The sequence below is a fragment of the Podarcis cretensis genome, assembly GCF_951804945.1.
Source record: "Podarcis cretensis genome assembly, chromosome: Z".
NCBI lineage: Eukaryota > Metazoa > Chordata > Lepidosauria > Squamata > Lacertidae > Podarcis > Podarcis cretensis.
Genome location: NC_137184.1, coordinates 1,215,684 through 1,334,020, shown reverse-complemented (window position 1 = coordinate 1,334,020; position 118,337 = coordinate 1,215,684). Strand labels below are relative to the sequence as shown.

The window sequence follows — 118,337 nt, the reverse complement described above, 5'->3', positions numbered from 1 at the left end:
GGTGCCCTCTCGGGTAGTAGTTCAAGAGATGGTTCATGGGCGCTCATCTCAGCGTTCTTCCCTGGGTGGTCTCCACCCATTAAAGCGTCCCCACCTATCTAGGAATGAACTCTGTTTGATGTGGTAGGTGCTGGATTCTGGGCTCTTACAAAATCATCCAGTTAACTCTGCTTGCACTTCTGCTATGGGCTCACTTGTGTAGATGAAGCCAATGGCTTCTTTTTCTTAGATATTTTCACAGAGATGCAGCTGCTGCTACTTTCAGCTGTAAATCAGGAAACTCGGAATCCTTCCAGAATTAGGGTGTTTGATCTCCTCTCCTGCTGATAAGTAGTTGGTAGATTGAGTCAAGCTGGAGCTAATTAAGGCTTTCTCTGGGATGTTGCCTAAAACTTTTAGCTTGAACTTTGTGATTAAAATAATTAAGAAAAAGATACCGAGCGATAAAATACTAGAATACTAGTAAAAGCTAATAAAAAGCTGATAAACCTAATAAAACCTACTTTGGGGAGGTTCTCAGGCAGGGTGGAAGGAGAAAGAACTTGCCCATGTGAAGACCACCTGGTGGAAACCCTCACACATATCGTTCTCAATTGTAAACTATATGCTGATCTCTGTCAGCAATTTCTAGATCAACACTCTATCCCCAAATGGAAACCAGAGTCAGAGGTCATATATTTTCTATTACTGGGGAATGATCAGGAGCTCACCAAGCTAGTGGCTAAATATCTCTATTTGGTTTTTTGTCACCAAAATACACTGCAGACGTCTGATCTCCCTGGAGACCAAGAGATGTGACGATAGACTGCTCTGCCTCCTTTCTTTCAGCTTATGTTTTGTGCCACTGGGGAAGTGGCAATTCTGTATTGATTTGTTTTGGATGTTTGTATGTGATGACAATAAAAGGTTTGATGATGATGATGATGATGATGATGACATTAATATAAAAACAGACAATCAGTTTAAAATACATCCTAAAATCAGATCAGGATCAGAATAAAATCCAATCAGATGGCAACTCGCAGATTAGGGTTGGGGACCTTAAATGCTCACCAGGCCCAACTGTTTGTGCTGAACTTATATGAGCCTGTAATGGTCTGGAGGCACCAGGCTATATCTGAAATACAGTGGGACCTTGGGATGTGAACAGGATCAGTTCCGGAGCCCCGTTCGTATCCTGAAAGGAACATAAGATGTGACGGTGCGTCTGCGCATGCGCGGGTCGCATTTTGCCGCTTCCGCACATGTGTGTGATGTCATTTTGAGTGTCTGCGCATGCGCGAGCGGCGAAACCTGGAAGTAACGCGCTCCGTTACTTCCAGGTTGCCGCAGAGCGCAACCCGAAAGCGCTCAACCTGAAGGTATAACTGTACTATGTTTTTTTTTTTTAATTGTCTTCTTAGGGACCTGAATGGATTTGGATACAGCATTATGTGAATAGGAAGAAAAAATATAATTAAAAGGAGCATAACTGTTCACTAAGTGCTGTTGAAAATTAATTTATGGTGCTCAAACATTTATGAGAAGCAAAATTTTAACACAACACTCATGGCGATTCTTCATATGTAAGTCAAACTGGGATTTGCTTCTTAGCAAGTGATTTAGGGTTTCAGCCGTAAATTCCCAAGTCTTTTTTTCTTAAGAAATTGGTGGGTTGAAAGGTCAATATTTATTGAAATGTGAAGCTTATAGATCAGGAGGCACAACTTAAAAAAGCAACATCAATGAACTTCTAACTAGTTAAGGAAACTGGCTTGATTTGTGCAAAAAGGCCTCTCTTCTCTGTACAAAACTATGTGTTCCATAAGAAGCATGGTTTGCAGTCCTTTCAGTTCATTCGAGAGCATCAGAAATATGTCCTTCAGCTGTGGGAAAACTTTATTTTCACTACAAGTCATTGGGGGGGGGGGGATTGGAAATGCAAGTCAGCTGGCAAGTCAGCCAAGAAAACAGGATATCAAAGCTGCCATTCCCATAATTATGCCCTGAAGACAAAGCAAGCAATGAGTGACAACTTGTAAAAATTAGCACTTAACACAACTCTTTTACAATGGGCTGGAGAGAGGAAGATAAGCCTTTAAACAGGCAGTAGGACACCACTCAAATACAGACTTTTCTGTTAAGATAGAGCTTGTAGCTTATTATTAGCATACCAAAAAAATGACATCCAAATTTACAAAAAGCCAAAACCAGCAGATCATATAACACAGAAAGCCTAGGTCAGTTTAAGGCTGTGAACACACATTATGGGATGCAGGTGGCGCTGTGGGTTAAATCACAGAGCCCAGGGCTTGCTGATCAGAAGTTTTGGTGGTTAGAATCCCCATGTGCTTGGTCCCTGCTCCGTTGCTCAGTCCCTGCTCCTGCCAACCTAGCAGTTCGACGGCTCTCTCGGCCAATAAAGTGAGATGAGCATCGCAACCCCAGAGTCGGTCACGACTGGACCTAATGGTCAGGGGTCCCTTTACCTTTACACACATTTTATTTTGCATTTCCAATGTGCTCCTACTGCTGGTTTGGGAAGCAGTGCATCGTTCTATTTCTTACAAAGTGCTGTGTTTTGATGCATTTCCCCACAAACGAGCTTCAACCCAAATTGAGAAAAAATAACAACTTGTATATGTTATAAGCTGGTAATGTGTACACAGCCTCTGTTACTATATAAACTGTGTGTATACTATATTTTGTCAGGATAGATGGAGCCGACTAGAAACAAAGGTTGTGGCAAACTTTTACAACAACAGGGGGGAAAGGACATGGCACTTAATAATGCCAAAATCGGCAAGGTGCTACACGACATGATCAAGGCCGGTGCCTCTGCAAGAACATCCATCATCCAGCTTGACCAGTAACAGCAGCCATTGCATCAGATTCCTGTTGGATAAAGCATCGAGGACCCCACAGCAAAGCTATGCACCATACAAAAGCAAAACCTGCCTCAAAATAGAACCAGATTGGCTGGAAACTTGGGGCATTGTTAGATAATGTACCATAGCGCAAAAACGTGGTTTCAAACCATGGATCCTCAGGGTTTTTGCATTGGCCCACCTCTAACTCACTGTCGAATCACACATCATGGCCATAGGCACAGCCTGCACACACAATAAACACGGATCCACAGCTTCCTGGCAACACTGTGGGCGAAAAACATGGTTTCGAAGCACGCATCCTCATGGATCCTCTGAGTTCTGGCATTGGGCCACCCCAAACTAACAATCAAATCACACGTCGTGTCCATGGGCACATCCTGCACCAAAAAAAAACACACGGATCCACGGCTTCCTGGCAACTGTACTGTACTGAAAAGACTCAGTGCCCAGACCTCTCACACCAAGCTGCCTCTCATAAAATTAAGATTGTGGGTGACTTGGGTCCCACCAGCGCTATGTTTTGCAGCACACTCAAGCACCCTGTGAGGAGGGCAAAAAATTTGTTATAGGAAATCAGGCCATGGGTTCATCCATCTCAATACTGTCTACACTGACTGGCAGCAGCTGTAAAGGATTTCAGGCAGGAAGTGTCTCTCAGCTCTCCCCGGAGATGCCATCGGGAATAGAACCTGGGACCTTCTGCATGCAAGTCAGATGATCTACCCCTGATGTAGCCCACTGTACTTCCCCTAAAATGGGTGGGGGGGTGTTTCCCTCCACACCCAGAATCACCATTTAACAACATCCTCACTGGCTGCAAACACCAGGTGCTACCAACATGCGATAGCCCACCAGGTCTAGGGGGAAGAGAGGGAACTTAAGCTGTAGATACCTTCTTTTTTATGACACAACACACAAAGGTAAGCCAGAGTAACAAATGGTCTAAAGAAACAACACTGCCATAAATTTCTGGTCTTTTTCACCACCATCCTTAAATACCAGATTTCTGAGGCCTATTTTCATCTAAGAATTAAACAGCACTTAGGAAATCCACAAGAAAATAAATATATCATATAGAGATAACCTAACCTGTTCACTGAGCGGAACATGCCGGCACCAACGCACACCAAACCAGTCCACATGTTTCAGCCAGAAGGAGCAGAGCAAAATCTTCAGCTGAAACTGATCTGGTTACAATCACACTCTGAAGCCTTGGGCATCTGATTGGTCCGCCTGACTGCCACTTGCCTCCCCCAGTTAAAAGTTCTAGCTTCTAAGGCAAACATTAAGCTGTAACCTCCTTTTAAGAAACAACAAAAGATAAAGTGTGAAAGTGGTGTCTCTGCTCCATGCAAACACAAAATCCAACAGCATTTGTTGCAGCTGCACAGTTTTCTCGCCATGAGAGAAATCAGTAACAACCCATTAAATATTTAATTCACAGTTGCCTCCACTGAAACACCAGTGGTCCAAGACTTAATTTTTCTTTAGGCTCAAGTTTAGGCTCAAGTCGTCTTGCAAAAAGTACTACTACTAGTAATAATAATAGCAATAGTAATTAATAATAATAATAACATCATAACCACCACCAGCAACCTAAAAAACTAAGTGCTGTGCAAAAGTAAAATAAGTCCTCTAAAGTTTTTTTTCTTCACCCCACACATCTGTTCATCTGTTGACAACTCACCCCCCACCCCTGGAAAGGGATGGGGGGGGGAGAAGAATTTTGTTCCATTTCCTGTTTGTGTATAGGATGTTCTCATCTCGGATGGGCAACTGGTTCTCCAACAAGCCTCCATGAACATCACCAGCGGAAATGTTGTGCTATATCTAAACACCCATCTTGTAGGTTTGAGATCCAAAAGAGAGGTTGACCTCTATACTTGCAAAGGAGCTGACCTTACTGCACACTAGAGATGCAGTATTACAGTATTTTAATATATATTTTTTGGAAGCCGCCCAGAGTGGCTGGGGAAGCCCAGCCAGATGGGCAGGGTATAAATAATAAATTATTATTATAGAGATGGAGAACTCCTTTGGCTCAGTGGGCCAGATCTTTACCTCCCCCCGCTTCACGGGCCAACTGTGCATTTTGATGGCTGCTGACAGATGGTTGGGTGGTCCCACTTTTGTCAACATTTGGGGTCTACTTTGCAAAGCAGCACCTAGTAGAATTGTACCAGGCGCTCCCACCCATCCACTGACGTCAACCAGTGACTTCGGCAGATGGGCAAGTGGGCGTGGTCTGTGGGAAACAGCCTCACAGGGTGACGTGGAAAACCCCTCACCTGGTGGGCTGGGGGTTTCCCAAACCTGCTCTACAAACCCTCTCTCCCTCCCACTAGTCATAGTCTATTCTGACTTCCGTAATGGAGTCAAAGGTGGCTTTGTCCATGCTGTTCCTCCCGTGTACAGACGTCAGGTGCTTCTTGAGGGCAGACTTATGCTTGAAGTCCATGTCACAGCAGTGGCACTTGTAGGGCCGGTCCCCGCTGTGGATGTTCAGGTGGTCCTGGAGGGTGCTTTTGGCTGTAAACGTCTTCAGGCAGACCATGCACTGGAAGGGACGGATGCCCATGTGCCCACGGATGTGCCTGTTCAGGTTCTTCTTCTGCGTGAATGTCTTCCCGCACTGCAGGCACAGGAACAGCTTGTGCATCTTCAGGTGGCGGAGGTAGTTCTCCAGGTGGAGAAATCCCCTGGGGCACTTGGGGCACTGGTGCCGCCACGAGTAAGCAGAGTCCCCTGGGCTCTGGAACCCGCCTGTGGCCGTTCTGTTGGCTCCTTCCGGATTCTCCCCGCCAAAGTCTTGGAACTGATCCCTGGGCACTTCTGTGACCCTGCTCTCCACCGTTGAATTGATCAAAGAGTGCTGAGTCTCGGGGAAGTACAAGTTTGATTTGGAGGAGGTGCACGGCTGTGGAAACTGCTCACCTTCCACATTAGGAGCGCTGATGGAATCCATTCGGATAATGCATATTTCGTTGTTCTTATACCCTATCTTGACAGTTGATATCTCAGGGCTTTTAACGTTCTTTGTTTCTGATAGCAAGCTCTGCATGGGTGGCTGCTGAAGGTCCCCCTTTTCCAGTTTTATATGATCCTCTGAATTCAGAGGGCTGTCTTCAGAAATCTCAATGATTTCACAGTCTTTATCAGAGCAGCCACCACTGCATTCCAGTTCTGTCTCGGAGGAGTGGCACTTCTCAGGGCTGCCCCGGCTGCCCTCCACGACCGCGTCAATCTCCAGGTACCTGGACAGTGCCTCCGTGCACTTTTCCACAATGTGCACCATCTGCAGGTAACTTGCAGCCGTTAGGTACTTGAGAAGCTCCTTCTTCTTCACCTCCAGAGCCCCTGTGTAGCAGGAGAGGAGCAGCTTCCGGCCCACCTCGGCACTCTGCAAGATGGTGATTCGCACCTGCTTGGACTGGGTGAGCAGGAACTGGTCCCGCATGAACGTGGAGCAAGCGGCGAAGATGACTTTGTGCCCTTGGAACTCAGTGTCGTTGATGTAGATGGAGACATCGCAAAATAGGTTCTGCTGTCTCAGCAGGTTCATCTTCTGCAGCATGGCGCCCCCCTGCTGCTCAAACTGGAAGTGCAGCACATCCGAGTCGGTCGCCATAGTGGTGATTCTGTTTGGGGAAGTGGGGTGGGGGAAACAAAAGAAAAAAAGAAAGATGCATTGCATACAAAGCTCAGCAGGTTGTTAATAATAATAATAATAATAATAATAATAATAATAATTTATTATTTATACCCTGCCCATCTGGCTGGTCTTCCCCAGCCACTCTGGGCGGCTTCCAGCAAAATATTAAAATACCGTAATACATCAAACATTAAAAGCTTCCCTAAACAGGGCTGCTTTCAGGTGTCTTCTAAAAGTCTGGCAGTTGTTTTTCTCTTTGACATCTGGTGGGAGGGCGTTCCACAGGGCGGGTGCCACTACTTAGAAGGCCCTCTGCCTGGTTCCCTGTAACCTGGCTTCTCGCAGTAATGGAACCGCCAGAAGGCCTTCGGCGCTGGACCTCAGTGTCCGGGCAGAACGATGGTGGTGGAGACGCTTATTTGAATATCCTCCACTGCACCCCGACGACAATGGCCTAGTTTAGTGGGCCCTACAATATTTGTGACCTGAGGCAGCTGCCTCACTCTGCCTCATAGTGGAATCCTGCCAGGAAGCTGAAGGGTGAAAGATTCATGACAAACAAAACAAGCAACATCTTCACACAATGCAGAATTAAAATTATGGAATTTCCTGCTGCTAGATGTGCTGGCGAAGGACGCAGGTGGTGCTGTGGGTTAAACCACAGAGCCTAGGACTTGCTGATCAGAAGGTCGGCGGTTCGAATCCCCGTGACAGGGTGAGCTCCCATTGCTCAGTCCCTGTTCCTGCCAACCTAGCAGTTCGAAAGCACGTCAATGTGCAAGTAGATAAATAGGTACTGCTCCGGCGGGAAGGTAAACGGTGTTTCCGTGCGCTGCTCTGGCTCGCCAGAAGTGGCTTAGTCATGCTGGCCACATGACCCAGAAGCTGTACGCCGGCTCCCTCGGCCAATAAAGCGAGATGAGCACCACAACCCCAGAGTCGGCCACGACTGGACCTAATGGTCAGGAGTCACTTTACCTTTACCTTTAGATGTGCTGGCAGCCACTTGTTTGCTATTGGGCCAAGTTCAAGGTGTTGGTACTAACATATAAGTTCCTATGCAGCTCAGGACCAGGTTCCTTGAGAGACAACCTTGTCCCTCTATCCACCCACTAGATCACTGCAGTTTGCAGGAGAGCAGAGGTCCGAAGGAAGGTCTGAAGACCTCAGAAGCTGACTCCATAGGAATTTGGAGCAGGGCTTTTAGCGCGGCTTCCCCTGTCCTGTGGAAGCGTATTCCTGTTGAGATACAATCAATAACCCACTATGTGCCCATTCCATAAACAGTCAAAGACATCTTTATTCAGATATGCTTTAGTGGCTGGATAAATGGGTCCTTATCCCAAGTGCCCACCGGTTGCAGCGGTTCTCAACCTGTGGGTCCCCACATGTTGTTGGACTACAACTCCCATCATCCCTGAGCTCCGGCCTTGCTAGCTAGGGGTGATGGGAGTTGTAGTTCAACAACATCTGGGGACCCACAGGTTGAGAAAGGCTGGTAGGGTTTCAGTCTTGTTTTAAATGTATTTGCTGTTTTTGTGTTTTTGACTGTTTTAAATTTGTGTGTGTGTAAAGCTCTTTGGAACAGTAGTTTAGAATGTGGTTAATTAATTCTAATAGTATTTAGAAGGCTTTAAAAAAGTGGTGGCTGACTCTCATCCCAGGGGCTTAGTAAGGACTCCAAGAGAACATTTCTAGCAGCAAAAACTCACCAATTTTGGGAGTGGCAGCAAAATGAGAAATACAGTAGAAACAGTGCTGGTAGTGGAAAGAGAAGAGGGGTGTGTGTGTGTGTGTGTGTGTGTGTGAGAGAGAGAGAGAGAGAGAGAGAGACAGACAGACAGACAGACAGACAGTGTAGAGTGTACACACCCACCGCTGGCATAAAGTCTCAAGAGGGTTGGCCAACGGTGGATACAGCCTTCAAGCCAAAAAAAAAAAAAAAAAAGGGTAGGCTCTCATTGGCTACTAGTCATGATGTGGGACACGAGTGGCACTGTGCTCTACCATTAAGCCTCTTGGGCTTGCCGATCAGAAGGTCGGCGGTTCGAATTTGCACGATGGGGTGAGCTACCAGTTTGAAAGCATACCAGTGCAAGTAAATAGGTACTGCTGCGGTGGGAAGGTAAATGGCATTTCCGTGCACTCTGGCTTCCGCCACGGTGTCCCATTGCACCAGAAGCGTTTAGTCCTGCTGGCCACATGACCTAGAAAGCTGTCTGTGGACAAACGCCTGCTTCCTTGGCCTGAAGCAAAATGAACGCACCACGTAGTCGCCTTTGACTGAACTTAACTGTCCAGGGGTCCTTTACCTTTCTATTTTTTTCCTAGTCATGATGGCTATGCACTGCCTTTAGGATCAGAGGCAATGTGCCCTGGGATACCAGTCACTGAGGGTGGTCAAGAGCAGGAGAGGGCTGTTGTGTTCATGCCCTGCTGTGGAAATAGGATACAGGAAATAGGATACAGAACTTGACAGAACCCAATTGAGGCTCTTCTTATTTTATTAAATGACAAGCAGTCCTGTGGCACCCTAAAGACTAACGCATTCATAAGCTTTCGTAGACTACAGTCCACTTCATCAGATACATGAAAAATCTGTGAGACGCATGGATTGCCCACTGCAAATAAGGCTAAACCTTTTGCCTGCTTCCTTTGCAACTGTTTCCAGAGGGATAGTCACAACTATCTCTTGCAGAAGAATGCACAAAAGAGTACTTTGCAAAATTGCAAAATTCTAGTGGTTTTGGCTACATGTCTCTTGATTGTAAAGAAAAGAACAGAAAACCCTCAGTGCACTTTACAAAGAGGACAAAGGAATAAGACATAAGGGAAAACTGTGAAACAGCTCTTTTAGACATTTAGACATTTAGTCTCGTCGAAAGACAAACTCAGCAGTTCCAGAGTGTAGGTGCTGCCACACTAAAAGATTTCAAATCTGGAATGGGTAATGTACAGTATTGCACTTTTAACAGCACCAGTTCTGCAGATCTAAGCATTGTTGCGGATTTATAGCGTAATATATATCTAAGATATATATATCCCTCGTACCTACAGGACCGCCTCTCCCGGTCTGCCCCACAGAGGACCTTAAGGTCCATAAACAGCAAAACCCTAGTGGTCCTGGGCCCTAAGGAAGTCAGATTAGCCTCAACCAGAGCCAGGGCCTTTTCAACACTGACCCCGGCCTGGTGGAACACTCTGTCTCATGAGACCAGGGCCCTGCGGGATCTGATTTCTTTCCGCAGGGCCTGTAAGACAGAGTTGTTCCGCCTGGCCTTTGGCTTGGAGTCAATTGGATTCCCTCCCCCTCTTTCATTTTTCCTTTCTCCTCCTGTGATGAGGCTGCATTTTAATGTTTTAATGTTGTATTTTAAACTTGTTTTTAAGTTGTATTCATTCAACTTGTTTTTACTATTGGTTGTTAGCCGCCCTGAGCCCGGCCTTGGCTGGGGAGGGTGGGGTATAAATAAAATTTATTATTATTATTATTATTATTATTATTATTATTATTATTAAAGTGATCTCACAGGTAAACTAGTCCCAAACTGTTAAGGGCATTATATACTAGCAGTATATTAGTATACATTGAACTTGGCCCTGCATTATATGTTTAAAACATTCAAGAAAATAGGAATATCAGCCAATAGAGATGGAGTCCTCTGATGCTTTTCATCACTCCAGGTCCCCCCCCCTTTGTGCCCCCCCGAACTGATCCATCCCAAGCGCTGGTCTTTGGGATTAGTCACCATGTTTTGATTTAACCAACATCAAAGGGAAGCGCAGTTCATTTCCTCCCCCCACTCCTCTAAGCGGGTGTTTGTGTGTGTGTGCGCGTGTGCACACGCATGCTGGAGGTGTAAATGACTATCAGACTTTGAAGGGCTGGTATAACTGGACCAAGTTCATCAATTTTGTCTATTTAATTAAACTACATAGTTTTAGTTGACATTCCAATAAATGCACAATTCATTGTGACTGTTTTGAACTTTGCTGTGCTATGATCTTCCTTAGTGGGTCATGCAAATAGCTTCCCATAGGGTTGGGTAGGGGGCAGTGGGGGTGAGTTCACGGAACGAGGGGTGGTGGAGAACCAAATGGGTTTGGGAACCACTGGCTTAGCAACGGTGCAGCAATATTTAGGGACGCTTTTAATGTTTGATGTATTACTGTATTTTAATATTTGGTTGGAAGCTGCCCAGAGTGGCTGGGGAAGCCCAGCCAGATGGGCGGGGTATAAATAATAAATCATCATCCTCATCCTCATCATTATATGTGCTTCAGCAGGTGCAGCTTATTTTGCCAGGATGGGGAAGAGGAAAACAAAACAAATCAAAACAGCATCAGCAACCCTTTAAACATTCCCTCTTCTGCACAACAGCCCCGCTCTCTGCCTCCTGCCTGAGAGTGGCCAGGCCAACATTTCCTTCAACGATGGAGATGCAAGCTTATTCCAGGAACTCCTTCAGGTGGGACAGCTCCCTGCTTCCTTCCAGGCATCCCTTTAAAGCCCTGGGACCTGTCAGCTGAGGCTGCCTTGCACTCTCTGCCACCTCCCCTCCCCCACATGCAACACCCCCAATTCCCTGCTCCTTGCTCACCGGTTGCTGCAGTCAGGGATGTGGAAGAGGTCCAGACTGAATGCTTCCCAGGCAAGGGTGCAGATGGTTCAGGCGAAGGAATAAACTTCCGGCAGTCCCTCGGAGCATCACCTCTTCTCTCACTCTAACCCGGAAAAACATCAGCAGACCCACAGCCTCCCAAAATGCATGCACCTTGTTTCTGATTGGCTGCTCCTGCAACTTTTTCAACCAGCAGGGAGGGAAGAGGTAACAAAAGGCACACACAAACACACACACACCATCCCAGAGGACATCTGCTGACTGCAGCTCTGGATATGTAATTTTTGGCAAGCAGCGCAGAGTCTCTTTCCAATAATATAGTTCCTTCCCACATTTTCTTATGAATTTCTATCCCTTTTCATGTATTTGTATCCCATTCCCCTGTGAATATATGGGACGCGGATGGCGCTGTGGGTTAAACCACAGAGCCTAGGACTTGCTGATCAGAAGGTTGGCGGTTTGAATCCCCGCAACGGGGTGAGCTCCCATTGCTCGGTCCCTGCTCCTGCCAACCTAGCAGTTCGAAAGCATGTCAAAGTGCAAGTAGATAAATAGGTACCGCTCCGGCGGGAAGGTAAACAGTGTTTCTGTGCGCTGCTCACGTCAAAGTGCAAGTAGATAAAAAGGTACCACTCTGGCAGGAAGGTAAACGGCGTTTCCGTGCGCTGCTCTGTTTTGCCAGAAGCGGCTTAGTCCTGCTGGCCACATGACCCAGAAGCTCCCTCGGCCAGTAAAGCGAGATGAGCGCCGCAACCCCAGAGTTGGTCATGACTGGACCTAATGGTCAGGGGTCCCTTTACCTTCTGTGAATGGAACTTAAATGCACCCCCTCACCCCAAATATATGCTTACCAGTATCCAGACAGCTGCCAGTGTATTCACTATCATTTTATTGTATGTGTTCGGTTCTGTATCATTTAATCTATCTGCCTCCATGGACAGAGGCAGCAATGCTTCAAAATACAGTTGTTTCATGGGAACAATGGGCAGGGAGAAGACCCTTCCAGGCTTCCCACTAGCATCTGGGTAGCCAGCTAAGAACAGGATGCTGGACTTGGTGGGTTCTCTTTGGCCTGACCCAGCAGGGGTCTTTTTATGTTCAATAGTATAACTGTGGGATTCATGCTTTATTTTATTTATCTATGTCATTAATAAACTATGTAACATTAAAAAAAAATATATCTCTAAGCAGCATACTCAGAGTGGCTTGCAGATCCTGAAACTGAGGCTCCAATACTTTGGCCACCTCATGAGAAGAGAAGACTCCCTGGAAAAGACCCTGATGTTGGGAAAGATGGAGGGCAAAAGGAGAAGGGGATGACAGAAGACGAGATGGTGGGACAGTGTTCTCAAAGCTACCAGCATGAGTTTGACCAAACTGCGGGAGGCAGTGGAAGACAGGAGTGCCTGGCATGCTCTGGTCCATGGGGTCACGAAGAGTCGGACACGACTCAACGACTAAACAACAAAAAATAAAAGCTGAATGCTATCTAAAACTAGGCTTATTTAAATGGGGGGGGGGACACCCTAAGCAGGGCCATTCCCTGTGAAAGAAAACTAGTCTAAGTGAATGAGACTGTTGCCTCGTATTATGGTGGTCTCTAATTTGCAGGCTGAGGATGGGGAAACTCTGGCCCTTCAAACACTGATGGGCTCCCAGGTCCCGTCAGCCTGACAGAACCCAATGGCCTCAATCAGAAAGTGCCACAAACAGGTTTTGTTGGGTGGGATGGAGGTCTGCCTAATCTAGCCTGTTTGCCTTCAAATGTTTTGGAGGGAAGCTCCAATCAGGCTCAGCCAGCGGGACTGCATGATGCTGGGACTGGTTGCAGTCCCAATCATCTTCCCCCAAAATACTGTTACAGGTTTGGGGGCCAATCTGGATGATACCTGGGGAGTCCCTTGTAGGCCTGTGATCCTGAATCCATGAGGTTTGCAATCTAGTAGTATGCAAAGCAAGTTTCTTCTTATGATAAGGGCCTTGGCTGACCAACCAAGTCCTGTTATTCACCATATCCAAAGAGGTTGCTCTGCTGCCAAAGACCAATGGCTCTGCCATTTCCACCTCATTTGCCTGGATGCTTTGGGGTTGCACTTAATGATACCAACACTGCTTCTGTTTGGAGAGAGCATCTTTCTAATCAGCAGGCCAGAATGGAAAACGACCTGAAGTTAAAATGTATACTTTTTTTTTTTTTACTTTCCAACAATTCCAAGTACCAGTTTCTGGAAACCATAAGAGGGGAGATGGCTCTTCTGCTGCTCATGTCCTGCTTGCAGGCTGACCACTATGGTGACAGGATGCTGGACTAAATGGGCCCCCTTTGGCCGGATCCAGCAAGTTCTTCTTGACATCCCAGTGCTTTTGATGAGCTGTAAACTCTGGAGAGTCTTTCAGATCTCTCTCCTATAACCTGCTGACCTTTTTCTTTATTTCTAAGATGGCATTATTTTACATTTTGGACAGATGACTGTGTTTGTGCATCTTTAGATTTTGTCTAAGCTGCCTTGAACATCGATGTCTAAACAAAAGGTAAGGTATAACTTCCAGTGAATAAGTAAGATAGACAGATAGAAAGAAGATAAAATGGATGTATGGATGGTCTCCCCCCCCCCCCTGCACTAGTGGTTAGTTATATTAGATTGAGAGGCTTGCACAATGGATAGAATACCCCCCCCCCCAAGAATTGCACTAGTATGGCATTTGCTGACTGGGTCCCCTTCACTCATTTTAGACTACAACTCCCATCTGACTCAGGCCACACAGCTTTGCCTACATTGCCTCATTCATTTTTAGAACAGCCCCTTATGGTAGTATTATCATTCCTGTGTAACAGGCTGGGATTAAGAGGGATTTGCCAAAATTCCATCTAGAGCGTGCAGCACATGGGGTTCCCAGTACTGTTTAGGGTGACTGGCTGCTTTGTGCATTAGTGCTGGGCTGGAGGAGATACGTATTTTATAGCAGTAAATGGCTGTAGTGTTTGTGTGAATGGTAGGAGTGGTATTGCCAGTGGTTTCGGCAAGAGTGTGTTTTATGTTAACTTGTATCAGGCTGGCTGCCTAGTGTTTCCCCCCTTCATCTCTAAGTTATATAGATGCAGACAGTGTGCATATTCTGTATGTTTGCAGTTAGAGTAATCTTAAGGTAAATCACCTAAGCTTGTGATTAGTGTAATTTATGTATTTTGATTTTCCAGGAAAGCGCTGATACTGGCGAATAACAAGCAATCTGTAAATGTACTGATTAAACAAATAAGGGTCACTTGGTGTGTTTGTGGCTAAGATGAGATTCAAGCAGGCAACCTCAAAGGTCATTAACTTGCAAAGGAGCAACCAGGCTCCTGATAGTTGCTTTGCAGCCATGCATTTTTCTGTCCCATATCTCATGTCACCTATGTCATCAGCTGTGGGGCAGTAGTTTGTGGGTTGAGGTAGAATGGCCTCACGGACCAATTTAGGAGCCCAGCTGGGCTGACTTGGCCCATGGGCCAGAGGCTCCCCACTGCTGATTTAGCCACTCCCCCCCCCAGCTCTCTTGTAATGAATAACATTCTGCTGGGAAACCCCCCCCCAACCTTGCAAAGCAGCTCACAATGATCACGGATCACATTTCACATTAGGAGGTGGTGCAGTTGTTTTATTTCGAAGCCACTGTGATGACTTGGCACACACAACATTGAGTGGTCTTTTGGTCCTGTGTACAAGAGCACATTCACAGATCAAAAGCAGCCTATGTTCTCTCCAGTAGGGGTATTTGCAATAGCTTTTACCCTATGCTAATTCACAAGGGGGACGCAGGTGGCGCTGTGGGTTAAAGCCTCAGCGCCTAGGACTTGCCGATCGAAAGGTCGGCGGTTCGAATCCCTGCGGCGGGGTGCGCTCCCGCTGCTCAGTCCCAGCGCCTGCCAACCTAGCAGTTCAAAAGCACCTCCGGGTGCAAGTAGATAAATAGGGACCGCTTACCAGCGGGAAGGTAAACGGCGTTTCTGTGTGCGGCTCTGGCTCGCCAGAGCAGCGATGTCACGCTGGCCACGTGACCCGGAAGTGTCTCCGGACAGCGCTGGCCCTTGGCCTCTTAAGTGAGATGGGCGCACAACCCCAGAGTCTGTCAAGACTGGCCCGTACGGGCAGGGGTACCTTTACCTTAATTCACAAGGGGGCCCATCCCACTTACACTTGCTGACATGGAGAAAAGGAGGAGGGTTTGTGATGGTTGTGGCTCCACCCACATTTCATCAAGAGTCTCCTACCCCGCAGTGGAACTCCTATAAGCCCCAGTCAACATTGCCAAAGACCATGGATGAGGGGAGCTGTAGCCCAGGAACATTTGGAGGGCTACAGACACGCTGCCCTTGTGCTGGACACTTTAAGGAGGATCCAACTGCTAGCTGAAATAGGAGTCACCCCTTCCCCAAATTCATGCTTACAATTCCCTCCTTTCTCAGAACAGGGGAAGCAGAAGAGATGAGGAAGTGAGACAAAGACCCTGGTTTGCATGTAAAGCTGAAGAAAACTATGGCTAAGTGTATGAATGGGTGAGTACTCACAGCATAAACAGCCTCCAATGTTCCACCATCTTCCTGCTCTGCTGCATCCTGCCAGAGCTAAACTCTGGTGTAGATACGCTTGAAAAACTGCGATCAATAAACTACGAACAAACTTTGGCTACAGCTCCTGGCTTGCTTGAAATCAGACACAGCAAACAGCCAATACTAGACCAGAATGCTAAGCCAAACATGGCAAAGCAGCAGCAGGGCTGGTGAGAAGTGAAGCTTGCGAGCTTTTGCTGTGAATACCTAGACACTCTCTCATTCACATTTAAGTCATAGCTTGGCTTAGTATTACAGTGGTACCTTGGGTTACAGATGCTTCAGGTTACAGACTCCACTAACCCGGAAATAGTGCTTCAGGTTAAGAACTTTGCTTCAGGATAAGAACAGAAATTGTGCTCCGGCGGCACGGCAGCAGCAGGAGGCCCCGTTAGCTAAAGTGGTGCTTCAGGTTAAGAACAGTTTCAGGTTAAGAACGGACCTCCAGAACGAATTAAGTACTTAACCCGAGGTACCACTGTTATGTGTGAACTTGGCCAAAGAGGATGGGAGAACAAACAAGGTGTGTGGGGGTGGGGCGGGAGGGGGTCTCAGCTTGTGGCACCCTCCTGCTTTTCTTTTTACTTCTCATGGCACCAAGAATGAGTGGATGTGGCTCCTGTGGGCAGGTGCCAGCAGAGGCCCCAGGCGAGGAACAGCGCATGCACTCCAGGTGAGGCGTGGAGGGTGCTCTTCCCCCTCCACACCTCCTGCCCCCGCTGGGAGAGCTCTTGAGCGCAAAGCGGGGGCAGGAGGTGCAGAAGCACTGGCCCACTGGTTGGGGCCTCTGGCCGTGGATGGGAGAGTGCTTGTGTCCTGGGTGGGGCATGTGGAAGGTCATCTTCACGCTTCCTGCTATGCAGCTCCCGCCCCCAGCAGGCTGCAATGGGGATCTATGCGGGGAGGGGGCTGGTTTGTGCCCCCCAAACTGTGCGCCTGGGGCAACGCCCCCCCGGATGCCCCCTTAGCTTTATGCAAAATTGAATGCTATTCCTTCCAAGTCATGGCAGCACGTATCACCCTCCCTTACAGTTCAGCCTCACAACAGAAGTGATAGAGACTCCCTCAGGAGAATCCCTGTTCCATTTCCTGCTTCCAGCTCTCAGGCCACAGTAGTCTGCAAAGAGAATGCTGCAGAGGGACAGGTAGCCCAGGGTTGGCCTGAAAGAGACTCTTATCCTGCTATACAGGCCTGACTGCAGGGTGACACTGATGGTATGCTATAAATCACAATAATAAATATTTAACCATTATTTGACTGCTCAAGCGTTCTTCCCTCCTCACAGGTGTAATCTCAAAAGTCAGCTTGGGAGGACTCAGGGTAACAATCTGCTAACCACCTTGGGTTCCTGTGCTTTAAGAGCTCTGATGTCTTGGAGGTGTGGTAGGGGCCCAGTTATGCCAACTCCACCCACCTCACCACCTGTAACAGGACACCTGAATTATCTCACAAGTGCCTACAGGATTCCAAGCAGCATCCACAATGCAGGGTGAGATACTGGCCCAGGCCCAAGAGCTTGCAGTCAATGTCATGGAAGGAAGGGCTCGAGGGTGAGGTCAAGGACTGAGGAGGTAAAGGAAACAAAGAGACACTGCAGGTGAGGACAGGAAGTCAGGTGTGGCAGAGGGAGGCTCCAGGAGCAAGTCTGGAAGCCTTAAAAAGCAGAAGAGGGGGAGCCTGTCTGGCTGCTGGACAGAAAAATGGATGCCACTTCAGATGAGAGGAACAACATGTGAGAAAGGCCCAGAAGAAAACAAAGACAACTGGGGCATGCAAGTTTAGCCTTTCTAGTCTAAGCACATACTTTCCACAAAGGGTGGGTTGGGTTGTCGGGGACTTGAACTCAGCCTGGGCAGAGGCACAGAGGCGATTGCCATATTTTGTAGCAGCAGCCTTCACCCATTTTAAATCAGGAAAGTGACTTCACTCACAACAGTCAAACAAGTTTAGGGGTGAAAATGGTCAGCTAGAGGGTAAGAAGAACAGAAGGCAAGTATCCAATGTTAAACAATACAGTTTTAAAAAATCACAGATGGACTAACAAATATTAAGAGCTTATAATTATCCAGTGCTTTCTCCCCATAAGATCCCCCCCTCCCCCCCCCACTGAAAAACATATCTATCACAGGGTGTGTCTGTATTTACTCCTTCAGCCCACAAACTGGTAACTGCTTCTTGGAGGTACAATTCAAGTACCCTTCAGAAAAAGGGGACCATCCAGCGCTGCCTTACCTAAATATCAAAGGAGGCAGGCTTATGCCTCTGTTCTTTCCACGCTAGGGACAAAGACACTTGGAGTCACCAAACACATCAAACCACTCTAGGGCAGAAGACTTGCTACAATTTTCAGTCCAGCCCCCACAGCTCATCCAGCAGAGCCTCTTAAAGGGCCGACACCCAAGTCCAAAGCCCGAAGCAGCTCTTCACGGCTCTTCCTGCCCCAATGCTCATAGAGAGGTGCTCCATCACCCATTTCAATTCGCTCAGGCGCTTTCGCTCCGCAAACTGAGCACTGCCTGCGCCAGTTTCCCGGTGTCCAGCACCTGACTGGCCTCGGCCTGCTGGCAGCCTTTTGAGTCCGTGCCTGAGCTGCAGCTGAAGGAGTCAAAATCCACGGCAATGTCCTGGACATTCCTCTCATTGGCGTTGTCAAAGCTGTTCTTGCCATGGAGCTGCTTGAGGTGCTTCCTAAGGACGGGCTTGTGGGCGAAAACCATGTCACAGTAGTTGCATTTGTGGGGCTTGTCCCCACTGTGCAGGTTGAGATGGTCCTGTAAGGAGCACTTCTGCGAGAAGGTCTTCCCACAGATCTTGCACTGGAAGGGCTTGATGCCCGCATGCACCCGCATGTGCCGGTGCAAGTTGCCCTTCTGTGTGAAGGTCTTGCCGCACAGCAGGCACATGAAAAGCTTGTGCATCTTCAAGTGGTTGGCGTAGTTCTCCAGATGCCGGAAAACACGTGTGCACTTGGGGCACTGGTGGTGCCACTGAAGGCCTTTGTCCACCCCCCGGTTGCTGGTGCCAAACATGTCTTTGGAAGCCATGATGAGGCTGTCTCCCCCCATGTACGAGAGGGTGTAGTTGTGGAGTTGGCCTTGCTCCAGGTCACCAGCTCGGTTCTCCACCGTGGAATTGATGAGGGAGTGCTGGGGCTCTGATGAGTGGAGGCTGTTCTGCTGCTCTGAGGAAATAAACTGGTTCTGGTCCTTCTTGCTCCTGACCTCTGCAACCTCCCCAATGGACTCCACCTTCACAATTTGGATGTCGCTATCGTCCATGTCCAGGCTGTCTTCAGAGGGTTGGATGCATGGAGAGTCTGGAAGCAAGGAGTCATCTTCCTCCTCCTCCTCCTCCTTACTCCCCATCCTTGGGCACTCGTTTGGCTCTGAAGAGTCAGTCTGCTGCGGCTGCTTCCCCTCCTCCTTGTTTTCAAGCTGATGTTTTGGCCGGATGAATTTCCACAGGGCCTGTGTGCAGCGCTCCACAATGTGGCTCATCTGAAGAAAACTAGCCGCCGTCAGGTAGTTCACCAACTCCATCTCGGGAAACTCCAGGACACCAGTGTAGCAGGACAGAAGCAGCTGCCTCCCAACCTCCGAACTCTGGAGGATGGAGATTTTCACTTCCTTGGAGTCATTCAGCAGGAACTGATCCCTTAGGAAAGGGGAGCCAGCAGCAAAGACTATTTTGTGGCCGTGAACCTCAAGGTTGTCTATGTGGACCGTCACATCACAAAACTTCTTCTCTTCCCTCAGCTTGTCCATTTTTTGCAGCATGGAGTCCCCATAGTTGTCGAACTGGAAGTGGAGGCTATCAGTTCTCTTGGTCATGTTGACAAACCTGAAAGGGGCAAGTGGATGAATACTATGAATGCCACAGAAAGAAATAGTGTCAAGACTGTACTAGTTTCTCCCCCTGTAGCTCTCGTAATTATCACATCATCACAATAATTACTGTTTTCTCAGTTTCCCTGCTTGTCCCAAACCCAATATTGCTGAAAGAAGTGACTGGACCATGGAAATCACATTAGCTGTTGGAAAGTACCTCAGAAATTAGGTTATTTGCAGTGCAACCCCGAATGCATTTGCTCAGGAATAAGTCTTACTAAGTTCAGTGGAGCTTACCCTCAGATAAGCGTGCACAGGACTCCAGCCTTACAAACAAACAAAATGGAAAATAAACTTAATAACTGTGGGGGGTGGGGAGGTGTTTCTGAGCAATCAAAGCAGCACAGATGCACCATCTCATCCTAAACCTACCAATGACATTAAGCACCGAGAAAGACAAAAGCATCAACCTCTTCACTGGAGGTTTTGAAAGGGAGGCTGGACAGCCACTTGTCAGGTATTCCTTAGCTGTGATTATTGCAATGCAGGGGGCTGGACTAAATGGCCCTAGATGACACAGCTGGTGTGGGATGGTGCTGAGGCCACAACTCAGAGACAGAGTACCTGCTTTGCACACAGAAGGTACCAGCTGAACCCACTCCTCCCCAGAAAGATACACAGACGCCTTCTTGAAGGTCACCAGCTCCTCACGTGACTGTACTTTGGCTCTTTCAAATTCAACACGGAGAAGAGAGGATCACTACAGCACCTCACTCACAAACATAAGAAGAGCCTGCTGGATAAGGTCAGTGGTCCATCTAGTCCAGCAACCTGTTCTCACAGTGGCCAACCAGATGCCTGTGGAAGACCAGCAGGCAAGACCCATGAGCAAGAGTCCCCTCGCCTCCCGTGGTTTCCAGAAACTGCTATTCAGAAGCATTATCGCCTCCAATCACGGATGTGGAACATAGCTATCCTGCTCAGCAGCCAATGACAGTAGCTTATCTCCTCCATGAATTCAGCTAATTCTCTTTAAAAGCCATCCAAATCAGTGGTCATCACTGCCCAGGGGCAAAACACGAGCACAGGAAGAGCCTGCAGGATCAGGCTAGCGGCCAACTCAGTCCAGTGACCTGTCCTCACAGCAGGCAACCTCAAATGCCGCAAAGGGAAACCCGCAAGCAGGATCCGAGCACAAGGGCTGCAGTCTTCCCTCCTATGGTTCCAGCACCCGGCATTCAGGAGCGTTTACTGTCTCAGACCATGACGCAGAACATAGCCATTGTGGTTGACAGCATTATCTCCTCTGTGAATCCGTCGGGTCCCCTTTTAAAGCCACCCAAGTTGGGGTGAAGAATAGCCCTGCAGGTGAATCAGGCCCAGTGTGTGTGAGGAGGTTATCTAGCCCAGCCTCTGTCCTCACGGCCACCAACCAGATGCCTATTATAGGAAGACCAGAAGCAGCGCTGCTGCAGCGGCACAAGAGCAGCTCTCCCGTGCAAATGAAGCGCGCTGTCAAAACAACCACCACCCTCAAGTCCCACTCCGCGACCCCCACGTCCCCACTCCCTCCTTTTAGCCAAACCACGCCTCTCAACCTCCAGCTGCATTTACAGAGCAGGAAAACGGCGGCAGCGGCGGACTGCTGTCATGAATGCGGAGGGCGATGGTCAGCTGGGCTCCGCCTCGTAACGCCGCCCCACCCCCACCCGCAATCGGAGCACTCCAGAGGCGGGACAACCTCCGCCGGGTCTAGTGGCCGCGAGTTCCACCAGCCAACGGCTGGGACGGGAGCAAGCGGGGAGGATCGCCGGCCCCCCCACAGACCCCCAGCCTCACCCCACCTCCTCTCCGCCTCCCCCAGGCGGCGCAGCCACGGGGCTGGCCCGAGGGGCGCGGGAAGGACCGCGCGGCCAGCGGAGCTCCTCCGCCACCTCCTCCTCCTCCGCCACCGGAAGCTTGAATCCCCGCAACCCGCTCCCCGCAACCCCACTTCCGGCGCCGCTTCTTTCTTTTCCGAGAGGAGAGGGATAGACGGGTTGCTAAGGAAGAGGACGGGACGGGGGGGGCGGGACCGGAAGCCCTGGGACCGGAAGTGGCCGGGCGCCCGCCTTCCGGCCGAGCCCCGGTCACGTGAGGGCGGAAGGCGGGGAAGGAGGCGGAGGCGGGGGGCGGGATCGGGGTTGCGAGGCGGCCCGACTGAGGCCCGGCGGTGGCGGCGGCGGCGCTGCTGCTGCTGCTCCTCCTCCTCTTCCCGCTGCCCGGGGAGGCAGACGGAGGCCTTCGAGAGGGTAAGCCCGGCGCCGCCCTGCCCGTACCTGAGCGGGGCTGTGGGGCGGGAGGGCGCTGGCCGCCCCTGAGGGGATCCGGGGCTGGGCCGGCCGGGGGGGGCGGCGGCAGGGAGGGAGGGAGGGAGGGAGGGAGAAGCAGCCGCCGCCCTCGCCCTCGGGCGCCTCAGCCCCGGGAGGGTCGGCGCTCCTCTGTGTGGAAACAGCGGTTGGCCGGGCGCTCAGCCCTCCCTCAGGGTCTCAGGGATCGAGGGGTGGGTGGGGCTGGGGGCCGGCTCTCCATTATTTATTATTATGGGTACCTATGACATGTATGTACCGTCCTACATCCGTTAATCCCACGGCGGTTCACAGCATGGAAATGAAAGGTTAAAGCACAAAATGCGTAATGACAAGAACAAAACAGACCAGTAAACCTACACCCCCCCCGCCCCAATTCCCACAAACCCCTTTCCAAGGATATATATAGGATGTCAGTAAGCTCAAGGCCTGGTTGAAGAAGGGTTGCCACCCGCCCCCTCCCCCCGCACCTAAAGGTGTATAATGATGCTGCCAGCATCCCATAAACGGGGAGCCAGCACAGAAAAGGACCGTTCTGGTGTTGCCACCACCCTCCGGACCTCTCACAGCGGAGGGACAAGAAGAAGGGCCTCAGGTGGCGATTGCAGGGTTTGGGTTGGTTCATTTGGCCCATGCATAACACTTAGAAACGTTTGTCATGTCAGCCCTTGGTCACATTTTCTCCACAACCCCAATGTGGATTCCTGCTGCTGGAGTGTAACAAAATCTTTCTTATATTACTTATTTTAACAATAATTCATCTTTGTATAGTTACTTTTTTATGGATCTTCTCATTAGATACCCGTATAAATGTAGACATTCATATTATTATTTTGCACCCCCTCGGCTCACCTTCCTATGCAGCGGAACCACCCGCACCTAAATCCTGTGCTGGTAACTCCTATCATTCTTGACCACATTGCTGGGTGGGGCTGATGGGAGTTGGTGTACAGCAATTTGTGGAGGACACCAGGTTCTGCATTCCTGACATAAAAGCTACTGCTGTTGTCATGATAATGCTCTCTTGGAGCGGGCACACAAAGAAGGGCCTCATAATTTGGTATACAAATGATGTTAAATAAAAATGAATTATTTGCAATTGTGTTGGGGTGCTGCTGTTGCTCTTGCCAACACCTGGTGTTGCTTTGGTGTTGCATATCCTCTGTGCTGTCTCACCATTCCTAAAGACTCCAGTGTGATGGAGAGTATCACACGAGAAGTGGTGAGGCCCAAGTTCAAATCCCCTTTCAGTCATAAAACACAGTGGGCAACCTTGGGCCAGTCGTTCTCTTTCTCAGCCTGACCTACTTCACAGGATTGTTGTGAGCATAAAAGCAGGGGGAGGGGAGTAGGCCCCTGTTTGCTGCCTTGAGCTCCATGGAGGAAAAGTGAAAGTTAAATTTACTGAATAAACTGGGTTGTTGTTTTTGTTGTTATTGATGATATTGAAAATAATAATCATGACACAGTATTATTAGCAGTGATAAGAATATAGTGGCTGTTTGTGTTGTGTTTCCACTAAAAAATAGCTGAGACGAGTGCAGTAAAATTTCCGTAGCTGCGTTTCTTTGTCTCAGGCAATATTTTGGTGTCCATGGTATGAGCCTTCACATGTTTTGGGTTAATAGTCCACAGAACAGCCCTGTAAGTTATGCTGGTTTGAGTAGCTCTGCAGTGTAAGTATGTGTATTGTGGGAAAGACTGAGAGAAAAGTAGCGTTCATAAAGGTAGCCAGTGATGCTGCAGCTGAGGTTTTAATTGGGGGCCTCTTTCAGTACAGTGGAACCTCGAGTTGCGGACATAATCTGTCCTGTTGGCACATCTGCAATTCGAAGCATTCGTATCCAGAAGTGCCATGTATGCACAAAGGGCGATTTAGTGGTTCTGCGCATGTGCAAAGCGCGATTTAGTGTTTCTGCACATGCACAAGCAGCAAAACCCAGAAGTAACCATTCTGGTACATCTGGATTGCAGTGGGACGCAACTTGAAAAGACGTAACCTGAAGCGGATGCAACATGAGGTATGACTGTACAGTAACATCTCTGTATGTGTCATGTGCATAAAAAGCCCTGAGATGTAAGCTGGTACTGACTGCTCATGTAATGGTGAGTTGATAGCTTGAGCTCTTAACTCGTGGATCTTCTCAGCTCAGCCCCTCATTCTGTACCTTGATTGAGGGGAACCATGGAAGTTAGAAGATTTGGGCTGCTGACCTAGTGTTGTCCCAAATGGAGGAGGATTGCAGAACTTTGCCAGATCCTTAGGAAAGGCTGGCTGAAAAAATATTTATCTTGGATTTTGTATTTATTTATGTAATAAAATTTACACACTGCTTTAAAAGCTTCAAAGTGGTTTACAAAAGATAAAACAGTGCACTCGTACCTTGCTTCTCGAATGGCTTAGTTGCTGAACAAATTGGCTCCCAAATGCCGCAAACCCGGAAGTAAGTGTTCTGGTTGGCAGACGTTTTTTGGAAGCTGAATGTCTGATGCAGCTTCCGCTTGAGTGCAGGAACCTCCTGCAGCCAATCGGAAGCCGTGCCTTGGTTTTTGAATGGTTTCAGGAGTCAAATGGACTCCTGGAATGGATTAAGTTCGAAAACCAAGGTACCACTGTAAAATCAAGAAAAATTTACAACCCTACTTCAATACATACAAAAGTTAGAATACTAAAGCAAATTAAAATCACCTCAACTTTCTAGGCATCTGGGTGGGCTTTTCTAAACAGGAATGTTTTTAGTAGATGCCAGAAAGAGTACAGTGAAGATGTCTGCTTTATGCAGGGAGTTTCAAAGTGTAGGGTGCCGTGTTTTTCTCCTGTAGGTGAAGACAGGTGAATAGGGAGGTTCTTGAGACGGTTTTCCTTCGTGGTGGTTTGATGTCAACATCTATGGTATTGTTTGCCAACCTGGTATCCTCCACATGTTTTGGATTGCAATTCCCATCAGTCCCAGTCATTGTGGCCATGCAGGCTGGGACTGAAGCGAGTTACAGCCCAAAACATCTGGAGGGCAGCAGGTTGACAAAGACTGGCCTGTGTAGTCTGGTTTCATGCCCCACTCCTCTCTGTTTCTTGGCCCTTCTCCTTTCAGCTACATGGGAGTCCATAAAATTTATCTGAAGGTGTTTTATCTGCTTCAATTGAAACAACACCATGATGGTATCCAGGTCTGTGGGATGAAGCACTCATGCTTGCTTCTATAGTTTCTGTAGGGTGTTTGTTTAAAAAGCTAGGATGGGGTGGAGAGAGAGGTGTGTGTGTGTGTGTGTGTGTGTGTGTGTGTGTGTGTGTGTTGCTGGGCTGCTGACAATCTGATTGCTGTAGGTGGGAGATGTGAAGCTGCAAGGTTGTGTGCACCCCAGAAGTGCCTGGGCTGTGTTAGGAATACAAGTGTTAGGAATACAAAGGCTTTATCCATGCAAGTGTGTGAGAGGGGATAAACTTAGCCAGCACAAGATTAGTACTGGTTTGGCAACAATATTGTGTGGTTGGGGAAATAACGAGGTTTTTCTGACTTTTACAAGAGGGAGTGGTAAAAAACAGTAAACTTGTTGTCTTTTATTCCTGTATATATCTGATTTGGCATTTGGTGTTTGTTTTAGAAGAAGTTTTAAGAGAGGAACTGAACCGGAATTGGAACAGTGCACAGGCGTGGAGGAGGGAGGGAGAATGAAAATCAGTTGACACCACAGCCATCTGCCTGCCACTGCCCCACCCCCTGAGGCATTTGCTATGCTGGCTTAGTTGGATGAGCATGTTATGCTTAGAATTACCTGATTGCAGGCTGTAACTCCTTTGATAAAGGGCAGGGAGTGTTTGTGTAGCTTGAGCACCAGCTTCTTGGTCCCACAATACAGTGCACATAACTAAGAGTGCTACAGCATAATACTGGAAAGAAATTGGTTGTGATTGCAGGGAGAGGCAGAAGTCATGGACCACAATCCAACCAAACCCAAGCATTTTAGACTTGCATTTTTTTCCAGTGGAGGAGTTAAGCACAATGACCAGTCTGTCCCCAGTGAGATCAAGGGGACATAAAAAGTGCTCAACTTTGGCCTTGTTATATGCCTGCCTGCCTGCCTGCCTGCCTGCTTGCTCACCCCCATTGCAAAATCCTTTAAAAAGGGTGTGTTTAATGTGGTTTTCAAAGGTTAACAAAAGAACAGGGAAATTCTAGAATATTTGACATTTCACAATGGTTCAAGAAATTGCAAAAAACTAAAAACAGACTGTGCAACTAAAGAAGAATAAAAGGGAGGTTGGATATTTGGTCTTCTTGGTAGATAAAGTATTTTAGCATATGTGTATACACTGATGTGTCTCAGGAGCTCTATGTCTGTTGGTATGCATTGAAACTGATTGCTTTTTGAAGTTCATACAAAAGAAGGCTTTGACAATTTTCAGCATAGTCTGATGATCACTAATTCCTTAGACCACAGTTCCCCAAATTTGGGTTTCCAGCTGTTTTTGGACCACAACTCCCACCATCACTAGCTAGCAGGAACAACGGTCAGGGATGATGGGAACTGTAGTCCAAAAAGTCTGGGGACTGAAGTTTGGGAAGCCCTGCCTTAGATTATTGAAAGCTTCAACTGTGACCCAGAGTTTCTGAGAAGTAATTGGCATCCAGAGAATTACTATTTATTTATAATACTTGTATCCTGTTTTATAGCCTTGAGTGAAGGTTATAAAAAACAAATAAATGTAATGTTGCTTTCTCCTGATTTATGCCCCAGACAGTCTTCAGCAGTGTGTGTCAATGAAATTCTTGTATCACTGTTTTGAAGTGGCCTGCCCTGGGAAATACTTTTTGTTTGAAACACCAACCAGAGAGTCCAAAGAGTTGTCAATTTTTTTTAGGTCCATATCTGGAGCGGAGCCTGTAGTTCATCATCATCAGTTTATTTGTATGCAGTTTTTCCACATTGGACCTCAAAGTGGCTCACAACATACCAAATGAACAATAATTATCATAACGAAAAAAAACCCATTAAGAACAATTAGGGACAACTATAATATTAATGAGTACAAAAAATCAAGCCATACAGAAGTGCTGTAAATAACCTAACCTAATTTAGCGTCTTAAAACTAAACAAGAAAGACCTTCAAGCTTTTCCTGCCAGGTGTTGTTGGGCTATAACTCCCACCTTCCCTGGTTAGCATACCTGTGGCGGTTGCAGTCCAAAATCATCTGGAGTCCTCCAGGTTTGGAAAGGGTGCCATATATAGCGTGCATATATAGTTATATATATTGCTATGTATTGAGTTATGTAGTGCTACAACCCTTTAGGACGTTGCGGTTCTCATCCCCTGCTGAAACCAAATGGAATCTTAGTAGTTGAACAGAACTGCAAGGTCTTCAGGACAGGGACCTGTGATCTTTGTTGCACACAAGCAGAGGTAGCCAGTTTGTTCCCTCCAGAAGTTGGTGGACTACATTTCTAATAATCCATGACTATTGGACATGCTGATAGGAGTTGTGGTCCACAAAATCTGGAAGGTACCCCACTGGTTAGCCCTGCTATGCACGTATGTGGAACTGTATAAATAAATGGCAGCTATGATGATCACACATCCCTCGCCCATAAAACCTGCTCGTTTTATTGTCATATATGTAAGTTATATCCAAATATTGTATCCCATGTATTTTCTGCTTCTCAACATGAGGCTTAGAATACACATTAAGAAGAGAATATCAAATTCTCTGGGATCTTTGACTGCCACCATATTTGTCACTGGCCACTATCTTCTGTTGCCCATGAAACTGTTGTGGTCATGTAGTGACCCCCCCATCCAACAAAAAAAGTTGGAAGAGAGCCTAATAGTAGCACTTGGGCTACTTACTAATCCTCAAGATTTTAAGATTAAAGTCTAATTGGTCTGAATGCCCGTATTTGTGCTTAGTTTCCCATTGAGTCAGCCTTGTATTTATATGCTCCCTTTGAGACAGCACAGAGATTTATACAGGTGGGTAAGTGGACTAGCAGAGGAAAGATGAGATGTTAAGCCCCTCTTTACATCTAGCATGGCAAGCAAGTAGGCGAGAAGCCCCCCCCCCCCCCCCACATCCAGCAGAGAAATGCAGGAGGGATGTTCTCCCTTCTTGGGCAGTCTCTAACCAGCTAGTAAATTAAATAAATATCTTGCCTATTATGAAGAGTATTTCAAGGAGGCTTACAGTAGAATCCATTGAAAATACAAATATAAAATAATAAATCTAGCAGTGTTTCAAGACTCCGTTTAACTAGAATAGTTCTGACAAGTGGCTGGTATATTTGATAGCAAAGGCCTCAGTAAACAGGTAAGTTTTCAGCATGTGCCAAAAACTGCATGATCACTTTTTGTTGTTGTTTACTTACAAGACTGGATAGGGAAATCTGAATTTCTCTCCTGGGTGGCTGAAGCATGCCATTTCCTCTTTCAAAATGACTTGCAAATGTTTTGGGGAGCTGAATTCTTAGCACAGAATCTTTGTGTGTTTGTGGCTTCTCAGATTGAGTGGTGGATCCTCTTTCTTGTTCAGCAAGAAATGTCTATTCTCCAGCTGAAGGGTGATTGGGCAATGTGAAAAGCAAACTTTTATTTTTATTTTTTATTTAATAAAAAAAAAGATGCTTTACTGCTTCTTTGGTGCGTCACTTTTCTCGGATAAAAATGAACGAAACTATTGTGCTGATTACTCACATTGAAGGATGGCTGCAACTGTGCTGGTCAGACTTTACTGCTGGGTTGTAAATATTTCTGTGGTATATGCAAAAAATGTTAGACCTACCTTTGAAGTTGAAATTTATTGGTATTGGCACAGAAGATGACCTGTCCCAAAGATGGTGTAACTACCTGTGGAAACAATGACCTGTCTTGCCAGCTGTTGAGAAAATAAACTTGTTGAGGGAGAGAGCCTTGGTGGGCCAAATGCTGTCTGTCCTTTTGTATTCTCCCTTTAAAGGAGGACTCAGAAAAATCTTTGAATCAAGATCTCTGGCCTGGATTTTAATAGAAGTAATGCTATTGTTGGATATTATGCCTTCTGACAGATTGCTGGTCCTGCCAATGTGGTACATCTCAAATTGTCAAGGAACCAGTTTTTATTCCTCCTTTACCTAGCTGCTGAAATCAGAAAATCTGCCTGGGGAGAGGAATTAAAAACCTCAAAAGCAGGAACCTTTGGAGAAGGCAGCGTTCCATAGTCTTATCTGGCTGGCTGCTTCTGGCTGCTTGCTTCTTTTGTGGTCTCCAAAGAGCTTGGGAGAAATCCCAAGCTTCAAGGGGTATAAAAATAATTGGGTATCACCAGCTTCTTCTTGCTGATGCAGTGCTATGAAATCTAGACCTCTTTGTTTGTTATTTATTGGAAGGGGCACAGGAAGGGTGTTTTTCTTGAGAAGCCCTCCTTTCTTTGGGGTGCAGTTATCTGAGGGTGCAAGATCGTGTGGGTGGATGTTTGCCCTAGTCTTGAACTTGTGTCAGCCTCTAGAAATTATTCTAAGGAACAACTGCTGTATTTGGTTTAGCTCTCTTGGTTTGGATTAGCTACAAGGCTGTTATCAGTAAGGTAGCTGGAGCGTTGAGTACAGTGGTACCTCGGGATGCGAACAGAATCCGTTCCGGAGTCCTGTTCGCATCCTGAAGCAAACGTAACAAGTGACGGCGCATGTGCGGGTCACATTTTGCCGCTTCCGCGCATGCATGTGACTTCATTTTGAGCATCTTCGCATGCGCGAGCGGCAAAACCCGGAAGTAACGTGCTCTGTTACCTCCAGGTTGCCGCGGAGTGCAACTCGAACATGCTCAACCTGAAGCACATTCAACCTGAGGTATGACTGTACAGTGGTACCTCTGGTCACGTACTTAATTCGTTCTGGAGGTCCGTTCTTAACCTGAAACTGTTCTTAACCTGAGGTACCACTTTAGCTAATGGGGCCTCCCGCTGCTGCTGCGCCACCTCATCCTGAGACAAAGTTCTTAACCTGAAGTACTATTTCTGGGTTAGCGGAGTCTGTAACCTGAAGCGTCTGTAACCCGAGGTACCACTGTACTCCTGGCCCCTCCCTGTCGCAGGCAGGAGCAAAATGAAAAGGCGGATACATTTGGCTTGCTGAATTGGACTATTCTTGGGGCAAGGTTTGTATATGAATGTGAGCCTTATATATGTATGCAAACACATGGAAATGAAGCTTTTATTTGGCCAGCGACGAGGCATGTCCCTGGCTACTTCTGGAGCCCACCCCCTCCCTTTCCCCATTTAATTCATGTATGTGAATAAAGGACAGGCGAATTTTCTCTGTCCAAGAAGTTAGGAGGAAAATGTAGTTAAATGTTGAAACATCTGAAAACTGGACTCCCTCCCAACCCTCAGCTCTCTGAGTGATTTGGAAATACCATAACTTGTTTAGATCTTCTTAGAAAGAGACATGGCAATTGTCTCTTGCAAGTTTTTTTTCTTACTAAATTTGTCTTGGACTGCATCTGTGATTGTGCCGAACTCCACTTTTCTGGGAGGTTTGAAGTTATATTAATTATTTGGCGTATACTCTTGTAGTCTTGTTTAAAATCTTATTTTCACATTCCTCTGGGAGTCAGAGTGCCTTGAACTACATGAGCAGCAGACCTCAGCTTTTTAAGTGTTGCAGAAATACTGTGATGATTTTAAATACATATGCATGGGATGCAAAGTGTGCTGAGCCGTGGAAGTTAGCTGCAGTGAAAAATCCTTCCCATTTCTCAGTTCCTAGATAATGAAACCAGAGGTTTGTGAAGTGGATCCCAGGTGAGGCCACAGCAGGAGGAAGTTCTTTGAAAAGAGAGAGCCTAGGGTCCTGGTTCTGGGCCTTCCTACTTGAAGGGAGCAATGGAGACCCCCCTCCCCCAAACCGAGGAAGCCTTTCCCCCTCCCCACATGCCAGCTTAGTTTGCCCAATTTTCTGTAATTACTCCCTTCCCTCCTTTTTTGAATTTTTGCCTAAATATGGAATTCGGCCAAGTCTGAAAGAGGCCGGAAGGAGCCGGTTGTGCCAGCTCAATTTTGTATTGGTTTTTTGAAGCGCTGCCTGCCTTATAATGTGTCCGCCAATTGAGGCATCAATACACAGTGTATTGTCTGCATTGAACTGCAGCAGCAATTTCAAGCAGTGGATATTCCAGACCCTACCTGGAGGTGCTGGGGTGTGTGGTTAGGCCATTTGGCCTGTGGTGAAGGTGGAATGCTCAGGAGAGCTTTTCACAACTCGTTTCTTCCCTAGCTGCTGCAGAATGGCCCTGCAGTGCTGCCAGCTGCTCCTTGCGACCCAGTGCTTGCTGTCACCACCAACCCCAAAAGCAAAGGCGGGAAACTGGGAACTGCCAATTAATTGTTAAATCCTGGGATGCTGGACCAGTGCAATTCACACAGAGCACAAGGCCCATTCTCCAGCCCTCTGCTTCTCTCTGAGAATAGGGTAAATTCCACTCTAGTCTTAGACTTCCAATAGTGTGGAACCCAATGCAGTCTAGGTGCATTTTGGATTCGCAAATCCTGAGGGTGGCAATCACTCATCCAATTGTGAAATTTTATTAGAAATATCTCTTATTAGAAATATCTCTTATTAGAAATAACAGATAACGGAAAAGCAGGCAACAGGTCAAGCAGAATAATACACAATAAACTGTAGTAGTCCATTTAGCTGAGGATGGTGAAGCTTCCTGTTGGAAGCCCTGGACTGGATTCCCAGCAGCGAGATTAGGAACAAAATGCAATGGCAGCTTGGCCTTTAAAGGCTCCTCTGCAGCTGGAGGCCATGTCTTCTGGCTCATTCTGATCAGTGAAAGCCAATCAGGTAGATCACATCTCCCAAGCAGCCCTTCTGAGCACCCTTCCACCTTTGATAAAGCTGGAGGGAGCCACATGATAACTAGGGCTGGGCGATGTAGCAATACATTGTCCAAAATTTGTTTGAAGTCCACATTGTGATAACAGTTTCATAATACCTCATGTTGCATTTGCTTCAGGTTGAGCGTTTTCAGGTTGCGTCCCGTGGTGACCCGGAAGTACCGGAAAGGGTTACTTCTGGGTTTCACCACTTGCGCATGCGCAAACGCGCAAAATGACATCACGTGCATGCGCAGAAGCAGCGAATCGCCAGACACTCAGGTGCAGGTTGCGTTCTGCTCATGTTGTGTACGGGCCTCGGGAATTGATCCTGTTCGCAACCAGAGGTACCACTGTATTCAACTTGGAGATATATTGCAAAACAAAGAGTAAAAAATTGTGATGTGGGATAAAGGGTGAAGCTGGTCATCACTCCTCTCATTATTCCTGCCGCCCCTGTTGCTCTGTACTATAACAAAACAGTTGTAAAAACATGTTAAAGGTAAGTGTCAGAGCTGCCTCTAGGTCCCAGCTCACAGAGGACCAACGCTAGGCTGTAGTAATGTACAAAAGTCTTTATTAAAGTTCAGTTTCCATTTCAAAGCCACAGCGTGCAGCCCTACGTCTTAAACCCTAGATCGGCGAAGTCCCGTCTGAGTCTCCTCCCCTATGACACCAGTTTAAGATCCTAGCCCTGCTCCACCTTTTACGCTGCTCTCTCCTCCTCTGGGTCCTCCTGCCCGCTGGGGCATTGCCCTTTCTGGACTCTTCCGACGCTGAGTCGCTTAGCTCCTCCCCCTCCCTCCAGCGGGCTTTAGGACCCGGTTCCCAATCCTCATTCTCTGCTGTCCCGCGCTCCTGTACATTTGAACTTGCCTCTCGCGCCAGCCCAGTGACCTTTCTCCTAACCGTTACAGTACTTCGGTCACTGCTTCCCTCTTCCGGGACACTGGCCGGATCTGACCTCTCCTCCGTTGTCCGACGTGGTCAGCCCTGCCTTATCTTCTCTCCCTGGTGGGGAATGCACTGGCCCCGATCCTTGGGACTCTTCCCCCCCACTCTGCTCTGGTGGGGAAGCTGGTCCTGATTTCCAGCTACTGCTCTGGGAGTCCCTGCTGCCCCCTTGCTCCTGGGGCATTCCCCTTGGGAACCCCCTACCCCTGGCCATTGGCGCCCCCTTCTGTGAATCTTCCGATTCGCTGGAGAGGCTCATGGAATCCCTCGGTCCACTGTCCTCTTCTCCTACGCTCCCCTCGGATTCTTCCCCTTCGCTCTCCATCTCCTCTCTTCCCTGTGCCTCTGCTCCTGAGCCCCTGACAGTAAGTAAAAATGTATAGTTTTACACCCCTATGTAGTAGCAGTTGTCAGGACATTACCCTGTTCACTTCTACCTAGTTCCATCCTTATTTCAGACATTGTGCTATATTGGTAGAACACAATGCTTAGCTGGTGATGTATCACAATGTTGACCACCAGGCATCGCTCAGCCCTAGTGATAGCCGGGCTTAGAGAAGTGGTGGGGAAGGGGACCAGGGTCCTGTGTCACATGGCCCACCTAGCTCAGTGCTGTTTACTTTCCAGGGCCTTGGGCGGAGTGCCATTCCAGAGCCAGGTTATTGGGTCATTCACCTTGGGGGTGGGAAGAATTTTTCAGCTTGAGGACCTTATTTCCTCAATGGAGAAACTTCTGAACAAGCCACGCCAGTGGTGGCCAGTGGCCAGAGGCAAATATTTGGTGTATCAATAGATGCAAATCCTAACCTTGTATTATTACCATTATCATTATTAAAATTTGTATACTGCCCAATATCCATAGATCTCAGGGTGGTTCAGAACATAAAATTACAATATAAAAAACACAAAAGACAGAAATCCTCCTCCCCCCCCCCCCAATCTGGCTGGGTTTTTCGAGCCACTCTGGGCGGCTTCAAGCAAAATACAGTGGTACCTTGATTTTAGAACAGCTTAGTTTATGAACAACTTGGAAATAGAACAATACAAACCCGGAAGTAGATGTTCCGGTTTGTGAACTTCGCCTTGGAAGCTGAACATGTACAGCTTCCTGTTGAATGTGTTCCATTTGTAAATTGAGTCTCCTGCTGCTAACCAGAGGCTTCCTGTTGAGTTTGTTGGCTGTTGAGTCCTGAGCACCCATGCAACACAGGGGTGATATTTGGAGCCTTTGTTTTTGCTATTTTTTGCGTTTTTGTTTGTGTGGCTTTTTCATTTTTATGACTGTGACTTGTTCTTCGTTTTATGGGACTGACTTGTGACTGTGGCTTGTGACTTTGTTTTTGTGACTGTGCGGAACCCAGTTCAGCTACTGATTGATTGATTGATTGTGTGACTGCAGAAATGGATAAAAGCTCCTGTCTTATTTATTTTATAGTACAGTACTTTGATTATTGCTTTCGTGTTATGGATCAGTGGTTTCGTTAGGTAGTAAAATTCATGTTAAATTGCTGTTTTAGGGGTGGTTTTTAAAAGTCTGGAATGGATTAATCCATTTTACATTACTTTATATGGGAAAGCACGCCTTGGTTTTAGAGCACTTTGGTTTTGGAACAGAATTCCCGAACGGATTAAGTTTGGGAACCAAGGTACCACTGTATAAAAACATAATAAAACATCAAACATTAAAAACTCCTTTCAAATGTCTTCTAAAAGTTTTGTTGTTGTTTATCTGTTTGACATCCACAGGGAGGGGGTCCACTGCCGAGAAGGCCCTCTGCCTGGTTCCCTGTAGCTCTCGCAGTGAGGGATGAATAAATAAAAATAAGAACAAAAACAAACCAAAAATCCTCCCTCCCACAACACATTTAAAAGGGCATCGAATGTCAATCAGCCAAAGGCCTTATTAAAGAGGAATGTTTTTGTCTGGTGCCTAAAGGTGTATACTGAATCTTCCAGCCAAACCTCCCTGGGGAGAGCATTCCATAAATGGGGGGCCACGGCAGAAAAGGCCCATTCTTGTGTTGCTGCCCACCCCGGCCTTGTGGCTATGTTTTCAATCAAACAAAAGCCAGCAGTTTCTGTACACGCCCTGAGCGCTTCTTCTCTCCCACCATCCATGCAAGCAAGAGGTTGCATTCTAGCCAAGGAAAGGGAGGAGGGCATGGAGCTGGGCCAGTGAGGGGTGTGGGCTGCAGCAAGTCCCAAGGGCTACTTTGGGCTTATTGGTCTGAAGTTCCTCTGATATAGATGAAGATGCCAGTAATCTAACCTGGGACTTTTTGCATGGAGTTCATTATTCCAGGGAGCTGCATTCCATCTCTGGCATGAGGATGAAGGGTGCCATTTCTCTTTTAGCAACCAGAATGGCGGGGGCAACTTGGGAATGTTCTTTATTAAAAACCCATGTGGAGGTTGGGAAAGTGAAGTGGGTGACATCAGCTCTGTCTTGGTTTCAGCACTGTAACTGAAGATAAGGAAAGGCCTTGTGGGTTGCCTTGCTCTCCCCTCTCTGCCCCCTTGGAAGATCTGTGTCAGTGCCTTGTGCTGAAATGATGACGTGTGCCAACCTCTGCCCCAGTTCCTGCTTCAGTGGCCATTTCTTAAGGTTTAGGGCAGTAGTGGGGAAGTTGTGGGCCCTTCAGATGTTCACCAGCCCCACTCAGCATGGTCCAGTGGGAAAGGATGATGGGAGTGGTGAGCCAACATCTGGAGGGCCATCGGTTTTCCACCCCTGATTTGTGGCATTTTGCTGTATTTTTAAACCACATAAAATAATAGAAAATATCTGAACAGTTTACAGTCAAAATACGCCAACAATAAAAAGGAAATAGTATTTAATGTAATTATTTTAACTTGGATAAAAACATGCTGTTTGCTGCTTTGGGGGCCTTTTTGGCTGAAAAAGTGGTGTATAAATAAACTGTAGCGATAAGTGGTAACTTGGCTCAGCAGCATCTTGAGGTGTGCGGGTTCTTAACACTGTGTAGCTGTGCAGCTGAATTTAAGAACATCTCAAGGCATGACTTTCTAGGAGCAGCTTAGTAATAAACAAACTTATTTTATTTGTTTTTCAGGTACTTGTAATACAAGCCCACCCATGAGTCAAGCTTCCTTTTTTTAAAGTCATGGATGACAAGGCCTCTGTTGGAAAAATCAGTGTGTCTTCAGACTCGGTATCCACTCTTAACAGCGAAGATTTTGTCTTGATTTCCAGGCAAGGGGATGAAACACCATCCACCAATAATGGTAGTGATGATGAAAAGACAGGCCTGAAGGTAAGAGCCTGTAGTTCAAGTCTGATCAGACAGAGATGGGAGTTCAGTATTGGGGGGATGGGGGAAGAAGGGAAGGTATATCTGCACAGCACGGTCACTCTGTTCCATTTGTCAGCAGTTATTTGCTGGAACTGGCTTCTGCAATCCCAAATTAAATCGTTTTTTTAATCTGAAGCATTTTTACACCGCTCTTCAACTGAAAAGGGCTCGCAGGGTGGCTTGCAAAGATCAGTGATAAGACAAGTCTTTGCCTTCAGACTTGCAGTATAAAAGGCATGATACAAAATGAAAAACATTTGGGAAGGAGGAGGAGGAAAGCAAACCTGGGCATTAGGTGGGTGCTAAGTACTTTGTAACTAAGATCTATTGCCAGGCTGGATAGCTTTTCAGTCAAAGTGCTGCATTCCCTTGTGGGCACGGTGGTGATGGGCAGAACAAAAACCAGACACTGCCAGACGTCAGTATGTTATATTCCACCCATTCAGAAACCAGAGGTTTGTTTGTGCGCACGTACCCTCTCACACCATATCACTCCATCTAGGCAAGCAAGAGAGATTATCACAGCTGAAGCACACATTCCAGCCAGATGAAAGCATTTGAGTAAGGCCAGTGAGGAGTGCAGCCTGGGAATGAAGTATGGCCTGCTCACGTGAATCAGTTCCTCTTTTGGTATAGGTACCTGGAATGGCTCTCTCTAGAGCAGTGTTTCCCAACCTTGGGCCTCCAGCTGTTTTTGAACTACAACTCCCATCATCCCTGACTAGCAAGACCAGTGGCAAGGGATGATGGGAATTGTAGTCCAAAAACAGCTGGAGGCCCAAGGTTGGGAGACACTGCTCTAGAGCACTGCTTCTGCCCTCACCCCGGTTTAAATTACATGGCTTGGCTGCTGCTTCTGACCATATTCTTTAACTGTGCACTGAACCAAACCAGGGAAGGGGTTGGGGAGTGTTGTCCCAGTGCCACAGATCATGAGTGTCCAGAATTCTTCTGTGTTGTTGTTCCAGTATTTGAACTGTGATTATTAAATGTTTGGTTGATTACGTGGTGTGGCTGATAAAGCCAAGCTTGCAGCCCGCCTGATTTAGTGCAGACTGTTTCAATGTGATGTGGTTTGTTGGGAACCCTGGCAACATTGAGCTTGGTGCAAGACACTGAATGATTTCCTCCAGCCCAGTGCCTGGATGCTTCCTGTTTCTCCAATTAGTTTACATCTGCTCCAGAGTCTAAAGAATAGGCTTCTTCCCAAAGGCATTGTGTTCCCTGTTTAAAAAGTGGGGGCCTGGCCCAGCTCTGCTCTTGAGCAGGCTTTTGAAAAACAATTCGAGGTCACAGTAATTACCAAACGGAATTATCTAATCTGGAACTCCACACTGTGTTACATTGGAGTGTTTATCACTGGCCAAGGTTAGATACAGTGCTTAATGACTTGGATGGCTTTGAACCTTATCTTGCTTCTTGTCTTGGCTGTGTTATTTGAGTGAGTTTGTTGTGTTTGAGTGATTGCTGTCTGGATGCTTAAGGGAAGCAGGGCAGCCTCAGATGAGTCCTGGGGGAAGCCCAAGCCACGTGGAGCCTGTTAGGTTTCCTCTTATAGTTTTGGCCTCTTTTACTTCACTGAAGAAGTGCATAACTGTGCATGGAAAGAAGGCTCTACATTCTGGGCAGAGAGAAAACATGCCCTGGAATACAGAGTGTGAGTGTTGAAAAATAGTGATGTGGGTTTTCTGGGGCGGGGGTTGGATTGTATGCAGGGGGAGGGGGAATCTGTGCAAATTAGGTTAATTTGCATTGGAAAATTGTCAACTTGCCTTGGAAGACTTTCTGATGCCTACAATGCTGTAGTTTAGCATATTTATTTCACTTGTATTTAGCAAATGAGTATCCTGTGGTATTTTTTGTCCCAATACACCATAAATATTTGACCTGAAATGCTTTGAAACTTCTAAGCATGCCTAATACAGCGGTACCTCGGGTTAAGTACTTAATTCGTTCCGGAGGTCCGTACTTAACCTGAAACTGTTCTTAACCTGAAGCACCACTTTAGTTAATGGGACCTCCTGCTGCCGCCGTGCTGCCGGAGCACGATTTCTGTTCTCATCCTGAAGCAAAGTTCTTAACCTGAAGCACTATTTCTGGGTTAGTGGAGTCTGTAACCTGAAGCGTATGTAACCTGAAGTGTATGTAACCTGAGGTACCACTGTATTGGGTTTTCAGTTGGCATCCATTCATTCTTCTCAATGAACTTATGAAATATAAAATTTACCAGTGGCTTTTTTGGTGTACGTGTAAACAAATTTACTGCCGTCTCACCATTGGGAATGCTGTTGAACAAGGCTAGAGCTCTGATCATAAATGCTAGCATTGCCTTGAATGCCGCTCTTGACACTCACTTCCTATTGCCATGCCTCTTCCAAGGGAGTAATTATTACAGGGCGAGATTGGTTTTTCTTTTTTATCTTCTTAAAGTTGTAGGGCCTGGAAAGAGCTTGCAATGCTCAAGCACAGCTAGAAATCCTAGGGCACATCCATGGCATGAGCTTACACTGGTTCCACGGTTGTGGCTTCTCACTGGGAGGATGGGGAAGTTGCATTGCTGGAATGGGAGAAGTGATGGGCTACCACAGAGGAAGGATGAGACCTATGGTAAACAGTGTCAAAGCTGTGAATATTAATTATTGACCACTATTACAGGGGCTAGCAGTTCGAAAGCACCTCCGGGTGCAAGTAGATAAATAGGGACCGCTTACCAGCGGGAAGGTAAACGGCGTTTCCGTGTGCAGCTCTGGCTCGCCAGAGCAGCGATGTCACGCTGGCCACGTGACCCGGAAGTGTCTCCGGACAGCGCTGGCCCCTGGCCTCTTAAGTGAGATGGGCGCACAATCCCAGAGTCTGTCAAGACTGGCCCGTACGGGCAGGGGTACCTTTACCTTTACCTATTACAGGGGCTGAGCCCCATTTTTGTTTGTGGTGCCCAGTTAAGAATTGCTATTAAAAATGTGTTATTAACAAGGTGCCACTGATATGAACTATGTATTAGTTCATGTATTTCGAAAATATAAATGGAAAGGGTGACTGAATTATGTTGTGGCATCTGTAACCTAGGTTTCAGGAGACATCTGGTGAATATCTTATGTACCTGAGTTTCTAACACTGACAGCAGCTCTCCCCACATGTGATTCCTGGCAGCCAGTATTCAGAATCACATGGCCTCCTCCTTTAGTTTACTTGAGTGTGTGTTTGCACATGTTGGGGGCTGGGGGACCATTGCTCAGTCCCTGACAGCATCTCTGGTTAGAAGGGTTAGGATCTGCCTCGGACCCTTGAGAGACCCTGCCTCTCACAATACTTTACAAGGTGATCAAGTAGTTGGTTTCTGTATAATGAAGAAGAGAAGAAGAGTTTGGATATCCCACCTTTCACTCCCCTTCAGGAGTTTCAAAGCGGCTAACATTCTCCTTTCCCTCCCCCCCCCACAACAAACACTCTGTGGGGTGAGGGGGGCTGAGAGACTTCAGAGAAGTGTGACTGGCCCAAGGTCACCCAGCAGCTGCATGTGGAGGAGCGGGGAAGCGAACCCGGTTCCCCAGATTACGAGACTACCGCTCTGAACCACTACACCACACTGGCTCTCGACTTCCTACATGGCTCTCAGCTTCCTACATTATGTGAGCAGTGATCGGGCTAAGAGGTGTCCGATTGAGCGCGCACATCTTTTAACAGGCATTGTTCTGGGAGAGTCACTTCTGTGCTTGCTTTTGCCCCTCATTTGCCTACACATTTTGAGGGGGGGGGTGCTAATCAGAGGTTGAAGTGAGTTGAAAGACTTGACAGCACCCGGCAAAATAAGGGCCTCTTGCCAACATGCTTTGATCCTGGCACCAGTTGCTGGAAACCACAGGAGGGAAGAGTGCTTTTGTGCTTGAATCCTGCTTGCTGGTTTCCCACAAGCATCTGGTTGGCTACTGTGAGAACAGGATGCTGGACTAAAAGGGCCATTGACCTCTTCCAGCAGGGCTCTTATGCTCTTGCGTTACCAGCAGTCCAGCTTTTCATACCAAAGTGGGTTGCAAGAGTACTTCAACCCTGAACCGACAGGCTGCACACATGTGAGTTTTGCAACTGGAGCAGGTCCAGTAGCGACCACATGGAGATCTTTGGATGCCAGGTTGGCAGCTGATATCTCCATCTGGCTAGCCTCTCCAGCTTTCTTAAGCAGGTAAGCAGAAGAGCTTATTTATTGCATTTATATCCCACCATATTCTGCAAGGAGTACATGGTTCACCCCCTCGTCAGTTAATTCGTACAACAACCCTGTGAGGTGGGTTTAGAGGCTGTGACTAGCCCAAGGTCATGACTTGAGTGGGGATTTGATCTCCCAGGTCCTAGTCCGACACTCGATAACCACTACACCATGGTGGCTTCCAAGAGTACTTCTGCTAAGGGGCAGCTATATAGATTAAGTAGGTCAATAACTATGGAGAAAACAAAATGTCGCTTAGAGAAGGATCCAGTGTGGATAAAAATCAATTATTTTTTTAAGGAAAAATAAATCAGATTTTTTTATTTAAATCAGATTTTAAAAATAAAATGCTTTTGGAGGAAAAATATTTTTAAAGATAGTTTTCTATTTAAGTTACATTACAGTCCAAAGGCTATTCATCAGGAAATAAGGATTTGTTTAAGTTTCTCATGTGTGCTGAAACTAAGTTTTTTTAATTAAAAAGAATTGTTTAACCACATCAGTTAACAAAGATGGATATGTATGCTTTAATGTTACAGTATTGTCTTAGTTAAATAAATGTTTTAAATTGTTATTAAGGAAGTGATTATTTTTCTCATTCCAATAAAGTACAGCGGAAAGGATGTCCAAATGTAAACAGTTAACTTATTAAACCTCACTATAATTCCATAATTATCTGTCTATGTATTTCTAATAGTATAACCAAATCAGTAATTTTTGATATAACTGTAAAAACTGCTCTGAACACTTTTTATTCCAAAAATGAAACCGTCATCTGGTTGTAAATATTAAGATTATACTAGCAAGAAGGAGTCTTTCTGTAAAAAAATGATTTAAAACAAGTCTTACTGACTAGTGATTTAAATCATGATTTAAATAAATTTAATTTAAATCTAATCCACCCTGGAAGGATCCAAAATATTTTCCTTGAAGCTTGAATTTGTTTTATACTGGATTGTTTTATTTGATGTTTTAATATGTTGTAAACCACTTTCAGATTATTTCTTTAAAATATAAAGTGGTATATAAATGAAATGAATAATAATAATAACAATAACAATAAATTTCACAGTTTAAAAAAGGTACCTAGACATTCTGCTGTGGTGACCGTAACTTAGGTTCAAGGTGCCATTTGGCAATTAGCTTATATATCTGAGTTTCTAACTCTGGCTGCATATTGCCTTGTTGCATGTGGGGCTGGGGCAGAGGAAGCGAAGCCACCCCACCAACCCTTGTGCTGCCTTCCTAAAGCTGGATAAGCAAGGCTCTGGGCTTTGGGAAAGATGTATTAGGCTCTGGCAGGGTCCTAGAGCTCTCCCATCTTCTTCCCAAAGCTGGGAAAGCACTAACTTTGCTTTGGAAAGAAGACGAGAGGCCTTTAAGACCCTGCCAGAGGTCTTCTCTCACACCTCACACCTTCTCAAGGCCCAGTGACTTGCTTGGATGTGAGGGTCACATGTTGCTTAGGGCCACCCAAAAGGTCCTGAGTTAGAGGGAAGCAAGTTTGTTACCTATGGTGGGCCAAATTCCGCTTCATCATTGGCAGCCAAAGACCCGAGAACGGGGCTGCAGTCACCTACAGTGTACATAGCAATGACTAACAACTTAGTTCCTGTAATGTTAATGGGTGATGATGAACCTGCTGGCTGGCATGCTGACACATTCCTTGCTGCCCAATGTCTACTTGTATCCCTTCATATATTATGCTGGGATGGGGAACCTCCAGCCTTCCAGCTGTTGCTGGACAGAACGCCCAACATCCTTGACTATTGGCCATGCTGGCTGGGGTTGAAGGCCCAATAATATCTGGGCAGCCCCAGGTTTCTTACACCTGTATTATAACATATGGTGGATCAATTAAGTTCTACTATATTTGTTTCTCTTGTTCTGGAAACCAGCAAGTCTCTCCAGCTGAAATGCCCCCTTTGCATATGGTCTTTTATGCAGTTAAGGTAAAGGTAAAGGTACCCCTGCCCGTACGGGCCAGTCTTGCCAGACTCTGGGGTTGGTGCGCCCATCTCACTCAAGAGGCCAGGGGCCAGCGCTGTCCGGAGACACTTCCGGGTCACGTGGCCATCGCGACATCGCTGCTCTGGCGAACCAGAGCCGCACACGGAAACGCCGTTTACCTTCCCGCTAGTAAGCGGTCCCTATTTATCTACTTGCACCCGGGGGTGCTTTCGAACTGCTAGGTTGGCAGGCGCTGGGACCAAACGACGGGCGCGCACCCCGCCGCAGGGATTCGAACCACCGACCTTTCGATCAGCAAGCCCTAGGCACTGAGGCTTTTACCCACAGCGCCACCTGCGTCCCTTCACCTGCGTATTTAACTACGCAGTTAAATATCCTCAAAGATCTCCTCTCCCTCCTTTTGGATTTTGACTTTTTAAGGGCAGATTATTTGTGGATGCCTCTTCATTCTGTCTGCTGGAGTCTTCTCTGTGCACAGAAACCTAGGCAATAGCCTTCTACTACGCTTAAAAGAAATGTCAAATTGCTTCAGACTGAGTCAGACCATGGGCGTTGGTCAGCATTGTCTACTCAAGGGGTGGGGAACCTTAGCCCCAGGGCAGAATCCAGTCCTGCGTTTCCGGCTGCCAGGACCGTCTTCACAGTTTCCACAGACCATGCCCCTTACTAGCCTTGCTCTGTATCCTCCTTGGGCTCTTTTGCCTGGCTGGAATTGGCTTTTGAACTGTGATGAAGCCTCTAGCTTGCCTGGATGGAGAGGTGTGTGCAAATCCCTAGCTGCTGCTGCATGGTTGGAATGTAGCCTACATTTCAAAGGCAAGAGTCACATACATTGCTCTGCCTACGTTTGATTCTGGCTCCCAGAAGGTTCCCTATAAATGAAATGCAGCCCTTGGGCTGAAAAGGATTCTGTACCCCTCATCTCCCCTGTCCACAGTTTCCAGGATCTTGGGCAAAGGTCTGTCCTCTCCACCTGCTTTCTGATTATCTTAACTGGTGATGCCAGGGACTCACAATGGCACCCTCTTTGGTACACAAAGCGACTGCTCTGCCTCTGAGCCTACAGCTTTTCTCCAAAGGCTTGTTCTCTTCTTATGCAAATTACAGGGCAAAGCTACCTGCTGTCTAATTTAGCTCAACAGGCTTAACCAGATTTCAGGCCATCTTGGTCTGTCCTTGTACCGATACATGAAAGACTTCCTTCCAAGTGGAGATGGTAATGTTCCATGTGGCTATGGTCTCGGTCGCATTGAATCTGTGAGCCAGGATTGGCTAGCTTTGTGGCTCTGGAGGTTGCCTCCTGTCCTGGAGATGGAAGTGAATGTGACTAGGTGGCATCTCCACACCTACCATTTCAGTAGTTTACTCCCACGTTGACAGGGCAGGAAAACTCCTGTTTTGTGTACTGTTTGCACTTCCACTTCACAGGAGGCTTAAGTGACTGGTGTTCTTTGTTGGAAGGAAGCAGCCAGCAGGTAAGTGAGGTGGAGAGTAGATGGAGGGGGATGCTTTTAAAAGGTGGCTGTACCCAGTTATTTCTCCTGGGGAAGATGGGAGTGCTTGCATTCTGAATCATTTCCTTCAACTTCTCATTTGAACATCTTGGAGGAAGCAGCCATAAGATGTGTCTGGCCACAAACTACCTCTGGCCAAGTGTCAGCTCTGTGACTCTCCCCTTTCAGTTTTCAGTGGGAGCCAGCTGGCTGGAAAGTGGCCAAGGGACGCAGGGGGAGAGGGGTGTTTGTGGCCAGGCAGTGGTGGAGAACCGTGGCACAGGATGGGAGGGAGAAGTGGGGGCTCAGATGGGCTCAGAGGCAGGCTGGTTTTGGCATGGTAGTGTAGTAGCTAGGGTGTCAGACTAGAACCTTGAAGACCAGATTTGAATCCCAAGTCAGTCATGAAGCTCACTGGGTGACCTTGGGCCTGTCAGTGCTTCTCAGCCTAAGCTATTTCACTGTGAGCAATAAATAAGGAGAGGGAGAACCATGTGAGCCACCTTGAGCTCCATGGAGAAAATGCTGGGGTTATAAATGCAGTCAGTAGTGCCAAAGGAGCCACATGGTCCCTGTCTGTGAGGGAGAAGCGGGAGCAAGGTGCCGCATACCATACAGCTTTGGCTTTAGTGCTTAATAGTAATCAACATTTTCACCCCAGTCTTCCTCCAATGGAATCAGTGACATGGTGCCTCTTTTTACCCTCACAACTACCCTGTGAAGCAAGTCAGACTTGAGAGGCATTGACTAGCTGAAGGTCACCCAGCATGTTTGACCAGAGGCTTGGGCCCTGCCTCTAGGTCTGAAAGGCTAAACACTAGCAGTGCTGCCTTATGCAGCAGGCTGTGGGAAGACTTCTGAGTGGGCGCCTCTTTGCATTCTTTCTCCTTAGTAGATACTATATTATTCCATTGTTTTGACACAAATGCGTTTGGGATGGTCAGATGTTACTTGATCTAGGTGTAACTTCACAGGCTGGGACTTGTCAGCAGGCAGGCATTTTAGTTAAATTGGTAAATGTGGAAGGATTAGGTGGGGAATAGAAAGCCATGGTAGAAATAGGTATGGTGCTGACCACAAGGGCAGCCCTGGCAGCTTGGGTGCCTGGGAGAAGTTGCCTTCATCTATGAGTTGTGAAGGTGCTGCAGCCTCTTCCCAGTCTGCTTTAACCACTGTGGAATGCTCAGCCACGCTGTTCCCAGCTCCTTGCTGTCATTAATGCCCATCGGAATTCCACTACTGTTGTTGCTCTTGATTCTGTGTCTCTACTGTGCAGTTTACACATTCAGAAGTCTGTAGGGCTGCTCCTGTGCTTTTGTGCTGGAGAGAGCAGTGCAACATTTTCTTGGCCAAACCTGTTGCATCTCCATAAGGCCGGGATCTTAGTAGGCTTATGTATTGTTTTCATGAACATTGCAGGTACCCAATGAAACCTTAAAGTGATATCTGTGTCTCTTGAGAGAGTTGAGAAAATGCAAAGTTATTTGAACTGCTTTTAACCTCTCTTTATCCTCCTGTAGTGAATGTGTGTCTGGTCTCAGTCAAGCCCCCATCTCTCCTCTTTTGGCTGACCCTTTGCCACTTGCTTTCGCAGATTATAGGGAATGGGAGTGAGCAGCAACTGCAGAAAGAGCTTGAAGACGTCCTAATGGATCCCCCCATGGAAGACCAATCAAATGACCGAGAACACGAGGAGGAGGACAGCCATCACGATGGAGGAGAGGGAGATGAGCCAGTCCTCCTTGAGGCTTCCGCCTCCTCCACAATTAACCCTGTGTCTGTGGCGGGACCCCAGAAACCTGATATGAGCTTGCCAGTGAAGCCAGCGCAGGGAGGTGAGAGAAATTTGGGGCAGGTGGGTGGGAAATGAGAGGGTGCAACCGGGTCATGAGAAGCCTCTGAAAGAGAGAGAAGGAAGCACAGATGCAGAGCAAATCTGGGGTGAGTTTCTGAAAGTCATTTCTTAAAATACTCATATTGTGCCTTCCTGTCAAAATGACACTCAAGGCAGCTAATGAACAATTAGCTTGGGCAATAATGGAGAAAGCCAGCAGAAACACTCAAGGCAGCTGACAAATGTCAAGGGACAGCAGCTGGTCAACTAACTTCATGCAAAGGCCTTCTCTTTTGTATCTACCCTCTGAGGTTCAGATGGTGAAGGCAAGGGACATGGGGGACTTTTCAGTGGCATCCACAATACAGAATTCCCTGCTCTGTAAGAGACTTGACTACTTCATAGGGAGTGTTTTACAAGGCAGGTCAAAATGGCCTTGTTCAAGCCTGTCTTTTATGAAACTGGGACCGGTGACTCTTCCTGGTCCTCCCTGGTATTGTTCGTTACTTGGTTCTGATATTTTGGTTAGATATTTTGGTTGGGAGCTGCCCTAGGGGGTAGGCTTAAAGGATGGAAAGTGCAGAATATAAATGTGTTACTAAGTCTTAACCTGCACAGCAGTAATGCCTAGGAACTTGACGATCTTGTTGAGGTTGAACCCTGCCAGATAAAGCCTTTTGCACTTCTATGGTGCTTTCTTGGAGAGGAGCAGCCTTTGTGTATCCTGAGCAGAGACAGGCCAGGGGGCTTCATTGTCCTTCCTAGCTGTTCTCTTCAGAACTGGTTTTTCCAAACATGGCTGGTCTCTCACAACCATTCCCTAAAGGGTGGGTTGCTTTTTCAGGGGGAAGGGGCCAATTTCAATCATTGATATCACTAAAGTTTCCCATTGGCACCCCTGCTTAATGGTGCAGATCCAAACTCTGCAAATCAGATAGGGTGCAAATAGTCATATCTGAGAGTCAGATTGGTTACACAGGAGAGACTCATTTTAACTTAATGTGAGTGGGAGAGGATACTGATCCAATTTAGCAATTCGATACACAGATTAACGGACTCCGCTTTTCTGCTGTTTTGTAGATTCCGAGGAGTCGAGTCCTTTTACGCCAGTTGCTGATGAGGACAGTGTTGTCTTCAGCAAGCTCACTTACTTGGGCTGTGCCTCGGTCAATGCTCCCAGGAGCGAGGTGGAGGCCCTGAGGATGATGTCCATCTTGCGAAGCCAGTGTGAGATTTCCGTGGACGTGACTCTTTCGGTTCCTAATGTGTCGGAGGGAACTGTGAGGTACTTTCCCACCTGTGGTGTGGCATTGTGGGAGGCTCTGTAGGTCCACCTGTCGTTGGCAGTGGTGTTTTTTAGGACCTGCTTTTGTATACTGTGGCAATAGTTTCTAAGTTGCTTCATGGTTACTATGGGGAAACACCAAGACAGTCTTCTTTGATAAACTGGTTGTAAATTGTGGCTGCTTATTTTCTTTTTTAAAAGTTTCATTTATTTCTATGCTGTTTGTCCACAGTGCTAAAGCAGTTTATCAAAGTACAAAACTTTGGGGGGGACGGGGGACACACAACTTGCTATGGAACATGTCAGAGCATTCAAATAAGACAAAAAACATTTCAGGAAGTGTAGGATAAATGCCAGTACAGCAATCCCACAACTTACGCAGGGGTTACATTCTTGAGGTTGTGCCCAAAGCCAAAATTACGTATAGTCAAAACACTTCAAGGTGAAATGGTGGGTGGGATTGCAAACATCTTTCCCCCCAGTACCCAGCCCCTTTTTAATTTTTATAAATTATTTTCTGAAGCTTGTAAAGCTGAATGTACACAAGTTAAATGTGCGAACGTTGCGGGCTTACTGTATTGCAAAGAAATGAATCTAGATACAAGTACAGTGCAAAATCTTAAGTCAATGAGCAAAATAAATAATAAAGCCAACCCGTACTGTAAGTAAGTGTGCGGTCTTGCTTCCCTCCACGGTGACTGCAGCAGCCTGACTTAGATGAAGTTCATTTGGGCTAGGGATCTTCTCACCGGGCTAGATGGTTCACTGCCAACTCTCTGGTCCCCATAGACATTTGCCAGCAGCAAAAAGGCGGGTGGGTGGTGGGGACGTCAGTGAAGGGAAGTTCGCTCCTTCAGCCTCCCAGGTGTTCTGGTGGCCAGTGCTGACTTTTCTGTGCTAGCACTGATTTTATTATTTTTCAGATAACAGGCGTTAAAACTCAAACACGAAATCTATAAAAGGGAGAATGGAGGCATAATTATTGTCTAGTCTGCTCCTGCAACTTCTGATTTATGTGGATGGAAGATTTTAATGTCAGCAAAAGAATAGAACTCTTTTAAAATTATCTGTAATGTCCAGTGGAAGGAGTTCAGTGTAGCACTATGGCAGTTATTCCAACAGAGCAAGCAATTCAGCTTACCCCATGCTGTTCTGAGGGTTCTTCTACCCCCGAAGCCAACTGGGTGTGGGAGGAAAGATAGGGAAAGTCATGTTGCCTTAGTGGAAGTCTTTGCTAGTGGGAGTGAGGGCCTAATGATGTCCAATCTGCCCTCCAATCAGTGAACCTGGCATTTACAAATATAATACTCTTGGGATGGTACAGAGTGATTCAAGAGAGTCGGGAATAAATTCATATTTTCAAAGCCATCCCATAGATCATGATGGGCGTCAAGTATGAACAGTCCTCCATCAGGGAAACATGTTTCTTTGAAAACCACCTTTGCTTCCTTTAAGGAGAGCTGTAAAAGCATTCAGTAAGAAAGAAAGCAGAAACACAGAAGGTGCACTTCTGAATATGAGCTAAGTTGCTCAATTTAGATCCTTTTTTAGCCTATTAGAAAATATTTTGCTCACTTAAATTGACCAGTTAATTAGATAAAGATTGGATCTATCATTAAACTACTTGCAGCTTGTCTGTCTTCAAGGTGAAGCATTTGCAGCTCACACCTTCATTTCCCCCTTTTGCTCTGCAGGCTGCTAGAACCCCCAACAAACACCGAAATAGCCAACTATCCCATTTACAAGATCCTGTTCTGTGTGCGGGGACACGACGGGACTCCAGAAAGCGACTGCTTCGCTTTCACTGAAAGCCATTACAACTCGGAGCTCTTCAGAATTCATGTCTTCCGGTGTGAAATCCAAGAAGCTGTAAGTTCAGCATCTGCTTTGCCTTTGTTGATGCTCCTGCCTTGCATGTGGAAGATCACAGGCTTTGTCCCTGGCATCTCCAGAGAGATCCTGTACTAGAAACCCTGGAGAGTTGCTGCCAATCAGTGTGGACAATACTGAGCTGGAAGGATCAGTGGTCTGACTCAGTATTAAGGCAGCTAGGTGTATTTCATTTATTAATTAAATTTATGTCCTCCTCTTCCTGCCAAAGAAGGAATCTCCTTCCTATAATGTCAGTACCTTCTTAGTGATCCTTGGTAACCCTGATGATGCAGATCTTCTGCTTCCAGCCATTTATTTGTGCTGACAGTTTAGCATCATACTATGCTTCAGTTATTCTGGGCTGGGCTCATTAAACTCTGACTGTGATCAGGTCTTTATTTTCTGCGTTGATAACGAGCAGTGTTGCTGAGAAGGATTTCAAGATATGCACTTGCAAGATGGAATAATTTGTTAGATTTTGGCACAAATTTCTGATTTGGCTCATAGTCACAGACTTGGGCTGCAGCCTTGTGTACTGAAAGTAATTGCACTGAATTGCACTGTTAAAGGAAGCCATGGCAGAGGTGTTCCATTCAGGCACCAAATTCAAAGAGTGAGGCGGAGCAACTGAAGGGAGTTTGGAGAATCCTAATGAAAGTGGAAAAGCATATCCTATCAAAATAAACAGAGTGGGTGTAATGTAACCTGGTGTGCTCCAGAGGTTCTGGACTACAATTTCTGCCATGCCTGGCCATTAACCTCTGCTAGGTGGAGCTGGTGGAGTTGTAGTCCAAAGCCTCTGGAAGGCACCAGGTTGGGGAAAACTACATTAGAGTGTCTCACCAGCCCTGTGTTGAAACCCTCATTAACTTCAAAAGTGCACTGGATAGCTGCTAAGCCAGTCACGAACTCACTCCACCCTCAGAAATAACAAAAGAGCTGTTTCCCTAACTCTGCTCCCCAGTGGGAATCCCAGCTGCTGACTTTCTTTCTCTCTGGCTCTTCGTGTCCACAGGTGAGTCGGATCCTGTACAGTTTTGCCACCGCCTTCCGCCGCTCTGCCAAACAAACCCCGCTTGCTGCTCCTTCTGCTCCGCAGACACCAGACAGTGACATATTTACTTTCTCTGTTTCTCTGGAAATAAAAGAAGATGATGGGAAAGGATATTTCAGGTTGGTTTCCCCACTTCCTCTCCAGAACCCTTTTTAACATGAAATATGGTCCAAGTTATTTTTAGCTGGATTTTGAAATGCTTTTTAAAGAATTGTTTTATGTTGCTTGAAATGGTCTTTATGTGGATGTAGTCTGATTTTATTGTGTTAACCTTTTAAAAATGGTATATTTTATTTTTTATGAATGATGCAGGGGGTGTGGCTAATGAGGGGTCAGTAAACGGGAAGCTAAAATGGGTGATAGCTGACTAAGTCATTCCCAGAGTAGACCCATTGAAATAAATATGGACTCCGTTGGCTACTACCCAATAAAAATGGAGTAAATGTGAAGTACCTTGTCTGAAATCAGGTATGGGAATTTTATATGCTGTTTTCTTCTGGTGTGGACTTTGTTCAGTAGTGGCCCTTTTTGTTAAGAAGGGAAGAGCCACCATGCAGCTGGATCAGGGGGGGCTGGATCCTGGCCCTGACAAGGCAACACTCAGAAGTTCAGGACCCCTCCCAGGAGAAGGAGCAGGACAGCCCGACAAAGGCACCAGGGCTAGCCAACCATATTTTTAAAGTGAAGTAATATACCTTGGGGACGCAGGTGGCGCTGTGGGTTAAAGCCTCAGCGCCTAGGACTTGCCGATCGAAAGGTCGGCGGTTCGAATCCCTGCGGCGGGGTGCGCTCCCGCTGCTCGGTCCCAGCGCCTGCCAACCTAGCAGTTCGAAAGCACCTCCAGGTGCAAGTAGATAAATAGGGACCGCTTACCAGCGGGAAGGTAAACGGCGTTTCCGTGTGCGGCTCTGGCTCGCCAGAGCAGCGATGTCACGCTGGCCACGTGACCCGGAAGTGTCTCCGGACAGCGCTGGCCCCTGGCCTCTTGAGTGAGATGGGCGCACAACCCCAGAGTCTGTCAAGACTGGCCCGTACGGGCAGGGGTACCTTTACCTTTACCTTTAATATACCTTACTGCCTAAACAGGAGGGCCTCCTAAGACCACAACGGGGAGCTGTGCCCCTCCAGGTCTCCCTTGAGACCATAAGAAGAGCCTTGTTGTTGTTCCGCCTGGCCTTTGGCTTGGAGCCAATTTGATTCCCTCCCTCCCTCTCTTTTTTTCCCTTTTCCTTCTCCTCCTGCAATGAGGCTACATTTTAATATTTTAATGTTCCATTATTTTAATGTTGTATTTAATTTTTGTTTTTAAGTTGTAATCATTTATCTTGTTTTTATTATTGCTTGTAAGCCGCTCTGAGCCCGGCCTTGGCTGGGGAGAGTGGGGTATAAATAAAAAATTATTATTATTGTTGGAAGGGGAAATATAAAAATAAGAGAGAAGTGCTAGATAGAATCTTAGATAGAAATGCTAAGATTAAAGTAAATATATATGGAAGTCAGGAAGAGGGGCGGGAGGAGGTCGATGCTCTGGTAAGAGCAAGGTTTGAGTTTATTGATGTTTCGTATGGATATTGTGATTACAAAAATTGAAAATGTAATAAAAATTATTTTAATTTTTTTTTTTTTAAAAAGCGGAAGAGCCTTGTTGTATCAGGCCAGTGGCCCATCTCGTCCAGCCTCCTTCCCTCAAAGCGGGTTTTTTTGTGTGCGTAAGGGGTTTTTTTCCCATTGGATACATGCTGGAGATATTGGTCTCTTGACTTTGTTGCATTTGAGCGCCCATTGCCAAGCCCAGAAAACTGAAGACCTGTATCCTTAGCATGCTGTATCTAGTGACCACCTTTTTTTCCTTCTGATATGCACTGCCTTTGGAGTCATAGAGCTGTGAGGCCACCTGCTGTCCGTTCTTGCCATAGCAGCTCTACATGTGTCAGACTGGTGGCTGAGTAAAAAAAAATTGCCTTTTAAAAATCTTGGTGCCTCTTTTAAAAGAGAGTGCTGTGCGTATTGTTGATAGGAACGTACATTCTAGTACATCTTAGGTTTATTTTTTTTTAAAAAAACCAGTCTTCAATTATCACCTCAGCTAAATCTTAGATCTTCTGACCCCGTTCTCGGGCTTCCAGTTCCTTATGTTTTCATTCCTCTACACTCTACTGTTTGTTCTCCAATATTGGTTGGAACACTTATGTCCTACCATCCTTCCATACCCTGCCACAATCAGACTCTAAAAAGCCTTTTCAAGCCTAATTGTTGTTGTGGGGGGTGTGTGTGTGTGTGTCCTGGAGATTAATTCTTGCCTCCCAAGCTGCAGTTTTCCATTAAGACTACCCACCACCCTCAATATGCTTGAAAGAAACTATAAGCATTGATTCCCCCCTCCCCCCCCCCGCCTTATTTCAGGTGTGGGATGGGGAGCAAGAGAGAGGTGTGTGAGATTGCAAATGTTGGTGATTCCTGTTTTAGGGCATGCTGTTGTCCTTGTCGAATCACCAACTCTCTTAGATTTCTGGACTCTGGATTTTCTGTGAAAACTGTCACTTGCCTACTGATTCTGTTCTCAAATGTGTGACTACAAATAAGAGGACCGTGTGAACATTTCCCTTTTTGACCACAGTGCTGTCCCCAAAGACAAGGACCGGCAGTGCTTTAAACTGCGCCAAGGCATCGACAAGAAGATCGTCATTTACGTACAACAGACAACCAACAAAGAACTGGCAATTGAAAGGTAACTTTGTGTCTATTTCCTCTGAAGAGCTTTGGTGGGCATGCAGGAAGGGGCATCTTTGGTGGTGGCCCCACACCCATGGAATTCTCCCCCAAGTAAGATCAGACAGGCCCCCTCCCTGCTGCCCCCATCATTCAGCCCCCACACTGAGGTTCCCTCACCGCAAGAAGTTACAGGGAACCAGGCAGAAGGCCTTCTTGGTAGTGGTGCCCTCCCTGTGGAATGCCCTCCCATCAGATGTCAAGGAGATATAGAACTACACAACTTTTAGAAGACATCTGAAGGCAGCTCTGTATAAGGAAGTTTTTTAATGTTTGATGTTTTATTGCCTTCTTATGTCTGTTGGAAGCCACCCAGGGTGGTTGGGGCAACCCAGTCAGATAGGTGGGGTACAAATAATAAAGTTGTTGTTATGTGGAATGCTGAAATGCTGCTAACGTTTATTCTTACTGTGCTTGGTGGGTTGTAGGGGGTTTTGTGTGTGCTGGCATTTTTAAGGTTTGGAGCTGTGTTAAGTTTTGAATGGTGTCTTTTGTATTGTGTTCACCGCTTTGTGATGAGACTCTCTTGAAAAGCATGATAAAATCTATAAAATAAGTACTTGTAAAGTACTATTGAGCTGAAAATCTCCTCTAACCCTGCTGCCCATTTCCTCATTTCAGTTCTGCTCTAAGAGCTGATGGGGCAGTTGTTAAACAGTTTAGTACATACTGTGATTTTTCTCCACCAAAGTACCCCATAAAATCTGACTACCTTTTTCAGAACTACAGTTCCGCGTGGAAATGGTTGCTAGAGGTTGGCTTTTTTTCTTTTTAAATCACAGGTGTTTTGGGCTCCTCCTTAGCCCTGGGAAGGATGTGCAGAGTGGCAATATGCACCTGTTGGATCTGGTAAGGTGCCCTTCAGTTTCCAGAGATTTCCCCCTCAAATAGCCCCACTAAATGACATGATGCTTGTGTGTTTCCAGGTGATTTCAAGTGTATTTTGTGATGTGATCTAGCAGAGCCTATGGGCTTTGTTTTAACTCACCCTGTTCTGTGGTTTTAGGAGTCTATGGGCAAAAGTTCTGATGGGAAGTCCTATGTCATCACTGGGAGCTGGAACACAAAGTCTCCACACTTCCATAAACTGAATGAAGAAACACCGAAAGGTTTGTGATCAGTGACTTTTCTGTTTGGGTCAGATTGCTTGAGATGTGTAAGTTGTTTCCTGTATATTTTCCTAGATATGTGTGCAATGATCAGTGGGCTATCCCAGATAGTCGAATGTAGGGAATCTTTTTCCTATCGAGGACCTCATTCCGTCTGGGGTCGTCTGTTCAGAGCCACATACTGACAGTGGGTGGAGCCGGAGACTTAAGTGTTCTGGATAAACTAACCTTGAAATAAGACTGCCTTTTATCAGTTTTCACCATGGCTGTTTCACATTAGAGTTGCTAGTCCCCTGCAGGTCTAGGTGGGTGTAAGCTCCACTGAGTTGGATTGGAGTACACTCAAAGAAGCACACAGAGGATTTCTTGTTAGTACTATAGTGGACCAATACAATTACTGTTCTGCGAAGCAAGTGAAATTAATTCCTTTCTGACTTTAGTTAAAGCATCCTTGTGTGTTGTCATGCTTTTATAAAATCAGGAAGAATAGGAAGGAAGGAACTTGGATGGGATGGAAGAATGGGGTAACTTCAGAAGCATTTGAGGGCCACAAAAAAGTGAAATCCAGGAGGGCACCTGGTCCCAAGTCAGCAAGTTGCCAACCTGTTTTGTCAAGAGTGTTTTGTCAAGCTGAGATGGCGTTGAGTCAGGGTGCGTGTGTGTGGCATGGAGACGTAACTGATGTCTCTGTGTTCTAACCCTTCAAGCCAGACTCTGGAAGACAGTTCAGGTGGGAGCAAGGGCAGGAGGATAGCACCAAAACGATAGGACAGCCCACATAAGATGTGAAGCAGATGCTGGGAAATGTAATTCCCCTTGCTGGGAGATGACTTTGTTTCTGGACTCCATTTAAAATACTGGCTGTGAGCTACAACATTGCCTGGTTTATGGAGTGTGCCAGGTCCTCTGTCATGTGCTAGTTGAGGTGGGGGTGAGGAGCCTCCAGGCCGCAAGCCAATCTTGGCCCACCAAGATGAGGTTTGGCCTGCAAGACCTTTTCCTACAAACCACACCTACCTGTCCCTCAGCTGAAATGACTCATGATGGACAGGAAGGTGGGGTTCACTTCTGCTTTGGCTGTGCAGACAGGGACTTGCAGCCCAAAGTAGGATCTAGCCCTCCTACTCCTAGTTAGCTGAAGAGCAGGGGCTAAATCCTGCTCAGTTTTGGCTGCTCATGCTGGTTCTCTGCTGGGAACAGGCACACACAGTCAAGGTACTTTGATATTTTTTAATGAATATCAATTTAAAAATATTTTTTTATCAATAGATAAATAAGGCAAGCAAAAAGAAAGAAGCAGAAACAGTGCTGGAAAAATCCCTTCCATTGCCTTTGCTTGCCAAATGCTTTGCAAACTTCGCTCCCTGCCCCACTTTCAAGATTGAAGTGAGATAGGGGAGAGGCCTGAAAAAGCCTTTGCAAATTGTCTCCCTCTTCCCTTTTAAATTCCCAATCTCAGGGACTTTAAAGGGAAGAGAGAGGACGCTTACAGAAACCTTTAAAAGTCTCTTTCTATCCACTCCCCTTTCCTTGCAATCTCTGTCTGATCTTAAATGGGATGGAGAGACGTGCAAATGTTTTGAGATCACAGTAAAAGTGATTTTAACAGGTGGGGAAAATGTGAGGTATTTTATATGTAATAATAATAACAATAATTAATAATAATAATTTACTACAACAACAACTTTCAGCTACAGTGCTGTTCACCCTTAACCTGGGAATAACCCCACTTGGTCACCATGGTATGGATGTCCCTGGGGTTTGGCTACCTGTGCCTTGGACACACTGGCATGGTCGGTTTGGGCCACAGGCACAGGGCAAGGGCTGTGTTGAATGGCCTGAGGGGAAACACCAGCTTCCCTGCTTCCTCTCCTTAGACAAAGTGCTGTTCCTGACCACGGCTGTCGACTTGGTGATCACTGAGGTGCAGGAGCCTGTGCGGTTCCTCCTGGAGACCAAAGTCCGTGTGTGCCCTGCCAGCGAGAGGCTCTTCTGGCCTTTCAGCAAGCGGAGCTCCACAGAGAACTTCTTCCTGAAGCTGAAGCAGGTAACGCTTGTGGGTCCCATCCTTAGTGGTGTGGATATTGTGGGGCGGGCCCTTTCGTTCCTTCCCTAACTCTGTGGTCCTTTGAGTTATGTTCCTCTGGGACTCTGGTCTCGCATAGAGGAGAAAGCTAAACTTTTGGACCTGATGCCGTTTGAGGGCTTGAGTCCAGCCCTTGCGCAGGCAGTACTTCCCACCTATCGCTGGGAGGGTTGGGAGAGGCTGGGTTTATGCATCTTTTCCCTTCTTACACAGCAGCCCAGGGATGGGCAGAGTTGCTTCCTTCCTTGGAATGCTAAGTGGGGCTGCAAACTTCTCTGAGCTTCTTGGGTTGGTGGGTGTCCTGGTGTGTCAGTTCAAAGTTAAAAGTTCAAGTGATGGGAAATGACTTTCTGGAGATACTTGGCTAGCCAGTGTGCAGTGTCCATTGGAGCCTCTGTCTCTCTCTGCCCCTCTCCCCCTTCCCTCCCTCATAAACCCCAAGGATGACAGGGATCCCAGACAATAACCTACCTAACCTACCTCACAGGATTGCTTTGAGGATGAAATGGGGAGAAAGAGCACCATGTACGCCACCTTGAGCTCATTGGGGGGGAAGGGGGGATGTGAATCAAATAACTAGTACGGGTGGCATCTGATTGACACGCAACCCCTGACACACACATCCTTTTCAGCCCTGGAAAGGGGTGCGGAATGGGCTTACACACGACTGCTGACGCGCATAGTGACCTAGAATACAACCCCACACAAATGGGGAGTTGCTTGTAAATCAAAGGAAGATGATTGCAGCACATTTGAGGTTCCACTGGAGAAGTGGAACTTCATGCCTTGGCACGTTGGGCAGGGGTGTGTGGGAAGTCTTTGAGGTTATGTTCTCCTCTCTTGAAGGTGAAATGTGGAGAAGTTTGAACAATTGCTTCTCTTGGCTATAAATATTTCTCTGCCCTAAAAGCATAAGCCTTGTTAATTTAAGGAAGTTTATCTTACTGAGCTAATTCTGTTGGCTCTTGTCTCGCTCCACCCACTCTCATTGTGAGGCTTGTTATCTCCTTTGGTCTTGGCTTGTTCTCAGCCCCAATCTGACTCTTTACAAGGAGCAGGCTCATCTTGGGTGTTGTGGGCGGAGGGGCACTGCTTTGCTTTGGGGTATTTCTTTTGAAGAGGTGCTAAAGAGATTTTGCCTGATAAACCTCCAAAGAGAACCTGATTCTTACAGACATCTGAGCAGCCATGCTGCAAGTGGTTAAGGGTGTATGCTTATCTTTATTTACCATTGGTGTTGGAATTTTACCAGTGGCGGCAGCCTGGTGAAAAGAATAACTCACTTTTTCCAGAAAAAAATGAAGCCTGAGCTTAATTTCTGGAAATGGTTTCTGTTGGGGGGCGCCATCTTGGACCTGGTTGTAAGGCAGGAACTCTGAACAGTGAATCAGAAGTTGAAATGAAAATATTTTAATTTTATTTATTTATTATTACCTTTTTATCCCACCAAGGAGTTCAAAGGGGCATATATGTTTCTCTGCCTACTCATTTATCCTCACATCCAACCCTATAAGGTAGGTTAGGCTGAGAGACCTGGCTAGCTGAAGGTCAATCGCTGAGCTCTGTAGCTGAGTGAGGACTTGCACCCTCATCTCCCAGGTCCTGGTTCCAACACTTAAACGACAATAAGCATCTCAGCCTCCCCCAGAAGACCATAGGTCTTGTCTTGCTGCCTTATAGAAGGCAGTTGGAATCCCCCTTCCCCAAGCATTAAGGAGCTAGAACATAGTGGAATCTGTATCCAGGGCAGTTGTCTGAATTCCACATACCTCCCTCTTCTCCCTCTCCCTCATTCCTGCCCTCTAGCTCCTATGCATCAAGGCCTTCTGAGAGGAAGAGCAAAACTCTTTAACATAAAGTTTTGCCATTTTGGCTACAGAGCAAAGGACCTTTGGCAGATGTCTCTCTGGAATCCGGAAAGACTAACCAAAATTATTTTCTTTATCCCTCCTCTGTGGTTGTTGAATAGGAATAATTTCTTCCTCCTGTGCCTTCTCACAGATATATACAGAAAGTTGCTTGTGAGTCTCTCTAGGCATTTCTTGTCAAGCTCTTCCACAGTGCTGAAACCTAATCTGTCCTGTATCCTTCAGATAAAGCAGAAGGACCGGAAGAACAGCACAGACACACTCTATGAAGTCATATGCCTGGAGAGTGAGTCAGAAAGGGAGAGGAGAAAAACCACCGCGAGCCCAGTGCTCCGCCTGCCACAGTCCGGATCTCAGGGCTCCATGATCCCATCCCCACCAGAGGATGATGAAGAGGAAGGTAAGAAGGGACTAGCTGTGTCCCTCCAAAGCAGAGCAAGCAGATGGCTTTGTCAAGACTGCCTCTTGCTGTGAATCAGCTAAAGGTTTGCTGCAGAGAAGGTTACAAACGCGTTATGTGTTTGGGCTTGGACGATGTATTGATATATCACCCAGGACTGATTTGAGGGCCAGATCGCAATGGTGTCTTCACCTGGCAGTACATCATGGGTGGGGCTTGCTGTCTGGCACCTAACCTTCATTCTCCAGCTGCCTCCTTCCTCCCTGGGCCAGGTGCTAGTGGCAGCTGTTTCATCCCAGCACCTTGCAGGTCTGGGGTCGATGCTCCTTCCTATCAACATGGTGATGTATCACTATATCACGATGTTTAGCTGGTGATACATTGTGATGTTGAAAACCTGATATTGCACAGCCCTATACAGTCATACCTTGGGTTGAATGTGCTTCAGGATGAGCGCTTTTGGATTGCGCTCCGCGGTGACCCGGAAGTAACGGAGTGCGTTACTTCCGGGTTTCGCCGTTTGCGCATGCTCAAAATGACGTCACACGCATGCACGAAAGCGGCAAAAAGTGACCCGCGCATGCGCAGACGCGCCGTCGCATCTTACGTTCCATTCAGGATGTGAACGGGGCTCTGGAACGGATCCCGTTCGCATCCCGAGGTACCGCTGTATGTGTTTTTACTGAAGGCTTCAAAGCTGAAGGTAACTGCAGATACTACTACTGTTCTTCTACATCACCTTAGACAACCTGGGTGCCTTCCCTAGGCTTGGGGCTACTGCAACTTCAGTCTAAAACATCTGGAGGGCACCAGGTTGGGCAAGGCTGCATTCGGTTGACTTAATCTGCTTTTCCTTTTCCTCTACCATACTAGCATTCCCAGTGCTTTCATGAAGCCAAAAGTCGTATTTGGCAGATACCTATCTAGCTGTGATCCCTTCACTGCAGGAGGTTGGACTAGAGGACCTTTCCAACTCTATATGTAATTCTATGATTTTATGCCGCATTTAGCTGTTGGCCATTGGTGGAGGATGAAGTACCAGGCCCTTGCTCACCATCCTAAGTGATCTGCTAAGAACTCTTACTGGTGCTTTCAGCGCAGGCCTTTGTTCTGGGCTGGCAAGTGCTGGTGGGGCTAGGAGGGGCATAAGCAGTGTGTGCCTGCACGTGTATGGTCAGGGTGGTGGTCAGATCATACTTATGGACTTTCAATTTCTGCTCTCTAGTTTGTGTGGTTAATTGACCACGACTGTAGAGCATGAGTGGGGAACCTCAGGCCCGGTGGCTGAATTGAACCCTCCAGGTCTCTGTCCAGCCCTCAGGGCTCCCCACAGGCTGCGTCCTGCTCAGGTGCTTTTCCCACTTGCTTCCAGGGATAGAGGTTTGTGTGAGCCTGTTTTGATGAGTGTGTAGAAACCTCTGACTTTTGCATGGCTGGAATGCAGCATACAGTACAAAAGAAGAGCCAAATATGTTGCTGCACCCACACTCTGTTTCTGGCTCGCAGACCTACAAGGCTATGCATGAGAGAAAGAGAGCTGCCTTCTGCCTGGAAAGGGCTCCCCATGCCCAGCATCTTTTCCTGCTCTGCGGCATAAAATAGGGATGTGTTGTTTCCCCCTCTCTTCTGGCTTGGGCTGAACCACCCTGTTGTCTGTGCCATGTTTGCACAGGTTAGGCCTGATCCAACAGGTGCAGCGCATCCTAGTATTTCCTTTTAAATGGAGGTCAGAAATGGTGCTTCTTGCTCTCATGTCCCCTTCCTCTGTGCGGGTTTTGTGTCTTACAGATAACGACGAGCCTCTCCTGAGTGGTTCTGGAGACGTTTCCAAAGAGTGTGCAGAGAAAATCCTTGAGACATGGGGAGACCTCTTGTCCAAATGGTAAGCAGGCTCACCCCTCTATTGTGAACCAATCTCTTTGAAGAAGCTTATGGTTGGGAGTAAGGCAGGCAAGACAATGACAAAGAGGCAGGCAGGTAAGGGCACTGGAGGCTGCCATACACTGGATCCATTCTGTCCTAGCCAGCTTGTGCTTCTTGCTACCTGATATGCTCCTTGAAGGCTGCTGGGCAAGAGAGGTCAACTTCCACCCACAGCCACTTCCCACACGTGGTAAACAAGCCAGCTAAGACTAGAAGGCTTACCTGGGCTGCTGCAGACTCCTCCTGCCAGCTTCCTTACCTGGAAGTCCCCTGCTGCCATGAGCCCTGCCAGCCAGTCCTCATTCATCAGCCTCTGTTGAATAGATGTTCTGTGCCCATTTGCATGCCTTGGAACTGCTCCCCTCATTTTATGAGCATGGGGCACTTGGATGTTGATGTCTTCCAAACTGCCTCAGAAGGTGGTGGGCTCTCCTTCACTGGAAGTTTTTAAGGGGAGGTTGCATGGCTGTGTGTCATGGAGGCTTCAGCTGAAATTCAGAGGGTTGCAATAGATGATCCTCAGGGTCCCTGCCAGCTCTTCAGATCTGTGATTCTACTTGCATGCACACCGTTTTTTTTCCTGTGAACCTACCTGCCACATATGTTCCAACGTGGGCCTGGTCCCCCTCCCACCTTTCTGAATACATGAATGTGCTTCCTCCACATTTCTAAAATGATAGATCTGTCATCTTTTTTTAAAAAAGAGCATGGATTTGTTTAATTATTATTTTTTAAAAAAACATTTATATACAAAAATATGTTACAGTGGTTTATAACAATAAAAAACATAAAACCAAACGATAACATCTTGAAAAGTTAAAAAGAATTTAATAGCAGAAAGAAACTAGAAACAAATACCAGCAGATCTTATTTGCCTGCATAGGTCTTGTGGAACAGAAAAGTTTTCGGCAGGCCTTTAAAAGTTGGCACAGAAGGCTCCTGCAGAATCAACAGTCGCAGGGTGTTCCTCATGACTGGGCACTAAAGGCTCAATTTCTTCTTGTTGTGAAATGAGCCTCACCAACTCAGGGAATGGCCAAAGATGCTCCTGCAGCTGATCTCAGTGACTGAGCTGGGATAGAAGGGTTCAGGCGATTCCTGAGCTATGCTGGACCCTAGTTGTTCAGGACTTTGCAAATCAATTCAAGTACCTTGAACCTGGGTCAGTAACAGATGTGCAGCCATTAACCATGGTGTCACATGTTCTTGAGAAGAAGCTCCCATCCGCAATCTGGCTGCAGCATTCTGCACTAGCTGGAGCTTCTGAACCAGACTCAAGGGCAGCCCCACATATAGAGCACATTACAGTCATCTAGTCCCAAGGTTACCAGTGTGTGGACTGCAGTGGTCAGACTATCTCTGTCCCGGAACAGGTGTAGTTGGCGAACCAGATGAAGCTGGTAAAAGGCACTCCTAGCCACAGAGGACACCTAGGTGTCCCAGTGATAAAGGTGTATCCAGGAGTACCTTCAAACTATGCACTTGCTCCATCAGAGGGGATGCAACCCCATTCAGAACAAGTAACTTGCCAATTTCCAGAATGTGGGAACCACCCACTCAAATAACCTTTGTGGGTTAAACCACAGAGCCTAGGACTTGCCGATCAGAAGGTCGGTGGTTCAAATCCCCACGACGGGGTGAGCTCCCGTTGCTCGGTCCCTGCTCCTGCCAACCTAGCAGTTTGAAAGCACATCAAAGTGCAAGTAGATAAATCGGTACTGCTCTGGCAGGAAGGTAAACGGTGTTTCCGTGTGCTGCTCTGGTTTGCCAGAAGCAGCTTAGTCATGCTGGCCACATGACCTGGAAGCTGTACGCCGGCTCCCTCGGCCAATAAAGCGAGATGAGCGCCGCAACCCCAGAGTTGGTCACGACTGGACCTAATGGTCAGGGGTCCCCTTTACCTTTACCTTTACTATCTGGACACTGATCCAAAGTGTTCGCAGCCTCTCCTGGTTCAGATGTTGCAGAGAAGTAGAGCTGTATATCATCAGAATACTGGTTGCCCCAAAACTCCTAATGGCATCTCCCAAGAGCTTCACATAGATATTAAATAGCACTGATTCAGTGCTACTCTCTGGACATGAATTTGATGTGAATGGAACCACTGTAATACAGTACCTTCGATGCCCATCTCACTAAGTCTGTCCAGGAGGGTACAGTGGTCAATGATATCAAAACCACAGAGATCAAGCCACCCAGAGTGGCTGGGGCAATCCAGTCAGATAGGCACTATATTATTATTTAATTAATTAATTAATTATCAGAAGTAACAGGGTCACACTCCCATGTCCCTGTCATGATAAAGGTCCTCCATCAGGGCAACCAAGACTGATTCAGTTCTGAAACCAAGTCTGAACTCAGATGGTAGTGGATTTAGATAATCGTTCTATTCCAGGAATGCCTGTAGTTGCTTTCCATCACCCTGTAGTTGTTATACTCCGTTGGGTCTAGGGTTGGCTTTTTGAGGAGTAGATACACGGCTGCCTCTTTTAGGGCAGTGGGCACCACTCTTATCACACAAGGATGCATTTGTCACACCTTTGACCCGTCCACTCACCCCAGCCCAGCTAGTTTTAATAAGCCAGGATGGACAAGGATCACTTCATGTGTCCTGTCCATATTCCCAGACCACATCAATTGGAAATGATCTCACAACACTGAGCTTGATGTTGCATTGAACACCTGGTCAGGTACTCTCACAGCAGCAGCATCTAAATCACTGTAGAGCTGAGCAACTTTGTCCTTGAAGTGTTTAGCTATCTGGATACAGCTAGTTACTGTGTGCTCCAGAGATCCCACCTCCTGGTCAGGAGTAAGCAACCTCCAGACCACACAGAGCAGCTCTGCTGGGCGGCTTCCCAAGGATGGAGGCAGTGAAATAGGATCTCTTTGCTGCCCTCACTGCCACATGGTAGGCCTGATTATGATCTGGAACAAATGCTCAGCTAGCTCATGTGACATTTGTGCCTCTTATGCTCCAACCCTCTTCCAGTCTGCCTCATTGATCTCAACTCCTCCATGTACCAAGCCGTGAAACAGACCCCACAGGGCCAGAGAGGGTGCTCAGAAGTGATCATGTCAAAGGCCCTATGAGTCTCACCATTCCATAGTGGAACTAGGACCTCAACAGGAACACTTCCTCTGTCCACAGGGAAGTTCCCCAGAGGAGTTAAGAATCCACCCAATTCCATCTGTTTCTGGTGGCAGACCATCCTACCTGGTCTCCCACCCTTGTAAGGGGGGACAGACATAGCAAGTCCAAACCTCACCAGGAAGTCATCTGACTATGACAATGGGGTGATAATCAAACACACACCATTTCCAGACCACTCCCTCCCCACGTGGATCAAAGGCTACTTCTGTGCATTGGACCAATAACTGTGTGAGACAGATTCCGGTAGGTAGCTGTGTTGGTCTGACGCAGTCGAAATGCCGTATTTTTCGCTCTATAACACGCACTTGACCATAACACGCACGTAGTTTTTAGAGGAGGAAAATCCGTAGGCATGCCACCCGTAGGCATTCCCTCCATAACACGCACAGACATTTCCCCTTACTTTTTAGAAGGAAAAAAGTGAGTGTTATGGTGCAAAAAATACGGTATATAAAAAAATTGTCCAGTAGCGCCTTAGAGACCAACTAAGTTTGTTCTTGATATAAGCTTTTGTGTGCATGCACACTTCCTCAGATACTGAGACAGGCCCATGGTTGCATCATGGACCTGAGGCATCATCAATGTGGATGTTGTGGATGTTGGAGTTGCCCAAAACCATTCAGTCCATGGTCTGTATCCTGCACACCCTTCCTGGTCTGATGCCTGGTCTCTTTTTCCTCTCTTCCAGGCACTTGAATCTGAGTGTGCGACCAAAAACCTTGTCCACGCTGGTGAGAAGCGGAGTCCCTGAAGCTCTCCGGGGGGAGGTTTGGCAGCTGCTTGCAGGATGTCACAACAACGACCACCTGGTGGAGAAGTACCGGATCCTCATCACAAAGGTGGGCCAATGGAACTGTCTGTGCGCGGGGGGTGGGGAGAGAATGGTTTGGTCCGATAGATTTCTCTGCCTGACACGTTCATCTTTTTGGCACTGATGGCTTTCAGTCTGTTTCTGTGGAATCCTGGAGCCATCTCTGAAGATTATTGGAGGCTCCTCAGTAAGATCACCACTAACGGCGGATGCTTCCTTGAGGGGGCACTGACTCACTGCCGCTGCTGTGAATGTATTCTAAGGCAGCAGTGGGGTTTATTTATGTCATAACATTTATAGACTGCTTGACTGTAAAGAAAAAATGTTAAAGCGGCCCACAAAAGAATAAAACAGTTATCAGTAAAAACAGTTTAAAACAGCTATTTAAATTTTTCAAATAATAACGGAAATAACAAGTTAAAGGACTTGTCAGCATTCTGTGTATCTGGATAGGCTTGCCTCAACAGAAATGTTTTCAGCAGGCCTAAAAAGTGTGTAAGCGGTGCCACCTGGCTGACGTTAATAGTCAGGGAGTTTCAAGTGTGGAAACTGCCTTACCAAAAGACTCTCATAAGCGCAGAACGAGTATTATGTGGCACATGTAACAGTTCCAGTTCCACAGATTGAAGAGGGGTTGGGACCAGGGGCACTGTTATGCAGTTGGTCCACTCCTTCCTCCTGGGTTGTGTCTAGAAAGTGGTGTTGAGGCAGGAGTGTTCAGACCCCTGGGCACTCACTTGGGCTCTGTCCTCTCCCCCAAGCTTTTTAACATCTATATGAAGCTGCTGGGCAAGGTCATCAGGGGGGCTGGGCTGGGTGTTCATCAGTATGTGGGTGATACCTAGCTCTACCTCTCTTTTAAATCAGAACCAGTGAAGGTGGTGAATGTCCTGTGTGAATATCTGGAGGTGGGTGGAGGGTGGTTAATGGATTGAGGTTGAATCCTGACAAGACAGAAGTACTATTTTGGGGGGACGGGGGAGGACAGGTGTGGGGGACTCCCTGGTCCTGAATGGCATAACTGAGCCCATAGAAGACCAGGTGCACAGCCTAGGAGTCATCTTGGACTCACAGCTGGTGCAGGTCAATTCTATGTCCAGCGCTGGCTGAGACCCTGCCTACCTGTGCACTGTCTCACCATAGTGGTACATGCTCTGGTTATCTCCTGGTTGGACTACTGCAACATGCTCTACATGGGGCTACCTTTGACGGTGACTTGGAAACTACAACTAATCCAGAATGCAGCAGCTAGACTGGTGACTGGGAGTGGCTGCCAGGCACATATAACACCAGTCCTGAAAGACCTACATTGGCTCCCACAATGTTCCCAAGCACAATTCAAAGTGTTAGTGATGACCTTAAAGCCCTAATTGACCTTGGCCCTGTATCCCTGAAGAAGCATCTCCACCCTCATCATTCAGCCCAGACACTCAGGTCCAGACAGCTCCTAGGGTCTTCTGGCGGTTCCCTCACTGCAAGAAGTGAAGTTACAGGGAAGTTACAGTTGGCTGTGGTGCCCTCCCTGTGGAATGCCCTTCCATCAGATGTCATTAAGATAAAGAACTATACCACTTTTAGGGTATAGGTGGGTTTTTAGGGATAGTTTTTTTAGGGAGGTGGGTGGTCATCTCAGTCTAAACCACTGAGCCTCTTGCTCTTGTGCTTGTCGATCAAAAGGTCAGCCGTTCGAATCCCCACAACGGGGTGAGCTCCCATTGCTCTGTCCAGCTTCTGCCAACCTAGCAGTTCGAAAGCACGTCAGTACAAGTAGATAAATAGGTACCGCTGTGGCAGGAAGGTAAACACGTTTCCGTGTGCTCTGGCTTCCCTCACGATATCCCATTGCACCAGAAGCGGTTTAGTCATGCTGGCTACATGACCCAGAAAGCTGTCTGCAAACAAACGCCAGCTCCCTTGGCTTGAAGTGAAATGAGCGCTGCACTCCATGGTTGCCTTTGACATGACTTAACCGTCCAGGGTTCCTTTACCACTTTTAGAAGACATCTGAAGGCAGCCCTGTATTGGGAGGTTTTTAATGTTTGACGTTTTATTATGTTTTTATACGTGCTGGGAGCTGCCCAGAGTGGCTGGGGGCAACCTAGTTGGATGGGTGGGGTATAAATAATATAATAAATCAATTAAGTGGTTGAGTAGGCATATATGTGGTAAAGTGAACTACAACCCTCATCAATCCCAGCCAGCATGTAGCAGGGTTGGCAAAGGTTGGTCTGTAATCAGACACATTTGTGGAAAATGGCTTTATTGAAAGTTGAGTGGAGCCTGCATTTTCAGAGGCAGAATATGCATGGAGTAGCAGATGCTGTGGGCAAAAGGCTGTTGCTTGTAAGTATCCCTGAAGCTTCCAGCAGCCCACCATAGGAAGAAGGATGTTGACTAGGTGCACCATTTGGTCTGCTGCGTCCTATGCTTTGTTCGTGCCTAGCAGCCTTCTCCAACCTGGGCGATGCTAGTTGAGACTGAGGGCAGTTGTAGTTCAAAACATCTGGTTGGGGAAGGCTGCTGCCTAAGGTTATAATCTTGTGGTGAAGGGCTTGGGTGCATGGAAAAACTGTAGGTCACCACTCATTATGGTGCCAACCTTTGTAGAAACACAAATACGGCTTTACCATTTAAAAAAATTGTTTCCTCCTTTCTTTTGTTGTTTAAACAACAGCCTCTGTTGCTTCTTTTTTACTGCCACTGGCTTGGATGTGCTCACTGAAAGTGTCGGTCAGCAAAATTAGCTCAGTGGGTTTTTTAAATGCAGCTTGTTTGTATTTATTTATAATGCATTGCGTATATTATATTGCGTCAACTTCTGGCAGTGCTCTTTTCATCTTCATTGTTCCTTATGAAAACATTTAGCCAAAGCCAATAAAAGTACAGTTGAATTGGGTCCTAGGTCTGTGACTTAATCCTTGGGGAAGAGTATTTGGGCAGATAGATGGTGGCCTGGTTTTGTGGAGGGCATTAAATTAGTATAATGAATGATGGATGCTATTATCTACCAGGCTCGCAACTGGGTGGGCAGAAATCTGGGATTGCTCAGCAGAAGTAATGAAATCTGTTTGAAAAACTGCCGAGAAGATGGTTGTAATCTCACTGTTCTTTCTGTATTAAAACGGGTGCTAATCCATTTTCTTTATGTCTTACTACAGCCTTGCATTTAACAACTAACCTGGTAGCCTTAGATGACCAGGAATTTCATGTGGGCGAGTGAGTGGGCTGGCAGAAGAGGAACAGACTCTTCCATCCCTCACCCACCAGCCTACTTGGTGTCCATGCTGGGAGTGTAAAAACTGTGATGCATTTGTCAGCGCAGCACTGTGGCAATGAGTTTTAATGTCAACAGACATTTGCAAGATGTATTCTGAGTCTAAATCTGTGGCAGTTGTGTGCCTTATAGCCACCCACGTTTCACGCTGGGGCTCTTGCCAGCTGTGCAGCACAGAAACCTGTCAAATGAATGTGGTATTTGAGGTGGAATGAAAGGAGGAGACAGGTGCATGCAACCCCCCGCCCTTTTGTGGTAACTAAAAGGGGTGGTAAAGGGTACTGAAGAAGCAGGAAATATAGGAAAGCCCTCCAGTTGGCGGCATTAGCAGCTTATTCTGCTGGCTTGCTTGGGAGAAGGTTGTGATGCAGCTTTGAAAGAAGAGCATGATTATTTGGAACGGGGAAACAGTAATTGCATTGGGTCCCAGGGAATCTGCCTGGCCTGCTCAGAACCAGACGGAGACAGTGTTACTCACCCACATGCTTGCATCATGGTATTAATGTGTGGGGTCTGCATAGGAGATTCACTTAATCTTCCTGTACCTGTTGATCTTACCTGTAAATCATGCTCTCCCCACCCCACAAGCACACATACCAGTGGAATGCCACAAACACAGAGTTTCGAACAAGTAGTTTTCTTTGCAAGGCATTGCTTCTTGCTTGCTGCTGGAGTTTATATGTTCTGTGCCAGACCTGCATCTCCTTCCAGTTTCCTCAGGCCAAGTCCTGCCGTTGCTGTCTGTCTTTTGAGACTGGTGCAGTGGGACTTGCTGTCTGAATTGGCTCACAGTATTGATTTAGCTGCCTCCTAGAGCAGGCATAGGCCAACTCGGCCCTCCAGATGTTTTTTGGCCTACAACTCCCATGATCCCTAGCTAGCAGGACCCAGTGGTCAGGGGTGGTGGGAATTGTAGTACAAAACATCTGGAGGGCTGAGTTTGCCTATGCCTGTCCTAGAGCTTCTTGATTGGGCCACCTGTTACGCTATCCACTACCCTCTCTTCCCCTTTCTCCCAGATAGTGTCATCTCCCAGGAAGGTGCTGGCCTCCAATCAGAATTCTGTCAAAAATGCCAGTTTTGGTGGATTAGGAGTTTGCTAGACAGACAAGCAAACAAGAAGTCTGGTTTCTGTGTTCTGTTCTCTCCTGCCCAAAAGTAGATGATACTCTCACATGCCTATTTCCCCCCCCCCCCCATCCTAAAACAGTACCTCTCCACTCTTTTCCAACATCCTGACTGTGCTTGATTTGCAGGAGATTTCTCTCTCTCCATGCTGTTGCTCTCCTGGTCTTTTTTTTTTGGGGGGGGGGACATCAGGAGGAGAACTGGTTTTCTGCAGACTCATTTGCATTTTGAATAACAATGCTCTCAGAATTTTGGGTGAGCTTGGTTTAGAATTTGCATTCACTTGGAAAACAGTGAATGCAGCCTGGGAAGGAAAAGAAATGCCACCGGTTTTCTGGGTGCCAGCTTCCAATTCTCAGGAAGTTAAATAGGAACTTAAATAACCCCTTTCAAAATCTTCAGGTTCCTGTCCCCCCAAATTTCGTGACTTTAAAAACATAGGAAGAAGCTTCCTTTATAGTTTGTCAGACCAGGTTCTGCCTCCACAGGAGGCAGCAATGCTTCAGTTGCTGGAAACCACTAGATAAGAATGGGCTCTTGTGCTCAAATCTTGCTTGCAGGATCTTGCTTCCAGCCATCTGGCTGGCCACTGTGAGAAGAGGATGCTGAACTAGATGAGCCATTGGCCTGATCCACCAGGTTATTCTTATGTTCTTTATTTCAATCTATCTCCCTATTGTTTATGCTGGCTGGCAGTGACTCTCCAGGGTTCCAGACATGGTTCTTTCCCAAATCTATCTGGTGATGCCTGGAATTGAACCTGCGACCATCTGCTTGCAAGCCAGGTGCTCTGCCACTGAGCTATAGACCTTTTCCATCTTCTCTTGCCCCTGCTTTTAAAGGCTATATGCCTAGAAACCCAGAATGATGTTGTAGAAGCCAGGATATGCACTTTCTAGCCTAGCTTGGTCCTCTGGGTCTCTCCCTTCTTTGAGAGGGTGGGGGCAAAGGACCAGGGTCTGATTTTTCTCCCTGGGAATTTTGATCTCTTGCTTTACTTTGATAGCCAGACCAGCATCCATCCTTCTGTCACTGCACATTTTTATTTTTAAATAGGCTGAATTTTGTGTGTTGTTTCTTTTTAGAGGCTGCACTGAGCCACAAATGGCTGTTTGGCTTCTCCTTCCGCATGAGTAGCTGCTCCACTGACCCAGCAAGCTGCTGCTTCAGCTTGTGCTGGCTCAGCAAAAGGGGAGCAACAAATGAGGAGATCCATAATGCAACCCTGATGGACTCGCCTAGTTTCCCTGGCAGGTTAATGAACTGCTGTCAGGCTTGGAGTCGAGAGGAGTCCTTTGGGCACATAAGAAGAGCCTGTAAAAGCAGACCAGTGGCCCACACAGCACAGCCTCCTGTTTTCAGAGTGGCCAGCCAGGTGTCTCTGGGAAACCAACAGGCAGGATTTGATCACAGGAGCAATCCCTCATCCTGTAGCTTCTGGTTGAGCTCTGCAGAACGAAACAGAAACACTGAATGCATCAAATGTGGGAAGCCTCTTTCTGGTGGCACGCTGGATGTTTTCACTGTGACATCCAGGAGATGCTGAGTAAATGCAACTCCAAAAGGAGCTGGTGGAGTGTCTGAAAGGCCTGTTGGTTGGGATATCTCTGAAAACCAACTCCTTTTCTCAGCTAGGACTCAAAACCTTTGTTTCAGAAGTTTGTCCTTGATGACTTTTGCTCCTCTGTCCTCACTGGTGGGTCTATGCCCCACATGGCCGAAGGCCCTTACGTTAACACACCCATCTGTGTTGGTAGCAGCTGCTGCTGCTCTGGAGCCATTTCCCCAGCAGATGTCTCTGGAGCGAATAGAACTGGATGAAGTGAGAGCTGCTACAGTAAATCTTCTGGCCCTTTTGCCTTTCCATTCAACTAGTTAGAAAGTTTTTCAGGTGAATACATATCCAGGCATGTGTCAAATAAATTTGGCTGTCACTTCACAACAGCAGAGATTGGGATTGGCACTTTGTCCCCCAACAGGCAGGTGGGTATTGTCCCAATAGCAGTGCTGACACCCATTTACAGAACTCTTTGTGGATTAAATCAGTTGAGTTCTGGCTTCCATTCCTTTCCCAGTACAGTTCAAACCACTGGTTATAGAATATAGTCGTACATCGGAAGTTGAATGCCTTGCGAGCTGAATGTTTTGGTTCCTGAACGCTGCAAATGCAGAAGTGATTGTTCCAGTTTGCGAACATTCTTTGGAACCCAAACATCCAACACAGGTTCCACGATTGACTGCAGGAGTTTCCTGCAGCCAACTGGAAGCCATGCTTTGTTTTCCGAATGTTTTGGAAGTCGAACGGACTTCTGAAACGGATTCCATTCGACTTCCGAGGTACGACTGCAGTAGAATTGTAGAGTTGGAAGGGACCCTGAGGGTCACCTAGTCCAAGCCCCTGGAATGCAGGAATTGCAACTAAAGAATCCCTGACAAGTTGCCATCCAGCCTCCCTTTTAAAACCTCCAGGGGAGGAAAGTCCACACACAGCCTTCCAAGACAGTCTGTTTCACTGTTGAACCATCAAAAAGTTCTTCCTAATGTTTAGTCACAATATGCTTTCCTGTCATTTGAATCCATTGGTTTGGGTCCTGTCCTCTGGAGCAGAAGAAAACAGGCTTGCTCCATCTTAGGTGACAGCCCTTTAGATATCTGAAGATGGCGATCATATTTCCTCTCAGTCTCCTGTTTTCCTAAACACCCCCCCCACTCCCCCAACCATTCCTCATAAGCAGGGCTGTCTTTACCCAGGGGTGCAGGGCACCCAGGCACTGAATTCGGGGGGGGGGGAGCATACCACTGAAGCCGCCTAACTATCTGCCTGTTACGAAAAAAATAAGTAATTTTGATCAAGCTGGCATTCAAAGCTGGCCTCCCCCCGGCCGCTTTCTCCTCCCCAGAGTCCCGTCCTGCGTGGTGGAGAGGCGTTGCCCTCTCGCCCACCATCAGCATGGCTGCTGCGTCCCTCTTCTTCTCCTTCCTCCTCCTGGGGAGCTTTTAAAAGTGCCTGGATGTGAAGCTGCATGCCTTTGCGGAGCTTGGGCGCCCGGCTCTTGAGGGGCGACAGCAGCAAGATTCAGAAGGGCAGGCCACCACCGCCATGGCCTTGCCTGCAACCACGGAGAAGTATATCGTGGGTGTAGACGTGGGCAGTAAATTTTGGGGCATTGGGCAGATCTTTGCACCCTGGCGGTGCATATGCTAAAGACAGCCCTGCTCATAAGGCTTGTTTTCCAGGACCTTTATTACCTGTGAACCTGCTATCCTCAATTATGGCTGTTGTATGTGTCACTGAAGCAAGGTTGTGGCTTCTATGAGAAACGTTTAAAGTTGTCTTTGTGTCCTGGCCTGTTCGGGTTCCACAAGCCATAGTTTCCCCAATTGGACATAACAGGAAACTATGGCTTAACTGTGGCTTCCTGGTTGGTTTATTCATTCACACAGAGGAGCCAGCGAAGTGCCTAAATGCAGGTGCTTGAAGCTTATTCATATGGTGGCTTATTAAGCTAAGATTTGATCAAGGGATTGCAGCCAGTGTTTGCTTCTATAGAGGCTTTGATGCTATCCTCTGAGGGAAGCTCTTGCACAGTTCCTACTTATTGTAAGTCAGATATCTTTCAGTTGTGTCTTCCCCATAATGCCCAGGTCACTATCATTTAGTGGTGATTTTGTATAGGACCCGTTAAGAGCATGGCAGAGCATAATTGCCAAGCTTAAACATCTCAGTGGGCATGGGAGTGTGCCAGCTGGGTTGGGTTCAGATGGTTTAAACCACGTGGAGAGTGTGTCTTGGGAGAGAGAGCGTGCACTTTGGGATGTGTGAAGCATGCCGTCTGCCCCGCCCCCTCGCATGCGTCTAACTCAGAAGGGCATATTAGGATTTTTGCTGCACATCTTAGGTGAAGAAAGGCAGCTTTGGAAAAAACAACAACTTAATGCCTTGGTGATCAGCCAAGGAAAGACGCGTTGCAAACCTGTAAGGGAACTGGACGTCGGAGCGCACGGTTACTCTTCGCACCTCCGAGAGCCCCTTCAGAAGAACGGAGCGGGTGGGCTTGGCTCCCGGCAGACTCCGCCGCGGCCCCTCTTTGCTAAAGGGCGGGGCGCTCCTCTTTGGAGATGAGGGGGCGCACCGGCGATCGAGCCGGGAAACGAGGGCGCGCGCGCCTTTGCTGCGGCTATCCGGGCGCGGAAGGGAGGCTCTTGGCTGCGCCCCCACCCCTCCTGTCGCCGCCGCCGCCGCCGCCGCCTCGATCGTCTTCCTTTGTCCGCCCCCTCCCTCGCACCTGGGTTCCTCCCCCTGCGCCGCGCAGGCTCTTCTACGGCCGGCAGCTGCTCGGCCTGGCTGGGCGCATCAAAAGCAGCCGCTGCCGCGTCCCTCTGCGTCTGCTCCCGGCGCTCGCTTCGCCTTTGTCCCTCTCGGCTGCAGGTAGGCAGGAGGGCAGCTCAGCCTAGCCCAGCCGTGGGGGAGGGGGAGGGACCCGCAGGCCGGACCCTCTCTTCTTCCTCCTCTTTCCTCACTCCTGCATCGACGGAGAGGTGCGGGATCCGGCGCGGCGGCGGCGCCCATTCTCCAGCCGGCTGCGGAGAGGCTAGCCGAAGTCCTGCAGCGTTGTGGGTGAGGAGGCCGGCTTGTTCGCGTCCTGAAGCTATGGGAGGGGGGATGCTGTAAAGGCACCCCTCCCTCCTTTCCTTTTCATCTAGCACCCGCCCTCGCGTGGCTATTGCTGGATCTCCTCCCCCCCCCCCATTGCACAAGCAAGCGAGCTTCCCTCCATCCCTTTTCTCTATCGCCCCCCCTTCCACGCATCTGTGCGTGGTGTGTTGCTGAGCTGCCAGCAGAGAGAGAGAGGGGAGGAGGAGGGGGCGGTGGCTGTGGAGGCTGCAGCCCAAAGAGCTGGTGTTTCCAGGAGGGAGCCACTGCGGACAATGCCCAGCAGCTCCAGGGAGCCTCTGCATCCCTCTCCATCTCCTGTTTGGGCTTTGACAGGGTGGCACGTGTGGCAGCCGCAATGACAGGAGAAGCAGCCAGGCAGCATCCACCATCAGTGGCGGCAGAGTGAGGGGTTTCTGCTACTGATGCAAGATGAATGCCTCCCTCGATGGTAGCAACCACAGCAGCAGCAGGCCCTTCTGCCTCCTGGCTGCCGGCTATCCGGAGGCCTTGGACATCTGCCTGCTGGAGCTGATCGTCATTGTCTTCCTCACCGTCCTCATAATCTCGGGCAACATTGTGGTCATCTTCGTCTTCCACTGTGCGCCACTGCTGAACCACCACACGACAAGCTACTTCATCCAGACCATGGCCTACGCTGACCTCCTGGTGGGTGTGAGCTGCCTGGTGCCTTCACTCTCCCTGCTGCACTACCGGGTCACCTTCTTGCCGGAGTCTGTGATCTGCAGAGCCTTTGGCTACGTGGTCTCCGTGCTCAAGAGCGTCTCCATGACCTCCCTGGCCTGCATCAGCGTGGACAGGTACATCGCCATCACCAAGCCTCTGTCCTACAACACCCTGGTCACCCCTTGCCGCCTCCGGGTTTGCATCCTGTTCATCTGGCTGTACTCGGGCGCCGTGTTCCTCCCGGCTTTCTTTGACTGGGGAAAGCCCGGCTATCACGGGGATGTTTTTCAGTGGTGCGCTGACTCCTGGGACACCTGGGCCATCTTCACCCTCTTCATCATCATCATGCTGTATGCACCGGCAGCCTTCGTGGTCTGCTTCACCTATTTCAGCATCTTCCGCATTTGCCAGCAGCACACAAAAGAGATCAATGAGAGGCGCGTGCGGTTCAGCTCCCAAGAAGGGGAAGCGGCTGATGCCCAGCCATGCCCAGACAAGCGCTATGCCATGGTTCTCCTGCGCATCACCAGCGTCTTCTATATTCTCTGGCTCCCCTACATAATCTACTTCCTCTTGGAGAGCTCTTCTGTCTACCACAGCCGAGCAGCCTCCTTCCTGACCACCTGGCTTGCCATCAGCAACAGCTTCTGCAACTGTGTCATCTACAGCTTGTCCAACAGCGTCTTTCAGAAAGGCTTGAAGCGCCTCTCTGGCGCTGTTTGTGTCTCTTGCGCCAGGCACCGGGCGCCAAAGGAGTCCTCCGCCTCGAGGAGCAAAAGACCTTCAAATGGGTGTCATGCGTAAGATACAGATTGCTCCGACAAAAAAACAACAGAAAAAAAGATTAAAGATATTGCCAGGTTTGCAAAAATAACTAAAAAACTGACAAGAACACACAATTTTTCTCTGAGAAATGCTGCTGAAGAACTGGAGATTTCCACAAGCATGTCTGTTTTAGTGTTTCACTTTACAAACGTCCTTGTGTGAGGCGGGTTTGGTGACCTGGCACCTGTGTTTCCAAAACTGAGCGCTCCTCCTCCTCCTCCCCTTTCTCTCCTGTCTGGAGTGCCTGCCAGTGCTGGGCATGCAAGACCTTTGGCAAAAGAGACATTTGTGTTCTTCCTTTAAAGCTTGGGCATTTTCGGAGAGCTTTGATCTTGCGTGTCAATGTAGGAATGTGTAAATGGTCTGATGGTATACTCCCTGATTATTTGCTTTTGTTTTTCTGTGCAAATGCCAAAGTATATTTCAGAATTCTTAACATAAGGGGCCAAAGTATAGTCTCCCTGACTTCCCCACAACCCCATTTCCCCCATAGTCCTATAAACAAATAATGTAAACACTTGAACATTTGATTTTGTCGTGTGATACAGCCACACCACATGTGATTAATCAGTATTCTGACCTCCCCACCTCCCCTGATGCTTTTTCCAAAAACTTCTCATCCTGAGTGCCCTGTTAGAATGCTCATATGTGATTTACAGTACAGTGTTTGCATTTTTATTTTTTAAAAAAATGTTTGTGTAGTAGTTGGGATGACTTTGAAGCAGACAAAATTTAGCAGTTGAATAAAGTATTTTCTTTTTCTAAGTAAGTGGAGAAAATATTTTGACCATCCTTATTGCTCTGGATATGTAGGCGGCAGCTTGAGAATGGAACAAAGGCATTCTTATTAGAAACCAGTGTGTGCTCAATTTTTGTTGTTATTTTGAGGAAATTTCTTTTTAAAAAACTTTCCTTTTAAATATTGAATTCCTCTAATACTTTACATACAGCTTTAGTAGCAAAACAAGAGTGAAGCATTAGACTCCTAAATAACTTGTATTTTCAAGAAAGGTGCAATATTTTGGATTTCCAATTGGGAAACTGGGGACTCCTTCCTCCTGGGCTTGATATCTGTTCAAAAACCCCAGGAGCCAATTGCATTTCTGGTTTACCAAATGGAAAGAGGAGTTGGGGTGTCCTGTATGCCCCCATTTGAGGAAAGCAGAGCAATCTCTAAGCAGATCAGTGTTCTGGGTACAACACTCTCTGTTGTCCCTATCACACCCCTGGCACTGCCTTGGCATGATAAGTTTCTTTTGTGGGAGAAATATACAGAAAGCAGACTGCTAGTCATGATGGCTATAAAGTACATTTCTGATCACAATTCAAAGTTGGTGCTGACTTTTAAAGCCCTAAACGGCCTCGGCCCAGTATACCTGAAGGAGTGTCTCCATTCCCATTGTTCAGCCTGGACACTCAGGTCCAGCTCTGGGGGCCTTCTGGCGGTTCCCTCCCTGCGAGAAGTGAGGTTACAGGGAACCAGGCAGAGGTCCTTCTCGGTGCTGGCACCTGCCCTGTGGAATGCCCTCCCATCAGATGTCAAGGAAATAAACAACTACCGTGGTACCTCTGGTTACGAACTTAATTTGTTCCGGAGGTCCATTAACCTGAAACCATTCTTAACCTGAGGTACCACTTTAGCTAATGGAGCCTCCCTCTGCCACCGCTGCCGCATGATTTCTGTTCTCATCCTGAGCTAAAGTTCTTAACTTGAGGTACTACTTCTGGGTTAGCGGAGTCTGTAACCCGTAGTGTTTGTAACATGAGGTACCACTGTATCTGACTTTTATAAGACATCTGAAGGCAGCCCTGTTTTTAATGTTTTATTGTTTATCGTGTTTTTAATATTCTGTTGGGAGCCACCCAGAGTGGCTGGGGAAACCCAGCCAGATGGGCAGGGTATTATGATGAATAATAATAATAATAACAACAACAACAACAACAATAATAATAACAGTTATTGTTATTGTTATTGTTATGAATCTCCCAGTTCAAAGCCAGTTGACCTTTGAATACCAGTTATCAGAGGGGAGCAACAGAGCAGGAGGGCTATTTTCATGCCTGCCTTGTGGGCTTCCTAAGAGGGCATTCCTTTGTCCACTGTTGGAAATGGCAATGTGGTGCTTTGGGTTGATTAATCAAGGCTCTCCTATTAATTTCTTTTCCTTGTCTAGTGGAGGGACAAGTAGGCGTGCAGAACCTGAACTCTCACTCTCTGGCTGCAGGTGACCTGCTCTCTTCCCCTCACTGGGATTACTGGTTATGCTCCCCACTTTTTCAAGCTTATCTTCCCCGGTCATATTTTGGTGAGTTTTAAAACAGAGACAGTGAACCTGTGGCCCCGAGAAGCTGTTGGACTCCCATCAGCCCCACCCAGAGTGACCAATGGTCAGGATGAGAGCAGTTTGTAGTCCAGCAGGATCTGAAAGGCCCCTTAAAAAAACCAGCTTCTGAGAGAGCTGCCACCGGCACTTAGCCCAGCTCCTGTTGTCTGGAGCTATTTGCTTTTTTGTTTGCGTGCCGGATAGAGAACTTGTTTTTGTAGGTGCCTCCGCCGTAGCTGGGTCCTGACCAGTATTCCATATATTTTAGCCAGTGTGCTGTTTTTTTAGAGCTAGATGTAAATGCTGAAGCTGCTGCATAATGATATATTCTGAAGAAGACGAGGACAGCTGTCTCGAAGTGAGCGTTCATCATGTTTGTGGGCTCTTTGCAGTCTGCTTCTTGATACAGCTTTTCAATAAAGGCCTGCTTTTCCAGATGCCTCAGAGCAAGCTGCGGGAGGTGCGGGAGGCGGTGAAGGACAGGGGTGCCTGGCGTGCTCTGGTCCATGGGGTCACGAAGAGTCGGACACAGCTAAACGGCTAAACAACAACAACAAGAGCAGCAGCGGCCAGCCTGCACCCTCCAGACACTCCCATCATTCTTGACCATTGGCAGTGCTGTGTGGGGCTGGTTGGGAGCTGTAGTCCCAAACCTGGTGAGTCCCACATTTGCTACCCCTGTTCTAAAGAGTGATCTTTGGATCAACTTTTTGGCTTCTTGGAGACACGCCCTTTCTCTTGCATGCTGTGTGCACCCATCCACCCATTCTGTAGCTCTCTTTATTTCAGGAATGTGGGGAGGCTTTAAAGAACAGCGGGGGGGGGGGAGCAATTTCCATTAAAGAGAAACCACTTTTTCCTCCTCAAGCTAAGGCTACTGGTGTTGCCCATCAGCTGATGGGTGACTGGGGGTGTGCCCTTCTCCAGCAGTGGAACCACTGGGAGTCCTCTTTAAGCGCCTGCTCCATCCTTTAAAGCCCTACCTTTACCTGCCCAATACCTTATGTCAGGTATGATGGCAGATAGTATTTGTGAGTTCACCAGAATGACCTGGCTAGCCAAATGGGAAGGCTCCGTTTCATCTGTGGGCCAGAAGTTCCTCTTGCCGGATTAAGCTGTGGCCAGACATAAGATCCTGTGTCTCCGACCTTCTGTCCCCAAATGAACTCACCCATCTTTACTGTACTATAATGCCGTGGGTTATGATAAATAGAAACTGTTGTTGTATCATAACTCTTTTGCCACTGATCTAAGCTCCTGTGATGCCATAGTATGTTCACAAGTGTTTTGCAGTTTATTAAAGAGACGGCCAGCTCATAAAAAGTACCTTTTTGATGGGCGATAGAGTGGACTCTTCAGTTTGGCTGAAAGGGGGAGGGGAGCCTTAAATAGTGTAGAAAGGCAGGAAGGCAGATCAGGAAGTGGCTGGAATGAGTAGTCTTGAGATATGAGGTCACCCTAGGTAGCATAGAAGTACTTGGTCCATTGGGCAAGACTGGATCTAGACACATCATAGAAGTGTTTCAGTTAAACACATTGTAAACATTGTATGACAAATCGGGTTGGCGAAAACCGAACAGCGCCATCTGGTGCATATACAACACATATAAAGTGCTTTTTCTTTGCTAATGCAGCTGAGTCCCCAAAGGTTGACCTGCTTCTGTGGGATCTTCAACATGTTACTCTTGTTTTGTCCACTGCTGCTGCTACTCCTCCTACTACACATACTCTTCTTTTAGTTTGACCACACACACACCCCTTGGAAAGTCTACTTTGCTTTTCTGCATTTGCTGTTTGATAGATTACACATCTCCAGCATCACTTCTCTTACTCTATTTATTTATTTCCTGAAATAATAATTATAATTATTATCAACATTTATTTATATAGCATCATCAAATTCATATGGCTCCATACACAATTATAGTGAGAAATTCTGCTCTGAAGCGTGTACAGTCTAAAATCTTATATGCTGCTTGACTGAGCGGGGATGAGGGGAACAACCCTCAAAGTACACTTGGTAGTGTTTTATATCAGCCTCCCCCAACCTGGTGTCTTCCTGGTGTTTTAAACTGCAACTCCCATCAGCTCCAACCAGTTTTTGTTCAGGTTACTCTTGTTTTCAAAGCAACAGAATCCCTCAAACCTCTTCTGAATTATTTGAAAACTGTGAGCATGTTCCTTTCCCCTTCCATCAGCTTTCGTCAGTGCCAAGGGCCTCCCTGTAGAACATGCGGTCTGTTTTTTATTATCCTGTTCTGAAACCCTTTTTTTTTCAGGGCTGCTTGAACTCTACAATAAAATAACTTTAAAATCCTCTGCTCCAGGTGACCCAGATTCTGCACCAAGGAAAGCCAGATATTTTTGATTGTGCAGAGTTGCTTGTTTTTATTTTGTGTAACTGATTCTGCAGTATTTGCTGTTTTGAATAACTCTGGGGCAGGTAGAAGGAGCCATGTAAGGTGTACAGTACTCAGGCCCCCTCATCTTACTTAGCCCGCCCCCCAAAACTATTGCCCAAACACTCTCGTCTGCCTTAGCAGTTAGGAAGGAGGGCAGTTCTTTCTCTCTGACCCAGTTTGCATGTAGTAATAAACATACGCATGGTTCAGTGCAGACAAGCACACATGAGAGTTCTCAGAGAGAATATGACAGCCCTTGAGCTGTTGCTTGACTGAAGAAATCTTACAGTTTTTAGAATGTGTGTATAGTTGCACACCCTTGAAATAACTGAGCACATGGTTACTTTCAGGGCTGCCTCCTCCCATCCTATCCTGCCTTTCTGCTTTGTTCAACTAGGTTGGTCCTTTTTTGAGGTGTGATTGGCAGGAATGTGTGAAAAGGCTTTTTCTCTTGCAGTGATTAAGCTGTGGGAATCCTTGCCCTGAGATGGGCATCCACCTGGCGTCCTGATGCCTTTGGCCTGGCCATTTGCTGAAAGGTCTTAAGCCTTCTCTTCTCTCCTCTCTCTCTTGTTGTTGAACTGCTCTACTTTCAAGTGTCTTTTGAAAATTGTTTTATAACTTGGTGGGGTTTAAAACTTTTTGTTGTTGTTGTTAGTCACCTTGGGTGCTCCAGCTTGAAAGGCAAAGGTGAGATATAAATGGATTTTAATGAATAAATCATGTGGGGGAAAAACCTAGTTCTGGAGAGCATCCCTTGGTTTTTGATGGTGCTCACCTGTATTGCATTTTCAAAGAAGAACCCCATAGAAGTGGGGTTATTATTCTACGATGGCGCTTGCCATCTTGCCGTTTTCACAAGCTGACGGTATTTTAAAATAATTTAAAAGAGATTCTTCTGACTAGTTCAAGTTGGGGGTGGGGCACCTTTTTAGTTGGCAAAATGGTTTCTTTAATCATTGAAATATGACAGAACTTGAGTAGGGTTGTCTTGTGGTACATGCAGGATAAATTACATGCAGAATGAATGTAGATGGAAAAGGTAAACAGCGTTTCCATGCGCTCTGGTTTCCGTCACGGGGTTCCCTTGCACCAGAAGTGGTTTAGAAAGTTGTCTGTGGACAAACGCCGGTTCCCTCGGCCTGAAAGTGAGATGAACGCCACAACCCCACAGTCGCCTTTGACTGGACTTAACCGTCAAGGGGTTCTTTACCTTTTTACCTTTACCTAGATGGAAAATCCATGGGGTCACAAAGAGTCGGACACGACGAAATGACTAAACAACAAGATGGAAAATGAAAATCCTTCAGTTGCCCTCACTTGCTATGCCTTTTCAAGTGGAAGAGGTGACTTTGCTTGGGTGAGGCCCCTCCCTTCATGACTGTTGAACTCTTCTGGAGGGAGGTGTTTTTGCAGAATCAACCAATTGGCAGCAAGTGGTCTGGGGACCTTTTCTTTTTGGGGGGAGGCCCCACCTCTCTCCAGAAGAGCCCAGTAGACATACTTACTGCCCCGGAGGGTGGGGCCTCTCCTAGGCTATCTGGCCAACTCCCCCTTGAGAGAAGGGGAGCCTTCCTGTTCTGGCTTGGATTGCTTTTGCCTCCTCGGGGCTGGGGCTGGTGAATGACACAACCTTAATATGGCATTGGCATTTTGTGCCATATCTAATTTAATTGCTTTGTTTTGGACATGTGGCTTTTGCAGACATATAAATGTGTTCTCAGATTGCTCTGCAGCCTGGGGGCTCACATTCCGCAGTGGGAGGCTTTTTAATATGCCAGTTATTAACTGTTCCTTGGCAGGCCTTCGTGAAGGAACATGCAGTGGCTGTGAAGGGTTCAGATGCAGTGAACTAGGACTCCCTAGAATAATTTTGATTCTGTCTGCTGACACTGAAGGAGTAAGCCAGACGTGAGCTCAGGTTCCCCACTTCGCCATAGAGCTCAGTGCAGACGCTGGGTCTCTCTATATGGCTCCAGCTAGGGCTGGGGAACCTGCTACCTTCTATTGTTGCTGGACTCTGGTTCCCATCAGCCACATCCAGCCCCATTCTCAGGGATGATGAATGTTGTAGCACCACAACACTTGGAGAGCTGCAGCCAAGTCAAATGGGGTGTGGGTGGGGAGTGTTTATACCACACCACTAGCGCTCATGGCACTTTGGAGGCACTATATGTAGGCAAGATTCCTGCTCTAATGAAAGAACTTGAGTCTGTAGGAAATTTCCTCTTGCTGAGTCATCCGGCCATTGGTTCATTTTGTCTTCACTGGCTGGCAACAGCTCTCCTGTGTTTCAGACTAGAGTCTTTTCCCAATCTGAAGATGCCAGGAGTTGCACCTGGGAGCTCTTCTGCATGCAGGCCATGTGCTCTGCCACTGAACAACGGCCCCTTCTCATACTCCCATAAGCTCTTCGAAAGAAATATGTGACGCAAATAAAACAAATGCTTAAAAGTTAAGGCTGCAGCAGTGAGTTTAATCAGTGGTTCCACATTTTCTGATCTAGGTCAGTTCCCATATTTTCCTTTTGTGGACCACTTGTAATTCACTGTGGGTCTCAGCAAACCTCCCCTCACACCAGCACCTTTGTGAAAACCAGTTTTAGTATGTTATGAAAATCACAAGCCTTAGGCTAGGCCATTGACAAAAGAGTTGTTTTAGCTTGTCAATTCCTAGAGCAAAAATAGGACACAGCACCCTTGCCGTATTACTAAAATCTTGCACCAGCTCTTGCACCAGGGCCTCCTTGGTCCAAATAGCAAATTGTTTTCATCTGTCTTGTCAGGGGCACAGAATCAATTATTGACTCTTCTGCAGCTGTTCCTTGGGCTGCCTGAATGGAGGTTGTGAACTGCAGTATGAGAACCCCTGACCTAGATTAACTTAAAATCCATTTTTTAAAAAAGATCTCTTTGTTAATCTGGCAGCAGATAAACATACAATGCAAGTATTTTTTTAAGCTGCAAAGGCCACCACCAGAGGTTCTCCACCCGCCCAATTTGCCCTTTCATTCCAAGGTGTTACTGCTTCCTGGAATCTGTGGCCTTCCAGAAATTGCTATAGATTCAGTCCCCCACCATCTCTGCCCATTGAACATGGCAACTTCAGCTGATGGCAGGTGGGATTCCAGCAACACCTGGGAGTGGGCACGGGTTCCCCACCCCTGCTCTGCGTCATGTGCAGGCACCACACTTTGGGTGGCCAGGAGCTGCTTTGTAAAGGAGAACTGTGGAGGCCTGTAAGATTCTGCAGCGAGTGGTGGGATTGTGTTGCTGGAAAACTGGTTGGCTCAGGAATGGAGGCATCCTCAGGTTTGGTGCTTGAGAGATCTGCTGGGGATCAGTGGGTTGTTTCTGAAGGAGCATCCGTATACCAGGGACCTCTTCCATAAGGTGAGCCTGGGAGAGGAGCCAAGGCATGGATTCTTTGTTCCTCTTGGACCACATCGGGGATTCTGCAGATCTGAGTGCTGAACGCCACAGCTTTGAGCCTCCATGTTGATGCCTTGTGCTGTAAGCAGAGTCAGTCCCCTCAAAACGTCGGGGGAGAATCAGAACTGCAGCCTAGTTAAATAAAACGAGGGTTTAGTCATGTAAAGGAATGACAAATGTGAGCAGATAATGTATTTCTCTTTGTTCTCAGTTTTGTACATGTCATAAGTAATGACAGCTTGATAGAAACCAGCATTTTCATTTATGAGCTTATTTATTTTAGGGAGAATGGAAAGCGGAGGAGGGGTAGTGGAGAGGAGAATCAGGAGGTCCGGAGTAAACCCTGGAACTAAGGAAGGCCAAAATTTCCAAAAGGAAGAGCTGCCTCAGTGTGTTGGCAGAAGCATTAAGGCAGTAAAAATAAACTTCTTTCGGTAGATTTATAGTGCCAGTAGTTTTTCTGTGCTTAATCTTTTAGTGTTTGACAATAATTGTATGCCTTTGATCTTTCACTGTCCCTCAGTGCCCAGTTACTAAAAAGCAGGTGAGCGCTTCAACATTTCTGAACAATTTTTTTAAAATTTTGTTGTTGTTCTTGTCTTGAGCAGGAAACAACCTGAAATGCCAGGAGGCTTATTTTACAATGGGACCTGTACTGATTGGCTGGAAAGCAACAGGTACCTTGCCTACAAAAATGCCTGTGTGCTCTATCTAGCGTAAAGGTAAAGGGACCCCTGACCATTAGGTCCAGTCATGACCGACTCTGGGGTTTCAGCGCTCATCTCACTCTATAGGCCGAGGGAGCCGGCGTACAGCTTCCAGGTCATGTGGCCAGCATGACTAAGCCGCTTCTGGCAAACCAGAGCAGCGCACGGACACACCGTTTACCTTCCTGCCGGAGCGGTATCTATTTATCTACTTGTACTTTTTGTCGTGCTTTTAAACTGCTAGGTTGGCAGGAGCAGGGACCGAGCAATGGGAGCTCACCCCGTCACGGGAATTCGAACCGCCAACCTTCTGCTCGGCAAGTCCTAGGCTCTGTGGTTTAACCCACAGCGCCACCCGCGTCCCCTCTATCTAGCATTGGCATAGGCAAACTCGGCCCTCCAGATGTTTTTGGGCTACAACTCCCATGAATCCCCTGACCCCTGGTCCTGTTAGCTAGGGATGATGGGAGTTGTAGTCCCCAAACATCTGGAGGGCCGAGTTTGCCTATGCCTGATCTAGCAGGCTGCTTTGTGGGATTGGCAGTTAGGAACCCAAGAAGAGCTTGCTGCATCGGTGCCAAAGGGGCCCCATCTAAATCCAACATCCTGTTCTGACAGTGGCCAACCACTCTTAGGAAACCCACATGAGCACAAGAGCAATATTCTCCCCTCCTGTGGTTTTCAGAAACTGGTACTAAGGAGCATCTGTGCCCCTAACTCTGGAGGCGGAACACAGACGTTCTAGCTAGCAGCCATTGGTAGCCCCCTCCTCCATGAATTGTCTAGCTGCCTGCACGGCACTTCTGCACCCTTTTTAAAAGCTTCAAGAAGGAAAACTGTGCTCTCCACGAATACATGCTCCTTCTCACCAGGTGCAGTGGGGGATAGTTTTTGCTCAGAACGAAGTACAGTGGATGCTCGGGTTGGGAATGTGATCCATGCGGGAGGCACGTTCACAACCCGCAGCGTTCGCAACCCACAGCACCGCGTCTGCACAGCGCGGGTTGCAATTCAGCGCTTCTGTGCATGTGCGAGCGCCGAAACCCAAAAGTAACCTGTACCAGTACTTCCTTTTTTTTATAAGATATTTATTAAGATTTTACAAAAAAGATACATAGATAATAGAAAATAAAGCAGACAAACAACAAGAAAAAAATACACCAAAAGAGAAAAAAACTGACCATAGAAGCATAAGAAAAATAAAAAGAGAAAAAAACCCCAATTTTTAACTTCATAATTCTATAACCCTCTTTCTTGACTTCCTCACATCTCCCTTTTTTGTGTTCCCTTTTACACAATCGAGTTCAGCAAATCCTTACCCTCTTTCAGATCTCATTTATAATTATATGTTTCAGCCTATTATGTCTCCAATTTTTCTTCTCTTTTCAAATCAATTTTCAACTATTCTTAATAACTTAGCCCCTTGTGCTATTTTATATACATTTGACATAATATTACTCTGGTCTTTCCCCCCTTTTCTTTTTAATCATTTTTGCATATTCCTTTTAACTATGTCACTAGTGCCATATTATCTTTAAATCCAACATCATTTTAACATCCACTGTACCAGTACTTCCTGGTTCAGCATGGTGCGCAACCCGAAAACATGCGACCTGAAGCGTCTGTAACCCGAGGTATGACTGTAGTGACTGTTTGTTGAGTCTAAGTAGGCCAGAGAAGATTATGCCTTAACTCAGGGGTCAGCACACTTTTTCAGCAGGGGGCCGGTCCACTCTCCCTCAGACGTTGTGGGGGGCCGGACTATATTTTGAAAAATATATATGAATGAATTCCTATGCCCCACAAATAACCCAGAGATGCATTTTAAATAAAAGGACACATTCTACTCATGTAACACATTCTACACATTCTACTCACGCTGATTCCTGGACCATCCGTGGACCGGGTTTAGAAGGTGATTGAGCCGGATCTGCCCCCTTGGCCTTAATTTGCCTACCCATGCCCTAACTGTTGGTGGTTCTTAGGGTGCCACAAGATTCTTGTTTATTTTAGATACAACAGGCTAACATGGCTACCTCCCTGGCAACTGCTCATCTCAAAGTGGGAGTGACTTGTTTTGCGGGAACATTGTACGTGTTCTCTCTAACCACAAACAAGCCATGTTTTTCTCCAGTGACTCAAGAGGGTATACGCTGTCAAGTTGCATAACGGCTGAATTCTTTTATATGCTAATAGTGACATGCTTGTTCAATCCGCCTCTCAACATATGCTGATCCATTTTTGCATCATTCAGGTGTACTTTATTTTAGATGACAGATTTCTAACATTTAGAAAATAATATTCTCAACCAGCTCTAGCAAAACTGCTGCTGTCGCTTCAGGTTTGGAATTAGGAATAAGTTAGTGCTTGTGAGCTAGATTTCACAACTACAGTATGCAAACATTTGCAACAGGGAAGGGCCCTTGCTCGGTGGGTAGAGAACTTGCTCTGCATGCAGAAGACCTCAGGTTCAATCTCCAGCATCTCCAGGTAGGGCTAGGAATGCCACCTGCTTGAAATTCTGCCTGTCAGTGTATCCAATACTGAGGTAAGTGGACCAAGGGTGTGATTCCGTGTAAAGTTGTGTACTTAGGTGTATATGAGCTGCCTTGGCAGCAGGGAAACTTTGAAGCCAAATTGCATGCAGATGGGTGCAAGTCCCAATAGGAAATATTTGGACAGTCTGGGGATTCTTGGCTTCTCACTCAGAGGTGATGCTGCTGTAGTATATTAAGATGACCTCTGAAAAATGTGGCTGAAACAATATATTTTGGGGCCAAGTGTAAAACAGCCATTAATAAACAGCCAGTAGTAATATGAAGACTTATTGACAGGACTAGGGCAGAATGGAGGCAGTGTAGCCAAAGCAACAAATTAATATTATAAGTACACATGTGCATACAACACATGTAAAGGTAAAGGGGACCCCTGACCATTAGGTCCAGGTGTGGCCGACTCTGGGGTTGCAGCGCTCATCTCGCTTTACTGGTCGAGGGAGCCGGCGTGCAGCTTCCGGGTCATGTGGCCAGCATGACTAAGCCGCTTCTGGTGAACCAGAGCAGCGCACGGAAACGCCGTTTACCTTCCCGCCGGAGTGGTATTTATTTATCTACTTGCACTTTGACGTGCTTTCGAACTGCTAGGGTGGCAGGAGCAGGGACTGAGCAACGGGAGCTCAGCCCGTCATTGCGGGGATTCGAACCGCTGACCTTCTGAATGGCAAGTCCTAGGCTCTGTGGTTTAACCCACAGCGCCACCCGCATCCCTGACAACACATGTACACGTATGTTATATCATCTATATACACAAAAGCACAGGCTTTGCAGGTCTTTGTCCCAAAGTCCTTACAATCTACGAGTAGATAACAGGTGAAACATCAAAGGAAGTGCAGGGGTGCACAGATAGAATATGTGATTCATTGGTTCCTGGGAGCCTGTGGTTCAGTGGGTCAGTGCATCTGGCTGTTAACCAGGAGGCTGGTGCTTCGAGCTCACCCAGGGACTGCTGTGGGCAGGACTTCTGCATTGCAGGGTGTTGGACTAGATGGGTCCCTCTGGGTCTCTTCCGATTCTTTGATTCAGATGCACATGCATAGACTTTGTTACAGGAGTGGCAAATGCCCTTTGATGAGAGTTAACACTTGAAACCATTTTCAAACATTAAAATATAGTGAAGCATGCCTGATGATGGCATCTAGTTGTTTTTGTTTATTTTTAAAAATGCAGTTGTTTGCTGTAGCTTTTGTCTTGCTAGAGCAGAGTTTTCCAAACTCTTCATGTTGGTGACACACTTTTTAGACACACATCTTTTTGTGACACAGTAGCGCTGTGGGTTAAAGCCTCAGCGCCTAGGACTTGCCGATCGAAAGGTCGGCGGTTCGAATCCCTGCGGCGGGGTGCGCTCCCGCTGCTCGGTCCCAGCGCCTGCCAACCTAGCAGTTCGAAAGCACCTCCGGGTGCAAGTAGATAAATAGGGACCGCTTACCGGCGGGAAGGTAAACGGCGTTTCCGTGTGCGGCTCTGGCTCGCCAGAGCAGCGATGTCACGCTGGCCACGTGACCCGGAAGTGTCTCTGGACAGCGCTGGCCCTTGGCCTCTTAAGTGAGATGGGCGCACAACCCCAGAGTCTGTCAAGACTGGCCCATACGGGCAGGGGTACCTTTACCTTTACCTTTACCTAGTTCAGTTTTACTAGCAAACCTGTGGGCTGCCTGTTCATTTTCCAGCCCCGAGGAGTGTTTGCGTGACACACCTGCACACTGCAGGTGACACACTAACGTCGTGACACACAGTTTGGAAAGCCCTTTGCTAGAGTGTAATGAGATCTTGTGCTGGAAGAGAGAAGATGGCACCTTCATCACGGTCTGTTCTGCGCTGTAAAGCACTTAAAAGCTATTGCCCTCTTGTGAGCCTAGTATGATCACATGGAGTGAGAGCCATATTTGCTGGACTCCTCCTGGAGAGGGCAATATGATGCTGTTGTTTAGCACTGAATTGTACAAAGCACTTTATCTGCCTCTTGTTTTTCCTTTTTACAACCACCCAAATGAGGTGGGCTAGCCCGGTGATGGGCAGACATCATACTTGTGGGTCTACTAAGAAATCCACCAACCAGAGCCTGGTTCAAAATGCATTTACCTGGAATCAAATAATAGCAAGCCAGAGATTTCTTTTCAATATCAGAGCATAATTGAGCTCACAGTGCTTTCTCACAAAAGTCCAGTCCTGACTGGCTTCATGTCAGAAGCCTAGTCATTTTGCTGCTATTGTTTAACAGGCAAGAGCCAGTAATTCTTGTTGATCTATTGCAAGTCATCAGGATCTACAGTACTAATAGATTCAGACCTACATTCTGCCCACCCTTGGACAAGGCTTAGTGAGGGTGACTTGGCTTTGACCCTCCTGTGCTGAACCCAGGTTTTCTATTTGCACACACCTGATGACTTGAGTGACAGTTTCACCAAAATTTTGTTTACCTGTCCTTTTGGCATCTTGTCCATGCAGCATTTTTAAAGGCATTTTGAAAGCATTCCCATATTAATGGCAAGACATCCAGGGCACAGCCTGTTATGATCCATTGTTTGTTTTGGAGGCATACCACTGCTTCAAAGAAGTGTGGCTAGATGTATTTGTGGAGTCTGAGCAAGTGATGGCTTTGGAAAAAGGGTTCTCAGCATACAGTATATTCATCCTAGAAGCATGCCGTTCTAGGAAATGGTTGCAATGAATTTTTGTGTCAGCTTTCATTTTTGCATACAGAGACTCTCCTCAGTGTCCCTTTCCCTGTACGTACCCTTGATTTGAAAATGCTGGTTCTCATTTAAAATAAAAACACCCTCATATTTCCCCCATTTTGTGGGGTGCTGACTTGGTGCCTGTTTGCATTGCAGGATAAGTTATTTGGGTGTGTGGGTGTGTATTCATTCTTTTCCCTCACCCCCACCCGTTTTCTTTCTCGTATGTTCAGAGAGAAGTTTTTGCCTGCCACATTTTTGCCTCAGGCACGAAAACAGTGTCTGGGCATTTCTGTCAAAGCTGCACTAGATCCGCATGTGATTGTAGCATACAGCTTTTTATATATATATATATTTACCAAGTGCCTATTTATGATTTTCCTGTGGGAAACTTGATCCCTAAAAGGAAATGAGTGCAGCTGGGGATCACTTGGGGGATTCACTCTTATTTTTAGAATCAGATTTATTGCCATATTTGGCCTGAAACGATGTCACACTGGAAGCTTATTGTAGTCCGGCCGGTCAGTCATTCTCACCTGATCTCAACTGGACTTGGGCTCAAGGTAATCAGTGGAACCTGGACAAAAGGATGAGTAATAACAAATGTTTGTTGGCTCAGGAATCCTGAATTTCCCATAAACAATTTCTGGTGATGAGGGAGATTGAGCTTTGCAGGATGAAAACCTTTAAAATATATATATATATATTCCCAGGTGTAGTTCTCAGTGCAGCTGCTCACTCCAAGACAGAATGAAGAGATAGACATTTGATTGATTCAGTTTCCCCTCCCCTCCCCAAGGGGATAACAGCAATTCAGAAGGAGAAATATACAGTGATGCCCCAACAGATCCCACAACCAAAGCACTCCCCATTTAGTCCTTGACATGGAAGCCAGTAGAATTTTAATTTTTTCCCCATTTATTTGTTTTTATTAAAGATTTTCTTGGGTTACAAAAGTACATACCTTTTCTCTATTTTCAGATCATAAAGACCTTTTTACATATCAGTTATGTTTGATGTGAGACTTCAATGTTGTATACAGCACAAAATTTTGAAGCCTTCCAACACCAGCAGAGGAGAGAAGGTTCTCTTGAGCATGCTCCATTCGTGGTAGTGCTTTTGAGCCACTCTCATTTTCACTAGGGTTGTGTGCAGGACGAGTTCCCAGAAAGCATTCCCCCCACCACAAACCCAGTCTGCCTTTAAGACTCTCCATTGAATTTAGTTTTAAGGTTGGAGCAGCCATAATAAACACCCCCCCTCCATTGGCACGCCACGGATGGTCAACCCAGTCATTAAGCGTTGGCATGACTACAGTATCAGGGTTGGGGCACCTGTGGTGGCCCCTCCAGGTCTTGCTGGACTCCATCTCCCATCATCTTCATCTTCCTTCATCCTTGACCATTGGCTGTGCTGGCTGCTGCCAGCAGGACAACATAACCTAAAGGGCCACAGGTTCCTCTGCTGTTGGGCAAAAAACAGAATTGGATTACTCAGTGGATCCAACCAAGGTCTCTCTAATCCTCTCTAATGGCAAAGAATAGATGGAGGTAGCCCTTCTCTGTTGTTTATTCCTCTGCTCAAGCATATGGTAGCCAGTGATATGCTACCACTTTAACATGGAGGTTCCATTTAGCCATCATTGCTTAGATATTAGCAAGCCCACCTGCATTCTCCATGGATTTATTTTAAATAAATTTATCAGATGTCAAGGAAATAAACAGCTATCTGACTTTTAGAAGGCAGCTGAAGGCAGCCCTGTTTAGGGAAGTTTTTAATGTTTGGTGTTTTATTGTATTTTTAATATTTTGTTGGAAGCCGCCCAGTGTGGCTGGGGAAACCCAGCTAGATGGGCGGGGCATGTATAAATAAATAAATAAATAAATAAATAAATTATTATTATTATTATTATTATTATTATTATTATTTATTATCCCTTTCCAAAATTAAAAAGCAGTTTAAGACAGGGGTAGGCAATGTGGTGCCCTCCAAAGGATGCGGCTCAGTTATCATCTGGAAAATCCCACGTTGGCTGCTTACGATCTAAGCCAATGCCCATGAGCACCACAGTGTTGCAGTGACTTCTGTAAGTTGGCTTTGGGTGAATGCACATTCTCCTCTGTCAAGCCAGCCTTGCTCTGATCTCTGGGTGGCTGCTGTTCCAAGAAGGAATGGGGATCCTTACAAAGCTGTCCTCCTCAAAGGTTTAAGGGGCCCAAGTATTCTCCTGTGTAGTGAAGAACCCAGTTCTGCTCTGTGCTGCTTCCCACCCATTAATCCCACGAACTTCCCTTGCCCTCCCTCCTCCCCATAAGACACATTTAAGACTTCATTAACCATTCATTTATTTGATTTATACCTTGCCTCTCCTCTGGGTGCAGGGTGGCACCCCACTCCACACATTATTAATCCTCACAACAACCCTGTGAGGTGGGTTAGACTGAGAGTGCATGACTAGCCCAGGGTCACACCTTCATGCCTGAGTGTGGGGATTTGAACTCTGGTTGCCCAGATCACAGTCTGGCGCTCTAGCCACAGCGCCACACAGGCTCTCAACAGTTTAGGCCCCCAGATTCTGTCACGAAGCCCACAGAGTGATTGCAAGCTAGTCAGGCTCTCTCAGTTTTGCCTTCCATACAGGTAGCCTGTTCTGAGGGTGAGTCGTATTCCCATTAAGGTGATGGGGTTACTGTCAGCGTGCCCTCAGCCAGCACTGGTAGGCCAGCACTGGGGGGGGAGGGGGCTGCCTACTTGCCTTCTTACAAGCAGCCCAGGTGGGTACAGCCAGCTGTGTGGGACTCAGCAGGGGAGAGGGTGGGCCTAAAACTGGAATTAGTTGGCCATTGGTTTTGGCTCCAGCTACTTACTTTTGCCCTCCCTTTTATGCATTCTTGTTATCCCACTCTCTGCTCTTAAAGTCCCAAGGCTACAATGATTGAAACACAATATTAAAAAGTCCTTTAAGAGATCCTAAAACCACAGAAATAAGGTGGGGCCTAAAAAATACACCAGGCTGAATGGGCACCAGCACCAATGGGATCTGGGGACCAGGGAGTGGGATGCAATCTAGCCTACCTGCAATTTTGAGCCCCTTGGAAGAAATACATCATCATTTACTTTGCCATAGCCCAGGAGTCGGCAAACTTTTTCAGCAGGGAGCTGGTCCACAGTCTCTCCGACCTTGTGGGGGGCTGGACTATATTTTGAAAAAAATATATGAATGAATTCCTATGCCCCACAAATAACCCAGAGATTCATTTTAAATAAAAGGACACATTCTACTCATGTAAAACACCAGGCAGGCCACAGAAATAACCCAGAGATGCATTTTAAATAAAGGCACACATTCTACTCATGTAAAAACACGCTGATTGCCGGACCGTCCGCGGGCTGGATCCTGGATCCTGGCCCCTGGGCCTTAGTTTGCCTACCCATGCCATAGCCAAAGAACAGGAACTGTTGGAGAAAACGTGTTGAGAATGATTTTTGTTTGAAGATTTTCCTCTTTTATTTGAATGCACGTGCAGTCAGTTTCAGATAATTTGGCATTATAACATGCATCTTACTTAGGCCCTCCCTCTTCTTTTAGCCTCTAGTCCCGTCCCCCCCCCCCCAATATACGGTACCTTTCTGAGCCTGGCTGTGCCTGGAAAACTGCTGAGATGGCTCCGGTGCCAGCCGCCCTCCATTCTCACAGCGGAGAACGCTCTGCTCTCCCACCTATGCCATTCCTGCCCTCTTCCTGCCATTATTGCCATCTGTTTTCAATCCCAGGGTGTGCGCGCACACTTCCAAGCGCTTCCCTTTGCCTTGCCCCCACTCCCACACCAGAAGCCTGAGAAATGACCCAGACATCCATTCTTCACAGAAAGGTATAAAAATAGGAGCTGGAGAAGGGGCTCACACAATAGCTGTGACTGCATTCTGTTTGTACCACCAAAACACACATTTCAAAATGTTATCATTTCCGTACATTTCCCACCCCCCTTCCTTTCACTCCCTAAACAGAATGTTCCAGTAACAGGGTAGTGGTTCCAAAATCCTTCGGCCAAGTCTTGGTGCCACTACACATTTAGGAGAGAGAAGCATGTCACTCTTGCATCTAACACCCACGGCCCAATGATGTGTAGTGGTTGCAGGGGCAGACTAGGACCTGGGAGACCAGGGTTGAAGCCCCACACTCAGCCATGAAGCTGACTGGGTGACCTTGGGGCTGGGCACTGCCTCTTTCAGCCTAACCTATCTCACAGGGTTGGGGCGGGGGGAGAACTGTGTACGCCACTTTGTGCTCCATGGAGGAAAAAATGGGAGGTAAATGCAATAAATAAATGAATCGCAGCAACCCAGTCATCTCAAACTCACCCCCCCTGAACAGGTTGGTGTCTCACTTAATAGTATTGCGCCCTTTTTTCTAGACGGGTTTTCCGTGCCCCCTCCCGCCAGTAACATTCGAAAGCTATCACAATTCGCTTCTGCTTAAAGTAACACATTGGGGATAGGAGATGGTTGACAATAACTGGGGTTGTGCTTTTGCAAGCTTTGCTTACCTGGTTCTGTGCTTCAAGCAAACTCCACCTTAAAGACTCAGATACACAGTAATTGCATTCTTAGGGTGTTAATTGAGGGCAGGGCATCGGAAAGTCCACAAATATTGTTTGGTTTTTAATTTGGCAAGGCCAGGGAGACATAATGCTCGGGGGGGGGGGGCAGGTTTCCACCATGTTCAAATTTCCCATCAAGCGGGACACTTGTAAGCACACTTAAATAAGTTCAGGACCAGATTGGCAGGTCTGCACAGAACTTTTTGCAGAATTCATTTTTCTTCTTATAGTGGGGAGTGTGTGTGTGTGTTTTTTTTGGGGGGGGGGAGTTCTGAAGAGCAGTTCAAGTGCAAACATCCCTGATTCAGCTGCCTGCATTTCCAGCTAAAGGGGTCAGGTAATAAGTGATGGGGAATTATTTTGCTGCCTGGAGAGCTATTGCCAGTCAACTAGTCTAGAGGGGCAAACAGTTTAGCCAGGTATAAGCTTCCCATAAGGGACGCAGGTGGCGCTGTGGGTTAAAGCCTCAGTGCCTAGGACTTGCCGATCAAAAGGTTGGCGGTTCGAATCCCTGCGGCGGGGTGCGCTCCCGCTGCTCGGTCCCAGCGCTTGCCAACCTAGCAGTTCGAAAGCACCTCCAGGTGCAAGTAGATAAATAGGGACCGCTTACCACGGCGTTTCCGTGTGCGGCTCTGGCTCGCCAGAGCAGCGATGTCACGCTGGCCACGTGACCCGGAAGTGTCTCCGGACAGCGCTGGCCCCTGGCCTCTTAAGTGAGATGGGCGCACAACCCCAGAGTCTGTCAAGACTGGCCCGTACGGGCAGGGGTACCTTTACCTTTACCTTTAAGCTTCCCATGCTGACACAACCCATCAGCAGAAATCCTGCTTGCCTCTCTACTGGTCTGTCCTTTTACCAAACGTTGCCTATGTTGTTTCTGCAACCTTGAAGACTAGAAGCTTCATTTGAACAAAAAGTAAGTAGGGAGTTTTTCTGGTGAGAATTCTGCATTGCATTGTGGCTCTTGTAGCTATGGCCAGTGCAGCTTTGAGTTCAATGAAATGGCCACGACTCTGCCTGCAAGTGCCAGCCAAGCCCATTGGAGAAGAAGGAGGACAGGCAGCTTGTGCAAAGTAGTCACCCCCCCCCCCCCATCACCTGTCAGGCTCAGAACTTGGAGAATAATGCTGTGCTTTGGGCTTCGAGAGTCTGCAGTGAAACTAGACACTCTGTGAATCCGTGCAGAGCTGATGATGGAAGCTGCTCACCGTGCAAACATAACAGGTTGCTGGATGGTATAAAATGTACAAGGTGTGTGAACCACTCGTGAGATTTACAAATGAAGGGCGGTATACAAATCTAATAAACAGTGATAATAATTACTGGTGGGATGCTCTCTGGGGAGTGGGAGGGAGGTGAGAGAAGAAGCTCAGTGGTAGAGCATCTCCATTGCAATTCCTGACTGAGGGAGATCCCTGCATGAAACTTTGCAGAGCCATTGCTGCCAGTCAGTGTTGACAGTACTGAGCTAGATGGATCTATGATCTGACTCAGTGTACAGCACCCTCCTATGTTGCTACAACCTCCTGGGTGAAAGAGGTAAGAAACTTGGTTAACCTTCCATAAACTATGCACAGGAAGTGGGAGTCTGTTTTCTTTTATCGATTTAAATGTGGCACTCTGACTCTGCAAGGGAAGGTGATTCTTTTCTCCCCTTCTCCCACAAGTGATTCCACTGAGTAGTCTGCATAAATCTTGATACTAAGCAGGACCGGGAAACCTCAGTAGCTGGTGCCTGAGTAGCCTGTGTCTAGAGCTGGAATAGTACCCAGAAAGGGGTGGGTGGGGGGAATATGGCACCTTGAGCTTTTATTTTCTCCCCCTTGACTCCTACTAATGCTAAGGTCACCCTTTTCCTCCTGTAGATTCCTCCTCTGCACTGGATTTTCATGTAGAATTGAAGAATCTTAATGAGCGTGTGAATTGACAGTGCCTTTCTCTTACATGTGCCCTCTCACTTTAAAATTGGAAAATGCTATCTCTGATTCACGCTCCTGCCCTCGTCCCCAGCGTCTTATTGTAGCTGCAACCACACCCATAATTCTGGGGCTTAACAGTCTCCCCCAATTTCTCTCTCCTTGGCTTTGCAGGAGTCTCCCCAGGACAGTGCCATCACACGCGACATCAACCGGACGTTCCCTGCCCATGACTACTTCAAGGACACTGGGGGCGATGGCCAGGACTCCCTGTACAAAATATGCAAGGTACCCTGACCGGGATGCTATCTTGGCTCACTTGTGGACCAGGATGGTGGCGCTTCCTTGTGGGAATAAATGTGCTAGGCCATGTTAGCCCTGGGTTCTTCATCGTGAGAACACCTCCAAGCGTGAGATGGTAGTGTTGATAATAGAATTATGGGGTTGGGACCCCCAGAGGTCCTCTAACCCAGCCTCCTGCATTACAAATATCACAGCTAAATACCAGCAGGTGACCTTCCAATCTCTGGTTATAAACCTCTATCAAGGGAGAATCTGTCACCTTCTGAGGTAGCCTATTCCATTGTCAAACACCTCTTACCATCAGAAAGTTCTTCCTATCATTTGGTTGGGATTTCATTTCTTGTCATTAGAATTCATTGTCTTGGGTCCCACCCTCTGGAGAAGCAGAAAACAAGCTTATTCTGTCTTCCATGTGGCAGCCCTTCAGATATTTGAAGAGGGACGCAGGTGGCGCTGTGGGTTAAAGCCTCAGCGCCTAGGGCTTGCCGATCGAAAGGTCGGCGGTTCGAATCCCTGCGGCGGGGTGCGCTCCCGCTGCTCGGTCCCAGCGCCTGCCAACCTAGCAGTTCGAAAGCACCTCCGGGTGCAAGTAGATAAATAGGGACCGCTTACTGGCGGGAAGGTAAATGGTGTTTCTGTGTGTGGCTCTGGCTCGCCAGAGCAGCGATGTCACGCTGGCCACGTGACCCGGAAGTGTCTCCGGACAGCGCTGGCCCTCGGCCTCTTAAGTGAGATGGGCGCACAACCCCAGAGTCTGTCAAGTCTGGCCCGTATGGGCAGGGGTACCTTTACCTTTACCTTTTATCCTATTGCCTCTCAGTCTTCTCTTCTCCAGGCTAAACACCACCAGCAAAAAGGTTGTTGAAACATATTGCTTGTTGTGCCTGCTAATTTAGCCTTACTGGGATTGTAGTCCAGAATTATCCAGAGGGCACAAGGTGGATGCCTGGGCAAATCGGCCTTTTGCCTCAAAGGGCATTCCCAGATCTTCTGGGCTCCTTGCATCAACTGGAGCGGCTGCTGTATTTCTTTTCGTGTGGCAGAGAGCAAAGGAAGTCTCAGCAAAAGGATCTTTGCTTCTCTCTAACACTCTGGAAAATTAATCAGCTCCTCATTTGCATTATAAGGCAAACCACAAACACATTCAAGCCACTCATTAAAATGCGGGAGGCAATTAGCAGGTTAAAATAAAAAATGTCCGCACTCTGGTTTGATCCCTTTACCTTGCTTGACCGGAGGATCCGGCTCTTTGAACCTGGCATTTAGAAAGCTGCCATTGCTGCCTGCTCCTCCTCCAGAGACTTTTTGGCCTGGGAAAGCAGCTTGGCTTCCTGGCCACCTCCTAAGCTCTCTGACAAAGCAGACCATTAAAAAGGATGAGCTCTGCGTGGGACGCGGACCAAGGACTGGAGCAAGCAGCTTCCTATCCGCTCCCTGTGTATAATTGATATTCAAATCAAAGACTTAACGGCACAGCTTGAAAGATTTGTTTTTGTGTTATTATCCCTGCATAAAATACTTCAGGTCTCAAACATGCTCTGGCTTATTTTGGGAGAGTTGGATGTGCACGCCAGATCCCCACGGTGTGCATTTATGCTTCAGCCCCACTCCCACCCCCATCCTTGCAGCTCAGTGAACCAAGATCCTAGCCCAGGACTTAGCTTTCTACTCTCTCTCTCTCTAAAATGCCATCGAGGTGAAATTATGCCCCTTTTGCTAGGTGTGCTGGGCTCCCTGCCTGCAAAAGGCCAGGGAGCCCAAGGCTTTGGTGGGCAGGTCCCCTGCTGACCTTTCGCTTTTCTTGTGACTTGTGAAATCCTGGTCAGGATAAGCGCCCCCTTGCCCCAAATTGCCTCCTTAACAGCCTTCACTGACTTGCTCCAAGTTCCCTTTGTCAGCCCTTTCTGTGCTGAGGGACAAAGCAGGCTATTCCATGTGCAGACAGATTGTGTGATTGGCACAAGTTTGGTTCTCTGGATGGCTGAGACGGAGGCAACCCTTGTTTTCAGCCAGAAGGTGGTGACCTTCATAACCTGCCCCCTGCCACAGCAACACTCTTGCTGTGCAACAAATATACATTATGCGTGCCATATTATACAGATGCACACTGAAGCTGGGAAGCTGTTTTGAATGGAGTAGGGGTGGTTGTGGCCAAGCCAGTGGTGGTGGTGTAGTGGTTATAGTGTCAGACTAGGACCTGGGAGACCAGGGTTCAAATCCACCACCCCCACTCGGCCATGAAGCACACTAGGTTCCCTTGGGCCAATCACTTCCTCTCAACCTAACCTACCTCACAGGTTGTTGTGGGGATAAAGTGGGGAGGAGAACTATGAGCTCCTTGGAGGGAATGCAGGCTATAAATGCAAGCAAGCAATCATTCAGGTGGGGCATCTTGTGTTGTTGAAGTCTTGACCGTTTCCTGATTCTTCTTCCAGGCCTATTCTGTCTACGATGAAGAGATTGGCTACTGCCAGGGCCAGTCATTCCTTGCTGCTGTGCTGCTTCTACATGTGAGTTCCTCTTTGCTACCTGAGAGAGGGCCCTGTGCAAGAACGTTCCAAAGCGTGGGGTGGGAGGTCCTCTGCGGCACTCAGGCACAATCCAATCTCCCTTTGCTCTGCCTTCCCTGCCTCCCCCCCTGCCCAAGACCTGTTTAATTAATCAGAATCTGTGAGCACTTTGAACCTGGCAGGAGGATGGGCAAATGTGCCCGAGAGTTTAGGAGACCCTGGTATGTGACCCATCCATGTATGTTCTGTGTCTTGTATTGGTTTCCTTGAATGTAATGTCACCCTTCGTTCCCTTTCCCCCTTTTAAATGTCTACATCGCCTTTCATGCTGTTTGCTGAAACATACATTAAGCCTGCTTACATGCCCACAAACCAAAGATTGCAGCAGTTACCTAACCAACAACTAGCAATGAATCACTGCAGGTTTAGTGATTTTTATATAATCAAAACCAGGACAATTATCCTATAGTTTATATGTATATGTAATTAATTGTACGTATAATTTATATGTAAGAACAGACAGAAGAGCTCTGTTGGATCAGGTTGTTAACAAATCCAAACTCCATCCAGGCTGCCTGTTGGTTTCTTGTTGTTCTTTATGTTGTTGAGCAGTAATGCAGGTAGATCCATTGTGAAGATCCCAAAACTTCCCCACATCCAGAAACGGTTGCTCCATACATGGATGCTGTCTCTTCTAGAGATCAAAACAAAATAAAAAAATTCCTTCCAGTAGCACCTTAAAGACCAACTAAGTTAGTTCTTGGTATGAGCTTTCGTGTGCATGCACACTTCTTCAGATACACTGAAACAGAAGTCACCAGACCCTTCTATATAAAAAAAAAGGAAAAAAGGAAAAAGCAATTCTGAATTGCAACTTATTACCAAACTTAAAACCATGGAGAGACCTGGTCTGAACAAAGACATTGGATTCTTATCTCATTATACATGACAAAGCCATTTTTCACCTTCTCACCCCTTGCTTTTTCCTGTAAGACCTATTGCAGTCGTTAAGAGTCGTCCACAGGCTCATCACAGCTATCTGCCAATCACCCAATCCCACCACCCTTCTGAGTAATACCCCTCCCCACCTTCTCACTATATAGAAGGGTCTGGTGACTTCTGTTTTAGTGTATCTGAAGAAGTGTGCATGCACACGAAAGCTCATACCAAGAACTAACTTAGTTGGTCTTTAAGGTGCTACTGGAAGGAATTTTTTTATTTTGTTTTGACTATGGCAGACCAACACGGCTACCTATCTTCTAGAGATGTTACAGAACTGAAATTTTTCATTCTTTGAACATGCTAATAGTGAACATGGGTGCAGAGCTAGGGCAGATTTACAGCCCAAATTGAAATAGGGAGAATGCTTGCTGCTCGGGAGGAGCAGCCCAAGGTTAGTAAACAGCGGGGGAAAAAGAAACTTTTAAAATAGTCCAATAAGGACTGAGCATGCTTGTTGGCTGCAGAATCCGGGTGGTAGGTGTCAGGTTCCAGGGAATCCGATTCCCCCTACGGTAGGCTGCCAGGGATGGATATCAAGGAGAGTTCTTACCAAGTCTTTTATTAAATATTCACAGAGAGAGTCTTAGAAAAGCTGCTCCCAGTGAAACCCCACCCCCTCCATCTCTCCCATTATACGCCATCCCTACGTTGGCTGATCTGTGCTTTCTGCCTCTGGGATTTCTGTTCCCCTTCTTTCAGTGCCCACCGGGTTCGGGGGTGTGTGTCTGGAATGCTTTCTAAATACACTGAGTCTGTCGGCTGCCTCTCCCCTGGTGCTGCTGATTCTTCCTGTTCCTCTCCCAATATTTCCCAGCTTCTCCCTTCTGCAGCCTCTGAGCTGTGACCTCCCTCATCCCACGGTTGTAAATCTCTACTGTCTTCCTCTTCTCTGGAAGGTTCAGGCTGAGGAGGCGGTGTCCACTATTCCTCCTCTTCTGCCCAGTCCCTGACAGTAGGATGGGCAGTCAGGAAATCTGTTGGTGTTTGAATGGAGTATCCTGACAAAGGGCATGGCTGGCTGGTTGGCACCCTGAGCACAAGCACTCCACAGTGCAGAATTTTGGTACAGGCCCAAGTGTCATAAATCCTGTGCATTTACCAGGAAGATGGGTGGCATGTTCTTCTCCTGCTTTTGTCAGTCGAGGAGTCAAGTCAGGTTACCAGGCTGCTCAGTTCAAAGTCCACCTGGGACCAGCTTGGGCTCTGGGCCACAGGTTTCTTCTGGTGCCTGGCTGGACCGATTTCCACATCTCACCAGTGGCCTCTGACTAAATGAGCTTTGTAGAAAGGCTTAAAGGGAGGCTACAGTCTCTTGCAGGTGTCAGATAAAAGCTGGGGGAAGGGCGGTCTTTGTAGTTTAAGATGACCATCCACTCCCAAGGCTGAATATCTTTTCTTTCCCTCTCTTAACACATCAGAGGTTATGTGGGCCTTTGAGGGGCTAACCGGTCTGTGTGGAGTCCACCACGGGGAAATCTTGGACAATCTATTCAAAAGGAGTTGTCTGGATGACCCCTTCGGGTACTGGTTGCAGGTTTTCTCTTGTTCCTTGGAAACAGCCAGCTCAGAATACCACCAGGGATGCCTGCCCTGTCTCGCTTCATTTCCCTGGCTGTCCACCCCACTCCAGCAGTTGCTTATGCGGAAGTGCTGAGCATTTTTTGCAGTTACTTCTCTCTGACACCCTTAATTCCCTTTCTGCTGCTAGAAGTTATTTTTAAACCACATTCATGTTGTTGGTTCTCTTTCTCTGCTCTCTCCCCGCTTCCTCAAACTAGCTATCTCTGCTGTCAGTTACTGAATGACACTCTGCAGAGCTTCCAGGCCCATATGTTGTTCTGATCCACAGCAGGCTCCTTTTCCTTTTTAAAAAATATCCCCCCCCCCAGCAACCCTTCAGCTTATTTGAATGATGGCTGTACCACCATCTCATACTAAATATAAAGAGACTTGGTGTGTCTCTGAAAACCAGACTTCTTGTCAGTTTGAGAGGAAGGTATTTCTCTCCCCCCCCCCATGACACAAGAAAGTTGTAGAAAGATATTCTGAACACCAGTCATAAGGGTGGTTTTGTTGTAATTGAACAGCAGCTCCCAATATTCACTGTGAAAACTTGAGGCCTCGCAGAATAATGAATTTCGTCTCGCCACAGGCAATGCAGGCATTAGCTGTGCAATTCATAAGAAATGAAGATGAAATTGTGCTTAAATTGGATCTTAGAATTGCTTCTGAGGTTGCTTTTGGAAGATTCTGATGGGTTTTTAAGAGCTTAAATCCCAGTCCGGAGATGTAAGCCTTTGAATTGTGATACCTGCTTGTCTTTAGGAGAGGGAAGCCTGCAGAGCAGCAGAACCTGAAAATATCATTCAAAATGGGTGGCTTTCCTGGGCCCTTGGATAGAGGTCTTGGACTTCCGTGAGTGCACCTCTCAAATGTTCATGAGGTGTGCATGAGCTTTCCTGGTGCATTCTTCAAAAGCACCACAAACTCCCTCTTTGCAACAGTTTTATTTCCCCCTCAGTAGGGACGCAATTGGCACTGTGATCTAAACCATTGAGCCTTTGGGCTTGCTGATTGGAAAGTCGGCAGTTCAGATCCGCGTCACTGGGCTTTGTCCCAGTTTCTGCCAACCTAGCAGTTTGAAAGCATGCCAGTGCAAGTAGATAAAATAGGTATCGCTGTGGCAGGAAGGTAAACGGTGTTTCCATGTGCTCTCGCTTCCATCACAGTGTTCCATTGTGCCAGAAGCTGTTTAGTCCTGCCGGCCATATGACCTGGAAAGCTGTCTGTGGACAAATACTGGCTCCCTTGGCTTGAAAGCGAGATGAGTGCCACAACCCCATGGTCACCTTTGACTGGACTTAACTGTCCAGAGATCCTTTACCTTTTTTTAAAAGCTGTTCTCCCCTCAACTTGTAAAAGGCCCAGTTGACGTGGCCCAGAACGTGAACCTTCATTACTGTGGGAAAACAGGGTGAGTTTTTGAGCAAGGGAAGATGACAGACTTTTCCAGAACACCCTGGGTAAGGATACCCACTTAAGACTGGCATGGTGTGGATAAGGCTACCAGTGGGTTCTAGCCATGATTGCTGTGCTCCACCTTCACTGAATACCAGATGCAAGGCTCTTACGTTCCTATGAGTAGATATGACACCATCAGTTTACCCCTCATTTTCTGCTGAACTGCTGCTAAACCTTTCCTTGCTGTCATATTCTCACACAACCTGTGGTGGTTTACGGTTCATTGGTGGCAGAAAGAATGAGCAATAATCTCCTGCCTTTTCCTTGTGGGAGTAGAGTAGCGCCACATTCACACCATACATTTAAAGCACACCTTTACCACTTTTAAACAGTCATGGCTTCCTCAAAGTAATTACGGAAGCTGTGGTTTGCTAAAGGTGGTGAGAGTTGTTAGGAGACTCTGCATTCCAGAGTTCCCTGGGAAGAGGGCTTGATTGTTAAACTATTCTGGGAGCCTTAGCCCTGTGAGAAAAATGGGGGTCTTCTAATAGCTCTTGACATCCCTAACAAACTGCAGCTCCCAGAATGGATGTTTAAAGTCGTATAGTTAGGACTGCCGTGCGTCCAAAATTTCCCAGCAGTGTCTGGGTGGGATAGCTTAAATGTCCAGGAAAAGCCAGACTTGCATGTTGGAAGTGTAGATTTTGGAAATTTTTCTTAAAAGTAGCTCAAAAACGTTCTTTTCTTTCTTTTTTTGGGATCTGGCAAAAAAAGTTTAGCAACTTTGAAGAAAAACAACAACAACTCAGCAACTTTTGTGTCTGGATTTTCACTTTTTGTAATATGGCAACCCCTAGGTATAGCGCTTTAAAAATAGAGTGTGCATGTGGCCCACGTTTGGCTGCCAATAAAGTAAGGTGGTTCTCTCAACATACTGGTAGGAAAAACTGTAGGAAGAAGTTAGATTATCATGCTTAGCTCCCCACCCCACACCCTTTTAAAAATGACAGCTGGTTTTGTTCTTTGTCTTTGACAGATGCCTGAAGAACAGGCGTTTAGTGTTCTGGTCAAAATCATGTTTGACTACGGACTCAGGGAGCTTTTCAAACAGAATTTTGAAGATTTGCACTGCAAGTTTTATCAGTTGGAGCGACTCATGCAGGTAAGGGGTGCTGTCTGTCCCCAGAGACCGAGATTTGACAGGGGGCGGGGTTTCATCTGAGAGAGTGATGCTGTTTGCAAGGTGAAGTCCAGAGGTGATGCTAACAGTGGTGGCCTGGCTGAGGGGTGGCCACATGGCCTTTAATCATGTGACAAGCTGTACCCCATTCTTCCCCTGGCCATTTTCTTCTTCCCACGACTATCGCAACAGCATGTGTAGCACAGTGGCAGGGAGAGTGGGGTGGCTCCTGTGATCCTCATTGCTGGACTCCAGCTCCCATCATCCCTGCCTACTGACCATGCTGGGAGTTGGAGTCTAGCGACATCTGGAGTGCAGCACAGCTTCCCCCAGCCCTGGAATAGCATGCCTTTATTCTCTCCCCTTCAATTTCTTTCTTTCTTTTTTTAAAATTGTTGTTCTTCTACCAAGTGTACTTGAAGCATCTTGTGAATTGTTCAAAAGAGCCACACTCTATATATTTAGTGTAATATTGAATGAATGAATGAATGAATGAATAACAATAGAAGAGAATCAGTGGAATTTTTTAATAATAATAATAATAATAATAATAATTATTGATACGACAACCCAATAATTCATTAAGTGAAAATGCTTAGTCAAATTTCTGTTGTCTGTTAGGCAAAGACCATTGCAATACTAGTTACCAAAAACAGTAATAAGAATCTAAGAATAAATTAAAACAGATTGTCAAAATTTAAGATTGCAAAGTTCCTCAATTCATTTAGGTTTAGGTTTTGTAAAAAAGATCCCCTTGGCAGTTGTTTTTGTTAAAAAAAGGGGGGGGCTGTAATTTTATTTTTTACTAAAGTTACCCTGTAGGTAACAGACTTGTCTACATTTTGCCAGCAGGCATCCGATTGACCCCTTAGAAAAAGAATTTATTTGCTCCACATCTGAAAGCTGCTGGAGATGCAGCTGGGGTGGGGAAGCACATGCGGGAGGCCGTTCCACAGTTTTGGTGCCACAGTGGAGCAAGCCCCCCCCCCAACCATGTGTCCACCCACCACATCTCCAGTGATGAAGGAATTTGTGGCAGGGCCTCTGATTAGCACTTTACAGTTTGAGCAGGCTCACATGCCTGAATCCCCGTGTTTCTAGAATGCCAGACAAGTGAAAAGTTCTTTGCCAGGTCAATTGCAGTAGCTTTCAGCAGCTGGCTGCCCTTCGGCCTGTTGGCACTTCAGCAGGCAGGCCATTGGGGTCATTGGGGGGGGGGATGGGACACCGGGTCTTGCCCCTGCCCTGCTGCCACCATTAATGCACCTGAATGGGTGTTTTTTGAAGCTAGTTGCTGCCTAGGGGCATTGATGTCCAGGAGACCTAAATGTTCTAAATTACGTTAATGGGAAACCTAAACGTTCTGTGGTACATTATGAGTCCGTTGTGTGCTTCCATCTTAAACAGCATCTTGCAGATGAGAAGATGGTTGTGTTATTTATTTATTGCTATTTGGGACAAACTTTTGTCTTTTTCTTCTCTTTTAGGAGTACATTCCTGACCTCTACAACCACTTTCTGGACATCAGCCTTGAAGCACACATGTATGCATCCCAATGGTTCCTCACACTGTTCACAGCAAAATTCCCCCTTTATATGGTCTTCCACATCATTGACCTGCTGCTGTGTGAGGTAAGGGCGATCGCCTTTGACAAATTCCAGAAATCCCAGCCCTTCACATGGGTATATTTAGTTATAAACGAAACACACGAGAGTTTGTAAACAAGCAAAAATAAAAGGGTGGAGAGAAGGAAGGTATATATAAACAGTTTCACAATCTTGTTCATATTCATGGATGTTTTTCCAGCCTTCTGTAGACATGGCATCATGGCAGCATGGCAGCTTCCAGCCAGCGCATTAGATATTAATCTCCCATTTCTTTGAATCCACCTATTGTGTGCCTGTGTGTGATCTGGACATTGAGTCACTGGCAAAGGAGGTCAGCTTTGTCCCCCTTAATCTCTGAATGGCTGTGTGCAAGAAGCTGGTGCTGGAGGAAGGAAATGATTCAGCAGCTTCAAGAAAGTTTTGGGCATAAACGACCAGGTTAAGTTCTGGGCAGAATGTGGTGCCAAGAAGAGCTTGCTAAAAGCTTGCTTTTATTGTTGCTTATAGTCTTCAGGTGGCGCAGTGGGTCAGCTGTGGGCAAGACTCCTGCCTTGCAGGGGGTTGGACTAGATGACCCTCAGGGGTCCCTTCCATCTCTATGATTCTATTACCATCATGGTTGTATCAGCTGCAGAAAAGAATATACATGCTAATACAATAGTTAAAGAAATGACATCAACCAAAAAAATTGTTAGATTAAAATATATAGTTAAAATAAATGAAGTAAAAATAAATAAATACAAAAAGTTAAAAGGAACTAATGCATTAAAATCACCTCCATTTCTAAATGCTGCAGCACAACAATAAGAGTGCTGAGGACTGCTATGCTGTTGACAAACATGCTTGATGGTAGAAGTCTTTTTATTTTGAGGCTATTTTTCACCTTGCTCTTTAGCCATAAAGAGGTCCCAAGGAAACTCACAATTCATATAAAAAACCAGAGCCCTCCCTGCCATTAGGCTTAAATTATAAAAGGACACAACACACAAGGAAGATGCACTGCGAGGGAGGAGGAAATAAGCATGCTGAGGTTAGATGTCTTAGTTACTTGGGAGAAGAGACCCCAGGTGGTGAGGTGCGTTTTCCCTGTGGGACCCATGGCCAATTGCATGGGTAAGGTCTTTCCATGCGACTTTCTAGTGCGCGCTGTTCTTGTTTGAGTTCATTGTTGTCATAATGTGCTAGGAATATCCATAAAGCTGGGGGGAGATTGCAGCTCAGTTGCACCTCCAGTTACAGCGATGGGAGAGATCTTTGCTTGAGAGCCACTGCCAGCCTGGGTAGACGATGCCAGTCTATATGTCACGTGAGAGGATGCCTGTGTGGACTGTTTGCCCCCTGCCTGCTGGCCTACAGAGAGAGCAAACCGCTATCCCTGGCTTTGTGCTACTACACCCAACCCAGGGACATTTGCTCATTCCACCCCCAACAAACCACAGTCTGTAAACCAAGAGCAAACCTTGCCTGCAGATTGTGGTTCCTTAGCAGTGAAACAACACCTAGCCCATGGTTTGGACATAGCGCTGAAGCCAGAGATCATGGTTTGTTTCTTCCTGGTGCTATTGGGAAGGAGCAGAGTGAGGAAGAGAAGCAAAGCAGTTCTGTGGAAAACGCTTAACTGGGGTGTGTCACGGTGCGTGAACGAGGGACATAGTCTGACCTGGCCTTAAGGCAACTGGGTATTAATCACCATTCTGCATTTGGCAGAAACACTGTTGGCATTGGGACTTCTGATTGTTTTGGGATTCTGATGGTGTGGAACTCTGGTGAGGAATTGTTTCCCCTCCTTTTCTGATTTAAATATTTGAAAGTCATTGTCGATTCATGCTGCCCCCTGCCCAGTTCCATTTGGGGCACCTTCTTAGGGACCAGCCTGCCATACGAGGAGAAGGGATTGTGCTTGGACTTCAGCTCCTGCCAGGCCCAGCCTGCAAGGCCTCTGGCCGGGGATGAAGGGAGTTGCAGTGCAGCAACATCTGCAGCAACATCGTAAGGGTGGGACCTGCTCTAGACTACTGGACCATGTTCGGAGGGTTCCCCTGGATTCCCTTCCCTAAACAACCACTGGAGTGTGCAAGGGGCTTCCGTGGGGGCTGAAGGCTCAGACCTGGAAGGAGAACTTAAAAGTGGAATTCAATGCAGTGCAGTGTTCTTGTTTGAGAGATTTAGAGGGTTCCTCCAAACCTTTTCAGCAAAATTGACGAAACATGTCTGAATCACACTTGTGAGGGAGCAGTGAACAGAGGACATTTTAGCCAGGCAGCAGTAGCAGCAGTGGCTTGCTGGGAGGCAGTTTTAATAATTTGTTTACTCGCTTGCTAATTAGCAACATTCATTAATTCTCAGTGGACTTTCCCCCTTGGAAAATGGCACAGTTCTGTTGTGCCCCCTTTTACTGAGAGATCATTCTGTTCCTTTCCCAGCTGGGGTCTGTGCTCCTCGGGGGGTGTGTGTGTGTGTGTGTGTGTGTGTGATGGGGCGGAGAGTGGTGCACCCTGCTGAAAATAGCAGCTATCAGCTTTGCTCTGGCCTGTCTCTTCTGAGCTGCGAGGAACTGTCTGCCCATTTTCAGCTTTTCGTTTTCAGCCATGAAGGATAGGAACCCTTTCCTGAAATCAAAGCAGTTCAGCTGGAGCTGCATCCCATAATTTAGTTGTTCAAATGTCTAGGCACTCTTCTTTCTCTCTTCTCTGCCCACAATTACAAGAAAAATATATGCAGACTTGCTGGTGGAGCTTGTGTTCTAGGAACCTGTACAGCAGCAAAGAGCTGTTGAGTCTTCTGGGTACATTTAGCTTACATCCTCACCCCCTGCAGTAAGATGACGCTTAGTAGAGGATATCAAGGCTTTGGAGCAGAGAGAAAGACCTATCTGTTTAACAGACCATAAATCAGAATGGGTTATGGGGCTGATAGTTCTCATCCAGAACAGACTTGGCAGAGACTGCTCCGAATGTTGGTTTTGTCTCTCACTACTTGCTTTTCTTTCTTGTTTTTTTTTCTGCAGGGCATCAGTGTTATATTCAATGTCGCCCTTGGGTTGTTAAAAGTGAGTATCCAGCCCCTCTGTTCTGCTTCACATGATTTGTGCCGAAAGCCCTGCAGTGAACGTCTGCACTGTAGAAACCCTAAAGTTGTCCTGCAGATTTATCTTACAATTTTTAAAAGCAGGGTCTAAAAGAAAGAACTTGGCAAGAGAATGACTAGTGGGTGCTGGTTCCAGTGGAGTGAGCTTTACAATGGGGCTCTTGCTGAACACCTTGGGGCTCTCCCCACCGATGGGGCCATGTTTGCAACATAGAAAAAAGAGCTGGGGTAAATAGACATTATTTTTTTAAAAGAAAAAAGGAAGGAAGGAGCCAGGATCCAATAACTCCCCACTGGTAGTCGGGACAGACTGTGAGCAACCTTCCCTCCTGCCCACCTTGGACGGGAGTGTCTGTCTCTCTTTGTCTTCCCTGGGGTGGGGAAGGATGAACCGTACTTTGCTAGGAAGGACCTAGCAGAATGAGGCTTTCCTCCCACTCAGTGCCTGCATTTTGCCACCAGCGTGGGTGGATAAGGAGAGCAGGGAGGCTGCTCTTGCTTCAGAACTTCCTGCCATTGTCAAAACTTTCAGTTTTAAACTGTCTGCGACAATCCAGATATCCTGTCCCTTAACCTTACTAGCCTTCCCTCCATCCTGTCTTCCGTCACAAAGGATTCCTGCCCCACAGCAGCCTGCACCAAGGTGCTGCCCTCAGGGTGCATGGGACCGCAAACTTCACTGGCCCCAGCCAGCAGGGGGGGTTGTGATCTGGAACTGGGCTGCAGACAGCCACACAGGAAAACAGGAATGTGTTGTGTTGTGTTGTGGGGGTTTTGTGTTTTGTTTTCAATAAAGTGGAGTTAAATATCATTTCCAAGTTCTTCCCTAAGGAAGAAATGAAGCTACTTTTGCCACCACTTTTCTTAGTTACAGGATGTGGGTGCCATACAATTTCATTTTCCAGAAACCCTTTTTCTCTGCACTTTCTCAGACAACTAGGGACGACTTGCTGCTGACTGACTTCGAGGGTGCTCTGAAGTTTTTCCGCGTGCAGCTGCCCAAGCGATATCGCTCTGAGGAGAATGCCAAGAGGCTGATGGAGTTGGCTTGCAGCATGAAGGTATGTGAGTGGAACCACCGGCCCTTGCAGGGTTGCATTTAAGTGGAGCCTTGCTATGAAATACTCAGGGGGGGTGGGAGGGTGAATATGCCCCTCATGCACTGCCAGCAGCGATGCCTCCTGTTCTGGCTGTGACTGGAGACTTTCCAGACAGTTAAATAGCTGCTGTAAAGTGGAGGGAGGAAGACTTGGTGGAGCTTCTGCATCAGTGCCAGTAGAGGGAGCAAGAGGACAGGTTTTATGCCGCTCCAACATCCCTTAACAAAACTGTTGGCATCCTTCCTGGGCAGCCTCTGGCACCAGCCTGGGCCCTCCAGATGTTCTGGACTGGGGCTGATGGGAGCTGTAGTCCAGAACATCTAGAGAAGAGCCCCAGGCTGGTCTGGAGACTGATGATGTGGGGGAGAAGGTGGTGGTTTTGCAAATCGTGCTCCCCATCCTCTGCTGATTGACAGTCTTGGCTGTTGTTGTTCTTTCCATTCATCTCTCACAGTGATAATTGCCTTTTTGTAGGGCAGGCTGGTTTGCCTTTCAGCCAGCCTCAAAATAAACCTTACTGCATTGGGATGGGTGATAGGTGAGAGCCCCAGGTTTGCTAGCTGGCTTGCCCATTCACAGGGATAAGAGGCTGGAGTGTGTTTGCTTCACTTTTCCCTTTCCCTTCCTGCATTTACTTCTCACCTTTTCTCCATGAAGCTCAAGGTGGCATATGTGGCTCCTCCCCATCTCATTTAATCCCCAAAACAACATTCCTGTGAGGTAGGTTAGGCTGAGAGGCAGTGACCGCCCCAGGGCCATGGCCGAGTGGGGTTTGAACCCTGGTTAGACACTCTGCTACACCACACTTGTTTGTTTTGCAGAGCAAATATACTGCTTAATCCAAGTCAAAAAAATAAATCCAAGGCTTTAGATTTGTGTGATAACATTTCAGCAGTTAGAAAAGCAGGGCACTGGGTAGTGTGTTTTCTTAAGTGTCAGGGAATGTTTAAAAACTGCCAGATTGCATAAAAGAGGGGGTCTCCAGAAAGTCCGTGCCACAATAGATATGGACTTAGCACAAGTTAAAATGTACAGGTTAATAAATGCTACCTGAGCCCCACTCCCAGCCTCAAGCCCCCTCCTCATTGAGAAGCCAACCATGATACGTTCCAGGTCTCGCTTGAAGTGAAAACAGGAAAGATTGTTCTGGGGAAAATGTCTGTGTTTGTGATGCAATAGCGAGGGAAGAAGAGACCTTCTTCATGGAGCTTGGATCAGTGTGTGTGTGTGACACATTTGCTGAAGATGCTTTGAGGCGCTCTAAGAGTTATGTGATCGGGCCACTGTCCTTCTGAAGTCACAGTCTCTGTCCCTCTCCCGACATGCACAACTCCTCCACACATGTACTGATAAGAATTCATTTATCCTCCCTACTGTGTCCAGTGACAAACTCTGTAAATTGGAAGGGTGCCTAACTGTAAGCTTCCTAAGCAAGAGACTCCCAGCCAAATCAATCATCAGAGTTCCGTTTTGTTTTTATAAAAAGGCTCCAGCGGATATCTTGAGTTAAAAGAATCAAAAGCACAGCTTCTCCACATGTCTTGACTGAGATCCTCTTGATTCTCTCCCCCACCCCTAGATTAGCCAAAAGAAGCTGAAGAAATATGAACGGGAGTACCATGCCATGAGAGAGCAGCAGGCTCAGCAGGAAGACCCCATAGAAAGATTTGAGGTAATTTATGTTATTCTGTCATGTTGGGGGCCAGCCTTGGACCAGATAACCACACATGTCTCAGTGTTGTTTTGTGTAGGGACCACAGAGCAGGGATGGTCCCAGGCAGTCCTTTCTGAGAAGGCAAATCCATAACCAGGGGCACTACCACTGAAAAAGTCCTGCCCCTGCTGGCTATATGCAGCATTTAATTCCAGCCTTGTAATTCAGTCTGCAAAAGTCAGTCTCCTTTCTGCTTACCCACCCCATGTCTTTGTTGGTGGGCAAGCTGTTGGTGGCCTCCATGAATAAGACATAAATAAGCTCCTTAGCCTCCTACTTGCAATGCCAAGTTCCAGGCAGCTACAATGAATGGTTAATTGCAGGGTTTAGGGTGGAGGAGACCCTCTGGGGTGACCACTCTGGGGGCAGTTGCTTTGGGGGCACCTAGAGGCTGGGGCTACTGCCTTGAAAATAAGGAAGCATCTTGGGGAGCAAGGCCCCTCAACCCTTGGGTGAAGCATTGGTAGCCTTCTAGGAACTTAATCCAGTGTCTTCTGAGATGGGGTCACTTAATGAGTCATTGATTCAGGAACTTGCTATCTTTTGACTCTTTTTTGCCTCGATCCAGCGAGACAACCGGCGCTTGCAGGAAGCGAACATGAGGCTGGAGCAGGAGAATGATGACCTGGCCCACGAGCTGGTGACAAGCAAGATCGCCCTGAGGAAGGACTTGGATAATGTAAGGGCCAGAGGCCTTGCCTGGCCATTCACTGCCCTTCAGTCTATTTGGCCGCCATTCTCTCTCGGTGCCCCTGAGGACAGAGCCCGTCTTTTGTGAAGGCCTGTAGCTCAGCGGCAGAGCATCTGCTTTCCATGCAGAAGGTCCTGGGTTCAACTCCTGGTGTCCCCCAGATAGGGATTTGGCTTATGGCAGCTTCCTGGGTTCTGCCCTTTGAGAATCCATTCCCTACCTCCAACCTTCTCAGCCCAGTTGACTCGAGAGCAGAGCCCCATGACCAACATAAACTGGCTTTATCCCTAGTCACTTGTGCCTGAGTGTCCTGCGGTGGGTTGCTGTGTGACAAAACAGTTGTGGGAGCTGGGTACATTTAGCCCGTAGAAGACAGAGATGTGATAGGTAAAGGTAAGTGACAGCATAACATGGAGGTCCCATGGAAGTTGGAGGAGGCTTGTTTTCTCCTGCTCTGGAGGTGGGACCCGAACCAGTGGATTGAAATGACAAGAAAGGAGATTCTGACCACGTTGGGTTAGCATAGGCAATACGGCCATGTTTGCTGCGGCTGATGGGAATTGTAGCAGCTGAAGACTTCTGGGCACCTGGTTGGGGAAGCCTGCTCTGATGAGGCAAAGCATTTCCTTTTTTGCAACTATCCAGGCTTCCTTCTTTTCTTTTTACTTTCTACCAGTTTGGCAGCAGGTCTTTGAATCCTGCCCAGCCTTTCCTGTGCCTTATCACAAATAGCCATACACTCTCTATTGGGTCATGTAAAATGGCGCCAGTCAACTGGGTTTAGCCAGGTTCTCATGTTAGGACAAGGCAGGAACGTTCCCAAAACAGTGATGGTGGATAAGTCTGCCATCTTTTCAGAGAGCAGTTGACTCAGGAAGAAACGGGGAAGATTTGTTCTGTGCAGCTCCTCCTAGCCAGCCTTTTTCTTCTGGCACTTACTGATTTTAAAAGACCTCTGAACCTCTCTGTATTCACATAATCCCAGAACATATTGTGTGGGAGGAGGAAACAAATGAAGGTTACCTGGCAGGTGAAAACACTGGGGGTGTGGGGGTGTGGATGTGCACGATGGATCCCTTCTCAGTGTCACTACCCTGTCCCTGGAAGGTCCTCATCTTGGAAAATAGCAGGAGAGGCAGATGTTGGAAATGACACTCGCTGTGCTTGTAAAGCAAGCAAGCTTCTCCTTTTGTCTGGATTCCTGGTTGAAAAGGCAATGCCTTCAGCACAAACCCTTGTTTCAGTATCGGTGGGGTGTCAGCTTACATGCTCCCCCCCCCCGGCCTCTCTCCCCCTTTTGTATATGGAGTGGGTTTGCTGCTTTCTGAAAGGTCTCAGATATTACCAAGTCTTTATTCTAAATTTAATGTGCAAGACCCAGCCTCAAATCTCAAGTGCCTGCCCATGTATACACCCACCTCTTCACAACTGTTTATTTGCTATTTGCAGAATTGCTGCTTTCTGCTAGGAATGTTTAAAAAAATAATAAAAAATAAATAAAACATGACCGGAGATGGACTCTGTGACATTTTGGCTCTCCCACGTTTTGTGTTCCAGGCAGAGGAGAAGGCGGATGCCTTGAACAAGGAACTGCTGATGACCAAGCAGAAGCTGATAGATGCTGAAGATGAAAAGAGGCGGCTGGAGGAGGAGTCGGCTCAGGTTTGGGCCATGGGGCAAGGAGGTGGGGATGCCAGTGGGAGGGAGACCAGGCACAGCAAGGGCAGAATCGCTGGTTCTAAAGTCCGGCAGCCTCTCTGGGTGGCTTTTCTGTGGTTCTGCCCTTGCCAAACCCAGCTGGATTCCCGATACCTGGGGGGAGAGGAAGGTCTTGTGCCAAAAAGACATTTAGAGCAGGCACTGTGCAGGTCTCTTTCAGGAAAGGGTTCTAGAGTTTTTCAGGGCAGCACCACCAAAAAGGCCTGTCCCTTGGTGCTGCCATCCCCTCCCCAAACATATTTCAGAAGGAGGGCCCATGTGGAAGACCTTCAGCTTGAGGGCGGGTGGGGAAGGCACATACAACTCCGATGTGAAAAGTTGCTATGCATCTTTGCTTGGAAGCAGAATGAGAGCTGTTTGCTTTTTAGCCCAGCCCTGATCCCTCCTGGTCTTTCTTTTGCAGCTGAAGGAGATGTGTCGCCGGGAACTGGACAAGGCGGAGTCAGAGATCAAGAAGAACAGTTCCATCATTGGAGACTACAAGCAGGTGAATGCAGGGGTCTTTCAGGTTGCTGGCTGCAAGGGGAAGTCTTCTGCTTGCTGCAGATGGATGCACCTCTCAAGAAGGCCTCATGAAGGCTGCTCCACCCTGATGCCCTCCAGGGGGTGATGGACTTCAGCTTAGGCTGATGGGGGTTGTATTCCATCTAGATCAGGGGGTTGGAACATCCTTGCGCATGAGCAGAAGAGGAGAGGCCACAATGGGTAAATGGAATCTCTCTCTGCAAAGGCTGCGCATATCGCTTCATATGTGTCTTTTGGCCAAGTCCTAACCACGGCTTCCTCAAGGCCTCTAGCTGGCCATTTGGGAAGGCAGGGACCAAGGACTTGAATGGGCTCAGCTGAAGTTCTTTCTCTGTTTTGGTAGATCTGCTCCCAACTGAGCGAGAGACTGGAGAAGCAGCAGACAGCAAATAAAGCTGAGATTGAGAAGATTCGGGTAAGAAGTGCCTCTGCCAGGGCATTGGTTGGGTTTAGCACTAGGCTGAAGGCAGCTTGAATCCCTTGGAGGACATGTGAGCTGAGGGCTGTGGTGCTCAGGTCCTGCTTTCAGACTTCGTATTTGGGCATCTGGTTGCTGAGCCATATGGGGTCCTTGGCCTGATCCATGCTGCTACAGGCTCTTTTGGCGTCCTCTTGAAACAACCCCTGTGCCATTTTAGGATTGGGCCATTTCTGGGATTCCTCCTTAAAAGCATATAATAATGTGTTGGAGGTTACCCCTGTTGCTTTTCAATGGTGCTCATCCTGATATGAAAAGGGTGACTCTGAAGCCTCTCATCTCCCTGGGGACCTTCTGACTCTGGATGCCTACCCCTCTTTGAATGTGTGAGCAATTTGGAGCTTGAATTACGTATTGCAATTGCATCCTGCCTTTCCTCCCGCGAGCTCAAGGCAGCATACACTGTTCTCTCTCCCACACCCTGAACTTTTATCCTCACAACATCCCTTTGAGGTAGTTTCAGCTGAGAGGCAGTGACTACTAACCCATGGTAACCTCAGTTAGCTTCATGGGTGCACGGCGATTTAGACTAGGGTCTAGCCTTACACTTCAACCCCCACAACCATACCAGCCATATGGGAATCAAGGTGTGTTTGTGTGTGTGATGGAATAGTTCTTGGACTGGGGAAACTGCACTGGCATCTAGAGTGGCTTTCCTCTCCCACAGGCAGAAATTTACCCCTTCCCAATTGAGTCATTCCAGAAGCAGAAAAGTTAGAAAATCCCATGATCATTAAGTTAAGTTTAAAGCTGCATCGGGACGCAGGTGGCGCTGTGGGTTAAAGCCTCAGCGCCTAGGACTTGCCGATCGAAAGGTCGGCGGTTCGAATCCCTGCGGCGGGGTGCGCTCCCGCTGCTCGGTCCCAGCGCCTGCCAACCTAGCAGTTCGAAAGCACCTCCGGGTGCAAGTAGATAAATAGGGACCGCTTACCAGCGGGAAGGTAAACGGCGTTTCCGTGTGCGGCTCTGGCTCGCCAGAGCAGCGATGTCACGCTGGCCACGTGACCCGGAAGTGTCTCCGGACAGCGCTGGCCCCTGGCCTCTTAAGTGAGATGGGCGCACAACCCCAGAGTCTGTCAAGACTGGCCCGTACGGGCAGGGGTACCTTTACCTTTACCTTTTTAAAGCTGCATCAGTTTGGTGTCCATATCAGCTGTCGGCTACTAAAGGTTGCCTCTGGGCAAAACTGCTGCTCTGGACCCAGATTCCTGCCACTAGCTTTGGGGGGGGGGCAAATTATGGGCGTGCCAGGGGCAGGTTGGCACACAGACGCAGGCTGCAGTGGGAACCCTGCCCCTGTGGGTGGGGAAGCTCATGGCCTGATCTCCTTGGTTTCAGCAAAAGGTTGACGACTGTGAGCGCTGCCGGGAGTTCTTCAACAAGGAGGGGCGGGTGAAGGTGGCCAGCGTTGCCCGGGAGGGCTCTGAGGAGGACACGGATGAGGAGAAGGAGGCGCTGAAGAACCAGCTGCGGGAGATGGAGCTGGAGCTCGCCCAGACCAAGCTGCAGCTGGTGGAGGCAGAGTGTAAAATCCAGGTAGGTCACATTGGGGGCAGTGGGAATGGGGTGGTGCACCAAGCCAGTGCCCCTGCCTTCCTACAAGGGTGAGTGGCCGTGTCCAAAATGAAATCCCCATTCTTAAGCTGGAAACTCCCAAGTTCTTCTCTTAAAAAATGGTTTCTGGAAACAAGACGACGCAGAGTTGGAGTGAATTTTGTACCCCCTGCTTAGGTTTGTTCAAGTGAGGTTGGGGAGGGGGTGGGGGTGGTTGTGTGCACGGAAATTGGGAGTTATGTGACTCTCCTTTCCTGTTGCCTTCCAGGATCTGGAGCATGACTTGGGGCAGGCGCTGAATGAGGTGCAGGCCTCCCGGAAGACCTGGTTCAACCGAACACTGAGCTCCATAAAGACAGTGACAGGCGTTCAAGGGAAAGAGACGTGCTGAAGGGGCGGCCTCCTCCCGCGGCCCACGTTCCCCCTTGGGACACCTTCTGCCTTCCGTTGCTGCCTCGGCCAGTTGCCGATGCTGCTGCCATGTGGGAGAGAGAGGACCAGAATGTACATAGACTCTAGAAACACACAGCGCATGTTGGGGCTTTCCGCAGGTCAGTGGCCCAAGCTCTCTGCGAGGCTACCGCTGCGAGGCTCAGCGCAGGATCTTCATACTACTGATTATTTAACCAGGGGGTGTAGCTGTAGACTGGAAGCTCTTTTCAGAGGGGCAGAGAGGGGGGACACACACACACAAAAACACTCCATTCTACAGTCTGGCTGGAGGCATTTCGCAGGCCCAGGTACGAGAATTTACCAAAACCTCGGACTTACTAAGTTTACAGATACAAGAACTTCTTTTTTTACAGTTATAACTCTTTAAAAGAACAAAAGGGAAAAAAATACTATTTCCAAGAAGTTACTCCAGTGCCAGAGACCAGACCCCCCCCCCCCGCCTGAGTTAGTGGGGGGAAGAAGCATTTGCATGGTTACCTTTTGGAGCAGGTTCGCCCCCCCCCCGCAAGTGTGTGAACACACCTCCCTGTGTCTCTCCTTTGTCCACCATTTAGTTATTGTGTCACTAATCAATTCTATGCAAGTGGGTTGGAGGAGGGGGAGTGTCATCATTGTCTTTTCAAAGTACCTGTCGCTATTGGAGTCCTCCTTGTCTCCGAGCTATTTAACTTCTACTGTGGTCCGTTCCACACGTGGTTCATCTTCCAGAGCCATATATAACACATACCTGTATCATTTCAGTGGGCAGGACCTCTGGACTGAGTTAAGCTAAACTTGGGCCTAATGAAGTCTGTGAGGCTTTTAACTCGCTCCTAACTTTGTCTCGTTGACTTGGGTGGAATCTTCAGATACTACTTAGCTTAGTTTGGATCCAGCCCATTTGTGAACCAGAAGCTTCGTACGTTTAACTTAAAAAGCATTAAGACTGTCTGTCTGTTTAGCCAGCCTCCCTTGCACTTTCTGGAGAGCTGCTCTGCCTCTGCGGGAGCTATTATCCTTTATCCTTTATGGTTTTGCACATGGATGGGAAGAGGGCAACACAAAATAAAGGGGTGGAGAGGGAAGGAGGGATCACTGCACTGCACTGCCTGCGCTGTTGCTGTGTGCAATGTTTCGCCATCTTTGCATGGGCCTCTCCCAGGCAGAGGCGATTCGTGGCTCCGATGGCCGGCTGGGTTTTCCTTGTTCGTGTGCACCATTCCCGCTGCCACCATCCCTTCCCTTTCCCTCCACGCTTCCTGTAACTACACCGGTAGGTCCTAGGTCTGCTTGGATTTCTGAGCGCTTAGACTACCCCAAAACGTCTCACCAGAAAAGCTGTAGAATGGAGGTTTTGCACCTTTGTAATTTCTTCTTTTTTAATTTATACTGGTTTGTGCTACGCTGAAATGAAATAGCTATTGTATCAGCGGATAAACTTTTCTTGTGTGCAGCGTGTTTTGAGTATAAGCTGGTTACAATAAGAGGCACTGGTTTGTATATAAAGATAATTTGTATTTCTACGTTATTATTTTTTGTTGTTGTTGACCAGACTAATGCTAGCTAATGCAGCCTGAGACTACCAGAGGCAAAAAGACCTTGCGGTGCCCAGGAGTTCATAATTTCTCTTCCCCTTAAAACTGTGTACATGAATATCTCGTATTGTTTTAATAATACCAAAAAATAACTGTAACTCCATCATTAATAGATGTGTGGACATTGTAGTAGAAGAGTAGTTTGCAGAGTATAGATCTTTGAATTGATATATAAACTAGTAAAATTGTATTACTATTTTCTTGTTGTCTTTCACTTTTAATGGGAATGTCATCTGCTCAATTTGTCTCTGCTGGGGCAGTAAGCAAGTTAAGAAAAGGTTGGAGCATTAGGAAGCAGCATTCTACGCTCAGAGCAACAGCACTCCAGCGTTTCAGACAAGAGCACCTTCCTGTGCTTTATGTGTAGGGATTGAGGCCAGCGCCTTCTGCACACAAAGCAGGTGCTCTGCTGCTGAGCTTTGGCCTTCTTGGTTCCCTCTCCAGCGTCCCAGCTGTGTTCTGATGTGGGAAGAACATCACTCACAGGAAACACATCCATTAAAAGCCCCCCTGCACTGACCCACAGCACTTCGCTTGCACGGAAGCTCCCTCCTTGTTTCACATAGGAAGCCCTGCTGGATGGGGCCATGGGCTGTGTTGTGTGTGTGTGTGTGTGTGTGTGTGTGTGTGTGTGAGAGAGAGAGAGAGAGAGAGAGAGAGAGAGAGAGAGAGAGATAGCGTGTCTGTGTGCCTAAGCCTAAAATGGCCTCAGGCTCTTGGCATGGGAAGCACCTTTGAACACCTGTGCTGAAAGTTCCCACTTTCCTTAGCCCTGGGAAACACACTTTTGGATACATGGCTTGCTGTGTCTGTGTCTTGTTTAGTTATTGACTAAAAGAA

At 47.3% G+C, this 118,337-nt stretch overlaps 4 protein-coding genes and 1 long non-coding RNA gene across 10 annotated transcripts; 2 read left to right on the top strand and 3 right to left on the bottom strand.

Moving 5' to 3' along the window:
- Positions 1 to 1,860: 1,860 nt before the first annotated feature.
- Positions 1,861 to 11,378, bottom strand: ZBTB6 (zinc finger and BTB domain containing 6). The gene is made up of 2 exons (XM_079962177.1): positions 11,124 to 11,378; positions 1,861 to 6,508 (listed from the first exon to the last, which is right to left on the bottom strand). Exon 2 carries the CDS (start codon positions 6,496 to 6,498, stop codon positions 5,212 to 5,214), a length of 1,287 nt encoding a protein of 428 aa, XP_079818303.1. The 5' UTR covers positions 6,499 to 6,508; positions 11,124 to 11,378; the 3' UTR covers positions 1,861 to 5,211.
- A 3,377-nt stretch (positions 11,379 to 14,755) lies between these two features.
- Positions 14,756 to 21,530, bottom strand: ZBTB26 (zinc finger and BTB domain containing 26). 4 transcript variants are annotated; one of them, XR_013834849.1, is made up of 3 exons: positions 21,408 to 21,507; positions 17,969 to 19,576; positions 14,756 to 14,840 (listed from the first exon to the last, which is right to left on the bottom strand). XR_013834849.1 is itself a non-coding variant. In XM_079962159.1 (2 exons), the coding sequence occupies exon 2, from the start codon at positions 19,564 to 19,566 to the stop codon at positions 18,220 to 18,222; it is 1,347 nt and encodes a 448-aa protein (XP_079818285.1). In that variant the 5' UTR covers positions 19,567 to 19,576; positions 21,408 to 21,530; the 3' UTR covers positions 16,605 to 18,219. The 4 variants fall into 4 exon arrangements, 3 of the variants coding, with proteins under 3 accessions (XP_079818285.1, XP_079818284.1, XP_079818283.1); XM_079962159.1 differs by lacking the exon at positions 14,756 to 14,840 and having other exon boundaries at positions 16,605 to 19,576; positions 21,408 to 21,530; XM_079962158.1 differs by lacking the exon at positions 14,756 to 14,840 and having other exon boundaries at positions 16,605 to 19,576; positions 21,403 to 21,513.
- A 171-nt stretch (positions 21,531 to 21,701) lies between these two features.
- Positions 21,702 to 117,693, top strand: RABGAP1 (RAB GTPase activating protein 1). Of its 2 annotated transcripts, XM_079961990.1 has the most exons (26): positions 21,711 to 21,854; positions 35,785 to 35,985; positions 45,287 to 45,527; positions 46,607 to 46,811; positions 48,506 to 48,680; positions 49,699 to 49,856; positions 52,355 to 52,465; positions 53,289 to 53,355; positions 53,513 to 53,615; positions 55,493 to 55,662; positions 57,795 to 57,969; positions 59,758 to 59,851; positions 63,735 to 63,885; positions 95,214 to 95,327; positions 97,778 to 97,852; positions 102,852 to 102,977; positions 104,483 to 104,626; positions 107,610 to 107,651; positions 108,622 to 108,750; positions 110,369 to 110,461; positions 111,072 to 111,182; positions 112,752 to 112,856; positions 113,317 to 113,400; positions 113,782 to 113,853; positions 115,255 to 115,452; positions 115,739 to 117,693. In XM_079961990.1, the coding sequence occupies exons 2-26, from the start codon at positions 35,836 to 35,838 to the stop codon at positions 115,859 to 115,861; spliced, it is 3,216 nt and encodes a 1,071-aa protein (XP_079818116.1). In that variant the 5' UTR covers positions 21,711 to 21,854; positions 35,785 to 35,835; the 3' UTR covers positions 115,862 to 117,693. The 2 variants fall into 2 exon arrangements, with proteins under 2 accessions (XP_079818117.1, XP_079818116.1); XM_079961991.1 differs by lacking the exon at positions 35,785 to 35,985 and having other exon boundaries at positions 21,702 to 21,854.
- Positions 68,418 to 75,194, top strand: GPR21 (G protein-coupled receptor 21). 2 transcript variants are annotated; one of them, XM_079962285.1, is made up of 2 exons: positions 68,418 to 70,596; positions 73,250 to 75,194. In XM_079962285.1, exon 2 carries the CDS (start codon positions 73,346 to 73,348, stop codon positions 74,402 to 74,404), a length of 1,059 nt encoding a protein of 352 aa, XP_079818411.1. In that variant the 5' UTR covers positions 68,418 to 70,596; positions 73,250 to 73,345; the 3' UTR covers positions 74,405 to 75,194. The 2 variants fall into 2 exon arrangements, with proteins under 2 accessions (XP_079818411.1, XP_079818410.1); XM_079962284.1 differs by lacking the exon at positions 68,418 to 70,596 and adding an exon at positions 71,106 to 72,877.
- Positions 89,217 to 92,127, bottom strand: LOC307207971. The gene is made up of 2 exons (XR_013834906.1): positions 91,598 to 92,127; positions 89,217 to 89,986 (listed from the first exon to the last, which is right to left on the bottom strand). It is a non-coding gene; the product is annotated as an uncharacterized lncRNA (long non-coding RNA).
- Positions 117,694 to 118,337: the final 644 nt, after the last annotated feature.

Excerpts from the sequence above, each read along its gene's own strand:
- ZBTB6 (XM_079962177.1), bottom strand. The coding sequence starts at position 6,498 with ATGGCGACCGACTCGGATGTGCTGCACTTCCAGTTTGAGCAGCAGGGG.
- ZBTB26 (XM_079962159.1), bottom strand. The coding sequence starts at position 19,566 with ATGACCAAGAGAACTGATAGCCTCCACTTCCAGTTCGACAACTATGGG.
- RABGAP1 (XM_079961990.1), top strand. The coding sequence starts at position 35,836 with ATGGATGACAAGGCCTCTGTTGGAAAAATCAGTGTGTCTTCAGACTCG. Across the intron at positions 113,854-115,254 it reads CTGAGATTGAGAAGATTCGG|CAAAAGGTTGACGACTGTGA; the intron begins GTAAGAAGTGCC and ends CCTTGGTTTCAG. Across the intron at positions 115,453-115,738 it reads AGGCAGAGTGTAAAATCCAG|GATCTGGAGCATGACTTGGG; the intron begins GTAGGTCACATT and ends GTTGCCTTCCAG.
- GPR21 (XM_079962285.1), top strand. The coding sequence starts at position 73,346 with ATGAATGCCTCCCTCGATGGTAGCAACCACAGCAGCAGCAGGCCCTTC.